This window comes from Scatophagus argus, chromosome 7, assembly GCF_020382885.2.
Source record: "Scatophagus argus isolate fScaArg1 chromosome 7, fScaArg1.pri, whole genome shotgun sequence".
Lineage (NCBI taxonomy): Eukaryota > Metazoa > Chordata > Actinopteri > Scatophagidae > Scatophagus > Scatophagus argus.
The window spans coordinates 2,992,947-3,136,392 of NC_058499.1; the positions used below are offsets into that span (position 1 = coordinate 2,992,947).

Genomic DNA, 143,446 nt, shown 5'->3' on the forward strand with positions numbered 1-143,446 from the left:
AATACTGTTTTAAAGAACCTTTAAAAAACACCTTTGTGATGGAGATTCATCACGCCTCCTACGTCACACCGCATGCATTATGTGATTCCTGTCATGTGAAAAAGCAGTCATGTGGCTCTGAAAGAGACTGATGAACATGATGCCTGCTTAATTATTGGATTAAATGTTCAGTTAATGGGTTGTTAACCGCTTGAATTTCTTGAATTTCTTGAATTCCTCTGGATCAATAAAGTATCTATCTATCGATCCATCTATCCATCTATGTATCTATGTATCTAACTACATAGGTTCCTAATAAGAGAAATTATACCATTTTTTTTTATCATAGTCTTCAACAAGTTCACATCCTGCAAGAAAATGTAGAAAAGGCCCACATATACAGTAGGCTGAATGAATTTGCGAATTTGCAAAGGATCTTGAAGGAAGTGCACTTTGACTTTGAACTGCACTTGAGGTCCTACATTTGGTCATATGGGCTGCATTACTATGTTGTTTATGCATGGGCCCCAAATACCATATTAATCAGGAGAGACAAATGACTCAAAAGAAAGAAAGAAAGTCTTTGCCGTTTAGACAGGCTTTGCATTCAAGAGGTGTCTGCCCTGAGCATCATCACGGGATGGGGAGGAGTGAGTGGGTACATAGCAGCAGCATAACCCAGGAGCCAACCATCACAAAGCTAAAATTATTTCCAGTAGGTGAAGATACATCTGGCACGAACAATCTCTTGCTGCGATGTGTGAAAGGGCAGCTTCAGACAGTGTCCGGACACTGTTCGTAGTGTCTTAAATGAAAACAGCTTCTGAAAGTCTTGTTTCCAGCTTGGGACGAAGTATGTCCCTCCTGTCTCCAACTAACAGCAGCTCACTCTTCTGTTCTGTTTATTTGTTTGCTGTTTGTTTGAAATATCTGATTCTACTCGATGTCAAAGTGCCCTGTAGCTTTCGTTGCTGAATTTTCCCTCAAATACTTCAAAACGCTCCTGGTCTGAGTGCCATGCCGCTCAAGTTCACCCTCCACTGTGTTGTGAGAAGTTCTGTCAGTTACACTTACTATTTCAATTGTAGCTATTGTCGTCTATTGACATGAACGTCCACAAAACCAAGGAGTTGATTGTGGACTTCAGGAGGGAGAAGCAGAGGAGCCATCATACCCCTCTCAGGATTTATGGGACACTGGTGGAGAGAGTCAGCAGCTACAGGTACCTCGGCGTCCACATCTCCGAGGACCTGACATGGACCACCCACATTTCCACCCTGGTGAAGAAGGCGAGGCAGCGGCTGTATTACCTCAGGCGACTGAGGAAATTCAGGGTCTCCACAGCGCTGCAGAGAACCTTCTTCACTGCAGCCATACAGTCTGTGCTCACTGAGAGCATCACTGCCTGGTATGGCAACTGTACGGCACAGGACAGGAAAGCTCTGCACAGAATGATCCGCTGTGCTGAACGGACTACCAGGACAGCATTGCCCTCCATGCAAGAGGTGTATGCCAGCAGGTGTACATCCAGTGCACGGAGGATTTTAAAAGACACAAACCACCCGCACAATAGACTCTTTCAGTGGCTGCCATCGGGGAAACGTCTCCGGTCCCGCATGGCCAAAACTGAAAGACTGAGGAAGAGTTTCTTCCCCCAGGCCATCAGGACACTGAACTCTCTTTCCCCCACTTAACTCACCCCCCCATACACACACATGCATACTTGTATACTATGTATACGATATGTATATTTATGTATATTTACATTCCCTCTGCCACTGAGGTTAGATCTCTATCTTTATATTTTTTATTTTTTTATTTTTTATTTTTTATTCTATTCTATTCTATTCTATTTTTTAACTTTTTATCTTTTATCTCATGTCAATTGTATTTTTATTATTTTTGCACAGTTGTTAAAAGGAGTGTTGTTTTTTCATTTCACTGTGGATGCACATCCACATGTGACAAATAAAGAATTCTGATTCTGATTCTGATTCTATTGACACCTGTACGTTACTGCAACGTTTGGCTGAGACATGAACACACATACAGCCACAGTGACACACAGTATATGATTCGGAATCCAGAATAACAATTGCTCAAAATACCATGATCATGATTTTGTTGAATTTATTCTGCATTTGTAGTCTTTACTCTTTCGTGTTGACCACACCCACAGCCATCACTGGAGGCCCGGCTTTTAACTGACTACCCATTTTTATTTGAGATAAGTACTCCAATGCTGTTTTTTCTAGAAATCACACTTCTTCTGCCACTCCTGTTTTCACACACCTTAGCAAACAATTTTCTGTGCAGTAAGCAAATACTTGTCTTCTCTAGAAAATGCAATTTTGCAGACCATCAGCCCATATGTTCTGCAGAGATTACTGAGACTGCAATGTGGATCCATCACTACACTCTGCTAAAGTTAAAAAACTGTACCATTTAGCAGTGTCCAGGACAGCCGGTGCAGTAAGAGGAATGACTGATGCATGTTCCAGCTTCCCTTTCAAATGACCCCTTTGTGTACTGTGAGAAAAGCTATATTTAGCCAAGTGGTCACTGGCCTAGTCTGATTTTTCCGGACTAAAACAATTGTGGGAATTTAGTAAATACAAGTTGAAGCCTGCACTCAGTTATATTTAATAGACTGGACATTCAGCCAGAAGTCACAATATTTCAATTATTGCTCAGTTTAAGTGCTTCAGTTATTTTATATAACAAATATGTAATTAAAGTATGAACAACAATTCTTTCCATATTATTGTTTATCATGCTGATCCTCCTCCTGAGTAGTTTTACGCCAGAGCTGGACAAAAATGATTCTACAAATAACTGATTAGTCCTTTTACTTTACATTACTCCACAACAAATTTGAGAAATGCTGTGACTAATGGTTTATGTCAGAGTGAGGGACCAAGCTGGCAGGCATGAGGAGTCACAAAATAATAATAAATATAAATAGACAAACAAAAAGAAAAGTCTTCATCCCATAAATGAGGTCGTGTACAACTCAGGCAATGATAATATAAACTGAACAGAAATGAACAGAACAAACTCACCTCAAAAAAGCAAAAAGATAATTACTTTAATTCATTTACAAACTAACTAAAAGCAAAGCTATCATCCTTTCTGGCTGTTATGTGTTGTTGTTATGAGTTCTAACTGCTCCGGCCCTCATCTCAAATAAAACCTTCTCCAGAGCAGATCAGATGTTTCTATCACTCTTCATGACCTCCTCCATCAGTGTTTTTTCTTTTTCTTTTTTATTCCACTGTTAGCTAGAGGGAAAGAGAAATCCCGCTTCTGTTTGGTTGCACAATCGCAGATGTACTTCCTTTGTATCATAAACTGAGCTTTTATTTTCCCAGGAAAATTCCTGTCCTGTGGCAGACAGAATGGAGCAGAGAAAGTGAGGCTTGTAGGGTTAGCCAAGATAAACGGTGACATTTTTCGGCAGCCATTACAATGCAATTAATATTTATTTGACAATGATAAATCTAACCAAATTTGATCAATTTTCACTAAAGAAACAATAATCTCTTAATTAGAAATCCCCTGTAAAGATGCTTTTCGAAGCAAATTCGCCTGAAAATGTTGAAAACTTGAGCAAAACACTGCATATCCTGCACCTTAATAGATCAGAATGACATGAATTTTCAGGACTTGAGACTCTGGTGGAGTGAAAAAGGTAGCAGTTCTGATAAAAAGGCTCAACATTCGCCGTCTTCTAAAACAATGGATTCACTAGAGGGTAACACGTTTTGCAGCTTCAGTTTCACTAAGGCCCCCTGCTGGTGAAGAAAACATGGCCTCCTGTGTCTGCAGAACCCCAATTCCAAACAGTTGGGAGGGCGTGTAGAACAAAAATACAGTGTGATATTTTTCTTTCTGACATACAGTGCATCTGGAAAGCATTCACGCCGCTTCGCTTTTTGCACATTTTGTTACGTTACAGTTTCATTCCAAAATGGATTAAATTCATTTTTTCCCTCAAAATTTAATTTTTTAAATTCAATTTACTTTATTAATCCCAAACTGGGAAATTACTTCTCTGCATTTAACCCATCACTGATTGAAACACACACACATGCAACACGCAATAAAACACGCAGGAGCAGCGGGCTGCATCAAGCGCCCGGGGAGCGTATGTTGGGGGTTAAGTGCCTTGCTCAGGGGCACATCAGCCGGCTAATGGGGGGTGGGGACATTATCACTCCACCACACTCAAATTTACAACCTGAGGGTGAGGGACACTAACAGACTCAATAGAATCATTAAGAAGGCCACCATGTTGTGGGAGAAGAACTGGACTCTCTGACGGTGGTGTCTGAGAGGAGGATGTTGTCCAAAATAAGGACCATACTGGACTTTCCCTCTCACCCTCTCCACAATGTGCTGATCAGCTACAGGAGCTCGTTCGGCAACAGACTCTGACTCCCACGATGCACCACAGAGCGAAACAGGAAATCATTCCTGCCTGTCGCCATCAAACTGTTAAACTCTGCACTGTGACGGACACACATACTTTTATATATACAATGTATATGCGGTTTTACACATGTAAATACCTGTATTTTTAGATTTATACTTATCTTGTTGTTTATCCTATTTCTATATCTTTCACTTTTCTTTCTTGGTCAGGAAAACTGCAAGTGCAATGTCTGTACGAAAAACAATTCTTATTCTGATTCTGATGGAATAATCAAACCACCTAAAGTCTGTATCTTATTCAGTCAACTGAAAATGGAGACTTAGTCTTCCAGCTTATCAGACTGGATGGACAGATGTACATGACAGATGTACATGATGCAACAGCATATATGTACATATATGCTATACATAATATATGTAAATATATGTGTGCATATATATATATAAACATATAGTTGAAAGACATATATGTGGGGGAAATACATGTGGCATAGATAAAAAAAAACGTATATGTTAATTTATTTTCTTTCCATGTGGGATATGAAAGCTCGCCTGGAGTTTGCCAAAAGGCACCTGAAAGACTCTCAGACCACAAGAAACAAAATTCTCTGGTCTGATGAAACAAAGATTGAACTCTTTGGCATGAATGACAAGCGTCATGTCTGAAGGAAACCAGGCACTGCTCTTCACTTGGCCAATACCATTCCTCCTGTGAAGCATGGTGGTGGTAGCATCGTGCTGTGGGGATGTTTTCCAGCAGCAGGAACTGGGAGACTCGTAAGGGTCGAGGAAAAGATGACTGCAGCAATGTACAGAGACATCCTTGCTGACAACCTGCTCCAGAGTGCACTGGACCTCAGACTGGGGTGAAGGTTCATCTACCAACCGGACAACGACCCTAAGCATACAGTCAACATCACAAATGGCTTCAGGACAACTCTGTGAATGTCCTTGTGGCCCAACCAGAGCCCAGATTTGAACCCTACTGAGCATCTCTGGAGACATCTGAAAATGGCTTTGCACTGACGCTCCCCATCCCACCTGATGGAGCTTGAGAGGTTCTGCATTGAAGAGGTGGAGAAACTGCCCAAAAACATGTGTACCAAGCTTATAGGATCACACTCAAAAAGACTTGAGGCTGTAACTGCTGCCAAAGGGAACAAGTATTGATCAAAGGGTGTGAATACTTATGTACATATTATGTTTTTGTTTATTTATTTTTAATAAATTTGCTTGTTTTGTTTTGTTTCACTTTGTCATTATGAGGTATTTTGTGTAGATTTTTGAGGGGGGAAAAAATGAATTTAATCCATTTTGGAATGAGACTGTAACATAACAAAATGTGCAAAAAGTGAAGCGTTGTGAATACTTTCCGGATGCACTGTATGCTCAACTGAAAGTGTATGTAATGTTTTTCTAAAAGTGAACTTCCATGTCTTCCTTTAGCTAACGACTTGGTCAAATGGACATCAAATTGGTTGCAGTGTGCTCTGAGTGTGCCTCTCTACTTTTCTCTTCCACTCCCTCTCTGGCGTCACATCATCCATCTCCGCACTCCATTGTTCACCCAACTCTTAACCCTCACACGTGCGTCCCATACCAACCTCCACTCAGCCTCTCGCTTTTCCTCTGGAACTGTTATTCCTCTCCTCATGAATCATGTGATTGCTTCACTTCAAACTGAGAAGGGCAGCACATTGACTTTGCATTAGAGCAGGAATGGGAATCAATCAAACCACTGGCTTCAGTAAAAAGGATTTCTTTATTTGCCCTCTTATCTTACAGAAAACAGCTCCTGACTGGGCTGCTGTGTGTTGAATTAGCTGTGACCTAGAAAATGTTTTACGCTCAAATGTCTCAGAACTATATTTAAACTGCTCAGTAAAACAGTCAGCCTAGTTGTCCATTCCCAAAGCCCATTGTTGTGACTAATTTTGCACTGACCCTGCCAGTGAAAATTGTCAACATTTGGGTCAGCCTATGTACATGTGATGCAGCGTGTGTGTGTGTGTATGCACAGGAACACACACACACACATATATTGTTTAAAAGTCTTGTTGATTACTAAGAAATTAAGAGATCAACGAATGTAGCACACTGGACATAAACATTCATGTTTATATGCAAAGTTCAGAAATCCTAAATTTGTCAGAAAGCTTTTGTAAAAGTTTAGCAATAAGGGCCAGAAGCGGCCTGTCGAATTATCTACTGTCTGTTGTGCTCACTAAATCCAATCGGCAGCTTCCTCATCAGAATAAACCAGTCTATGAATAGTAAGTGGCACTACAGGCTCATTATGACAAGACAGTGACGAGACTGTTAGCCTTCAGAGAAAAAACCACCATCACTGTGGAAAATCTGCTCACTCTGCTCTGTGAAGAGCTGAAGCCGGGCTGCTTTTAGGCTAGGCTGTGTCCCACTGACATTTTTTAGCATATAGCATGTCAGTGACTAAAAATTCTTATCACTGTAGTTGTAGTTTGATTTAATGAAATGCTACTGTCCAAACCACAGCACCAGCTGTTCATTTGGTTGAGGAATGGTCTGTTTGAATATACACAGAGCAGGGAACAGAAGCTATGAAGGGTGCTGCAACATGAAAGATTTTAGATTAGATTTATTTTGTCACATCTTAATTTAACATGTACCATATATACTGTATGTTGAAATGATTACCAGTCATTCCAAACATTTCACATGTCTGTAATGGCTATGGTGTGATCTGAATGCAACTGTACTGTGCCTTCATTCGAGTTGTCAGTTAGGTGGTTTGTATCCGGTGTCTCGTCCCAACAAATACTGTAGCGCTACATGCAGCTATCAGGATGCAACCCTCCAGCCACACAAAGTCATCTACTTGCCATGTGATTTGACTGCTGAAGCCTCATATTAGCTTCGGTCAAATTTTAGAAAGCATTTTCATACTGGTCAGGCCCCATGGATTAATGTGAAGGAAAGCCTAGCCTTTAATAGGAGAGAAAACAAAATGTTTGTCTGCAAATGCACTTTATGTACACTTTATTTAGCTGTTTTTAAGCTATTGTTGGAGTTTGAAGCAGTGGCTTAACTTTCCCAGCTGTGTTTAGCTCTTGCATTTCCTGTTTTGTTTGCACAAAACATTCATCATCATCATCCTGGTGCTATTTTTAAAGACCGCATGTCACTTCTGTTCATGTTTGACAAAAGTATATTTAAAAAACACGCACACAAACACACTCAGATGTGAGTGGCATTTTGGAAACAAATTAATTCTGTGTAATAACATAATGGATTCACTTGATTAACAAAGGCAGTATAGAATATTTCCCATATATTTAGAACAGCCAAAAAAACAAAAACTTATTATGCACGGTGCAGAGTGTGGAATTTCCAAATGGGAACACAGGGGCTGCTATCTGTGAATATGGTTTGATAAAAAGGGTAACCGTGTAAACGAATAAAAGGGGAATTTTGCAATGAAAGAATTCCATTTTTGCAGGGAACGAAATGAGAACACATGTTTGTCTGTCTGTGGCCTCATTTCCTGGCTGTAGTTCAGCAGTTTTTATAACTACACAAAAAGTGCTGCCCCACTGCAGCACAGTGCATCGATGTTCCTCAAAGAACAGGTATTACTTTTTCCCTCGTATTTACATGTTGTGAGCCACATGTTTGACTTGGCGTTCTGTAAGGCTTCACCGCAAAGTCTGTCAAGCGTTTTTGAAATGACCAACACACCATACCGTGCCCTCGCTCATCTGAACACACTTATCTCTGCAGGTCCAAACTTCAATAAATTTTAGGATCACACATGATAGCTCACAGATTGTAGAAATGCATATTAGATACAGTGAGAAACCCTTTGGGTAACTCCTCCTGTAACTCCTTGTGAGTCAGACATCACCACGTTTTATTTTTATGCGCAAGACTCAAACTATTTGACTGACTTAATTTTAGTCGCAGTCTCATGAGTATGTTCAAAGGTCAAGAATTGGATTCTATCAAATCTGAGACACAGCCAACGCTCTCTTCAGAGGACGCTGATTATTTGAACAACTGTGCTGCACTCGAAACAGATTTTTCATGACCATACTTCGGCCAAGCACATCTTGCTATGATGCTCTGTTCTGTGTTGTAGTAGCTTGAAATAACAAAATAGCAAAGCATAGTTTCAATTTTAATCAGTAACTGTTTGTGTCTGTCCAGTTCATTTATTTCATCGCCCTTCCTCGGTTAAATTCAGTCCAAATGCGGCGCTTCGACTTCAGCTTTGAAGAAGAGCAGCAGAGCTTGTTTGACTGGCAGGGGATTAGGCTACATTTCAGCGGTTTGCCCTGTGACGTGGCATATATTTTTGGCAGTAAGTAGTAAGTAAGTCTACCTTTTTTGTGACTGTTTTGAATTGTATTCACACTTGACAGAGATTTGCATGGTCTACTCTCTTTATTGAGGTTACTTTGACAAGTGGATAGATTGCCGTGAAATCTCGTAAAGACATTCATAGTCCCCAGAGGATGAATTCTGAAGACTTTGATGATCCCCATGTTTTCCTCGAACTCCACATTTGTTGTTTTTAGTGAGTCTAGTCTAGTGAGTCTTTAGTGAGTAGCACTTATTTAATTGTAACGAGTAGGTTAGAAACCTGTTGCTACTGGGATAGACAGCCCCCTCTTTTCCTCATGTGAAGTTCAAGTCAAGTCAAGTCAAGAGGTTTCTATTGTCATTTCAGCATTTACAGTAACAGTGAAACGAGACAGCGTTCCTCCAGGTGACCAGGTGCTACATTAGAAATGAAACATGACTATACATACCGCATAAAGACTGTAGATACAAACAACAAGGAGCGGCACCAACCAGGACATGATCCTGTTATGGAATGTTTGAGACATAATGGTCTATTACTGATCTGCAGCGATGTCTGGCTGTGATAGGCATGAACATTGGCTGTTCCGACATCCATGCAACCAGGATTGTGCCACCGGTCAGGCTTAGTACACAAAGTAGCACCATAGTTGACCCGGAGAGGCCACTGCGTGCTACCGACACGCCGCCATCTTGGCCGTCAATAAGTTTGCTGATCATTCAGTTAACTGGTGTGTGGCTGCAGAAATACTCCCAGGGAAACGTGGCTAACTTTCCCTCCTCTCAAGATGCACTCTATATTACCTCTGTGAACCTTCACCACTTTCATTATTCATTCTTTATTATTATACTAGGCAGTTCACTGCATGTGTCTTTACATGTTCTGTGGGCCTTCCATGTTTCCCTCGTTGTTGTCTTTTGAAGGTACTAGTTGGTGCAAGAACATCTGGAAAGTTCTAATTCAGATGATCTGATCTGTGACCACTTGTATTCTGAAGTCCAATGGGCAAATCTTCTAACCTCTGGGAAGGAAGCACAGACTAAACGGCTAATATAACACTAATGTACAAATCAAACAGTGACGTTTAGCTCACTGTAAAGTGCATAAACCACACCATATACCTTCTACATCTTAATAGGAACATACTGGCAGCAGCTTGAAAACAGCTTGAAATAATAGAACATTTTAATGTGCCTGTACTCATTTAAAAGTTTGCCGTGAGCATAAGGCTAACACCGAAGCTGTAAAAGCAGACTGTAAAGTTTATTTATCATCCTGTTTAAATAATGGATTTGAGCTTTTCTGGTGGGGAAGGTCACATTATGTGAGACATCATCTGTAACTAATTTGATGTGTAATTATTATTATTTAACATGCAGGAGAGACTGATTACATGAGGACCAGTGTGTTGCCTCTGATTCCTGTCCAGCAGCTGCGTGTGCTCCATTAAGGGTGATTCATTTTGGTAGAGAAGTATGTGAACTAAGGTCTTGTTAAATCTGTCATAATGTTCACAATATCAGCAGTGGTTTATATGGCTTTTACAGGTACGACCCATGCAGCTCATTCTTTTCAATTACACTCCACTAAGGTGGCTGACTTGCTTGTAAGGACACTACACAACAGTATGAACCTGCCCAATACATTTCAGAGCATTGGCCTTCAAACTGGAGGCCTAACATACTTAAGTGACACAATGATCACACAGCTTCAAGACACACTGAAAATATGCCACCACCACACCACCAATAAAAATAATTGACGTTGCACCTATGAATTAGAGATTCTGGGCACTTAAGGGAGCATTTGGTCAAGTATTTTAAAGTTTTGAGACAAAATTAAAGAAGTTTAAGTAGATTTTTTCTTTCTTTCTTTCTTTATTACCACATTTAACCTGCCAGGCAAGAAAGTTAAAATTACTCCATCTCTGGAAATCAGTTTTTTTCTTTTAAATTAGTGAGAGGAGACTAACGATTTATTGTATCTCTGAACTTCCGTAATTCATTTTTAAATGGGACCTGCATGTGACCTGTAAATCTATTCTGGTGCTGGTAGACTTATCCTTGTCTCATCTGAGTCTGAATTATGTGTCTTTTATGTGACTTTTATTTGGTTTTACCCTGCAACATTTAGACATCAGTAAATGTCTGACAGATCAGAGAAGAGACTTTAACTGTGTAGCCACCACCGCCAAGGGAGTAACCAGCCTGCTGCAAAGCTCTGGTGGTACTCACTGACTCACTCACTATTTATTAGTTTCTAAGAGATGGAGGAGATTTATTGGGCAGTTCTATTAATGTAGCTTATTGTGGCAGAGACATGAATGGCAGCAATCAGATACACGTCAGCGATAGCTTGTGTTTCAATGGAATCTGAGAGCCTGATGGGGTTTTAAATGGAGACCCAGATGTTTAGCATATTATGTTCAAATCTGACAGCAATATACAGTATTACTAAACTTTTACTTTGATGTTTCTCCATAATAATTCCTCTTTCTACAGTCATCCAGGACATGAGCCCTCTGAGAACAGAGTGCTGTCACATTAACAAAATGTGGCTCTGTTCTCATGTGCAATTTGATTCAATCAACATGTTCAGTCCAGGTCCAGTTTGAACATTTCTGATGATTAATAAACCAAATTCAGATATGTAGACCGACAAACACGTGTCTCAAGAGCGCTCTTGATGTCAGCAGAGCTGTTTTGGGAGGAAATGGGAACTTCATCAGGAATAATTTGTGGATGTCACTTTCATTATACACAAGACTCATCTTCTTTAAGCAGAAAACAGCACAGCACACAATTATCTCTGGTTAGATCTGGTTTCTTCTAGGAATGTTTTGGGTTTTAGAGGAAGTATTTTGTAAGCCTGTATTTGTTGCATAATACAAACAAAATGATTATTTTTGTAGGGGATTTATTCACTGCACCCATAATTATACTTGGTTGGTTGGGACCAAACTGCTGTCATGCTACACAAATAAAAAGCATGAGGACACTGGAACGGGGAATTGGGTGTAGCTGACTGTTTCACTCAGTCTAATCTCAAACAGACCTTGTTTTTGTTTTGCTGTTTTCTTTTTTTCTCCACATGACTGTCTGACATGAAAAGGAACCGAGGAAACATTAGTTGGACACGTGACAGTCTAAAGCACAAAGTGGGTGTTCCATATAATGCATTGCTCAAGCAGTCACACATTAGCATACACATCAGTCATGTTTTTAATCATGTAAACATGACAATAAAGATTTTTTTTCACTTTAATTTTTTGCAGCAGTGTGTCTTTTTCCTTCTATAAAAATGTTTGACATGATTTGTGAAAATGATATCTGGTAATACTTTGTGCTGATTACTGTGACCTGAGAGCTGTGTTCATGTTTAAAGGGTCAATTCACGCTAAAAATGGAAAAGCATATTTTCTGTCATTTCAAGTGACTAAAGGTATGTCCCACGCTATCAGAATAATCAGATCTCAGTGTGAAAAGTTTTCATTGGACCAATTTATTTCTGAATAAATGGTTCCAATAAAAACTCTTTGAGGAATTGTTTATTTTCACTGGAAACAAAATCATCTGAATTGTTTTCACATATCTTGAGGGCTAAAGTCAGATTTTATGACTTGATTTTCAGTATAGAGTCAACATGGATATTATTTTCAAACTGGTACTAACTGATGACTGTCAAGAATTTCTTCAAAGCTCAAGTGAGGCCCATCCTCACCTGGGCTTCTGTAACACCTGCTGGGTACATTCAGAAACTATTAATTTAAGCTAATCTAGCTAGCCAGCTAATCTTCATCATTTAACAGACAGATGTCTGAACTGTTGTTGCTACATGCCTGTTTCCTTCCTTACTTTATGTTCACTAATGCACAGGTGCTGTGCCTGCAAGAATGGAGTGCCCTGAGGGGTTGTGTAAAGAAGTGTAAAATACCGGTTTGAGAAATAGTTCACAATCGTGTTCTGCAATTGTGCTGAACAAAGCTGAGGTGTTGAAGAGAAACAAGGTTTTCATCCAACAGCAAAATATTTGAGGTGATTCTCATAAAGAATTTCCTCAAACTAACCACATATGTGGCACCTATTACACACCGCCGTAAACGCAGATCCTCTCAGCGCAAGTCTTCACATGCAGCTTATGAGTGAGAAAGGTTGTGTTAGTGTGTGCATCTCGATTCAACAAAATACAGAACACAATGGTGGTGCAGCTGACAGAATATGTTTTTCACTTCACGTTTCTGCACACCACAGATATGTTAGCTTTGTACTTTTCATATGTATCTCATCAAAATTTGTGGCCTACATGTTGTGTTCAGATTACATGCATATGGACGGGATGACTGCCAAGCAAGAGACCACTGCTGGAGTCCAACCAACCAACAAACATTTTATTGACAGACCCGGTGTTCTGGTTGCTGGGGAGGATCAGGCCATTCCATCCAGGGCACTAGGCCTCACAGGAGAAAACGGCATCAACACTATTTTTATGCACAGTTTTAACAGGACATACCAGCATAGTAGGCTCCAAACACATAAAACATCCATCCATCCATCCATTTTCTATGTCGCTTATTCGTCAGGGTGGCGGGGGAGCTGGAGCCTATCCCAGCTGACTACAGCCAAGAGGCGGGGTTCACCCTGGACTGGTCGCCAGTCAATCGCAGGGCTGACACACATAAAACAGTCTATCTAAATATATGAAAATACTTTGGATCAACTACGCACATGGGTGACATCTCAGAAACTGACCTGAGATCTACTCTCTAAGGTAGCCTACTATAGTCGTAGAGCTACCAGTGTGAATGCAGATGTAGAAAGGGAGGCACAAGTTAGTAGTATACACAAAATGTTCCCTCACTTTGTAGTACAGCCCTCAGGAATTTAATCAAGGACTCTGCCATGCATAAAATCAGGAGAAAGGCGTTTTTAAGGCAGAAACAGACTTTATTACTTTCAGTTATTGATTGATTTGTGCAATACTCTTCTGTTTGCACCACTAATAAATGGATGTCACTTGGCGTCACTCGCCAGTGTCATGAGTGTGGTTCGGGACATTTGGGCTCCCTTTTATTGTGGCCATTTAGACTTTTACAGCACTTGAGCTTTTCATGGAAAAGGCTTACTATCATGTGTCATCATGTGTGTATTAGCCCATGTATGCATGCATTTTAGTGGTGCAATTTCTTCACTGACAATATTATGGCTGCTTGGCAAAGAAAAAAGGGTCACAAAACGAGTAGGCTTTGTTTGCAAAGGAGCTTCACAATTTTGCTTTTTTCTGTTTGTAATTTTAGTTTTTACTGCTGTAACACGCATCTTAAAACCCCCTTCTTTCCTTTGACTTTAATCTGATTCTATATGTTTATATTTTTTGAGATTTTTATCTGTTTTGGACTCAGTCAAGTCAGTCAAGTAAGTGCCAATGGCAGGTGTTATTCAAATTAGCTTTCTTTTTTTAAATATAAAAAACATTTCATAATAAATTCCCTTATCACTGTGTTATCGTTGACTTTATTCAAATGAGTGAAACAGCGCCCCCTCTGAAGAAACTGCTGAGAAACGCCGGTGTAGCACCGAATTCTGTGACCGTCGAATTCTGTGACTCTAGTCGGCGCTGTTGCTACTAGCGTGAACTCGTTCGTTAGTTCATTCGTCGCTGACTCGCGAGCTCGTACACCGTCAACAAAGTGCGTCATGTTTTCACATCATAAATGCTTACCCTAACCGCGACTTTCGAAAACTGCGTGGCACAACGCTCCGCAGTAGCAATAGCGCCGGTTAGAGTCACAGAATTTGGTGTTACACCTGGTCTGTGTGAAGGAAGAAAGTCATGAAATCAGATTAGCTTAATTCTTTAATTAACAAAAGTATTCAGTAATGTCACGATAAGTCGGAGTACAGCTGCCTGACCTCAAGACAGCAGTCTAGTTAGCGTTAGCTAGTTTTTCGGCGTTGCTAATGCCAATTAGCTTGTGCTTTTGTGAGAAACCAAAGCAGCCAGAAACCAGCACGTCTCCATTATTAAGGTGAGAATAATGGCCCGTTCCAGTCTGTGTGGCTCATGAAGCTCTAAAAGTGGCTAAATATCCACATGGGTTTGTGTGTGTGCCTGCTGTGTCTGCATATTTTATTGCCTGCATTTTATTGTAGACTGCATGTCTTAGTTGGCTTATGCGTACTTTTTTCTCTATTTTCAAAGTGAATGCTTACTTTCACGTCTGACCTGGACCCCCTCAGAGGACTCGACCCCCGGGGGGTTTAATTGAGCTTTCATGTTAGTTATTTCAGGCCATGTGTTCGAGTACTGAGTACTGGGCTTTTTAGTCTCTGGTTTTACGCACACAGTCTGGTTGACCTGCTTTTTCTGCACTCTATTGTACTTTATGTAGCATATGTTAGTTTATTTAGTATGTTTAGTCGTATGTTTATTTTTTCTATTTTTTCCACTAACAGTTAGGCCTTGTTTGGTTGTTTGTTTGCTTACTTTTGACTAACCTACCCTGCTGTAATGGGCTACTGGTGCTTGAATTTCCCTCGGGATCAATAAAGTATCTATTTATCTATCTATCTATCTATCTATCTATCTTCTATCTATCTAAGTCAGGTCAGAAGGATGTTACTATGGTTGCATGTAGTTTGATTAACAGCTGCTTTCTGATTTTGCACCTTTGTGTGAAGAGGACTGTTTAAAGCACGGAATCAATTACAGACTCAATATTACTGAATTTATTGAATGACTGAGATGAAAAGCTGGTAAATCATAGATAGTATGTTTTTTGTTTTTTTTTGTTGTTATTTTTTTTTTACATATGTTTGCAATAATTATATGCCTGTGAGGACCCTCACTGCATTTCGCAATCTGTAACCCCAGCCTTAATACCAACTGTTTCCCTTACATTCACTTAATTCTAAGGTTATCCATACATTCTAAACCCTCAAACATCCCTTTGAAGAATAAATGTCCTCACTTTCCAAGTCATAAAGATGTTGAATTTACGTGTTTTGTATCTGTTAGGATTAGTAAGACTAAAAAAAAGTGCTGGAGTAATCATTATTTTTCAATTCAATTTTATTTAAAGTGCCAATTCATAACACAGATATCTCAAGACACTTTACAGGTGTGTAAACAACAACAACAACCAAAAAGAACAGAATCCGAGAAAAACAGGTCCCGGGGCAAAACCCCACACTGAGTAAGCATATGGCGACAGTGGCGACAGTGGAAAAACTTCCTTTAAACAGGCAGAAACCTCGAGCAGAACCAGACTCAGTGTAGACGGCCTTCTGCTGTGACCGCCTGGGAGGGAGAGGGGGGAGAGGGGGGAGAGGAGAGACAGGGAGATGGAGAGAGACAGGAGAGGGGGAGATAGGGAGAGAGGAAAGACAGGGAGGATAGAGAGAACAGTGCAGAGCAGGAGCAGCAGAATCCAGGCATATAATATTTTCAGTAAAAATAAGAAAAAATCACTGGCTCAAGTTTCTTTGCTGGTTTTCTTTGTCTTCTACTATGGCATACTGAATATCTTTGTTAATTGGACAAAACAAGCAGTTGGAATATATCAGCTTTGGCTGTGGGAACTTGTGATGGGAATTTTTAATCAATGATTGAATAATTAGTCAATGACGTAAAGCATTACTTGAAACATTTCCAGCATAGCTGTATATTTTTGTCATGTGCCCATATACAAATTAAATAAAATCCAATCATAATCTATTAATAAATATAAACATGCAGAGAAATAATGAATATAAATAACAGAATAAGAAATTCTGAATTTTGTTGTTTTTGTATTTTGTACTTTTGTTGCTGTGGATTCTCATAGCATAGCTGAGAGATCTTTGTTTTTGCGTTGCAGTGTGAAGTTTACCACCTGAGGTCAGATGGAGCTGAGCACCAAGGTGGCGAACGTAGCTTTAAAGAGGAGAGGTGAAGAGGCATGTTTGCACAAGTCCTTTTGGTAAGCTGGCTTCACTGACACTTGAATGATGACTTATCTGCTGTCCCAAAATAAGCTTTTCTGCCTTGTTTGCCTGCGTCTCATCAAGGAGCTACAAATGTACAGGGGTCAAAGGTACCAGGCTGAGTAAATAAACTGAGGTGGCAGCAGTGGCCTTTCATCATAAAAGCAGAACTACTGTTTGATGGTTGCTGGGAAACTGGATAGAAAACCTCCAGCTGAGACTCTGCCAACTACCTTTAGTTTGGTCCTGTTTACACCTGGCACTAACAGTCGAGTGACCGATGATCGAGTTGAGTTATCTGATCACAAGTGGCAGCTCTGAGTACAGGTGTGAATGCACCCAAGACACATTGAGGACTCACTGAGATAGAAATGGCTCACACCACAGTGGGAGCTTAGTCTGGACCACATATCGTCACATGGGTGGGGGGGTAAGAGATTGTAGAGGAACTCATCTAGCTTGAATTTCACACTGAATTGGATAAATAACTGAAATAATTACATGAAAATAACTGTTGAAACAGATCCCTAAAAGTAATGAATAAATCCAGCTTTTGTCACTCCATGTAGTTGTAGCACAAATGCAAATAGAACAAACAAATTGACAGTGGTATGGCACTGTAGCACAGCTATTTATTCATATTCATATTCATAATGTACAAACCAGCTGTGTAGATATTTAAAAAACTTGTGTACAAAAAAGGGGGATTTACAGATGGAAATACTTTTCAAGTAATGAAATAAAAAGGGGACGAAACAATGTTCAAAAACAAGTACTTCATGAGCGAATGAAATGATCCTGCTAAAGCCAAAGAATATCCTACAAGTGAGTTTTAGAAATGTTGCTGTTCCAAAGTGAGGGAGAAATGACAAATGACCGTGACCTTCAGCTTTCAGCCTGTTGGTAATAAGGCTAGAGGTGGATGAAGGAAGCCCCCGTGTTTATAAGTCCGTTTGGAGAAAGCAAGAACAAAACTAATGGGACACATAAAGTGGAAACAGATAGCTTTGCCTCCCTAGTGTTTCCAAGGGCTATTATTGTTGGCGCCACTGTCGCAAAGACAACTGGGTCACATTCTGTTTGCCTCAGAGTTGCCACCGACATTCCACCAGTATGTTCGTTTAGCTGGTCCATAATGGAGATGTGAAAGGATTGTTGGCCAGCCTTCATTTTCGCAGGAGATTTCGAGTCCAGTGCCAGACCGAGCATCATAGCGAAATCGGTGTTTATAGTTAATGAAGCTACATGCTGATGGTTACTTAATGGTGATATATAAAAGCAAAAAACTTGTTTACTGCCAGTTTCAAGTAGCACATTAGAGTTCTGAATGAGAAGAGCTCCGAATATGTGGGAAAATGATGAAGAAATCCAGGAGTGACAAAGACTGACAGTGTGACAGCGAGAAGAACATGCACAAATTTACCTTAAAAAACGTAACACTTTTTTTCATTTACTTTTGCGTTACTAATATTTTTAGCTATTTTTTTCTTTATTGGCCTCAGTTTTAGTTGTATGTCTATTTCTACCTGTCTTCCTCTAAATTAACAGTGTGTAAAATTCAGAGCAATTCTCACCGGATTCCTTGTATTTACATACATATTTGACCAATAAAGCTGAGTGTGATTTCCAGATAATTCTGTAGGCAAAAGTTAGTGGGCTGGTTGTAGTTGAGATTGCTGCTCTACGCGTTACGTTGACACTCATCAAACTCTGGACCTCTGTTAAACATTTCATCATCAATATCGCTGCATTCAGGTTAGAAAATCTTGTGGAAGAGTTGAAGCTGTTGTATGTTCAACAATCATGCATGGATATCATGTTCATGTTGTAACAATACTGTGCTTGTGCTTTTGGCCATGTAGTGTAGTAATAATAGAGCTTTCTTACAGGTACGGTCACTTTGAATATGTGTATATATGGCCCCAAAAGCTCACAATTAGACAGTATGTAACAGTCAGACCATAGAGTACCATCGAAGTCTATCCTAGAATCAACTGGAAGCAAATTGGAAAGGGCCTAAATATAAGCAATGTGATCTGTCTCACTAATCAATTCTGGGAAAGATAAAAGGAAAAAGACTTTATCCAGGCGACCTAATTTTTTGACAGTTCTAATTTGATAAAGACATTACTTAAATTACTTGGAATCACAGGAGGCAAAAATATACAGCACTGACAGTACGATATGTGGTGTAGTTCAGTCTGGTGTTCTGCGTCAGCTTCATTTATTATGCCTCTGTGCTGACGATGGCCATGGACAGTAGCTTTATTTTTTGGCCTGTACTTGTCTTATGAACTGATTACAGTTCAGTAAAGTTCAACTTCACTGTGACATCAAAAGCATTTTTTGTTTGCCTTATACAACAGCATAACTTGGGAAAAGAAGTGCCGATTGTGACCATATCTCACATGAGGTCAGATATTGAATTGGTGACGCAGATCTTGGGTGTCCGCCTTGAAACTGTGCTGATTGTACCTTCCGTGCTGCCGGGTTGAAGATGTGTGAAGCCTCCTCTTTTTAGAATCTGTAGCTCCTTTGTGTTCTGTCCAGTGCAGCTTTACTGGCGAAGCATGTGAACACGTACGGGAAATTTGACTGTTTTTTTTTTGTTTCTCTCAGTGAACTTGACTCTTGCATACATACAGCAGTTCACCACAAGCTCACTGGTTTTCCTAATGCTGAGCTTCAGATGGTTTGTCGTTGCTTTGCGTGATGAAGCTCTTTTTAAAAAAAAAAAAAAACCTCTAAATGAAGATTGCACGTTTCTTACTGGATATTCACTGAAATCATACATGTCAATATAGTGATAACTTAACATAAGATAACTACCTTTTGTTAAATTTGTCCAGTCTTCACTACTTTGAGCTTCAGATTTGAAAATTGGCTGGGGCACAGAGGTGTACAAACAAAGAGCGGTAACTCCAGTTGCACTGTCAGTTTTTTTGTTTTGAGGCAAAGCAGATAATTGTTGTTAACTGTTGGCATTTGTTGAGTAGTTCAAGGCACAGCGTCAGACAGGTTAAAAGATAAGTAGTCATTTCTGACGCCATGGGGTCTCTTAGTCACAGTCAAAGCAAAAGACATAGTTTGACATTGTTGTGAAGTACTGTGGTATTAAACATTATTAAACAAGCACAATTGTCAACAAAAATCTGACATGACTCGAGTGGAAAATAATTATAGATTCTTCTGGGTTTGAGCGTCATTGAAAACATTTAAAGCTCACAACTCAGATGATGAACTATGCCTATTTATTTTTCAAATTTTTTTAAAATTCTGAAAATGTCCAATGTCTCACATGTCCATATTAGAGAGCAGCAAGCCACAACCACTGATTTAATCTTGGTTGTGTTCTGTTCTTTCTCAAAGTCACACAAAAAGTTATTACTCAGGGGAGAGACTGAGAGGTTTCACCAGTCCAGTATTCTACTTTGAAGCTTCTTTTGGACCACCTAGCACAATCCCAAAAACACACACATTAGGTTAATTTGGCTACTCTACATTGCCTCTAGGTGTGTGTGTATGTTTGTCTGCCCTGGGACTGACTGGTGACCTGTCTAGGGTGAACCCCGCCTCTCGACCGTAGTCAGCTGGGAAAGGTATTTTCTTCTTCTTACTATCTTCTCAGGTGATACTAGAGAAAAGAGAAAGACTGCTGATTGTTGCGTCGCATTCTCAGGTCGTAATGAAACTTAATCAACCAACAACTGCAATCTGCAGCATAACTGGAATTTTATCATTTTAGGGACAAGACCATTTGACCTGTAGCAGGACAGTTTTTTGAGGGCACAAATGCAAACAAAAAGGTATACATATGCTTAAGAAAAATCGGCTATGCATGGATTCTCTTTCACGGCTGTAGTAAGTTCTAGGGTCCTGTGACAGTGTAAAAAGTAATTATCTCTTTATGTGTTTTGGAGTAATTCAAAAGGAAGTACAAGTGCATACAAACATTCGCTGGAGCAGAGCCTGCCTAGAATTTTTGGTGACTTAAACTGGATGCAACATTTCACACACTGTCTCCTGGCAAGAAAGCTTCACATGACCACACAGCAGGTATGTGTGACAGCAAAAGCCCTAAAGCAAAGTCTTCCAGCCAATCTCACTGGATCAAAGGCACATTGTGACTGACAGCTTGACAGTAACACAGTTACACTCTGCACCAGTCAAGCTGACAGATCAGACTTTGGCTCAGCTTACACTGTTGATGAGTTCTCCTTTTGAGTTCCTGTGATGCTTTACTCCCACACTGTTTGAAAGTAATTATTAGAGTTTTTTTTTTGTATTGAGATTTTGATAGACATTCAGCTTCAGAAGCTGGGTTCATATTTAAGCTTTCCTGTTTGTCCCAACACAGGAAATTGGCCTATCACTAACTACAAAATAATGTCAACCAATGTGGTTGTAACCTGCCAAGTTCACTCTTTTGTAAATTTACACACCTAAGTAACACGTTTGCTCCTTTCGTTTGCTCATTGTAAATAAGTTTGAACCTTTTCTTTTTTCATTATGTGTTTGGGAACTGTGAACACTAATTGTTTTGAAAGTGAAATTCCTATGCTTACTTGATAAACGACTTCAGTTTGTCAACAGTTCAAAGCCACTCTTGTATTTTGCTACATACCACAAATTTTCCGACAGGACTGCAGGCAGGTTAGTCTGGGTATTTGTGGCTTCACTTATCCAGGTTTTGAGATGCCTATAGCGGACAGTGTCCATCTTGTACTCTGGATAATCCACCCAACAAAACCTTTCATTGTGTGTTCTGAAGATTATCCAGAGGCAAATCAAATCTAATCAATCTGTTTATTGTTTTTTTTTTGTTATTTAATTGAACTAAAGTATTACTGTATCTGAGGTGTAAATAGAGCACAGTAACAAGCAAAACCCTTGAAGATTTTGTGCATTTCCTCACAGACACTGCATCAGTGTGACAATGAATAATCATGTCATGGGACAGATCGTTGCATTAGATGCAGTATATTTGTAAATGACATTACATTGGAAATTTAATTGGTCAGAGAGACTAACGACAGCATACTTTCGGAACATTGGATTTCAATTTGGAACTCAATTTGGGATTTCAAAATTGGATTGGCTCTGGGCTTGACATCCTGTGAGGAACGGCACGATGAAATGCACTACATAATGCATGTCCCTCCCTAATACTCTGCAGCAGACCAGCGGGAACGCTGCAGGCATTGGCTTTACTGCAAACATATTGCAAACAGACACCGCAGAAAAGAACAAAAGTATGAGTTTTCATCTCACTTTATTTTAATAACCTAGACCCCCCACCACCAAGGGTTATTGCATTAAAAAAAAATCGTACAAAAATCAGTCATTCAGCAAAATGAAGAGAAACAGAAAATACTGAAAAATGGATGCTTTTTCATTCGTTTCTCATTCAAAGCTGTACCTGTTTTTTGGGGCTGACAGTTGATTGAATATTTCATACATGTTCAAGACTGACGTGGGTGCTGTGAAAAACATCTATGACACGATTTACACGCTGATGACAGTACACAGACTGTGAATCAGTAGACAAAACAATGCACCACGAATTAAAATCATACTGTGAGTAGCAAACAAAAATGTCTACAGCATTTGTAGTGCATAAAAAAAAATAAATAACACTGGATACAAGTACACTGTAAATATATGTACACAGAATTTCATGAATAAACAAGGTCAATGCATAGCAAGGCTACTTCGTACCACCACAGTGCTCCCAACTTCCAGTAAGCAGTCTTCTCCCACAACCAAGAATTGCACTGAGCAGAGCCATTGTACTGAAACGGATTATTGCACCATGAAGCAAAAACAGGTACACCACAGGAGCCGTGAAGACATTAACATCAGCTCAAAAGAATATTTCCGAGAGTTGTGCTGAATTTGCTTTGTAATGAACATGAAGAATGCAGCACTGCTAACCTGCCTCACAGGTCTGCACACATTAAGTTTGGCTGACATTGAGGCTACGCTGGTGACCGTTTGTGTAGTAACAAGTGTTTTTGATGATCAGCTATCAGCATATTAGCTCTTCAAGAGTGGACAAATGTTTAAATCACTAGACTTCCTGGAAAGCAGCCAATCAGATGCTGGGTTGTGTAGTGTTGGTAGAGATAGATTGGAAAGAACCAAGGAAGGGGGAGCAGGAGAATTTTTTCTCATTTCTTTACAAGTTTTGTTTTGTGTACTCAACCATAGCATGTTTAAATGTTGGTAGGTACAGAGGGGTGCAGAATAGTTTTGATTCATTGATTGTAGCTTGTAAGTGATCAAAGTGAAAAGAAAGGGCCACTAGAACAACTTAAAAATGCAAAACATCCTAACAGTCATCACATCCTAATTTAGTACCAGTAAGCTAAAACAATATAATGAGTGTGGAGTATGATGAAGGGGAGCCGTTTTCTGCAAATGCGCTGTGAAGTGGAAGGAACTTTGGAAAATGAGGAACACATGATAAAGTCTGACAGTGACGAGTAGTGTGCGTCATTCTTGACATCACATAAAATGGGTGTTGCCTTGGCCACAACGTTGGGTATGGGGTAGTTTACCTAGAAGAGCAGGAAAAACGTTCATGTCTAATGGGGTTGTAGTGTCTGAAGGATGGGAGGCAGACGTGGAGGTGCGTGGGGGTAATGCGACAAAGGGAGTGAGATAATAGTCTTCAGATGGGATCACAATGTAATTTCGAGGTGAGGGCAACTGTGAGCACCATGGCCGAAGATGTAGTTGCAGGAAGTGCTGAGTGAGATCAATAAAGATTAGCAGATGGTGCTGCACTGGAGCAGAAGCCTTGTGTTTATGTGGAGTGCAGGGTTATTCTGCTCTCAGGGTGGTTGGTTTATTTTGAGGCGCAAACTGCAGATATCATCCTGCCTTGAGGAAATTGTGTTATTTCCCCTAATTGTACATGATACAATCATTCTGTTTTTAAAAACAATAACACACAGAAGTGAGTCACATCTTGTTGGAAAAAAAACAAAAAAAAAAACAAACAAGATATCCAGTGATAAACAATGACTACACATGGAGAAACAAAACAATATTTATAACGGCTGCAGATCTTTGATATGTGAAGTCACATTCATGATGAAGCACACACATCGGCATCTACATCTGCCATATATGCTTTAAATAGATTATCCCAAATTGGCTTTGTGCTTATTGTTACAAGAGCTCAAATCAACACTTCCCTTCTTTTCATGATTAGTGTTGGGACTTCAGGACCATGCAGAGCAGCCTGCATATGTGAATAGAGCAAGGGAATAAAATGACAATTGATCAATATTACACATTTCTAAGGGTGGAAATGCAGTCTTATTCTGGAGCCTTAAAGAGCTCTATAAAAGTAGTCCAGCTATAAATTACAACAATGTCAATCACCACTTAATATGCGCTCAATCTCCTCTAGTCTCTTCAAGGCAGCTGCCCTTTTTTCCTCTATATCTTTAATCTCTTTAGTGGACTTACCCTTAGTCCGCTTGTCAGACAGGCTGCTGTCCAAAGACTCTGATTGGTCCACGCCTACACCTCCAAGGCTCTCTGCAGAGGATTTCCTTACATTCTTCTCATCCCCAGCTTGCCTTCCAACAGCATCAGCACCCCTCCCTTCCTCCACACCCTCTGCAAATTCCTCTGCCCCCTCATTAACTCTCTTCAGCTTTTCCTCCTTAGCTGACATGGTGGCTCCCTCTGCTGAAGTGAGAGGTTGCCCTGCAGCGCTCATGGCTGCCATTTTCCCTCGTACAATACTCAAGTGACGACGCACATACTCCTCGTTTGGTGCCATGGCCAGCGTTTCCTCCAGGCAGCGCTCGGCCCGCGGCAGGTCATGCTCCTCAAAGTAGACCACACACAAGTTGTGTTTGCCTTGCACATTGGTAGGGTCCATTTGCAGAATGCGCTCAAAGCAGGCTTTAGCACCACGCGTGTCCTTCTTGTGGTTCATGAGGATGTCGCCCTTCAGGATTAGGCCCTTGATGTGCTCTGGGTGGTGGCGCAGCAACTCATCCAGCACAGGCAGCGCATCCGTCTCACGTTTGGACTGAGAGTAAAGCAAAGCCAGGTTAAACAAGGCACTGCGGAAGCCAGCTTGCAAACCAATGGCTTTACGCATCCACCGCTCAGCTGCTGCATTTTCATTGGCGTCCATGGCCAGCATGCCGAGGTTGAAGTAGCCATTGGCGTCTTCAGGCTCCTCCTCCACATAGGTCAGGAAACGACGGTTGGCCTCAGGCCAGAACTTTGGCTCACCTGCCACAGAGAGTAAATACTTTATACGTGGTGTGCCTGAGCTCTAAAGGTAATATCAAGTCAATCGAGTCAAGTCTAGTGGGTTTTTTATTGTCATTTCAGCTGTACAGTAGTACAGTGAACAGTGACAACATTCCTCCAGGGACCAGGTGCTCCACTACATTACATGAGAAGTTAACAAATAAACCCAAGACTATACATACTGCACAAAGACTATACACAGTGCAAGATAAAACAGTAAACACAAAAAGGAGCAGCACTGACCAGAACACAGTTCTGCATGGCATGTGTGAGCTAGCCATAAAGTGCAGGTAGGACAATTAATGAAAGCAGTAAACAGTATTAAGTGCACGTTGAACAGTTAAAGTGTCAATGTGCAATGTTGTGTAGTGAACGTCAGTCCAGCCTCTGTTGCCTTTATTCACCCCCGCTGTCATAAAAAAAGGCCTAAATTATTTCTAAGTAACGATGTCTGTCAGGAAATGGGGTCTAAGTCTCACTCTCGATTCCCCCCTTGACCAGACAAGGCATAAAAACGTCATATGTGGGATATGGAATTAACCATAACGGTACTGTCGCTCACAACTTGCTGTTTGCACAAAGTTCTGCACACATTTCCTCAAAGCAGGCCTGGTAGACCTCACTTACCAGACTCCTGCATGAGAAGCGCTGAGTTGAAGAGTGCCAGTTTGTGCCGTGGATTGAGCTCCAGCGCGTGGTTGAAGTTTTTCAGGGCTTCTGATGGGTCCTTCATCTCAATGTTCACAATGGCCAAGTTGTACCACAGATCAGCGTTAGTGCGGTCAAGCTCCAGGGCTCGGAGGTAGGCGTCCCGGGCTTCTGTGAGCTTGTTCATCTTCAGCAGCAGCTCCCCTCTGAGTCAAATAAAATTCAGCGAATTAAAACACACAAATAGTCAAAGCATGTCAATTTTATCTTTTACATGTACCTGTTATCTGCAAAATACTCAACTGAATTCAAATCTAAGAATTAATTTGTTATTTTCATCCATTTGGTAGATGTCTTTTGAAATTTATAGTGGTCTGCTGCAATATCATTATGATCTTTGGGTGACTGTATAACACAAAGAAATGTCCATGCTAGCTCTAACAATGAGTTAGATCAAATCAAACAGAAAACATATGGCAGTAATTGAGTCTGAATGACATGATCAGTTGGATAAAAATGGAGAGTCGGTTTGCCACTGTTCAAATAATTACTGACAGTACTGTAGATCCACGCAGCTGTAGATGTGTGACTCCTAGTTTCAGAATACATACGGGCAACAATTTCAGGACAAAGGGCTGTTAATGACGAAAGTTAGCTTACAATGATTTTAAAGGACATACAATGTGAAAATGAACAGTAAGAACAACATTTGAAGTTATTTTAGTCCTGTATATGTATGGAAAGATGGTTGATATATCTTAATAAATCTGATGGGTAAAAAGTTAAAAATCTTGCCTGCTAATGTAGGCTTGTTTGAAGTCTGGTCTCATGCTGATTGCTTGTCTGTAGAGTTGATCTGCCTCCTCCAGCCTTGACTCATTGGCACGGATTAGATTGGCCAGGTTTATGTAAACGTTGAGATGGTTTGGAGCCACGCGCGTTGCATATTTCTTACCAGGAATTACCTGATGATTGGTCAACAGAGAAGTTATTGGAGAATGTAGATTTGTGGGATCATGGGAGTCTGTCTGACATGACTCAGGCAAAAATGTTCACAGACAAGATAATATTTTGAGGTTTCCCTTCATCACTCTCTGACTCTCTCCAGATTGCAAAATATATATAACAAAAGTTGTTTTTAGACATTTCAATGTGAAAATGTTACATGTTGTGTCCTTAATTCTAAACATGTTCAGTTGGGTGACATAAACCAGGCAGAAGCTGCTCAGATTCAGCTTCAGATTGATACTAACTTGAGATGTGATGCGTTTGGTGGCTAAGACGGACGATCACAAGCATAATAAAAACATGTGACAAATATGTGACATGGCGAGATACCTGGGGCATAAGAGATTTGGCGACCAAGTAGGCATCTTCTGCCTCTTTGGATTTGTTCAGGTTCTTGTAGGTTCTTCCAACATTCATATGAGCTCCAATGTCATCTGCAGAAAAGAAACAAGAAAAAAAAATTTACTGCAGACTGAAACATGCATTATTGTCTCTGTCTCCATTTTCCCCTCCTGACCCATTTCATTTAAATTTAACGCGTTTTTCCTGCTTTTCATTGTTTTAACTTCCCACAGATAAGCTAAACTAATATTACTAACTAATACAAACTTTGGGCTAACTGAAGAAAAAAAAAAGCAACTTTGTTTTGAAGAGACTAGAAGCAAAATAAATCAGTCTGGGAACTTGTTATAAAAGTGAAGCGTTGAAAGGGGATCAAGTGGGACAAGCAGAACTGATGCCCGATGATTAGCATAGCAGGAAATCCTCACTGGGTTAATGTGTTTACATCATTAATCTTTGGGAACCACACTCTGGTGGTGAACCAGCAAAACTGTTGACCTCAGGCTTCCTGTAAAGTAAGCTATGAAATGCTTAACATAGCGAGATGCTTAACTTGCTTGAACTGTACATTATTATTTAATAAAATGCAATATTAGCATAGGTTGGTAGGGTGCATGCAGTGCATGTTTTTGAGTATAATTAATGGATTCATGAAATAATAGGCTGGCTGTTCACCATGTATGGAGAGAAGTTTCTGCAAAATCAAACAACAATGCAAAACAAATATATAAAAATGAAGTCCCCTCGTCTTTGGTTTTACATCTTCTTTACTCATTGTAATAGCTGTTTAAAAAAATGTTATGTCTTATTTTCTTTTTTAAAATGTATTTTATACTTTTCCTGTCCATTTTCTTTTATAACCACAGGAAAACTAGCAACTGCTTCAACAGAAGCTGTCAGCGGTCCCAGGCAAAATAAACCACAGCCTTTGTTAGCCTGGTGAAGAGTGAAGTCACTTTGTACAGTGTGAGTCACGAGGGATCAAAGCCTCTGTTACCACATTGCATTTGCATTCTTTTACGAGCTTCCTTATATTTTATGGAGAGCTTCAAAAGAAACATAAGTCATCTCAGCCAATCTACTGCAATTAGGACAATTTACAGTAGTAACGACATGCAGTCTAAAAACAAGCAGAGCCGCAAATAACTTAAAAGAGTAGTTGGTTAATTCATCAAAAAATACCATCAAGTTAAATCAGCACCTCGGACACTCTCAAAAACCAAATTAGTATTTGATAGCAGGGTAGCTGTATTTGGAGGCATTTCTGGTTGTTGTTATAAACCCTGCGTGACCACCTGGTCTTTATGCATCTTATAAGGAACTGGTGGTATAATTTCTCACAACTACACATCAAAAACATGATTGTGTAACAGGTGATAAATACTCTCTTTATTCCAGTATGACAGAAGTTTTTTCATCACATGCGATACCATCACTTTCTAAACAACTGTCAAAAACATCAGAGATTTATGAGTCACTGTTGCTTGCCCGATTTCACTACCTGATTTATGTTTTCTTACCTGGTTGGACGCGTGTTGCCTGGAGAAAATACCGCAGTGCCTTTGCATAATTGTTTTGGTTTTCCAGAGCGTGACCAACATTATTCCACAACTTGGCATTGTTCTTGTTGACCTGAAGTGGCAGACAATTAGAAAAACGAAAATAAGTTTATTTGTACATTGATCCATTACCACCAGGAAGAACAGACGAGTCATCTGTTAGACTGTTTCTAACACACATTTTAAGACAAGGTGATTACAGATTTGTTCTAACACTGGACAACAGCCAGGATACACTGACAAGATGGAGCCAAGAAACTCTGGCATCACTGCCGGTCTTTGAAGCTTACCTTTAGGGCGGAGGTAAATAAAGTGTATTCTGACTGCCAGTCCCAATTCCTGTTGAAGGTTTTCACTGCATGCGTAGTTAAAAGAATGCCAATTATCAACCAGGAAATCTTCTTCAAATGTCTACAAAAGGAAAATCGGAATTCAAATTCTATTAATTTGGTAATATAATAATAAACCAAAAGGGTGCACTGTGTTCTTCTAGTCAACAGCTAAGACTTGTATGTACTGTAGGTAATGTAAAGTCTGCACCTCATTTTGGAAAATAAAAAACAAAACTGTAGCCGCTGAAAACTGGAGTAACCCGTAACATACAGTACATGCAACATAAAATGCGTTTATGACAATAGCAATTCTGTGTTGTGTTATTCCTGCTTCCCTGAGGGCCAGAGGTGTGAGTCATTTGTTTGAATTGTTTGTGGGTAATGGACAGATCACAGTCTTACAACATTCAAGGCAGTGAAAATCATTTTGGACAAGCACTCACCCTTTATTTGAGACAATCTTGAATCCATGTGCAACAAGAACACAGAAGCCCATGCTGGGTACATAAAGCACTCTCTCTGCCACAACAAAACCCACAGGGAAGAAGAGGTTGGATGCAGGGATAAAAGGCAGGACGATCAGAGAAAGGGCCTGAAGGAAAAACATAAAACAGTAGTCCGTAACTACACTGTTAGAGTTCAGAAACTCATCGGTTATCTGGTTAGTTAATCGAATTAATTGGAAACCAGTTTCCAAGGGATTTTCCAAAACAAGCAACAATCACCTGATCAAGAAAATAATTAATGAAATGTTAATGAAAATAACAGAATGTCGTATTTGTAGTGCACAGCCAGCAGTCACCACAGGTAGGAAAAAGCTTGTTAGAGCCTTTTCACCGTACAGCTGTACTCTAAAACTATTTCACGTGTCTCATGCTACATGTGACACATCTGGCAGTATTGCAGTGAAGCCCGTTAGGTTGATATGGTATGATATTGTTATGCAACATATCCCAAAATGCTCTTAGCAAACCAGAGTAAACACTGCAGGGGACATAATTCAGTTTACTTTGTGTTGATTTGTCGTCTCCTTTTCTAAACTGAAAGTAAGAGCAGTTCTGTGGGGAAGTTCACTGACATCTAAGGGAGAGAGCCATGGGCCTGTTGCACAATAGATGCTAATTTGTTTCTGAGTGCCACAAAGAATAATCACCACTAATTAATTCCTTTAAAGTTTAAGTAAAAGCCTAAGTTGTATCTTTGCTGTATTTCTTGTGTTGATCGGTAATTGAGCCTATAATGAATGACAACAATGCAATGTAATGCAGCATATGTCAGGAAACAGAACGTGAAGAACAAAGGTGAGAACCTAAACCATGGTACACAACATATGTTAATAAAACCTCTAGCCTCCAGCAAATGATGGCCAAGCTATGATGCTCTGATCTCAAATCCAATTTAGTAGGATTAAGCAGTGTTTTCCACAAGGGCATACAAAGTAGTTGCCAGCTGGGAACTGAGGGGTGTGGGGGGTGTCACTAAAATGCAGTATGCATTTAAAATAGTTAAGCCTACATAAAAATGACCAGACCTAAAAAAGTGATGGCGACATGCCTTGAAACAATAGGAGCATAGTCAGCTGGAAATGCTTTAATGTAATATTTTAAACTCCATGTGTGGTTGTGGCTTGTAAACACAGGAAAACTCTTAAAACCAATCATACCATGTCAGCCATAAAAGGAAAAACATGAAAGTTCTGAAGGATAACAATAAACTGAAATTATGGAATTATATGCCTCAGTGCATCAGTCAGGCTGCAGTTCACATCCATGTCTGTTCTGACTCACATGTAGCAAACACTTTGAATGAATTTAATAAATGTATTTGCCGGTTGACATGAATGATTCCAGTGAATGATTTCCAATAAGAAACATGCTGTCCTCATTCACAGATGACAGATGACTTTGTCACATGGCGCAATAACAATCACCTGAAGCTCAATACAAGCTTGTCGGGGACTTGTGCTAGTGAATTCTCACACACCCAAAATTAGTGTCACCAATTCAGTATCCAGTCACATGTGAACTGTGGTCACAACCTGCTGTTCTGAGTTCTTTTCCTTGAATATTGGCCAGGAAAAGAAGTTGACCTTTGACCTTGCACCTTAAGCTGGGCATTAAGATGGTGGTTAGAGGTACCTCCAGCGCTGCACTATTTTATCTTCCCATAACATCAAGAAGTAGTGAATCAGTGTCACAACTACGGCATGCTAACCAATGCAGTAGTCTGACCTCTGATCTGGGTTGACCATGTATGTAAGTTGTGACCGTATATATTGTATCAAAGTGCAATTGAATAATCTAACCGAACTAGTCCTCACCATGATGACAGTCTTGGCAGAGCTGTGTCTATAGCGCAGGCTGTGGTAAGTTAACAGGCCCAGAAAAGTGTAGAACACCAGGGTGGCCAGGTTACGGAGGTCAAACAGTGACTCCACCAGGGGGATGGTGCCCATGGTCCAGTCACAGCAGAGCTCAGAGGGATTCAGCAGAAGCCATGCATTCACAGGAAGAAGGTAGTTGAAAGTCAGTTGTCTAGTGGGAGTGGGGCTGACGGCTGCTGGGTTATCAAATCTGCGAGAAAGCAAGTGGAGAAAAAAAACAAAAAAACAGTTCAGTCATTGGCCAGGTCAACACTGGCATGAAAACATGAAAAAAAAAAGATTTTTTTCTCTCAATTGTCTGTTTAAGACAAGTACATTTGCAGCATTGTAAAAACTTGGTTGGTAGAAATCTTGCTGTGATAGAACAGAAAATCATATCCAGTAATAGAAAGACGGTGAGGAAGCTGCTCAGTGCCATTTTCAAACTGTTAAACTCAGCACTGTGACCGACACACTCACTCACTTTATATATACAATGTATATATTGGTTTTTTACACATGTACATACCTGTATTTTAAATTTTCTTAAAAAATTTGAATACATTGTAAATACCTGTACTTTGAGACCTTAGTTTTTGTTTATCCTATCTTTATTTGTTTATCCTATTTTTATACTCCGCACTTTTCTCCTTTTTGGTCGGGAATACTGCATGTGCAATGTCTGTAAGAACAAGAATTTCCCTTCAGGGATAAATAAAGGAATTCTGATTCTGATTCTGATTAGTAGCTGGGGAGCAATGACACAGCTTGTCCTCTGTTTGTCTACATGGTAGACCATGGTTGAAAAACTGTTTCTGAAAGAGTTTCTTTGTAAACCTCATTAGAATATGTAAAGGGAAACAGTTCTGTATAACGTACCAAAAAACATCAGCGTAATGATGTAAATTGAACAGAACTAAATTAACATTAAAAGTAACGGTGCTTCCTTTGAATCTCATCAGGAAGACTTGGGCTTTTGACCTTTATAAGCCTTTAAAGATGATTAAAGATGAGCCATTCAGGATGCCTTTAACCAAGAATGTGGCATAGTTTACACAATCGTAGTGTGGTATGGAATAATATTGGCTTAGAGAGAAAAAAATACTTTGGCTAACCACAGCTAACCAATGAAAGAATATTGTGATTAAAGATGTTTCAGTGGCTTATGGTCAAGGTAAATCTGTATCTACACAGCCTGTTTCACTCTACAGCACCATGAGGATTGACAAGGATATACTATAACACATCATATTTTCTGTGTTTAATAGTATCTTTATCTTTTGCAAATCCTTGAACTTTTGGCCTTCACACACACACACACACACCTCAATAAAATAATAGTGCTGAACAGGGCATAAAAAAATAAAACATTAACTATCATCTACATCTGTATCTCTATGTCCATCTGCCCATATCAACATGGGCAACAGTGAGGAGTGATATACAGTGTGTATTATGGCTTTATGGATGTTTAAGTTCAGTACCACAGACTGATGGAATTTAATGTTTACATTTTTTTTTAATTTAACCTGTTACAGGATACTCTCACATGCTCTGTCATCATGGTGAGCCCCCTGGGGTCCCCATAACAACCATAATCCCAGCATCGCCGGCTGGAAGATGAAAAACACACACACACACACAACCTATGATCTGTTTCTCTGTGGTGTTCACAGTAAGCGCCTCCACTAATCTAAACTGCTCAGGTCCAGCAGGTAGTCCAAACTTATTCCAAAGAATTCCTCTCTGGAAAGCTAAACATGGCTGGTGATAATCGAAATATCCCATACTGTTATGGCTTGAGCACAGAAATGATCTCAGACAATCTGGAGCCATTTTAAGGATTACTGTTAGAGGATTAGCAAATCTTGGCTAGTTGTCGGGAATGTTATCTTGATTAGCAAATGCCATTAGGTTGAGTCTGTGTGGAATTCTGTACAGGCAATGTCATGACTAGAGTTAACACTTAACCTGAAAAAATGTTAATCCAAAACTGAATTTTCTAGATTATAAATTATTACCTATAGCAGCTCTTTATAGCTCAGCTCCACTTCAGATTATGTTAAGTTTGATATGATTCACGGTCCATGCTTTGATGAACATGCACATACATTTTTTTACACAGAATGAAAAGACCGACAACTCACTGACATAAAGTAGGTTTTTGGAATCGGAAAACAGAGGGATGGTTGTTTTATCTGACGTGAGATCAATATAAGAGGGCACTCCAAATACAAGAAAATGTAAAAAAAAAGAAAAAAAGAAAAAAAGAAAAAGACATTATTGTAGTGGCTCAATCATTAAAAAAAGTGAAATATGTGTGTGTATTTCCACAAAGCTGGCAAGTCTGCATTAACTAAAGTTAACTTCCACACTTGAGGAACCAGCCAGCCGGAGTGATGAGGGGGGAACAAGAGGGATAAAAATCAATGCTGCACTCTCTTGAAATGACATTACAAAGTTGTCAGTCCTGATCATCTGTGTTTGATATTTTCAGCAGGCCAGACACTGCTCCCTCTTGCTGTTAGACCTGAGTGCTGCACCGGAACAACTGAACTCACAGCGGTCAGTATCTTTTTGCATAATTTTGAGTGACAAATCGTACCAGTAAAGTGAAGGTATGATTATTCAAGTGCTTTGATTATTCATCATTATTAAATAATCATCTATTACCTCATGCATGCACTTTTCAAAGACCTTTAAACTTGGCCTTCAACAAGAATCTAGACTGACACACAGCACAAATGTTGTGATGCACGGGGTGTGTGCCGAGCTCCAGATGAGAGCTGCATGCTACCTACATCAGGTCCGGGTCACGAGCGAGAGGAGATCCAGTGTCCTGCACAAGCTCTGTGCACCTCTCAGGTTAATCGGAAAACTCCTCTGCGGTGACAACCATCAAGCTGACACCATAAATAACATATAACTGCATACATATCACACAAACACGTTTTCCTTTCGGGAGTAACAGTATACGTTCATGGGGCACAGCGTGAAAACACAGAAAAAACACTCTAGCCTTTCTCACTTTAAATTCACTGTCGTGTAAGAGGATTACAGTGAGTATTTTTAGTTGCTTTCGGATTTGAACTCATTTGAACTCCAAACTGCTTTTAACATCTGAGATCAAAGAATTAGAGCCATACTGAAGAGCAGCTACAATGCAGATTTATGCATGTATAACTCCTTTGCAGACAGAGCTGTGTGGGCCTGTTGGTCACATGCATCAGCTGCAGGAAGTCAGAAGCCATGGGTGGGATTTTCTATTTTAATCTAATAAATAATGACATTATGTAAACTATTACATAATCTGAAATAAATAAAGAAGCAGACTAGTATAATGTGTTTATATAATCCTGAAATCCATTTACATTCAAATGTATTCCACTGTCCTTTAGTATCTACAAATGTCTCCTCCTTTTGTGCAGATAAGACACAGTAGCTGTGGAGCTAGACTTAATAAGAACAGGGTTAATTTCAAGATTTAATTACAGTGGACCACAAAGTCATTGAATTTACCTAAAAATAATTGCATCACGCTGTTTGAAGCAATATTAATGACTCAGAAAAGTAAGCATTTAATATTTAGATTTAATAGTTAGACTTTGGAATGACTGTGTCTGCCCAGAAATTTTAGTATTTGATTTGTTGAATCAATCAATCAATTCCTAATATAAACTCATGTAGTCAAACAGAAGTTACTTTAAAGGCTGTAAAAACTAAAATGCAGTTAAGCAGTATTTTGGTACAGCTGAAGGGCTAATGCCACCTACCTGGTGAAGACAGGAAGCTGGGACTGGATGACTTGGACCCTAATGATGACGAGCAACAGAGTACTGATAACGAGTACAATGAGCTTCAGCAGAGTTTGTAAGACTGCATAGGGGAAACCGTCTTTTCCCTGCAGGATTTGTCGCAGTGTGTCCAACAGCATGGGTAAAGTAAACTGAGAGAGGCAACAGGAAGGGTCATTTCCACATTATGATGTAAAGGGTTACAGCACAGTTTCAGATTTCAACTCAAGCGCTAAATTCTGGGATTCAGATTTTTCTTTCCTTTTTTGCTGAATGTAGACTATAAAATCTGAATTGAGTTGAAATGCAAAATACATTGGCAGCATATTATATACTATGTAATTGCACTGTTAGAATGCAGCACTATATGTATCATGTAAGCTTGGGCCTCCCACTTGTAGCGGTGAACGTCACGCTTTAGGTTTATCTTGGCAATTAAAGAGAAGACATGTGGAAGACCTAAGCTGTGTGGGAACACTTTAAACTGACTGATGACAAGACAAAAAACTGACTAGCAAAGTTAGCTATATATATATATATATATATATATATATACATATATACATATATATGCCAGTCGTGTTTTGATTTGCAGACATGACCAATAGGTAAATAAATTTTAAAAAAGAGAAACATGTTTCTGAAACATGTTTCAGAGCCTTACCCCTTGAGCAACAAACACTTCATGGACACAGCAGATGCCGACGACTGTGATTCCCTGCTCTTTGCACAGTGTCGCTGCAGCCACTAGAACAACGGTCAGAGCAATGGGAGCCCAAACTAAGAAGAAAAGAGAAAAAATATACTCAAATAGAAAACAACCTGTTCGGTTGTTGTGGTGTTCAGTGGACCATTGAAAAAATCACTGCAGGGTGACAATAATGCAAGTAAGGTTTTAACGCCTGTATTTGGTGAATTTAGCTCAGCTCACTCTAAACACACCATATGTTGAAGTGAACTATCATAACTTGCCTATGGTTTATATTTTCTTTCATGTCTAATGAAGTAAAACATCTTGGTCATAAACTCTGAAATAACTGACTTTGTGAGTCAGTAGGAACTGCCTAAAGTGACTATTAGTTTGGGTCTCCACGAGGCAGGACCATCTCATTATGGAAGCAGACTCAGGTCTTCAGGTCTTTTAAGAGTCAGACTCTAAATTGTGACACAGCTTAAAAGAGCTGCCAGGTGCCTGATGAAACAGTGTTAACAGACACTTGGCAGGCGATCCCAACACAACAACCTGCACAAATACATGCCAGGCCAAACGAATGAATGAAGCTTTAGCTGTAGCTTTAGAGGTGTACAGGATGAAATTAGAGTATAACCAATACTATATAATCAGCCATAATGTTAAAGCCACTGACAGGTGGCTTTAACAATAACATTGATAATCTCTTTAAAGTGCAATGTTCTGCGGGGAAACCTGGCATTCATGTGGATGTTATGAGTAGTGCAACACATACCATCCACTGAAACGCCGCTGCAGACCAAGTACACCCTGATTCCAAAAATAGTTGGGACGCCATGTTGAACATCATTAAGAAGAGAATGCAGGCATTTCCAGTGTTTACCAACAACTGTTTTGCAAGGTGTTCCTGATTACTAATTAATGACAAGCCAAACCCTCTAATGACATGACATGACCTGAACTAATGAAGCCTGATGGTTTTACTCCATTAGTCACGTATTTTGTTCCCATCCCAACTCCTCCTTATTCACACAAATATTTGACCGTGGACTATGACTGGTTATCAGTGAATGAGGAAGATTGAAATGTTGCGCAACCCTTTCCAGGTCACTGAGTTTATCGTTACAAGAATGAAGTCTGGCTTAGTTTCCTGTCTCTGTCTTGAATATTCGCAATAATATCTTAATGGAAGGGCACATGTAAAGTGTCTGACATGATATGACCCAGTACATCTTGGAACATAAATATGTGAGAGACTAGTCAAGTACATCCGACTTACCAATGGAGTGGTCTGCACCTGTTGATTTTGTGTAGGCCAGGAAAGCAGCCAACAGAAAGATTGAAGAAAGAAGTTCAGCTCTGCCAACCACACCTGTGACCTGATGATAAAAGAAATGACAACAGGGAGTACTGCAGCCCATCCATACAGATTTATATCTATCACTTATTCATTTCAAGTAACACAGAGATGGACTTAAAACTGTAAATTAATTTAATGGTCAAAAGCTGCAATAGTTCATTATGGCCATACAGATTGAAAACATTACTTCCCTGATTTGACAAAGACTAAGTTGTCAAAGGTGTCAGAGCCTCCCATTGGGACATGACCCTCCCTCCCCAGGCTCAACAACCACCACAAATGTAGCAGCAGATCCTACTATCAGATATTCCTTATACACCTTAAGAATCACAGCTTTGTTCTGATCTTGAGAACACAGTTGGGTGTCTTCAAGTGAAACAACAGCCCCAAAATCCAGCTGTAAAAACAGGTCTATTCAGGTAAATCATATCACCAGATGACAAGCAGATATACATCTCAGCAAAGCAGCCATTCTGATGGCCATCTATGTCATTTGCATAAATGATGACTGCCCTCGTGTGGAAGAAACAACATTCTCACATCAATCACAGCCATAAACCCGACTTTAGAAAAAAAAATAGCCATACCCTCAAATTCACAGATAAAGGTCTCATGAAGGGTTCTCTAAAGGGCAACCACACTGTTACATTAGCTCACTAGGTAGGGGGACCAAATTTCTTATCTGGGGGCCAGATTTCTACATGGATTTTATCAAGATCCATTTGATTACAGGTAATACATGGATTAGATCACATACCGTTGAGGGGCAGATTTCCTTTTTTTTTTTAGTGGCAAGGAAAACTAAGGAAGAAATTGAAGGAACTGCTGCTAACAAACAGACTTAAAATTGTCTTGTCTTTGATCAAAGCTTACTTAAACAGAATGATAGAACCACTGACATCAGTTAGCTCAATTTGGCTGAACTACATACCACATAAATCATATTTTCAGTGAGTGCTTTTCCCAAGCTCCATTTTAGATCCTACATACTGTTGTCGAATACACTAAATAATTTGAAGATACTTGGAAATACTAAAAAGAAAAGTCTCCATTCAGAAAGCACAGATTACCAAAAAACACACTAAGAAAGACATGGCGGCACACAAGAACTCTTTGTATGCACTTCTGATGAAGGGACCTCCAGTGCTTGGAGCATAACTCAAAAACAAATGATTCGTTCAGAGAGAGATTCCAAACAGTGATAACATGAAGGGCATTCGCTGGACTAACGCTAAGAGCTCATTTGTGAGGCAAATTGTTTCCATTCAAGAAGTCTGAGAGGCCCTGCATAGATTCGAGAACACCACGAGGAAGACTGGTGCAGTGGTGCATGCTGTGTAACAGAGGCACCCCACCCCAAGAAGCAGAATGTTTTCTTTGTTTTCCTATTCTCGTCAGGGCCTGTCTGATAATCAGTTCAGCTATGTTGGATAGGATGAATTGCAAGTCCTAATTGGGGAAAACGCTTTTCAAAAAGGCCCCATTGAAGACAACAAGATCAAATTCAAATCATACACTATGAGCAAAAGGCTTCTGGTTTCCGATTAACTTCAGTAAGGTCTGTAGTCCCGATAATATTCATGAGAAGGGCAACTAACTTTCATTGTTAATTAAAAAAAAAAAAAAAAATCTTTGAAAAAAAACTAATTTTAAAAGATCTGATTTCAGCACAAAACATTGTTCTTAGTTAAAAGAAGAGGACTGATAATCACTGCTCTATAAACAGAACAGGCTTAAATAACCAGAGTTGCTTTAACCTTGTTTTAAGTTAATAACTTGCACATAAACTCAGTCCACTAAAAGGGGAGGGAATGTCTTGGATAAAGTAAAGCCAGCAGCAGATAAGTAATACCCTAATCCCCCTCCCATGTTCAGTGACCAGAGATGTACAGTGTGTACTTATACACCTGACTTGTACACTTTGGCCTCATTTACACCTTATAGTACATATACATTTTTTACTGGTTTGTGTGGATGACAACACTGCAGTATCAGCCGACTGTTGCGTGCAATGTCATTTTAACTTCACTGCTTCAGCATTTCTCCAACATTCCCACTGGGCCTTTCCAGTGTGGTGGGGTATCATTTCGAGAAGAAGATTCAGTTTAGAGAGGGGTGTCTCATTTGCTTGATGATAAATGCTGGGTATTTTTCTTTTGTCGAGAACTGAAGCAGTCATAAAAAGATACCATAAAATGGGCACCTCAACGTTTAAGAAAACAGCATCTCTTTAGTAGGGAACTCCTGCTGCATTAGTGGGTGCAAAAACCCATAAACATCAAAAATTAATTTCCATCCATAAATAATATCATTGAGTTAACTAAAAAATTATATCTCACTGAAGTAATTAAAGGGAAGTAATAATGCCAATTGACCTTTAAATGAGTAAAAACACATCTTCAAAAAGCTCCCCTGGGTATGTACTTAACACAAGTTATTTTCTGTCATGATATACACTGCAGGTTAGCACTGTCGCCTCATAGGAAGAGGGTTCCAGGTTCGAATCCCGGTCTGGGCCCTTCTATGTAGAGATTGCATGTTCTCCCTGTGCCTGCGTGGGTTTTCTCCGGGTACTCTGGCTTCCTCCCACAATACCAAAAACATGCACATTAGGTTAATTGGTTATTATAAATTGCCCCTAGGTGTGAGTGTGAGAGTGTGTGGTTGTTTGTCTTTGTGTGTTGGCCCTGCGATTGATTGGCGATCAGTCCAGGGTGTACCCTGCCTCTCGCCCGTAGTCAGCTGGGATAGGCTCCAGCCCCCCCCCGCGACCCTGACGGATAAGCGGTATAGAAAATGGATGGATGGATGGATGGATGGACGGATATACACTGCATAATTTGCCTTCACCCAGCAAATGTAAACTTACAGCTTCAGTGTGGATGGGATGCACAGCGAACAGCAATGCTGCCACCAAGCTGGAAGTCTTGTCCAGGAATAATCGGCACACTCGCAGGAAAAGCACGCATACTATGGCGTGTAAAACAACATTGAGAAGATGGTAGGAAGCTGCGCTCAGCTCACTGAAGAGGTAGTTCATTCGGAAGGTGAGCACAGTCAAGGGTCTGTATGATTTATGGCTCCGTTCCTGTAGTGCGTCATACACAGGACACATGCTGTCAGACAATAATCTTGAAGTCAGTTTAACATGAGAAGGTTTCTTAAAAGTTTCACTGGACTATTATACATTTTTATATATAATTGACCTAAATATAACTGCTAATAAACTACTACTGAAACTAAAAATGAATGTTTAAGAGACTGATACTGCACTGATGAAGCACAGGTTTGTCATGAACCATTACTTACCTCGGCCATGGGTGTTCCCCAGAAGTCATTGAGGAACAGGTTGTGGAGAGGTGTTGAGGGACGTAGGTCCTTGTTGTCAAGGATTGCTGAGACATCATCAAACACGAAGCCACACGACAGACTGTTCCAATAACATCCCACCACCAGTCCAGTTAAAAGTAAAATCTCCTTCCATGACACGACAGCCATGGTTGATCAAAGCCGTCATTGATCACTGTACAAGTACACAGAGGTTTAACATTAATCAAAATTAGAAAAAAAACCTAGATGGGTAAAACAGGTACTTTGTCATGTAGATAAATCACCTGAAAGAACTGACATTTTCTAAGCAACCATTCACCCACGTCGGCAATACACCTCTCTAAAGGACTTGGTATGGTACCTCATGCAGTATGTTAGTTATTTTATAGACCACATATATTTTACAGCTGTTTTTACTCTTTGTTATAGTGACTTAAAATCCATCCTCACTTAAACAGACCGTATGAACTGCCACCCTGTATTGATCAATAAAGTATCCATCTACCTACCTACCCTATTTGGGTTTTTTTTATTAACTAGGATGTAGAATATTCTCGTCTGAATTTTGGGAATATAAACCTGGGGCTAAACTACCCAACAAGCAGCTTGCAGTACGGGTCGTGATATGCTGAAAAATTCGATTAACTTAACCTGCAACCGTTACAGTGACAGCTGGCTGAGCAAAGGCAATGAAGGGTGGACCTTAACAGAAAACTAAAACCATTGCTAACTGTTAGTAAGTATTACCCTCTTTACATAGCTTACGAATGCCAGGCGTCGCTTAAATGAATAAAATCAACACTGCTATCACTCGATCGCGACAATCTAATTAAAAGTACAAAATGGCATGCTCTGACAATTTTTAACTGGCTGCTGCAACGCATCGTTAGCTAACGATTAGGCTAATTTAGCAGCTAATGCTATCCAGATTGGTACTTGTCTTTAAATCATATAAAGTAGACGCACATGTGTCCAAGGTATTTATTCAAATTCCTACCTACCTACCGTGTCTATAACAGGACAGACGATGACTGTAGATGTGTTATCAAAAACTGGGAATGTTACACACTCGTAATACACAATTCAGCAAGCGGCACTCCACTCGCGGAAGCTAGCTTCTACACATCATATTTAATACTTCCGGTGCAGAGGTGACCGCGCAAGTTAAACGTTTAACGTTAGCTAGCTAAGCTACGTGGGGCTTTTTTTTTGACAAATTCAAGAGTCACTATCAAATGCCATTTATTAGTACTTGGTGATAATGTAATAGCCGTTATATCTCTACACTTAAGTGAAGTTCTTTGTAAGGGGTCACTCGTTTATTGCTAGTTTTATTTTTGTGGACTAGCTTAATTTGTGCTGTTGTTATGAGTGGTAACCTAGCAGCCTAGGTATCATATCATAGGAACCTCAGGATGTCTGTTAAGTGTCGTTTTAATATAGCTGTGCATATATTCTCCATCTGGCATATTTAATGTATCTTCAGATAACGGTAGATTTTTCCAAAATGAGTGAGGGTTCTTGGTCTGCAAATTAATTTTCCAAGTTTGTGTAGTTACGTGTTAAACAATATTTAGTGTAGCGTTAACGCGAAAAAACAATGCTAGGTTAATTTTGGGAATTACAGCGATGTTTGTCCATAGCTTCATATCCACAATGAACTTGCTAAGTTAACAGCTAACACTAACATCGTCTGGATTGGTATCGCTGCATTGTCCACTCACTTTCTAGTTAAGTCTTTACAACCACGCCATGGCCAAGATACCTGCTGCCTTTGAGTGGGAAACAGTGATGAGAATTGATCCCGCAAGCCTCCATACTTGTGAAAAAGAGGAAGTGGATGAGATCCTCAGCATGTTCACTTTGGTAATTGTCCACACTTCACACCACTAGTAGATAGCCAGGCATGATTTGCCAGCAACAGTAACAGATTTTTGTGCTTTGACTGTCCCTGCTTTCTTGTGTTACTGTTATATGGGATATCTCAAGTCTGCATGAAGGCCTTATTTTACATTGTTGCTGTTACAGATTATTATGAGGTTGAATGACTGTTTTTTTTTAAACCATATTTTCCACACAGACGGAAGAATGGGAGGTGAAGGATGTTGCTCCGGAGAGCATTATACAAGTCCTCAGAGTTTTTCAAGCCCTGTTGAAGGTGCTCAGTCTTGTCTATGTTCTGATCTCTCCCACTTTATCAGCCAACCCGACCAGTAGTTATAATGTGTTTCGAGAAGCAAAAATGTTTAGTGTTATAATTGACATTATCAACCTTGATATTTTGAGGTCATATCCTGCTCGCAATTGAAATAATATGTTTGGTTTGTCATTTTATGCTTAATTGTATTCTTTCTGCCTATTAGATTAAGGATCTGGATCTTCACAATGCCATCAAAATTGTTGATGACATTGATGTAGAGCATGATAAAATTGGTTAGTGCAAAGATCAAGATTAGTAGACAAAATATTTTATTTGTGTCAGTTTTGCTAACATACAGCACCGTTTACATTGCTGTTTTTGTCTTCTGTGCTGTAGAAAAGGAGCTCCTCGCCAAGGTGTCCAGGCTGGAACAGGAGTGCAAGGTAGCACGATTAGGCATCTGTCTGTCGTTTTCTTTATACTGTATTCTGTATTCTGTACGTATGGTGACAAATTGTGTGTGACTCACTGAGCTATTGAGCTGTTCTTGTTTTTCACTGGAATGATTGCTGGTACCATTATAAATATGGAAAAACACATATTTATAATGTTACCAGCAGTGCTGCTTTACTTCCGGCAACAGTATCAAATCTTTCAGCCAATCATAGAATCTAACTCCAGCTACAATAGGATTGTTGTGACCACTGAATGACAGCACTTAAGAAGATTAGAGCTAATTCCTTGCATGCTCACAGCCATTACTTCTAGTTTCAACTTGATTGTTGTTTTCATTTGTTAAGGTTTGTATGTAATCAGAATTTGTTTACTTTGCAATGAAAAAGTTAATCTTTGTATACTTGTTGCTTTCATTGTATGGGTACTGTGTATTAGTGTTGTGAACAGATGGAGGTAAAGGGAGACTAAGAGGTTTCTCGGTGGGGGTTGTTTGGGTGTTTGTATGTCTTGTTTCCGGTCCATAAGGCTCAGCACTCCGGCACAGGGCCAGACACCCGCTTTCTGAGAGATGAGATTCGGCAGCTTGAGACCCAGCTTGGGCAGAGTGAGAAGGAGTTGGACCAATTAAAGAAAGAAATGGGCAAAGAAAAGAAAACCAACGAGGAGGTACGAGCCTGTTATCCATGATTCCCATGAATGGCATAGGACTGTGGATTCAATATTGAGCCATAGGATGACCGATTCATATGATTTACTTTAGTTGGCAAACACTATTGATATTTTACTGGTATATCCTTAGCACGTGCTGTTGGAGAATGTATTTTTTCTTTGTTTCACAGTTCATTACAAGTATGACACATTTAAATTTTTTGACACATAGTTTGGGTCCTTTGAATCCATTTTGACTTCTCCCAGATTCTGTCCAAATTCTGTGTTTTCTATTTTAATTTTCTGAATTCTGAATTTTACAATTAAAGCGCATTTTGTCTTCAGAAAAGCTGAATCATGTGGTAGATGATTAAAGTGTATTAAATATTGCTCTAAATTTAGCTGATTGTTTCCCATTCTTCAGTTGTTGTTCAGTTGTTTTGATGACTGTGTCAGAGGGCCTTTATAACATGACTGTGTGTGTGTGTGTGTGTGTGTGTTTGTGGAGGAGGAGCTGAGCCCCACCCTCTGTTAAACACCAGCACAGAGACACAGAGGACAGCATGTCCTTAAATGTTGCCAAGACACAGCAGTATACTTTAGTTATTTTCTCATTCCGGTCACTTTGTTTAGACAGGCTATTACTGTGGAACACAGCTACTGCCAAATGCAAATATAACATATGTTTGGTGTGCATCTGCTGTGATTAAAGTTGCACTTAACTGTATGTCTGCGTTTTGTACTCTGTTGTGTTTCTCTAGTTGGTTGCACGAGCAGAAGAGGCTGAGGATGAGGTCAGGAAGCTGAAAAGAGAGGTATGTGGCATCTGCCACTAAATCACACACACTCTTTCCAATCGTCTCTTCATCTTGAGTGGGTGCACCATCTGTTCTTCAGTTTCATTTTCTCTGCCATCTTTTGCTTTTTCTCATATTTAATCATCTCTTTGCATCTCTTTCTATTTCATTGCCTTAGATAAAAAAGCTTAGGAAGAAGGTAAGAAATATAGGTAGTAAAGCCAAATTTTAGTAAAGCCAAAGGTTTAGTCATTTGATAGCGTTTGTTGTTGTTGTTGTATGAAGGTACAAGTGAGCCAGTGTGTAGCATACACACATACACTAAGCATTTCACTCCAGATGGTCACTTATTGTACATGTATTGCATGAATTACCATATAATTGCTATTATGTTATTTTGCCACAGCTTTTTATAGAACTTCATAAAAGGTTAGACAAAGTGTAAGGTGGCCAGCGGCGAGTGTCAAAGGTCGAAAATATGAACAAGTATAAGATAACATACAGACAAGAGCCGTAGGCAGAGACATGATACAGATAAAAAATAAATCAGCATGATGCAGTATTCACAGTTCTCTATACTATACCTGTGTGCATGAATGAAGTACTGTGTGTATAAAGCAAAAGTACAGTTTCCTGGTAATTCCTGGTCCAGTTAAAGTGGCATAGTAGACTTTGCGGTAGTAGAGTATATTTGAAATTATGTATTTAATATTATTTCCCAGAAATCCAACAATAGTGTAATGAGTTATCCCACTGTTGTCATCCAAAGGTTACTGGCCTGTGGAGCAGATGAGCCTCGCTGATAAACCTGCCACATAAAAAACCCAGTTTACTATTATATATGACAAATAATAATAAGTACTCTCATTTGAGAAGCTGGAACCAGAGATTTAAAAAAAAAAAAAAGATTGAAAGAATTAGTAGATTATCAAAATTGTTGTGTGTAAATTCTCTATTGCAGTGTAATCTATTAATAATAGTTTAGATAGTTTCAAATCTGAAAGCAAAACTGTATGATAACAGATGTAGTGTGCCTTGATTACTGTATGCCCACAGAGACAATGGATCCGGTTCCTTTTTGGGACTAATTCTCTCCTTCCTGCACCATAACAGAATGAGCAGCTCAAGCAGGATGTGGACTTCTATCGCGGAGAGCTGGACCAGAAAGAACCGGTCCCATCCCGAGAAGAGAATGCTGAGACCCAGAGGAAACTCAAACAAAAGCTTTCCCAGTACTGGGATGACCTTCAGGTACTTGGAAATCTATTTGTCTATTATGCCATCTGGTGAATGAGGTAACAGACCTTTTTTGGCAAACCTGGTCTTGGTACTATGCTGTAGTCTTTGAGAAACACTGAAAGACCAAGGCCCATGGCAGAGGAAAAGTCTGTGTGCCTACAAAAGCATCAGTGTTGCTTTCAATTAATAATTTAACTTTTTATTGTTTGTTTTTATGGCTTTCATCTATTTTTATTCCCTAGTCTTTGTACTGCTTTTGTTTCCACTAGCGAGCTGAGGATGAAAACTCACACCTTAAAACACAGAATGAGCAGATGCAGAAAAGTCTGGAGGAGTCAGTGAAAGAGATGGAGAAGATGACAGATGAGTACAACAAGATGAAGATTGTTGTGCAGCAGACTGATTCCATTATGGACCAGCTCAGGAAAGAGAGGGATCATGCAAAGCTACAAGTAAAGACCCTCCTCAACAAACTACTTTTCTATTGTGTTGTATTGTTTCCTCAACTTAAATCTGTGGTTGGTTTGAAAAATATATTTTCAATCTGAGTTGTGTGACACCATTTTTTTTCTTCAAGTTTATCACTTACATGTACTGGTTTATGACCAGAAAAGACTGCACAGTTGAAGCTGTGAATTACGACTCTCTGTGTGTTTAATGTGCAGGTCAGAGAATTAACAGATAAGATTCGTGGCACGACTGAAGAGAATGACCCAATAATGGCAGCAGTCAGTGCCAAAGTGGAGGAGTGGAAGGTGAGTGTTAATCACATATCTATAGCTATCTATTATCAGCCCTCTGTTTTTGATTTGAGCCAGATGTATTTAAAACATATGTTTTACTTTACTGGAACTTGTTCAGGAGTCTGAATTTAGTTACTGGCTCACAAATTCTCCGTCCTCTGCGTGCAGTACTTTTTGAAGGCCCCAGACCTATTCTTATGTATTATTGACATAACTGTGTAGTTGATTTTCCAACTATTTGAACAAGAGAAAAGGAGTTTGACTCTTTGTTGAACTATTCTGCAGAACCTTTAAGGCTTGTCATTGGGCTAACATGATCTTCTCCTCACACATAGCAAGTGCTCTCTGGGAAGGATGATGAAATTTTGGTGTACCAGCAGATGATCCGTGATCTAAGGGAAAAGCTGCGTTCTGCCCAGTTGGACTTGGACAAGAGCAACATTATTGCCTTGCAGCAGGTCTGTCCTTCTTAGTGTACGCATATGTAACTCTGACCCTTCTTATTGTCTCCTGCCACTGTGGTACACAGAATGTCATTATGTTATCATGATGATGTCATTTTATGTAGACTTGTTTCTGTGAACACAATCCTCTGAGGCACTATACATGAAAAACCTTTGCCCCAACGGTTCTCCTTATAGGGTAGATAGTGCAGACAGATTTTGGAGCACCTCATATCACAAATTTCTTATTATTGGAAAAATGGTTTTGCTTGGACACTATTGCTTTAACATAGACATTAATTACACTCGTGTTTTTTGAAATTAAGCAATGGACTGAACATATTTTGGGCTAAATTCCCAACATAACAGTAAGTGGTCATGCTTTGATATATCACAGTAACAGCTGCAGGAGCACATAACAGTATCATATATGGTGTCTTGGCACATATGTCAGCTAAGTTTTAAATATAAACACATGCTCCAGATATTAATCTTTCAGTCCTTGCATGCTTAGATAAGCAAAATATTTCAAGTGTGGAGAGTCGTTGTGCGTACATGCCAATATTTGTGTCCTTGGGAGGTGGAGAGTCTTCATTGGACTGCTGTTACATGTTTTTCCATCTATCATTTTTCCTACTTTCTGATTTCTCTCTTTGCCTTGTCATGTCATTTTATCATCCTGTCCTCCCTTCCTTCTCTCTATCGCTGCCCTGGGCCAGGTCATATATGAGCTTTGCAGTGTAAGTTTTATGTGTCAAGTGCCTGTTCAGCCTCAGACTCCCTTATGTCATAAGTTCAAAAAGATATCGATGAAGGTGCCGATAATATGGTGTGTAGCACACCATATTATCGGCAGCTATGCTCTTACACATAAATTCTTCTCTTTGAATTTTTTTATGAATGCCCTATAGGCTGTCCAAGAGAGAGATAATCAGATCAAGCTGCTCAGTGAACAGGTAGAGCAATATACAAGGGAAATGGAGAAGCACACCCAGCTTATTGAGGAGCTAAAGACATCCACAAAGAAAGACAGAGGTGGGTGAATCACTGCTTAAGATTCCAAGCTGCGCACCTTCATACAAAAGAACATTTTAATGAACCAAAATGTTCTTAACACACACACTGACTGCTGCAACACACTCTCGTCAGCCTTCCTTCAATCACTGATGTGTGTCTGCATCTAGAAAGCTGTAGTTTTGGTGTACGCTCAGGAACAGACAGATAAGAAAAATCTGTCCTTGTGGGCTGAGGACTTTTTATGCTCCTGTTTTCTTTAACGTGACTATTTACAGCTGCAAAAATCAGTGTTTTCATTTATCAATGGATCAAATGGGATGTTTTCAGTTCCAGAACAGCTGATTACAATTAGCTCAGTCAAGTCTGAGTTAAGCGCTTGCAATGAGAATGAAAACAAAAGACATTAGTAGACCTTATTGGAGCTCCGATGCGGTGATTTAACAATGCCCACGACGGGAGGAGCAGACCTCCATTTTTATCCAGTGGAGGTAGAAATTTGAGTGAAGGCCAATAAACCTCAGCCCTCAGCACCGGCTCCCCCCAGGGCTGTGTGCTGAGTCCCCTCCTGTTCACCCTGCTCACACACGACTGCTCAGCGCAACATCCGAGCTGCCTGATCGTGAAGTTTGCGGATGATACAGCTGTGGTTGGACGCATCTTCAACAGCAACGAGTCCGACTACAGGCAGGAGGTGGAACACCTGGAGGGTTGGTGCAGAGAAAACAACCTCTGCATCAACGTGAATAAGACCAAGGAGATGATCATGGACTTCAGAAGGGGCAGACATCTCCCCCTTCCTCCTTGGAGGAACAGCATTGGAAGTGGTCTCCAGCTTCAGGTACCTGGGTGTCCACGTAACGGACGACCTCACCTGGAGCAACAACACTTCCTGCCTCATCAGGAAGGCACACCAGCGCCTCTTCTTCCTCAGGAGGCTGACGCCTGCCGGACTGGAGAGCTCAGTCCAGACATCCTTTTACAGATGTGCGGTGGAGAGCGTCCTGTGCTCCTGCATCACCGTGTGGCACGGCAGTACTCTACGGCAGAGAAGAAGGCTTTGCAGAAGGTGGTGAAAGCTGCACAGAAGACGCAGCCTACCCACAACCACGGACATTTACACCTCCAGATACAGGAAAAGGGCCTCCTGCATCATGAAGGACCCCACCCACCCCTCACACAAACTGTTTGCCCCTCTCCCCTCAGACAGGAGGCTGCAGAGCATTAGGAGCAGGACCTCCAGACTTAGGAACGGCTTTTTCCCAGAAGCTGTGAGACTGTTGAACTCTGGAGGACCTCTGCAGCCCCTGCTGCCCCTGCTGGTTATTTTTATAATTATATAGTGTTGTTTTATATATATATTTTTTATATTTATAGTATTACATATTTGTAGGTAATTGCTTATACCGGGACCAGGGAAACTAATTTCGTTCCACCTCATGTTTCTACATGTGTGAAATGACAATAAAGCTCCTTGAATGCTTGAAATAAAAAGCAGAAATGGAGAATGGAGTCAATAAGTTAACTATTAGAATTTTTTTTCCACTCACTCATCATTGACTGACATTCCTTACCTGAAGAATCCTACTTTAGCCCTGTGTTATATTCCCTTTTCAAAAATGCATTTATTCACCTGTATCTAAGTAGTATACAAGTCTGGTATTTTATTTATGCTTGTTATAAAGGCAAAGTAGGGGAACCTGCAAATTAGTTCTGACATCTTGCAATCGTCAGATCGTCAATTCTGTCCACTGCTTAAGTCATAATTTCCTTTTGTTGTCCAAGGCCAATCATTAAGTCTACCACAGAGAAAGATGGAAGAGCTGAAATCCAAGCTGGAAGCTGCAGAGACCAGAGTGCTGGAAGCAGAGAAGGCGGTAAAACTGGCGGAAGCTCATGCTGAGGAAAAAGACAAAGTACTCATTGAGGCTTCAAACCGCTTGAGCCAGTACGAGTCTGTAAGTCTACAAATACAGTCTCTTTCCCCTCTGCTTCCCCCTTTGGTTTAATTCAAATCAATTTAACTGAGACGTAAATCCCCGGAAACAGAGTTTGTGTTTTTTTCTGTCCATCCTCACTTTTAATAGCGACTTTGAAATGACTATGACTGTGGTGTGATCAACATGCTTTTTCCTCTACAAGCTAAGTGTTTGTCTTTCACTATGTCTAATCACATCCTGATTCACCAAAAAGCGTACATGTTGGAAAACAAGGAAATAAAGAAAGTGCAACAAGACATGCTTTTTGATGGGTGAGTAACCACTGCTCTGTCTCTGCATTACAGGGCACTTATGGCCTGGAAGCAGCCATCATGGAGATCAAAGAGTGTAAAAATCAAATTAGTGTGAGAGATCGTGAGACAGAGGCCATGACCAAAGAGATCAACCAGCTTGAGATGAGAATCAGTGACCTAATGGATGAAAATGAGGATTTCCGAGAAAAACTAGGTCAGGTATTTTTACTGTTCCCATTTTGGTCCATTTACACAACATCGACTGACCTGTTGTTATGACATGTATTTTACTTTTGGTGATTTGTGTCTTTTTCATGACTCTCAAGGCCTGGAACCAAAGCAGGAAGTGGATCTGACAGAGTTCAGACGAGCCAAACAGCTCAGACAACGCCAGTACAAAGCAGAAAACCAAGTCCTCACCAAAGAGGTGAAGTAGGACTGCAAATGTTATCAGCACTGTTTTTATTTTTGTAAGCACGTCTCGCCTCACTGCTGATTTCTTTGTAGATTGAACGCCTTGAAGAGGAAAGACTGGAGCTAAAGAAACAAATCAGACGCATGGTGAAGGAAAAAGGTGATACAAAAACAATGGAATTAAGCACCAACTGTCATATCAACATTCTTTTGCCATGGTTTTTCCCTGCAGATTGTTTCAGTGTTTTATCTGTCTGTTTATGTGTTGCATCTCTTTTCGTCTCTGGTGTTTTGAGTGACATCACGTGGCAACAATAGTTGAGGGGCAAATTTTGTAACTGAAAAAGTTATTTCTGAGTTCATCTGAGCCTTGAGGGATAATGCCTATTTTGTTTTTCTCCACTTTTTCTTCGTCTGCAGTGTTGTTCGGCATACATCTGCCATGCCAGTGTTTCACTCAAATTACACAAAAATAAACAAAACATTTTCTCTCTTCCCTCAGGTGGCATGTAATCATGTAGATATTTGTGACTTAGTTAGGACATCCCTTGCATATCAAAAGATATTTTGATGCCTTGGTACAATGAAACACAATTGAGATTTGTTTGAGATGCTGATAGCATTAAAATGTTATGAATTATGTATGTGTTGTATATGTAGTTATGATTATGATTCAGCAGAAAGACATCTGTCAGCAATCATTCATACCTCCACTGCGCTCAGGAGTGCTTAAGGCAGATATTTCAGAATATGAGCAAATAAAAGCAAAACCGTTTACACCACTATCTACAGAGGATGGCTAGTCGAAAGTTTCTTAGGAGGCCTTTTTAATTACTGACTTCGACCTTTTTGTTACTCTTTTAAAAGCATTGTATGGACATTTCTTTTGTGGTTCTACAGGGATCCCACAGTCCAGCTTGCTGCTGGAGGATGATGTTGAGCCCAGCAGAACTGGACACTTGCCATTTAAACAAAGCAGCTCTTTCACAGAGGAAGAGATCCGACGCAAAGTAAGCTCCCAGCTTCTCAACTTGAATTACAGCTTGGTGTTTCAGTGAAGGGTAGGGTCTTGACTAATATTTTAGAGCTGTTTGTTATCAACAGCACAGTGGTTTGTAGTTTTAAAGCTGACACAGTGATTTGTTCTCGTTTAGTGTTTCATTTTATCTGATTGTTTATCCAGGGTAGTCTCATTTATATCGAGAATGTCCTTCCCGTCAGACTTACACAATTCATGCTCCAGACTAAAAATAAAAAGTGTATGCCATAAAAATGCAAGATGACTGTAGAAAGTATATAATAATAGTAGAATATAATAGATGAATATTTCATAAATTCATCACCTTTTAATTTAACAAGAGCCAAAAGTATGTGTGTATGACACATGTTCTGGACTGAATCAGCTCATGTATCCAGATACTACCTGAATGGATTTGAATTCATACCCATGCTAGAATAACATGAAATGATCACATGGATTTTAGGATTTTAAAGAAAAAGACTGTCCCTCCTACACTGAATACAGTCAAGGGTTTTTTTAAAAAAAAAAAAAATTAAACAGGTAAACCTTCTTGAGCAAAACAAACTGACAGAACACAGCAAGCATTTTTCATATGAACCATGATTACTCACCTCAAAGGGTGATCTGATTTGATCTCATCAGCCAAAATTAAATTAAGATTGCTGAATACTAAAGAGCTGCATCTGGTTTGTTTGCAGTACAGCTGAAAGGTTATAATGTTTTCATTCTTTTCCTTTTTGTGACAAACCTGTCTTTGCAGAATGAGCACCTGGAAAAAGAACTGAGGAATAAGGAGAACGAGTTGGAGCTTCACAAGGCCCAGTTTCACATCAGATGTAAGTCGTTTCTGTTTTATAGTTGAGTCAGTTTCACAAGCTATTTATTAGTCTAACAGCACTCAAAAGCATAATAATAAACTTCATTGTGCATAAAATAAAGTAACAAAGTGCTTTACATTGTTGAAACGGGATGCTAACATTTCAGTAATTTTTAGAAATAAAATACACAACAACAAAAGATTCCAGCAACGATAATGCAACAAATAAGCCTGTTGGATATAAAACAGTTTGGGGGTAGCATGAATTAAAGGCTTTTTTAAAAAGATGATTCTGCAAGCAGCACTGTCGCCTCATAGCAAGAGGCTTGTGTGGGTTTTCTCCGGGTACTCCGGCTTCCTCCCACAATACCAAAAACATGCACATTAGGTTAATTGGCTACTCTAAATTGCCCCTGGGTGTGAGTGTGAGAGTGTGTGGTTGTCTGTCTTTCTGTGTTGGCCCTGCGATTGACTGGCGAACCAGTCCAGGGTGTACCCCGCCTCTCGCCCGTAGTCAGCTGGGATAGGCTCCAGCTCCCCCGCGACCCTGACGGATAAGCGGTATAGAAAATGGATGGATTCTGCAAGCCTGCAGAGCTGAGGGGCTCTGACTGTTAGAATCACATATGTAATAAACCATATACTCCATATACAGCATGAGACTTTTGAAGTGAATGGAAAGCATCACAGGCCACAGCTTGAGTGATATTGTTTCCTCCTCTGTGTGTGTGTGTGTGTGTGTGTGTGTGTGTGTGTGTGTGTGTGTGTGAACTCATAGTGGATGAGCTGTCAAAAGTGAAGAGAGACCTGGAGGCTGCACTGAAAGATGTCCTCCAAGTCATGAGGATTAATCAACAGACTACCCCATCTGACACTGCCATCAATATGCTCAGTGTGGAAACACTGGCTAATGTAAGTGTCTCTAGTAAATCAGGAGTCTTCTGGTTTTGGACTGTTGGTTGGACTAAAGAAGTCATTAGAAGGTTTCTCTTTGGGCTTAGGAAAATTGTTCTGAGCATTTTACTGTTTTTGACCATTTAATTGTGAAAATGATCCGCAGGTTAATTGATAATCAAAACATTACACGGCTTAACGTTTTTTCCGTTTTAGTCTTTTTCTTTTAGACTTGCTGAGGAAATCTGTCTCGCTGTTAGGTCAAATGATCTGAGGCCCTCTCAGAATTCAGCAGTTCAATGCAATATAACTGTCTAAATTTAATAACAATGCATACCATTGTTTGGTTGAACTGTCAAGGCAGTAAATGTGTTTTTACTGTAATGAATCATCTTCAAAGATCTCATGAGTGTTGGCAAATCTCTCCAGCGTTATTCCTGCTGCTTGAGCTGTGGCAGGTTTTGTGTCATCTTGCTTGTCTCTGTTCTCTTGGCACTGACAACCCTTGTGACATTTCCTTGGCTAAAAATTTGAAGTGCGGGTCTGTCATTTTTCATATATCATGCTGTAGCTTCCCAGTAGTGTTCCTTATCTATTACATCTGAACTTTTACACTTTGAACGTATGTTTATCTTACCCTGAAAATGCTATTTTCCCCAGCCTTATTTTAAAACCTGTTCCCATGCGACTTAATAAAATTCACTTTTATATAAAGGGTCTCTTACGGAGTTCAGGGCCACACAAGGAATATTGAGCCAATAAAACCTCAGTTTAGACACAGTGAATGTACATTTTGTCTATTCATTCTGGAACCACTTGATTTTTTTTTTCCTGCCTCTGGGCTGTAGCTATCACTGGGAATAGAAGGACACTAATCATGCGTGCCCCTCTTGAGACTGGGCTGATTGTATAGCTCTTTTGTGCTTTGCTCTGGGTTGAACTGTGTGAAGCCACCATGTTTTACAATCGTTAGCTCCTTAGCAGTAACATCCATAGATGAAGCTTTTTAGTCCACCACAAGCTTGGTGGTTTTTCCGATATTAAGCTTCAGGTGATTGTAACTGTGTATTGTTTCTTTAGAGAGAGTTGTAAATTGTCTCTGACAGTCTCAGGTGCACCATGTAGAGTGCTTTTAGCTTTACTGTGCTGAAAACAATGGGCATACACCCCTCCTTGCTATTTTATTGGATTTGTCAGTTAAGGGCTTGTCACATAGCAACTTGATTAACAACAAATGTGGTGAGCCACAAAAAAATTGAAAGTAGTCAAACTTTTGGTGGATCGTGCCGACCTGCTGTCCAGCCAGAGATGTCCAATAGCAAATCAACTTCAAGACAACCAAAGAAGATGTTTGTCTGGGTTTGATAGCACATTGCTGGGCTCAACGCCAGACAAGTCCAACACAAGAAGAAGTAGCAGGATGTACCAGGTTCAAGCCACATGCAAACTAGTGGTATTAATGTGATCTGTTACTGTCAGCAGTGTGATTTCTGGGAGAAAGTACATTTTTATGTACAGTTTAGGAATTGAAAGTGATATTAGTTGACTCATTACTCTGACTGAAAGGCAGCACTTCAAATGATCTCTTCTATTTCACAGACCACATCGTTTGTTTATCATCCGGTGTTTTTTTGGAGGGAGGGTTGTTTTTTTTTATTTTATTTTATTTTATTTTATTCTTCTATTATATGTTACTTGTTACGTTCTATGTATGCATCAATCACCAAGACAAATTCCTAGTAATGTGAAACCTCTTCTAGTCTTTCTGATTCTGATTCTGATTTAATGGCATTCCAACTCTGCTCATCTTCCATATCACAGGTTATTGATGTCAACAATATTGGGCAATCTGAGCCAGCCCAGCTTCTCAAGTCCCACATACATCAACTGGTGGGGAGAAATGAAGAACTAAGGCAGGAACTGAAATTGGCCCGGGAGGAAGCAACCACCTGCTTCAGTCAGCTTGCCAGAGCCAAAGAAAAGGTAGGTCCAGATTGTGTTACATCAAGATAAAGAAGTGATGCTGACTGATGACAGACTGTTATTTATTGTTTTTGGTTTTATTTATCATGATATATGAACTTTTCCATCCTGTCTTTTTTGGGCTATACCCCTTCTGTCGTTCCTTTGGCAATAAAACAAAGCAGTGCTGTTAACTTTGTCAGGTGTTTTTTGGCTTCACACTTAATCATGATTTGTCAAGTCACTCAGTGTCAAGCAGTTTTTAACTCAAAATGCTTACAGCTGTCACAACTCTCTCAAATAAACAGATAACATTTCTCACAAACAATCCTGAATCCAAAAAAGTTGGGACATTGTGTGAATAACATTCTCAGCTGTCACAATATCAGATTTTCACTGCACAATTGTCTCGGCCATAAGAATTCACAACTTCAGTTTGATTAGCTACCTTATGTAGCGAGTAGTGTGGTCAGTATCACTCCATCCAGATCCACCATTCAGTGTTCCCCTTCATTATTCATCATAAGGCTGTCTCTGTCCAGAGATCAGTCTTGCATTCCTCTTGGTTGTTTGAAATCTCTGCCATCTGATGTCTTTAATGATTCTTGTGTATGTTGTAGTTAACTCTGTGTTGTACTTGGTTTGCTGATTGTGTTCCTGTGAACGTTTTTAATTTTTTTTGTCCTCAGGCCTCTGAGATCAAACAAAGAGATCCTAATATCGTTGAGACTTGTCTGATTAAGTAAAGAGTTAAATTTAAAGATATTTATAGTATATTTTTGACTGGATTTATGTGGCCTCAACTAACAATTGGTTTCAATATTCAAACTGAGGCAAAATCACATGACAAATGATGTTTAGCACAAACTGTACAAAAGTTTTTTTTCTCCTGTCTTTTACTTTTTTTAAGTACTTTTTTTTTGTCCACGCATGGAGGATATCCCTCAGTTTGGACTGATGATGTCCTGCTGTCTTAATAAGTATTCTTAATAAGCCTTGTTTTTTGATAAGTTTTTAAGTTGATGGATGAATGACATTCTTAGTGACACCGAAATTTCTACAATCAAAACACAGGTTTGACTGCCAGGTGCTCCCTTTCATTTCTTAACTTTTTTCTGTCAGGTGAGCCAACTGGAAGGTGAATTAGAGTTGCTAAGGAAGTCAGGCAGCAGTGGGGTTGTCCTCCGCCCCCTCACCCTGCCCGAGGGCCTTGGGCCCAGCAGCACTGTGGTCATCAGTTCTCTAAATGAGTATGCTGTTCGACTTCTTCAGGTCAGTATGACTGTCTTCTTAAGTCCTGTGCAGAAAAGTTGCAAATCAACAGTAAACCTCAACTTTGGTAAATTTAACTTTTATGTTATTTACATTAATTAGGAGCTCAAAAACAAGGAAGAAAAATGTGAGAAACTGGTAGGAACATTGCAGGAATACAAGGAGAAGTTTTCCGTTATAAGCCACCAACAGGGACTCCTCTATAAAGAATACCTGAGGTTGGTTAACAAGAATGTTTCTCACAGGTTATAGCTGGTTTGTGACCTGAAGAACAAAATGTTAAACCTTTTTTTTTATTGTGTTTTTGTGCAGTGAAAAGTCAGAGTGGCAAAAGAAGAAAGAGACATTTACAGAGATGCAGAACAAGCTGGAGGAGCAAAAACAGGTGGACGCTATTAAAATTCAAGAGTTCAATGTAAGTCGGCAAATAAAAGTTTAAAACGTACTTAAATGCTGCAAGTGCACTGCGTTTATGTTTCACCCAAGTTGTTTTGCAAGTGCCTTTGAATCTTCCACACTCACTCTGTCATGCAGTTTAAGAGGAGGTAAGATAAGATAAGAGATAGACCCTTGTGAGTTCTGAACAGCACAGATTGCCTCACAGAAAGAAGAAGAAGGAGAAAAATTACTTTGTTAACTTATTTTTTGAAGGAGGGCCCGGGGCCTTTATCTACTGTAAATGCAGAGGATACCAGGCCTTTATTAGGAACAGGCTTATATTAGCCTATAGCCTATGTAGTCCATATTAGTCTTGGTCATATTTCTGTACAGCGCTCATATATGGGTACGAACTGACATTTTGAGTATATTTAAATATTTAGGGATTGCCCCTCTCTCACATATACTTTCATTACTGCCTTCATCTGCTCCCATTTTCCCTATGAAAATTTTTGTTAATTCCTGAGTCTGTTTCCAATTTAGAGTGCTTTAGTGTTTGAAATTAAATTCCTTAACTTCTTTACAAGGTTTTATTGTGAAATATTTTCATGAACATGTGAAAAAATGTTTGACTTGCAAATGTAGCTACTGCCATCTTGTGCCACTTTTTTGCCTGAACATTAACATACATACACCCACAATAACTGAAATAGGACAGTAACACAGTAAATAGGTGAGTAATCCAAAATAGCATGTAAAATAGCATGATGTATTCATGTGATGTGATGGAAATGTAATTGTGTTTAGTTGTTATGTATATTGTATGACAAGCACCCGAGTTTGTCCACCCTTGCTTTTCCCTCCTGGCCTGTATTTAGGGCTGACCTTTTATTTGTTTGTGTTGATTATGCCCTTGGCCATAATTTGAGACCCAGTTTTCATTCCAAGAAGGAAATTAAATTTTTCACTCACTATACAGTTTACCTACACATAGGATCAAAGGACTTACCCTTTGTTGTCCGCACATGTTGGGATAAGAGCCAGCACAAATTCTTTTTCCTCAAAAATATCACAAAATATCAGTTTAACTTGAGACATTATCTATTTCACCAATAAGGAGCTACTTGACACCCTTCAGAAGGACCCAGATGAAACCAAGAGGCATTTAAGTGAAGCTCTGCGCAATTTAACAATGCTGAAAGTGAATGAGAAGAAACTGACACGGCGCTACGTCATCCTGCTGGAGCAGGAACAACACCTCCGCAAGGAGAACAGCAAGCTGAAGGATGAGAGCAGCCACATGCAGGCCTCTGTCACCCAGAGGATAGGCTGTCTGCAGAGATACAAGGTACAAGTTCAGTTTCAGTAGGTTCAACAAAAGTAGAAAAACATTAAATGGTCTCCTAAGAAACCCTGTAGCTGCTGTAGTAAACACGGCCAAAAGGTGAGAATAGCACACCGATTCCCAAAAGCAGCAATTTCTTCTGATAAAACTAAAAGTTGCATTTGGAGTCAGCCATCATCACTACGCTACAATGGCCTCTTGACAGCTTTGTTTTTGTTTTGTCTTTAGGAAATGGCTGCATATAAGATAGCAGCACTGCAGAAGGCCTTGGATGAAAGTGTGCCCTCATCTGACCTGGAGAAAGCTAACAAACAGTACACAGAGTTAACAGTCAAGTATAGAGACATGCTGCAGCGGGACAGCCGCCTGATGCAGAGAACCACCGACCTGGAACATCTGGAGGTATAAAAGTACATTATACCACAGTGTGCACGAATACTTGATTCTGATTGGATTCCAGTGGAACTGTCTGTTCACTGTGATAAATTAATCCTCTAGCTTCATGGTATCGGCCTGTATCTAAAATGAGTAGCCATAGCAGCCTTGATGGGATGGTAATAATAGTTACAGGTAATAGTCAAACCTCAGGTGTTACAGAGGAAACTGGCTTGTAAAATAAATGGAGATTTTTCATTGCAAAATGGATGAAATTACATATTGGCAGTCTTCTTTTTTTCTTCGACAAATGACCATGGTATAAATGTGATAATACCCTTTGAGGTATCAGGAATTGATGGCTTCACTGGAGTCGATTCATTTCTGATAATGGACATTGGGCATTATCCCTTGCTTAACTGTAGAAGTATTTTCATTAGACCTGTGATACACACACCTTTATTATTTTTGGCTGTTAGCAACTGTACCACATTTTGATCTTCCTTTCCTTGTCTTTCAGAGTGAGAATGAATGTCTTCGCGAGCAAATCTCTGCCGTGAATAAAGAACTGGAGATTGCAAAGGAGAAACTGAATACTTTAGAGCAAGCATGGGACAACATGAGTGTGACTGGTATTCAGTTCGGTTATTTTCATCTTTGAGGAAAATATGGAATTGTGTATTTGTGTCTGCATATCAGGAAATGTTTGAGTGTGTATATAGATATCGTGTTTGCTGCACAGAATCCTTTTACGCTGACCACCAGTAGACTGACTTTTTTATATACCAGCAATACAAGGCTACAAATCAACTGAATAAAATGAATCACCTCTGATCAAATAGTACATCAACACAACCAACATAAACTCACAGCCATTTAAAAGAAAGTTTAGTGTTTTACAAGCTGATGTTCTGGCCATCAGTCCTATCAGCATAACATTAGCAGCGATGTGATGAAGCCTATAGAATAACTACAATAATAGATATGCAAAAATAATACAATTATTCTAATTATAATTAGAATTATAGAAACATGATTAGTAGCAGCGGACATCTAGCCGGACCACAGCAAGAGATCCAAACACGATCCATAGGAACCTGCAGGATGAAAAGCATAAAGACTCTGGGGAAAAGGCCAAGTTAATATTATGCAGTAATGGGACATGAATGTGTTCAGGAGGAGAGAGAAGTTTAGTGTATCATGGGAGGTCCTCCAGCAGTCCAGGCTTCTGGCAGCATAACTAGTGGCTGGACTAAGCAAGTTCTAACCATGAGCTTTAACAAAATGGAAAGTTTAAGGCCCAGTGTTGATCATTGAAAAGACGACTATGAAACTCAGCATGAATCCAGTCCCATAGCTTTGATACAATATGATGGATGGATGGATGATGGTTTCATTTTTGTTAGATTTTTTGTTTGCTTAATATCAAATTCTCATTCCGTTTTTTTCTGGATATCAGGAGGTGAAAATAGCATGGATAAGGCAGGCAAAGCATTGGCCAACAATGAGATGGTATCTGCTGCCAGGCGGATCACGACTCTCGAGATGAAGGAGCTGAACGAGAGGCAGAGAGCTGAGCATGCCCACAAAATGTATGAGCAAATGAGGAACTCTCTCAGGCAGGTGGAAGAACGGAATTTGGAACTGGAGTCCAAGTTTGCAGAGGTATGAGGCCAACGAAAACAGCGTGTGAATTATTTTCTGTCACGCACCGGAGACTTCCTGTTCCTCAGGACATCTATTTGACTGATTTTTAATAGATTGTGCCAAGTGTTAAAGGCCAATGGGAGCACCTGGCAGACATTTCAGTTTTGCAATAAAGAAGTAAATTGATTTGGATTGGACGGGCATGCATTTCGGTATAATGCTAAACAGATCCTTTTGGGAAATTCACTAAGCTACGTGCGTTTGAATCTTTTCCATCCTTCCCACGTTTTTCATTTGTTCATTTTTCCCAGTGTCTTTGTTCAAAGAATGTTATCAAACAGTGTTAACTCTGTTTTTCCTCAGCTGACCAAGATGAATGTGGAGGCCCAGAGGGTGGAGCGGGAGTTAAGAGATGAACTGGCAGACAGCATCAGCAAAGCTGTGAGTGATGCTGACAGATCCAGGATTACAGAGCTGGAGAAGGCCGAGGCTGTGCTTCGCATCGAAGTTTCTAAGTACGTTTGACAATGTACAGGCCTGAGATTGTCATCATTTAATCACTTATAAAAATAAATAAAAATGTCATTAACGATTGCATTCCTAGAATGACTTTGGGAATAATTTATGTAAGTTCTTTTAAGTTTACAGCAGCGTAATAAAGAACTAATCTGTAAAGCAAACTGTCAGATGATTGTGAAATATAAACTTCCTTAAAACCTTCTTTCTTAGAAAACCTCCTATTATGCACAAATACCTTTTTACTTTTATTTTCTAAGTTGGTTGTGAGCTGTGGGACCCACATTTGCATTTTTGATTATAATGTATGTAATAGAGGCATTCAGGCCCATTATGCTATTAAAGTGTGCAGGGAAAGGAAGTAATATGTGTTTCATTTGCTTGTTTGTTTGTTTTCTGTACAGGCTTCAAGAGGTGGCTGATGTGGCCATGATGCAGGCGTCCGCTTTACAGGCCAGACAGCAGTCCAAAGAGAAAGAGGTAGAAGTTTTGAGGAAACAACTACTGGATTACCAGGTAACAGTCAGTACAGTCAAAGATTTGCCCTTCATTCAGAAGCTTCAGAAGGCTGACAACCAGCCCTTATTCCTTTCATTAAAAGGATATTTGAAGTATATTGGAATTTATGATTTAAAACAAAAACACCCTAGTTTTGTAGTGGTCAGTTATGCATGTGAGTGGAGTGAAATATTTAGAAGCGTGCTTCTTCACAGTTTTGTCTCTCTCCTTCAGTCACAGTCAGATGAGAAGGCCCTCATTGCAAAGCTCCATCAGCACATTGTGGCTCTGCAGCTAAGTGAGTCAGCTGCTTTGGCCAAGCTGGAGGCCAGCACCTCTCACATCCGACAGCTGGAGGTCTATAAGCTGCGTGCCGAACAACGGCTGGACGCCAGTGAGTCCACTCTGTTCCTTGCCCGCCAGGAGAGCAGAAATCGCTCCAAGCGCCTACGGCAGACCATCCAGTCGCTACGTAGGCAGTTTGCTGGAGCTCTTCCCCTTGCCCAGCAGGAAAAGTTCTCTGTAACCATGGTGGGCCTCCAGGACGACAGAGCAAAAGCCCAGCAGGAGAGGAAGAAGGCAGAGGAGGAGAGGAGGACCGCAGAGGCCCGGGCGGAGGAGCTGGAACTGAGACTTCAAGGACTGGAGGAGCTCATCTCAACGCTAAAGGATGTGAAAGGGGCCCAGAAGGTCACTCTGGTTGATTCACAGTTGCAAATCACGACTGTTTAGAAATAGTCAAATAACGTATTCTTCAAACAAATGTAATTGCATTTGTTTGTGTGACATCTGCTGAACACCAAACTTTAATACTTTCAACAGGTAACCGAGTGGCACAATAAGATGGAGGAAGCTCGTCTGCAGGAGATGAGGAAAGGCAGGGAGCTGGTGGTCCAGAAGGAGGAGATCAGGTACCTAAAAAACCTGGTGGAGGAGCATGAGCGAACCATCTGCTCACTGGAAAAGGATATTGTGCAGCAAAACATGGTATCTATAGAGACACTCAAGCATATCTTCATATGCAGACATATATTCACAAATTTGTCATAATGGATAGACAAACACATCAGGGTTCAATATGAGTGAACTCAATTAGAAAGAGTGGAGAAAAGTGCAGCTTTAAAAACATCACATATTTAACTATTTTACTTATTAACAAGCTATTAAGTACAGAAATGTGTTAATAGTATTTCTTTTCTTTACCATGTCAAGCTGCAAGATGAACACCAGCTTGCATGGGATCAACGAGAGGTGGAGCTGGAGCGCCAACTGGAGCAGTACGAGAAGCACCAGAGCGAAGTTCTTAGCAGTGCTGACAAGGTAAACTATTGTTTGTAGCTGTGGAAGATGAAATAATTTGTAAGTAGATTATTATTCAGAAACAGACTGATTTTCAAGCACCTTTTCAGTTTTCAAATTCAGTCATCAAGTCTAGGACTAAGCTTAGTCTTTATATAATTTTGGTTCTTTCAGTATGAAGATGGTGCAGGGTCCCTGCCGGATCCAAGTCTACCGCTTGCTCACCAGTTAGAGTTTGCTTTGTGTAAAATCAGAGAGCATGTCCGCACCATCTTGGACATGCAGGCCACCTGCAAAAGTTTGGATGAGGTACAGTTTTAAGTCCCTGTCCATACATTCAGTATTTCTCATAAAGCAGATGGTGCATTGATTGAACTCTAATTTCTCCATATGCAGCGGCTGAAAGAGAAAGAAGCAACTCTGTGGAAGGCTGAACAGAATATCGTGTCCAGGGATAAAGTGATCAATGAGTTGCGTCTTCGACTCCCAGCTGCTGCCAGCAGAGAACGCCTGCTAGCTGACCTTGCCAAGCATGAAGAGGGCCAGTCAGACAGTCAACCTGCCCTCAAGCTGGCTCACCAGACAATCAAAGACCTCCAGGGTCGGCTTGACAAAAAAGAGGATGTGCTAAAGAAATACCAGAACCAGTTGGCTCAAGCCAGACAGGTAAAGTGACACAAGGAAAACTAGTGGAGGGACAGTGATTGTCAATGCAGAAAGTCTCCTATAGAATTGCTGAGGACTTTTTAAAAGAAATGAGTTTGTTTGTAAAAATGTTTTATCAGTGATTAGTTGCGGTATCTGTTTGAGTTAGGGTTTATGAATGTCTTGAGGGAGGAAAACCACAAATCTCAGCATTTGGATTGAGTATTTATTAGTAACCTCCACAGAAATACTCTGGACATTATGTACTGCTAAGTTGTACAATTGTTACTTTATTGCCTCCTATTTAGAAGCTTGGCACGTACGAACATGTAAAAGCAGGAATGCTTTTGTAAGATAAACTTTTTATATCCATGGTGTTTCTGTGTTTCGTTTAACTGCCCTATGCCGATTTCAGGATCAAGAGGATATGATCAAGAGACACCAGGAGGAGCTGAGAATGCTGCATCAGAAGCTGGACTTGTACACAGACACCTCCCTGGACCACTTTAAACAGACAGCTATGGTACACATGTATTTTTGTCTCTCTTTGTGAGCTGTTTTTTTTATCCTTAGACAATTTTGGCTTGTTGAGCTAAAGCTCCAAATAACTTAAGTAAGAATCTAGTGTATGACATCAGATTCACATTAAAATCTACAGATATCTCCTTTGAATACACTTAAGTCCCACATCATATTTTGAAACAGGCTGCATGTTATAGTAACATTTCATTTTGAAGCAGCATGTTTTGTGTAACACTCTCTCCTCCATTTGTCCAGGAACTGATGAAGAAGCCGACTATCAGGGTGCCAACCACCAAACATCTGGAGCGTCTGGCTGAGTTGGAGCAAACGGTGGCTGAACAGGACATCTCGCTCTCGTCCTTCACAGAGAAGCTGAATCTGACCGCAGCTGAGCTGGAACGACAGAGGACGTCCATGGAAACACAGGCTAAGAAACATGCTGATGAGATTTCAAAGTAATTATTCCTTTCGTAATCCAGGCCTTTTTTCCTGAATATTACAACTGAGCTCACCTGTGAAGACCGCATTAAAGCGGGGTCAGAATCTATATTTTCTTTAGCTGTTTAATTGAGAATATTAATAATGCTTTTTACTTTTTTTATGCAGTACGTAGCCTAAATCTAAGCCTGCTGTTTTGCAGCTTAAAGCCCCTTTATTAACTCAGGGTTCACATTAAGCCCAGCATTAGAACCCTGGGAACACTGACACTATGAAACAGGTTGAGAATTGGTTAGTCAGATCATTTCATTGCTTTCCTTTCTAACCTCGTTACACTGATGATCTCAGCAGGGTATTTCTGATACTTTGTTTACATCAGTGAACCTCAGCTTGGAGTGTGGATGAGACATGCAGCACTAATGCAACTCCAGTCACTAATTGCTAATTGGGGATTGCAGTAAGAATTACACCACATGTATGAAAAGCAGCATAGAAAGGATAACGGTCGATGCCATTGCCGGTCCCAGATCACAAGGTATCCTGAAAGCCCTAAGTCCCTAAATATGTTTTTTGATTTGAAGTTATTTAACAATTTAAAACATCTCAAATACCATCCTTTAAGGATTTTGAAACAATGGATTTTTGTTTTCTTTTCTAAATGAATGCACATACTGTAGAATAGGTTTCAAAGCACAAGTTGTCTGCATTCTTTGCTTTTTGTTGTGGAATATGTGAACTGTTGGGTTTGATAGTTTCACTATGCAAACACCAAAAGGCAGAAATATTATCCTACATGTGTCAAAACAAGCAGCTAACTTAACATAACAGAACTATCTTTGTGTCGAAAAGACCTGCAAACCATGCAGAACAAATCTACATGCAGGATATTTCTCCCTCCTTGACAGAAATATTGCCTTTCATGTGGTAAAAATGATTTTCCCGCCGGGTAAGATAGTTCAGCCTGGCGTTGACAGATATGGGTGTCAAAGTTTTTACCAAACAGGGAGATCTTCATACCTAGCAGAAGATGAGTTAAATTTAATGTAAAAATGGCTTGTTGAAATGACAGGATATGTGTATGAAAGCAGCGGTCTTAGGGAGAGGCATCATTTCCCCTGTCAGAAAGTGATTAACCTGTGTGTATGACAGACGTCTGTTGCAACTCAAAGTGTAAGTTTCTACGTCTGCCTACTATAGTAGGCAGGCCGTAGTTGTAGATAGCATGGATATGTAAACGACAGGTACAGGTTTATATCTGTTTAAATGATCACTTATATCAAACTTGGCCTTGGTTCTAATCATGACTACACCCCCTGCATGCCACATTAGCTACGGAACACAGAAGACACTTTAGTCACATTTTGGACTGTAGAATTGATGCTCCCACTGTGTAGAGTCAGTGGTAATAACCAGGAGTGAGTCATAAACATATTTTCCTTCTCCTCTGTCAGATAATAAAGGAAAATGTGTGTTTAACGTCAAATAACAGTAAGTCTGCATGGTAGCTTGTCAGATTAAGAGAAGGGATTTGTTGCAGGCTGGAGGAGTATCATGCTGCCCAGGTGAAAGCTCTGACAGCTGAGAACGAGGACCAGAGGAGCCAGATAGCCCAGATGGAGAAGGAACTGAACTACCTCCGAACTGAGCTGGCAGCACAGAAAGAGGCCAACGTCCGCTCCCCAAGCAGCACCATGAAAAACCTGGTTGAACGACTGAAAGCACAGCTCAACCAGAAAGAGAAACAGCTCAAGGTTGTTTTTTGTTTTTTTTTACCTTACAAGTTTACTTGCCTGCTTACGCCGTGTATGCCGAAACTTGAATGAATATTGTAATAAATACTGCTTTTTAGATGCATGAAAAGTGAGAGCCAACATCTGAATATATGTCAGGGTTAATTAAAAAGCTCAAAGTGTTTTTAGATACAGTCACAAAAAAAAAAAACACAGACAAGTTCTGTAATTATTCATTGCATACGTGAAAAAGAAGTGTGTCAAGTTGAGAGAAACCATGAGTGCTGGAGACAGGACATATGATGCAGAAATGGACGGTGGTGCATTAACTCCATCTGTACCATGTTTATCACAGCAGGCCTCTCTTTGATCCCTGCTTTCTCAGGCTCTCAGTAAGGCTCTGTTGGAGCTACGGGCGGAGATGATGTCTGCAGCAGAGCAGCAAGTCATAGCCAGCGCTGCACAAAAAGAGGAGAGTCTCAATGTACAAATGCTGGTTGATAGACACACCAAAGACCTAAAGGTGGGACCTCTTTTATCGTAATAATATGCTTGTTTTTTGTGGATGTCTTTGTCATTGTCACTGACATTTATGAATAGCTGTTGAACTCATCATTTGATACAAAGAAAGGCTGAGGGGTAACTTACTTATTATCATTGTTATTAAGATTACCACGATACAGAAATATTTTCCATAAAGTAAGAACATCCCTGAAGTAAAAGAAATCTCATCTACTCCCACTTTTATACTCTTTAAACTCTGGTCTACGTTGACTCACAGCCCGTCTTTCTTTAGTGTCTCTCATTACTGGCTTATCATAAGATGAAAGCCTCCCTTCAGAGATGATAGGTTGACACGACATGACATCTGGTTGACTCTTTTATTAAATACCATTCACACACAGTGTTACAGTTATCAGAATACATCTTTACCCAGTCGACAAAACGTACCGATTTAAACTGACGTGAATACATTGCAAGGTTACGGAAAGGAAGATCACTGTATTTGTTCATACTGGTATTCAGAAAATGCATTTAGCTAATTAAATTCCATGGGCCTAATTCCACATTAAAGGATAAGTCAGCTTCCCTGTGGCACAAGCAATTTGTTTCTACTGAAGACATGAATGTTTAAAAAGAGATTAGAAATGAAAAGTTCTGTGTTTTTATATCAGTCTTTGGGTCCAAACACAACAGTAGCATTTTGGACTTCTCATGGGAAACTAGAATAACAGCGGAGGGGGCACCCATGGCCTAGAGGTTGGAGAAGCGGATTGTGATTGGAGGGTCACCAGTTCGATTCCCCCACCGGACGGGCAGGAAAAATTTGGTGGAGTGATTAATGCGAAAAATGCTCCCTCCCTCCATTAACCAGCTGATGTGCCCTTGAGCAAGGCACTTAACCCCCCAATATGCTCCCCGGGCGCTTGATGCTGCCCACTGCTCCTGTGTGTGTTTCACTGCAGGTAATTTGCCGGGTGTTGCATGCGTGTGTTCAACTAAGGATGGGTCAAATGCAGAAGACGAATTCAGTGTGTGTATGTAAAAATATATATACTGTCAATAAAGCTGATTCTACATCATCTTCTTCTAAAATCTCGCTTCTTCAAAGGTGCGCATGCAAGAACTTAACGAAGAACTTCAAATGGCAAAGGAGTCTGCCAAAGCAGCCAGAGGGCGGGAGAACACCCTGAAAGAGGAAGTGGACAGCCTAAACCAGGACTTGCAAAAGAGTCAAAAAACCCAGAGGCGCCTGCAGGCTGAAAAGGAGGAGAGAGAGCAGGAAATCCAGGAGCTCAAGCAGCAAATCAAGAGGCTCAGCAGTGCCCTTCAGGTTTGTGTTTACTGATTTGGAAGGTCGCTTGCAGTTTGGTCAGACTGTGATCTGGAGCTTTTTGTTGCTGCTGTTCTTGTTAAGCTTTTGAGTGGTGCACTCAGCATCAGGTACTGAATTGATATGTGGTATCATTAACATCTTAACGATAAGCCACTAGCAATCTCCACTGCGCGCTTTCTTTTATGTATTTGCCAAATAGAATCAGTCAGATGGGAAGGGGCCAACCACTGAGAATCTGCAAAAGAAGATCAGGAGGCTGGAGTCCGACTTGGAGAAAAGAACAGAAACAACGGACGTTAAAGACGATCACAGAAAGGTTTGAACATCAACTGAGTCAACTTTAAACATTTTATATTGCATCTACTGTAATATGCTACCATTTCATCATGATTGATGTTATTGATGTAGATGATGTATTGATGATTGATGTAGCATTATTATCATTCATTGCATGTTGACAGGCCAAAGACGAAATGGTGCGCTGGGAGGAGGGCAAGAAATGGCATGCCAAGATGGAAAAGGTGAAGATTTCACTGAAGGAGAAGGAACGAGAGAATGAATCACTGTCAAAACATCTCAGCACTCTTAAAGACCTATATGGCAGGTCAGTGTGTACTTCATGCTCATGATGCTAGATGGTTTAAAAAGCGTTCTTTGATCCCACACATGACATGAGTTACTTCAACTTAAAGATGCAGCTGGAAACTTGGAATGTCAGCTCTAGTAATACCAAGAATTTATAGCTGTCAAGAGGAGAAGGTGAAGGGTTTAGCTGTTTTAGAAGTATCCCATCCTAACTTAAAACTGCACTTAAAAGTGCCTGTTAGCTCACTATATACAGTGTATACACATTTACATATATGTACTTCCCTGTGTTGTTCTGTCAGGAAATTATACATGTGGTGACAGAATTCAGAGAGGCTATGGAAAGCTAACATGAACATGTCAGCCAGTTTTTACACTTCTGTCCCTTCCATTTCCACTATGTGCTTTTGTGCATATGCAGACTGGAGCAAGAGAAGACTGCACTGCAGAAAAAGCTGAAGGCTCGAGGTGTGACAGCCCCTCAGGTGGTGGGAGTGCGATCCACTCAAATGGAGAAGGAGATGGAGGAGCTGAAGAAGAAGAACTCGGATCTGGAGACACAGATCCTCACCATAAAGTAACTTCTTTAAAATTCTGTGCTGTTGTTCAAAATGTGCCAATTTTATGTCTTATTTTTAGAGGCCCATGAACAGGAGGCGCATTTGAGTTTACATAATAATAATAATAATGATTGATTTATGAAGCATGTTTCATGAAGAGGCAATAGGCGGTGCTGCATACTTCGTATTCTACACAAAAAGATGCTGATGAGGCTCATGAATGGGTCATATGATCCTGACCAGGCTTTTATTTTCTTGTTGAACTTCAGAGAGCAACAGGCCTTACCTCGAGATGACGCCATGGAGAACCTGACCCTGAGGAACCGCTACCTGGAGGAGAGACTCCACTCCTTAGAGAGCCAGATATCCAAAGAGCCTTCATCAAGGCCCTCTGTGAGTGATCAGCAACACGCACAACATGGTGACTGTCTGCTAATTCACATAGCAACATAAATACGTCCTGGAGAAAAGTGGTTATTTTTCAGTTAATACAAAATTTGTTTTTCCAATACCGTCATTTCCAGACTATAAGCCGCTACTTTTTTCCACACGCTTTGAACCCTGCGGCTTAAACAATAGATGTTGCTAATTTATGGGGTTTTTTTGTATTTGCCAATACATTTAGCCTCGTCACATCAGACCAATGAAATTACCGAACAGGTCATAGTGGACCAATGAAACTGTTTGAATTAAATTAAACAGGCATTTTGCACTTCAAAGTGGCATTGAAAGTGTGTGACAAAGTAATTCTGAGGCTGTTCAATTCCGACACTGAAGAAGACGGCTTTAGTGGTTTCAGTGCGCAGGAGGAAGATGAAGATAGCGTTCAATGACTTTTCTGGTAGGCTGCTGTTACTGTGTTACAGGCACTGTTTGGAAAAAAGCATTTATTTAATTTAATTCCTGTCAGCTTCTCAGATAAGACAATTTGCTGTTTTTCTGTGTTTTATATAGTTTTAAAGTTAATGTTTTAGATCTTCAACTGTTGGTCAGACAAAACAAGCAATTTGAAGATGAAAAACGTTTATCTCTTCTTTTATCTCTCCATTTCCCATTCTTTACTCTTTTCCTCATGTGCCTCCTTCCTCTCTGGATTTAATCTGACTCATTACCTGTGAAGGGAGGACGCTCCTCACGTGCTTTGAGAGGGATTTCTCTCACTTTTGACATTGAGGATGAACCATGCAAAGGGAATATGGCACCTCATCCTACAGAATATCACATGCACCTCGTTAGCCCTGAAGCTGTTGGAGATCCTGCTGACCAAAAGATGGAACCAGAGCAAATCCAGATAGATAGAAAAACTCAAACCAGCTTTGATGCGAAAGAGGATGTTTGCGCTGAGGTAGAGCGATTGAGTCCGAGTGTTGAAAACGCAGCAGATGAAATAAATGTGAACAGAGAAGATGATGCGAGAAAAGGTGACACAGAAGCTGATGTTTTAGAATGTTCACAAGATGTCACAGATGGTTCTCAAGTTCATGTTGAAGAACAGGAGGTACCACAGTCCATAAAAGGAAGTGACTGTGAGCCCGATGACCCAGCAGAAAGACCATCACAGTCTGTGCCAGCCATGGCTGCAGACGCTGGGCAAACGTGTGAAACAATGACTGAAGAGAATGTTGGTGAACTAGGTGATGGGAATATGGAAGGTGATTATGTGGGAATTGGAAAAAAGCCAGAAGACACTGAGGAGCAAATTGTTCTGAAAGATGAAGTGGTTGGGACTACAAAGGAGGCAACAGCGGAGGATAATCCAGAAAAGTCCTCCTCAGCAGAACCAGATGTGGACTCCATATTGAGCAAACCCCCAGAGAGGTGTATCAGTAGAACAAGGGATTATCGTGCACAAAAAAGAGAAGGCAGATCTCTTAGATATCTGAAGGTACTGCAGGCTTCTATAGTCTCCCAGCTGAAGTGGTAGTGCTGTGATAGCGTTGCGGTAGATGTGGCAGAGCAAACAGGAGTAGTAAGTGGCTTGTTAGTGTGTTGGTGTTTCCCTCTGCATTGTCCGTTATGGACTAAAGGTTTCCACGGTTGTGCGTAAAGAGAGACGGTCGCATTTATAAATGATCCCCTTAGAGCTTTTGCTTGTGAAGATGCAATGTTTTCCTCCACTGCAGTGGTACAACCCGTGGCTAATGTGGTGCCTTTGACTTTGCATAGACTTCAGGACGCGGCACTAGCACCCCCTCTCAGAGAGATCAGGATCTCCAAAAAGAAAATCTGAAGCTGGCCTCTGAGAACCTGGAGCTGCGCTTTCAGCTGGAGCAGAGCAACAAAGACTTACCGAGACTCAAGGTACACATCGGCTAAATGGTGAAGTGGTCGTTACGCTGTGTTACGATGACTGTCAGACATGTTAAAGTTTTTTTTATTATCAGAATCAGAAAGACGTTATTGCCATTGTAAGTGAAGAGGTTTCACATTACTAGGAATTTGTCTTGGTGATTGGTGCATACATAGAACGTAACAAGTAACTTATAATAGAAGAATAAAATAAAAATAAAATAAAATAAGGTAACACAAAATAAAATAAGATAAGTAAAATAAATATGTTTCTGGAGGTAGTCTAAAAGTGAGGTAGTGCAGGGTGGAGTATCGTGCAAGTTGGTGAAAAACTGCAAATGAACAGCAGGTGGATAATGACATGAGCAAAAATTATGGGGAATATGTTTATGTACTTTCTTGCTAAGAGTTAGATGGGAACATGAATACCAGTCTCATGTCTGTACATGTGCAGTAAATATGACAGTGGAGTCAGGAGATGATTAGTTTATTAATAAAGTGTTTTTTTTTTCCCCAGGTGTTGGCAGGCTGTGATAAGCTACATGAAAGCTTCATATGTAGACATAAGAGTCTAGTCTTGGCCAGAAATGGAAAATATGAAAAGTCTGTCTATCAATGAGAGCTCGAGTCATTTCTTTTGACTGACAATATTTGTCTAAATTGATCATCTTTTTGCCTCAGCTCACTCAGCTTTGCCTAAGTCCTGGTTGATTTATGTAAGAGCAAATGTTCCTTTAGCTCATATTTCTTTTGGGTTTTTTTTCTCTTGTTACAGAACCAAGTTGCGGACCTTAAAGAAATGTGCAGCGTGTTGAAAAAGGAAAAGGCAGAAATGGAGAAAAAGCTGGCCCATGTACGTGGGGTATGTCACCTAAAGTCACCCGAGTTCTCTCTGTACAACCGAGTTTTTCCCCAAAGTGATTAAACAAAGAAACTGAATCGGATGGCAGAAACTGCAGCTGTAATGTGTTCCCCATCAGGCTGGTTACAGTGGTAAAACAGTACCTGAGCTTGAGAAGACCATCGGGCTGATGAAGAAGGTCGTGGAGAGGGTGCAGAGAGAAAATGAGATGCTGAAGAAATCCAGCACAGCAGCCAATCAAGACAAGCTCACTGCCTTGGAGCAAGAAAATGTCAAGATAAAGGTTTTTGACGTCGTCTCTTCTTACATGTCAAATTCATTCGTTTGAACATGTTTTTTTAACATCTCTGTTCTGTTACTGCAGCTGTCACCTGTTTTTTTTTTTTCTTCTTCTGAAGGCTGACTATGAAAAACTCAAGAGTCAAAGTGAAGCTGAGCTGAGTTCCAAACTTGAATCTAAAACTAAAGGACTGGAGAAAATCGTGATGGAAAATGAACGTCTGCGCAAGGAGATTAAACGGGTAGCTACATCCAGTGTATGTTTGTAGTGAGCAGTGATGGGCAGTAGTGAACTACATGTAATTAAATCAGTAGCTTAACTGCATTTTGCAGTAGTTTGCTGGTAGTTTATCTACATTCATATCTGCGTAGTAATTCAAGTTTATTGCCATTTTTGTGTAGTTAACTACTGAAAATACAAACAGTTTGGGGTTATTACTGGATAGGAATGTTTTTTATTTTTATTTTACTATTGCTTCTCTACAAGCCCGTTTTACCAACTCGTTCTCCTTTTCTTTCGTCAGGCAGCCTCTTTCTCTTTTTAAGATGAAGGAAGGCCACCCTGCTAGTAATGAGATTCAGCTTATCAATCTACTCAATGCTACGCTGCAGTGAAAGAGGCTGTGCCTCCAAATTCTGCCTGCATCAGAGTCACGTTTATGTCTTTTTCCTTCTAAGCTCAAGATGAAATAAACATCCATCTTGGTTATTATCCTTGTGCTCAAATTCTTGCAGTTGTCTCGTTTTCCACAAACTTTCCACAAGTTCCACAACTCAGCATGGATTTCTTAACAATAAAACCCCCGACTGCATATTTTCTTACTCGTATTTCTTAATGTGCAACAGGAGATGGAATCTGTCGAGAGGCTGAGAGTGACCAAGGCGAGTCTGGAGGTGACCAACGAGAAGCTCGAGGCGGAGCTGGAAGAAACCAAGCACAGGCTGAGGGCAGCTCTATCCAGACCCGTCACAGAGGGGGCGGACAGTAAGACCTGGAAGGCCTCTGTGCTAACGAGGTCAGCGATCTACTATTTTTTTTTTAATCCAATTCATTAAGGTCTTGTATGGGTGGGGTTCCAGAACAGATTTAAACTTTAAATTTTAACATCTGCAGAATGTTTGAGAACAAGATGCAGGAGCTGGAGAAGGAGCTCTCCCAGAAGACGTCCAGTCTGTCGGAGCTCAAACAACGGCTGAAGGAGGTGAACGAGCGTGAGGAGAGAGCTCAGATAAGCATCCGGCAACTTGAAGACCAGGTACTGGATTACAGCTTAATTTAATATCCGCAGTCAGGTGGAGGCTAACTCACTATTGGGCCTAATCAGAACCTTTGAGTACCGTCTTGACTCTTCTTGGTTTGCTGTCTGAGCTACTGAGGGACTGGACTGGGTTATTGCATTTGTGATTTGGCCTCAGGCTTACATCAAGTATAATCAATGATTGAAGCACCTTTTTACCAAAGTGCTCTAACAATAATGACATTAGTTTGATACTCAGGTGGGTGTTTTTGCAAGTAGATTATTCAAGTGCTCCACTAACTCAATACGGTACTTTCAGAAAGCTTAAAAAGTAATCATCAGATCCGACAGCAGACTTTTAGTCCCTTTAAGTCCAGCTCCAAAGCTCCCTGGATCCCTGGATCCCTGATCCCTGGATCCTACTCCTCCCATGAGTGGTCCCCACACTGTTGTTCAGCGCACATGTGAACCACGGATTCATTTCAAAATGTAACTTTTACTGCTGCTTACAGGTAAAACATGAAACCCACGTGGGCTGATATGGTAGTGAAGTGGGTAAAAAATAAACATCAAATCTTTGTATCCAAATTCTGAATTCAGCCCAAATGATTAGTGACTTGGCTTGAGTTTGTAGTCTGGCATTTCGGTTGTATTGCTGGTTTTGCCGTCCAGCTTGTGAAAACTTTTTTCATGCATTTAAATTGTTTACTATGAGTTCGTCTTTTCTTAGGTCGACATGTTAAAAAGATTTCCAACCGCTGCAAAGACAGGAGAAGGATTCGCCAAAGACTTCCAGGCAGTGAGGTTTGTCCAGCGTTACTAATTAATAGTTTTAACAGTGATAATGTACTAATCAAGCAAACACTAAGACTTGAACGATGCCAAGAGTCTGACACAAGACCAAATTAATGCAAGCAAACCTTAAAGGTTTAGCAGTGATTAGACGGTGGATGGCATTGATGTCCCTTGTTTGTCTTACATGCACTTTCTGGATTATGCAAGCAAAGTCTGCATGTTTTTTTATCTCGTGTTCAGACTGGCGAACGCTGAGCTGCAGAAGGAGAACACAGAACTGAAACAAAGGCTGAACGAGTACAGCGAGCGATACGGCGAAACGACATCTAAACCGGGTGAGGGTTTCAAACACACTCGTATCTGCATTTGAAGCTGTGACATTAATTTGGCCTTTCTGCTAACGCTGGCGTCATGGTGTCATATTTGGGTTAAATCATGTTTATCTTTGGAAAAGCTTCCGGTACACTGACAGTGAAGAGCCGCACATGTTGGACTCTTTTTAACCTGGTGTGCAGTGACACTGTAGCCAGACAGAACAAGTTAATGCGCTGTGTGTGATGTAAACTGTTGACACAAAACTCATCATTAGTCGTCTCTCTCGTCGCTTCCTCAGACTACGGGAAGCTCAGAAACCTTCTGCGGGAAGCCGAAACGGACAAAACCAGACTTCAAACTGAGGTTGAAAAGCTGAAGAAAGAGCTGGCGAGCTTTGACCCGACGTTTTTTGATGAGATTGAAGACTTGAAGTATAACTACAAGTTAGAGGTGAAGAAGAACATCCTGCTGGAGGAACAGCTGAAGAAGGTGTGCGATCAGTTCGGTGTGAAGGCCGAAACGCCCCGGGAGTCCATCAGTTAACTCGGGTCGGACTGTTCTGTCACCTTAGATCTGTGGTGTTCGGCATCAGCCCTCAGTCCGGACCAAAACGAGTCTGTATCGTCACGCGCTGAGAACCGTCAGGTACCAGACGGTGCCAGGTGACGTGTGATCGGTAGACAGACGACCATATGGAATCTCAGGGCTGATAACTCACAGTTGTCCGTTTGTTGTAGTTGAAACACACACCACAATCGACTAATACTAAGCTTACAAATGTAGAACTGTGAAGAGGACATTTCATATATATTTTTAGATGAAGTTTATTTTTCTAATAAGATCAATATGCAGAGAGTCTGCATCCACCCTAGAGTAAACAAAAACGTTTAGTCCACAAAAACATTGGAACAACTTCTCATACTGCTGTGTTAATTAAGGGTCACCCACAGCCCTCAGCTCCTGTGTGAAAGGCTTTGAGCCTTCACAGGGGACGTTTTCAGCTTGTTCCCAACAATTCACTACGAGCATAAGGAGCCTTTTACCGGCTGTGTAAAAATGCCTGAACAATAATCTGTCGGCCACTGAAACATCGCGCATCCCCTCTGATCAGATCTGTAATCTTGTTTGCTAGGTTTTCATTCTTGAATTGTTTCTGATTTAAAGCAGTTTAGTGTTTAGACAGAGCTTGACAGTTTAAATCCTACCACTCTTCAAAGCATCATTTTAAAAATAGGTTTAAAAATAGATCTTTGTACATTATCAAATGTAATCAGTATCATTTAGGTACTACAGCACAGGACAGTTTAAAACCTTACGATCACATTGCTGAAGCGAATTCCTTAGAAATCATAAGTTTACCTTTAAACAGTAAAGTGACGTAGTTTGTGTGGTTTCTTCGTGAGGCAGCTGCTTGTCGTTAATACTGAACTGTGTTTGGTGGTGTAACTTGTTGAAGTGTTATATTTATTTCCTTGTATTTGTACAGTTCAGACATATTGTGCTTGTATGTATTTGTCAATAAAGCAGCTCTCATAGTAATCTGCCCGTCATAAATCAAAATCAGTTCAATGTAAAAAGGTTTAAAACTCTGGTTGTTCAGCAGTAACCTGCCGTATTTACAGTTTGCTAATGGAACAACTGTAACAGCTTTAGTCAAAAATGTCTCGTTGGTCAGTCATTCTTTACACTTTTCTGCAAAGCAAATGTCACCGGCTGTAAGACTCGTACTCGTCTGGGATTACTGGAGGAAATATGTGGCAGCTGTCGCCGAACTGATGAATCCTTAAAGGGTCACAGCTCGAGCTTCAGGAACCGGAAGGCCCGATTTTCCTCCCGTGTTTCACGAGTCAAACTGGATGTCCCGCAGTCGGCTGAAACGCCGTCCGCTTAGTGTGGAGACACGCGTGAACAAGTCCCTGCTGTCGTCGTATTCACCAGTCGTCCCGTCAACGTGGACGACGACCGACCTGTCGGCCAGGCTCGTTCCCCCGTCTGGCCACCTCAGCCCCAGGTGATGACGATGAACCTACCGACACAACAGCCACTCAACACAAGTCCCTCCACCACATTACAGCCAATTAAAAGCATTTCATTAAGTGCGTTCTATTATAATATATTTCTTTATATTACAGAAACTACGTGGGAAGAGCTTAGAGGGACCGTTCACCCCAAATAAATATGGAACAATTTCCTCTTTCCCGTAGTGGTTTATCATCCAGATAATTTTGGTGTGAGCTGCAGAGTTTTGGAGAAAAATACATTTGAAAAACTCAACGGCAACGTCTCGACTCGAGGCGATGCTCAGGTCTTATCTGCAGCTTCACGTGCGAACTATTTTCTTAATGTGTCACCTCGCAGAAGGAAGCGCGAATCGGCTGGTGGATGAGAGGCGCGCTGACGTTACAGCTCAGCCGAAGAGGATGCGACTGCAAATGTTAACATCCAGCACCGCCGCTATGGAGTTACATTCATGCCACAGTTCTGAGCACGAAAAATTACGGTTGAACAAAACATATGGTTGAGCAAACATAAATCGTACACTGTATCTTATTCATGTATTTTCAATTCCTATGGTTTTCTGAAAATAAAATGAATCGCTTCCTCTGCTTATTTCTATTTACCCTGAACATGTCATTGATACGTCAGGAACAAGAAAACCTCACCTCACCTGCTACCTGCTCTTATGGCGACAAACACCGGGCCTGCACGTTACAAAGCAAGCTAACAAAACCATGCCTGATGCTGATAAGAAACATTGTAGTTCAGTGGGAACATACGAAACTATATTTAATATTAAAAAGTAGCCATAAGAAGTACTCTGTGAGACCATGTGCCATTTACTCAAGCAATAACGTCTGAACACTTTTGTATTAAAGTCTTTTAAGTTTATCACAAGCAGTCTTGTGCAGTAACTAACGACGAGACGGAGGACAAGCTCAGCTTCGGACAATCGCAGCATTTATATCCATCGTCCAGTCAACGTGCTCATGCGGATCGATTCCACCCATTTTACTATTTTTTTCAGAGGAAGTGAGCCTTTGGAACAGGGTCCAGCTCGTCCCGGTACGGTCCAGTTTTCCGTCCTCTCTCTCTCTCTCTCTCTCGCAGCACCGTATCTAACGCGACGTGATGTAAACAAAAAACTTCTGCCTGCGAAAATGGCGACCGCGGCACACAATGCATTGCGAGGTCACGTGCCCTTTGAGCCCCGTACAGTTTTACTCAGACCGCATTGTTAAGCTAACAGCGAAAAGGTCGCCGCTAAAAATCCAGTCGATTCTCTTTGCCGGGCCATTTAATGCAGAAGTAGTTCCTTCAGCGCGTAATAAGATTTTGGTTCGCGAGCGGTGGTACAGTTCGACACGTGATCGTGCTACACCAATAGAGTACTCGCGTTATGTCAACAGAACGCCAACATGGCTGCCCCCATGGTTTTATTCAACGTTACCGAATAAAGAGAAAAAACAGCCGGAAGTCCTCTGATGCAACGCATCAGCTGCAATGCTTTTTTGTAACTATGTTTGATTGCACTTGTCCCTGTTAAATAAATAAATAAATAAATTGGGCCACATGGATTCTAAACAGTGCTGCATACACAGAGAAGCTGCTGTTAGCTTAACCAGACTCGTTATCTTTAATCAGGATAAATGAAGGAATTCTGATTCTGACCGCGGAGGGGAAATCAATCTCTAAGACTTTCTGTGGTTCACCTTGCGGTCTCGTAAAACTCCATGGTAAAACGTCCCAGGTGGGTGCTGCGATGTGATTGGAGCAGAAGCAGCCAATCACAAGTTTTCGCCATACAACTCCGCAGCACCAAATCATTCAAATTTGTCATACCTGTCAAGATGTCGTTGGCTCAGAATGCACTGAAATGCCATGAGCCAATGACACACACCTACACACTATGGGCCAATGAAAAGCCTCGAAACATTTTGAAGCAACGAAGCGCGAAGCGATTCAGCGATGACGTACGAAGCTTCGAACGTCATCGGTCACGTGACACTGGTGTTTTGATACAAGCTCCGACACAACGCTTCGAATCACTCCGCTTCAGGAAGAGTGACACGAGCTCCGAAGCTTCGGTATCATTTACCCATCACTAGCGCGGAGGAACATCTTTTTTTGAGCACAGAATCGATTTTTGTCTGCTCAACCATAAGTTTTGTGCGCTCGATTTAAATTTGTCGCGCTCAAAATGTCCCTGTGCGCGCTCAGAATAGTGGCATGAACATAATTCCATATGCCACGAGCGTGAGCCTCTCGTCCACGAGGAGCTGCGTGTTCACCACACTGCTCGCAACAGTCAGTCAGTCAGACATCTTTAAGAACCGAAAACAAAGATCTTCGGTCACGATGATCGGCACTGCAGACGCCGCATGTCACGTGTTCTTACCTTCACGAGTGTGCCATCGTTGCAGTGCCAGACGATGCCCTCGACTCGGCCCTCCGGACTCTCCTGGAACCAGGAGCGCAGCTGCTGGAAGTCCACCGGCGGAGGGTCTCTGATTCGGACACTGCCGTGTGACACCAGGCAGTGGACGGGCTGCTTCTTACTCCCCAGGCCTGTGAGGACAAGAAAACTTTGCTATTGAACACACTTTGCGACCGCGGCACTTCAGCCATTCACAGTGTGTCACTCTTACACGTTTAAATAAAGATCTGCACAGTGAAGCAGAAAACTAAACACACTGAAGTCAAAGAGGCCATAGCTTTGGGTACTGCTGGACTCCGCCGGTCCACTGTAAGAGGATCCTTGCCAATTTTAAAAGGTCCTTTTTGAAGTACAGGCTACCCAAGGCTCCACAGTAAAACACAGCTGTACAGGAGTATCAAAGGAAAATGAGCGTCACATTACCATAGGGGTTTCCATTGATGTTGGTTCCAATGAGCTCCAGTGTTTGTTCCATGAGGTGTGCCAGAGGAACCGCTGCGATTTCAAGCACGTCTTCATCGTCAGCGCTGGGCCTGAGAACAAGAGCCGCCCCGGCTTCGTGATCCACCACGGCAGAGTGCCAGCAGTACTGTTTGTTGTCCTTCTCCACCGGGACCCAGCCTGAACGTTCACAGGGACAGGAATCACCGTTTCTGCCAACACTGCTGGACGTTACCATGACTAGTTTACATAAAGAGTGACCTGAGTCCAGTGCAGCAAAGAAAACAAGAAGACCGGTTTCTCTGTACTGAGTGGTGGGAGTGAACGAATGTCTAATGTACCACATTTCTGATGGATTTATGACCTGGGATGTGCCCGTGCTCGTCAGGTACTGGGTGGCCGTTCTGGTGTTTGACTCGGTGGGCCGGGGTCCACGTCTCTGGCACCGTCTTAAAATCTTCCTCGACGCTCCACGTGAAACCTGGGAAGGAACACAAAACTCATCCAACATGCCAGCAGACGTGAAGTCACTGTACCCATCGTTACCCACATTCACATTAACATGTACTTTGGTACCTTTACTGCTCCTGTGAGAGTGCTGATACTTTTTGAACCTCTTCTCGGCCTGTTTGGTGGGTTTCCTGTCGAGCCGAGCCCACAGGTAAGGCTGCCCTGCGGACAAAAAGACGAGCAACAAGTCACTTTTTAAACAGAAACAAGACACCGATATCAATCGTGTATTCACTTCACAACATATTCACACTACGAAGCGGAAAAGGCAACAAATCCTCACGAGGTATAATTACCTCGTTGTATTTGTACCTGACAGCGCGCTGCGTGTGTGTGTCTCTCACCTTTGTAAACCGTAACATAGCAGCATGTCCCGTCGAGTTTCTCTGTGGCGAGGGCGCAATGGACGTTCGCCTCCAGGGCTACTGGGTTCACGTTTTCAGTGGCAACAACCTGAAACTGCTGCAGAGGCGCACAGAAACATCGGTCACCACCGGAAGCAACTGAACACCGTCACGTCGACGTCAGTGTCACGCGGATAAAATCAGAACAACAAAAAAAAAAAAAAAACACACATTTATTATGTACAAATAAATCATCCACATATTCCACATACACTGAGTTTAACTTATAAACCAGTGCCTTATTAGTAACATATTTCAAAGGGATGCACGACATTTACTAGACACAGCCTGATGATGGGAAAACACAACAAATACGATCTGAGCTATGGAATAACGAAATCATCCGTCTTCGCTGAGTGTAATTTAAACTGACGGGTTTTATTTTTAACGGGATAAAACACGGACACACTCCGCGCTAGCAGCAGCAGCTGCTTCGTATTGTTTATGAATCAATGGCTGCTGTGTTTGCAGCTGCACTCTCACCTGACAGTCGCGCTTCCGGGACTGTTCTTCCTTCACTTCCGTCTGAAAAACACACGCGATCTTCTGCTGAACTGAGCCCAGACGGCGCATTTCGGTGTGTTTCGTTTTTAATGTGCACCTGGAGCTTTAGCACTGTTTCTGCAGGGATGTCATCCCTATTCAGATGTCTGCTAACGTGACACGATTCCGTTTCTTCTTCTGCGCTATGGTTGTTCGGCTGATGAATCAGGAAATGGCTCACTAGCGCCCCCGTGCCGTGCGGAGGCTTAATGTCAGACAACATCAGGGTTTTAAAACAGCACTTGAGTAAAAACTTTTAACAATTAAAATATCTGTTTATAGAAAAAAAATTTGACTGAGCCCTGAGCTTCTTTTCTAAAAAAACATCTTGTTAATCACAACTTATTCCATAAGAATAATTTTACTCACATTAGAAAAAATAGCTCTAAGGAACGATACAGGAAATGGTTCCTACCCACTGCCATCAGACTTTCGAACTCATCTACCTCTGTCAGAGCCACGATTACACACCTGGACTAAATCTGCCTCTCACCTTTTGCACTCTGAAAAAAATGTATATTCTGATACTGTTTTACTGTTATTTATTTTCACACAAGTGCAAAACCCGGACTGCTATGGCAACCTAATTTCCCCTCGGGGATGAATAAAGTCATCAATCTTTCTATCTATCTAGTAGAGAATAAAATTTTAGTGGCAATTTGCCATCAGAGCAGTCAAGCTTTCCTGTCTCGTTTGACTTGTCTTAGTTTGTGCCTCAGGTTGTCTTTGTTGCATCTTGCTCGATTTACAGCCTGATGTTGTTTAGGGGTAAAGGAGTAAAAAGTTCAGTTTAATATATTCAGCATTTAAAGACCCATGAATGAAAATGTTTTTAGTTTAACCTCACATTTCATAAGCTGCTTTACTGACATTACACTGCGTCACTCTTCATACGTACATACAAATCATTTGATGAAAAATGGATTTCAAAAACAAGATGCAAACAAGATTTTTGAATAATTGCTACTTTTTAATCCCAGTAAAAGTAAGTTCAGAATGTGCATATTTACAAATACTTTGAAAAGGACAATAAACCAATCAAAACATTTATAAAGTAAACCTTCCTGTAATCTGAAATTCATTATGAAACACTGTGGCTGTAATTTACTGAATCCACTTTAGAAAGAAAATCATAAAGCTACTCTGAAGAGTTTGTCTTGATGTGTGGATTCACACACAGCGTGATATCACTGGAGTACTTCCAGTCTGATTCGTCTTCTTCTTCTTCTTCTTCTTCTTCTCCTCCTTCATGTTGACTGTGCAGGTCTGTCTCACTGTTGGTGTGCTTCCACATCTCCGTCTCGATGTCGTCCTTCTGCTGTCCCTGAGGCCAAAATGTGAAAATGTTCCTTTTTCAAAGGAGAGAAAAAAATCTTATTAGAAACACAGCAGACATGGATTACAGACAGCAGAAATGAGGCTCTGAGATCATTTTCCTCTCTGGTGTCAGTTTGTGAAACCACTTCCTGCTACAGAGTACAAAATAAAAGCTACTTTCTCCAAGTGCAAAAGCATGAAGCTTCACATGTTAAGAATTAAAGAAAGCTGTGCTTGACTTTCCTCTAGTGATGACAATGAAACTCTTCATTCAGCCGTTAATGTTTTCAAAACTTTCTCTCCTCCAGGATGAAGTCAGCTGAAGACAGCTCTTATTCTTCTGCATTCCAACCTGGAGTATCCCTTTCTGTCCAGGTCTTTATTATACATGTTTTATTGAAGAGAAATGTGCTTCAGTGCAGAACGTCTGCTGACAGGACTCACAGTTTGCAGTACCACACGACGCCTGCTGCTGTCAGGAGCAGAAGGATGATGCCAAGAATGATGAGTGCTGTTGGCACATCTGGAAAATAAACAAATGTTTACCACAATCTTTATATTGTCTCTGTGCGTCAATTCAGATCCAAGTACATCCACAAAATTCAGTACACCTTATCCTACATTTATTGATAGAAGAGTGAAGCATTGGCCTTGTGGAGGCAAAAGTATTGAAAGTAAGTAAAGTAAGCAAGTTTTACAGTCTCCTTTGAGTATCTATGAGTTTGTTTCATGTTTCTCTGCCCCCTAGTGGCCACCATTTGATCAATGCAGCTATAAGGTTGCCTTCCATTCAGGTAAGGCACATATTTTAATTCAGATAAAATCAGGAAAGCACAATGAAAATAAAAACATATTACTGAGACACAAAAGAACATCACAACCACAAAAGATGTCACTCTGAAAATGAAAGAAGACCGGGATGTACCTCCTAGAGGTTTTGCAGGGCTCACCGGTGGCGGCAAAGCTGACTCAGAGAAAACAGAGAAACTGGAGGCATGAACAGAAGTAGAAAGGGCAAAGCTGACAGCAACTGGTTTTGAGGTGATAAGGCGAGAAAGAGAAGTAGGAATAGGGGTGGAGAAAGTCTTGAAAGCGGTGGAGGTGGTGGGAATCCTCGTTGAGTGTGCCGTCTTGAAGAGGAGAGTTAAAGCTGAGGTGAAAGAGGTTTGTTCAGGGGCTGTTGTTGTTCTGAGCTTTCCCGATGGAGGAGACTTGCTTGATTGTCTGAGCAGAGGTGTGGCAGGTGTGGCAGGTGTTGAGCTGCCAGTCGGTGCTGTCAGTGTGGTGGAGAACGTAGAGCTTTGTGGCCTCACTGTTGATGTATTTGGAGTTTCCTCTGAATCTGCAAGTGATAAAGGGAGAAAAGGTTTACATTTATATTTCTGTTTTTGAGCTGATGTTCAGAATACATTTACTTGTCTTTACTTCCAGTGAAGGGAAATCTTAAGGCCTCAGCATACCAAGACATTTTGGACAATGCTATGCTTCAAACACAGAGTCCCATCCAACACCTTTGGGATGAACTGGAACGGAGATTGTGAGCCAGGCCTTTTGGTCCAACATCAGTGTGTGACCTCACAAATGCTCTACTGCATGAATGGGCACAAATTCCCACAGAAACACTCCAGCATGTTGTGGAAAGCCTTCACAGAAGAGTGGAAGCTGTTAGAGCTGCAAAGCTGTCTGTGTGTTTAGGATGAGACGTCATTAAAGTCCCTGTTGGTGTGATGGGCAGGTGTCCTAATACTTTTGCCCTTATAGTGTATGTCGAGTGATATAATCGTTGAGTATATGCTGGAATATACAGCAAACAGTGCAGTAACTAAACACTACCTGACGCGTTGAAGCAGAACACAGCAAACTCTTTATCTGTGCTTGTGAGCCACGTCACCACTCCGGTTTTGCCTTTTCCACAGTTTTTGTCGGCTTTAATTCGTGGGATGACTGCGATCTGTTCAGCCGTCCATCCATATCTGTTAAAGCAGTAAATAAAAGCCCAGATAAAATGATAAAAATGTGAACAGTGTTGCATAAAGCCTGCTGTGGCTTTAGAGGGAGCTGCATGCACTCTGATAAACTCATCGGCATCAGTCGGCGCTGAAGACGTCTGTAGCCCTGTGGCCGGCTAAGCTAAGCTCACCACATGCTTTCGGCTTACTTGCACGTCTCCAGTCCGTGCTGTAGCGCTCGCTCCATCTGCTCTCTGGTCGCCATGGAGACGTTCAGAGACAGGCAGGCGGCTGTGGCAGCGGTGAAGTTGAAGGTGTAGCTTCCTCCTTCAATAAGCATGAAGACTCCAGCAGTTCTGTGGCTTTGGGGCATGACTGACACTGTGTAAAAATACACACATTATAAGGCTTATCTTTATATCTGTGTCAGCTGAAAGCAATACATCTCATATTCGCTGTTAACAGCACGATGATTTGTGTTAATTTTGCTGTTTCACAGAGTGTACTGTACAATACGCTAAAGTCTAGAGTGAACAGGCCGCTGACAAACCTCCAGCTCTGCGCGTACAACATCAACAAACTATAGCTAATCAACATTCTTCACGTTTAACTTGTGATGAGTTTACATTGCATTTTCTGACCGTGACCACAGAATTAACTTTTGATAGTTACATGAAAAGCAACCAAGAAGAGAGCAGAAGTTGGAGCCAAAATATCCTGAAAATATGAAATATCTAAAAAAAATAAAATAAAATGTAAATGTTATACATTCCTGCCTTTAGACTTATCAAAATAAAATGTCCCAGTGTTTGGTCTGAATGTGCAGCTTCACCCATGTGAGAAACACACAGCTTACCTTTAATCGGATTGGACCCGGAGGCCAGTGGAAATGCTGCAAAAGACAAAAGTAAAAACTGAGTAAAAAAACAAAATCTTGTCATGTTTTCTATTAAGAACATATTAAGCGCTGAAGTTGCACAAGGTGAGGAACGAAATAAAGTGAACGCGGAGGGAAAAAACCTCAGAACAAAAGTGATGTGGATGTGACGAGGAAACAGGAAGCGAAGGTTGGATCTGCTGGGTGCCCCTTCATGAGATAACACACATCCACAGCAGAAAGACCTCGACAAAAACTCATCCAAACGTTGTTGTTTTGGCTATCAAATCACAGATATACAGCATGCTCAAGTCTGAACTGTGGAAAAATAAAAACAAAAAAACAAGGAGCCTCAGGAAATATTAGAGCAGGATGACAAGAAACATTAGCTTTAACTGGTGTGCTGAGAGAAGTTAATAATCTGAGCTCCTCTTGGCATCCACAAAGAGCTGATCACTCACACTGACTGATTGCTTCATGCTCCTTTGTCAAACGGCTGCTCTCACAGCCAAATAATGAAACCATATACATTTCACTGAATAGCTTTGAGTGGTTTGTGGTTTTTCTGCTTTGCCAACATCTATCATCCAGAGGTATGTTAGCTCTGACAGGCTGGTCGGAAAGGCAACTTCCTCCACATTGTCCCTGTGGTTTCTGTGTTTCTGTTCTTATTCGCTTTTGCTTTTCTTGTCATGCTCTCCTGCTCTCTGTCAAACTGTGGTATTTTTCTGTAATGTCTGTGGTGCACCGCATTGGCCGCATGCCTCTCAAATATGGAGGAACAACAGCGCGTCCCATGAGACACGTTAAAGAAGCGAGCAGAGACGTCGTGCTCGATGGCATAGCGTCTTTGATCCGTGCATGTGCATGTTCAGACATGGTGGGTCAATGGAGGAGCAAACCCATAACCCTGACAGCACTGCGGTACGTTCACCCCAAACACCACTACAGTCCATGTTGACGTCTCCTTTACAGTAATAACAACCATGTCTCCCTCAAAATTCGCCTTCTTTTCATTTGACCTCACCAACACATTAATGCATATTGAAGTGGTATATGTCGTCTTTGCCACAAACCGAGCTTGTACATTTGATAAAAAGTGGCAGAATGCAGAAATTACAATAACTTTGGTATTGCACCACAAAATAAGGAAATTTTTCATGTTACTTATGTTTTATGAACAATACATGAAAAAATGTATATTCTGGCTGCTGTCCTTCTCAGGCAAAGAAACGTACAACATGCCAGGGATGGATTAAGGGTCATGTGGGCCCCTGGGCAAAGCGTTCGTGGAGCCCCCCCCAGTAACAGTCACTAAAAAAAAATTGTTAAAAACGCCAAAAATTATATTGCTGCTGTGCGAAATCCATCAAGAGATAATCAGCATAATCAGCATGGCTTCTGGTAGTCAAAAGTCAGAGGACCGCCACCTCCACCCGTATTCATTAGAGTTCCTATAGCAGGGCTGGGAGCCCTGGTAGCCAGAGGCCCTCTGAAAGCACCACGTCACACACAAAGGCCTTTGGTAGCCCAAATGTCAGAGGGTCCCCCTCCGAGCTAAAGTGACTGTGTGAGTCTGAGTGAAATCAGATGTGTTACGACTCATTCAGCTCATTAACGACACAGAACAAGCAAGTCCAGAGTATCAACTATGCAAAATGGGCAATTGCTCCAAAGCTCCAAGGGCCCCAGGCTTACCGTCTGGTCTGTTGGAATCTGATTCATTTGAATTTTATTAAATAACAAGTAACACGCACCACTAAAGCTCATTACAAACGGAAACATAATGTGTTTCTCTCAGTTTTATGTTTTATCGAAACTCAGTCTTACAGAGGATTCCAAAACTGTAATTTCAATGCAACATTTTGCAAAACATGTGTATGAGATGAGAACATCAACACCTATCTGTCAGTTCGTTATGAACCTACAGCTAGAAACCAGGTAGCTTAGCTTAGCATAAGGCTTGGAAACCTGAACGTGGGCGTGATGGAGGACGGTTAGCACGAGGAGGGATCCTCTCTGTTGGTCCAAAGTATTTACAGTCGCTTACCTGCAGCGCGGCTGTTTTAACAACCGGCGGTGCAGAAGTTCAATACTTCCTACTTTCACGAGTCTGTGAATAAAGGGATTCACCACTGTGACGCAGATAGGAGCTGGAGGGGAAGCTAATTGATTACACTTCCATGGTCAGGAAGTGTGTAAGCCTCACTTCATCTGCTGGGATGAGAAAAGCTTAATTCAGTGATAAGTGTGACAGTTCCCCTCACGCAGCATCATTTCAGAAAGTCATCCTCAGGGACAGGACGAGACCGTGATTGAAACAGTTTTTCTGAGGTCACTCATCCAAAACCCATTACACATTTCTTCACACAGAAAATCCTTGACGTCGATTTTTCTTTTCTTTCTCTCAGTGGGAATGAAGTTTTAACAAAATGTATATTTAGTTAACGTAGTTTCTTACTGTTAATTATAAAATTACATTCAAGGTACCACTTAACAGACATATTGTTCTCTGGGAATGTCTCACTCCATGCTGACCATCCATCCATCCATCCATCTTCTTCCACTTCATCCAGGACCAGGTCGCAGGGGCAGCAGCTTGGGCAGGGATGCCCAGACTTCCCTCTCCCCAGACACTTCTTCCAGCTCTTCAGGGTGGACCCCAAGGCGTTCCCAGGCCAGCCGAGTGACATAATCCCTCCAGCATGTCCTGGGTCTTCCTAGGGGCCTCCTCCCGGTGGGGCATGCCTGGAACATCTCCCCAGGAAGGCATCCTGGGGGCATCCGAAACAAATGCCTGAGCCACCTCAATTGGCTCCTCTCAATGCGGCTCTACTCCGAGCTCCTCCCGGGAGACAGAGCTCCTCACCCTATCCCTAAGCTCATTTCAGCCGCTTGTGTCCGAGATCTCGTCCTTTCGGTCATGACCCAAAGTGAGGTATCTCGAGGTCCATGCTGACCGTGATGACTAAAAGCTGCTCACTACATCATCTCCTCTGTGAGCCACTGAACAGCTCAAGTGCAGCAGCTGGGCCTTAAGTACTTTGCTCATGGGCACCTAAACAGTTGAGGGATGAGCAAGCTACCTGCGAGTCTGGGAAGACCCGAGGCCAGGCTGGAGAGGCCTTTCATTCATTTAAGTTTTTAATTTGCTTCCTTATGAACGTGGAAAAATATTTTAATGAGTGTGAGCAGTGTTTTCCAATGATCACGCAACAGTTAGGACAGCATAATACGTTATTTTTATCACCATAAACTTCTTAGATCAAGTTCATAAAATATTTGCAGGTATTTCAGCAAAATATGACACTTGTTGTTGCCCATATAAGCTTTTTCCCTGATCTGGTGTTTCTATCGCTATCGCTGGATATGACCGTTACAAAACTAATCAATATGATCCTTCTCTGATCTGCCACCTCTACCATTAAGATTTGGTTATGGTCAGGCACAAAACTACACAGCTAAGTTTGGGGAGGGATTGTGGTCGTGCACCAACACTGACAGGAGGCAGGGGGTCAAATGACTAAATAATTACACATTTGTCTTTCCATACTTACTGCATAGCAAAGAAATACTCTTGACTCATCAGAGTCAAGTGGCATGACTAAATACGAAATAGATTTCATGTCAAAATTTGGATTACATGTAAAACTACAGTTGCGCACTCATGCCAAAACACAGCCTGTCCACCTCTGCTCCATGCAGGTTTGTCCTATCGTGTTTCCTTATAAATAATGAATGGTGCTCAGCTGATTATCCACACCGTGAACTCAACGTGAAACTGAGAACTTCACTCACATCACACGCCCACACTCTGAGCCCAAACCGCCAGCCTCTTGCGGCGAGAAGACATTTTGACAAGGCTGCGTCGGATTGGATTTGAAATGTCGCTGAGAGCCAAATCCCACACAGACCTGCAGACGGCTGGGAGGTCCTCTCTAGATGGCAGCCTGTACAAGTCTTTCTCCATGAGCAGCAGTAATGTGAATAGACGCAGTCAGTTTGGGAACGGTACAGCGGAAGAAGTCAAGGGTCTCTCCAGGCCGCCCAGGAGGCCTGTACGGGTGGTCAGGCCGGTCAGCGCCATTGGCACCAATGGCTCCTTCCTCCAGATCAACCATCTGCAAGGAGAGCTGGTCAGAAAGAGGAAGGTAAGGAGGTCGAGAGGGTCAGTGGAGGTATGTTGTGATCAGGCATCTGGCTGTAGAAGCATCCTCAGAGATTCTGTTTTAACTACCTGCGGGACGAACATTGTGTTCCCATTTTAGAGGTCCACTGTTCAAAAGTCACAACAAACCTTTTATTTAGGAATGTTAAAGGAACATTAAAGCAATCTCACAGGGATATTCAATACTGCACACCCTGTAGAATCCATAGAAGAGAGGTGAGTACAACTAAAATGATGCTGGTAACAATTACAAAGAGAACTCTGCTCTGTCTGTTTTCCATCATTCGGTCATATTTTCAGATTTTAGTTAAAGTGGAAACAGACAACATTTCTGAGAGGTATTATTGTTGGCACCACAGCTGAAAAGACAATCGGATCGCTTTCCATTTTGTTTGAAGTAGCAACTACGAACAACCTGAGACCAAGACTAAGTACATCTACTCATTTAGTCTGTAATAGAGACATGAAAGCGGACAGAAATGGCGCCAGGCCACTGGATCGCTAGTCGGCCTTCGTTTTCGCCGGAGATTTCGTGCCCAGTGGCAGACAGAACCGCACAAGTGAAAGTGACAGGCAACCAGTCTAAACACAGACGGTTTCATTATTCCATCAGCGTCGTAAAAGCAACATTTACTTCATGGTGATACGTTAAAGCAAAAATATAAGTTTATTGTTAGTTTATAGGGAATCCTGAACTGGGACATCTAGTTCCTGTTAGCTTTGACATACAGGTGAATGTGTGTCATCTGCTTCATCCTCACCTGCGTTTGTGGATGAACTGTGATGTTTGAAGCCAGTTCAAACATCTTGAGTTTCGTAAGAAATCCGTCCCACAGCGTTGCTAATAGGTAGCACCTGCCGTTGTGCACACGGTCCTGTCACAGCGCCGGTTTGGTGAAACCACTGAAGTGTTTAATATTTGTAGATGAGGTGATAAAAGCCTGTCCTTGTCCAAATATGGAGGCTCTCCTGTTTTTAAAGGCAGCGTTGGCTAACTTCAATGCAGCGTGTCTTGCCAAGCAAAGTGTTTCTGTTTCTGCTGAAGTTCGTGCTTTGGAAGAAAAAATATCTCGTTACTGAGGTCATTTAGGTCAGAACATGACAACCATTTAGAAGCAGTTTTGGAGCTTCTGACCACATCGCCTGATCACCAGCTGATGTGGAAGTAGTGAGAAATGTGTAAAGGTGTCAGGATGAGCAAACAAGTGATGAATCAGATAACTAGTTACAAATCCAATGACAAGTGCTTTGAGAAAAAAAAATGGAAATTTGAACTCTACAGTTTTAAAAGAGCTGGCCAAACTCCATTTGCTGTTGAAGATTGTGTGATAAAACCAAAGTTCTGGCACTTCAATTGTTATTTCAAAGGTTATCATGAACTTTGTGTCCAGGTAGGCTACATTTAAATGTTCATGTGTATGACCTAAAATGGTAAAAGTGAGGGTTAGATGTATTATCGGCTGTGATAAACGTGAAAAAATGTTGCTGTTTTGTTTCTAAGCACTGCACACCGTGAAGTTGTTTTGGTTAATTTTGTATAATCCGTCATTTCACGAGCTTGTGTCCTTTGAAATGAATCTGTCAAATTTTATGTTGTCACTGATAATGAAAGCTTTTCTCAGGAGTGCGAGGATCTGAGAAAAGAAAACAAGTACTTATCAAATGAGATCCACATGGAGCGGATCGCGATGCGCACAGAGAACGAGCTGACCATGAGGAACCTCAGGAACCTGAACCAGGAGCTGCAGGCTCAAGTCAAAGAGGTACACTCAAACACTGGATTCAGTTTCCGACAGTGCAGCACTCAAGAGACAAGACAAAAGGGTATAAAGAACATGAGCATCTTCTTTTAAATGACTTTTGAAGACTTTTTTCTATCAAAATTAGACTTTCTTCTAATTTTACACTGGATTTTTAATCTTGACTTTTATATTTGATCCTTTTTAGGTTTAAGTTTTACTCCTCATGCCGTCCGGTTTTATTCATGCATTACTGTGTATTTCATTTCTGTGTTCATGTTACACGCTCTACAAATAAACTTGTCATAGCTCTGTATAGCAGCCTTCAAACGGGTTGATTTAATAGTTGGTGGTGACCTCACCTCGTATCCTTAACCTGCATCCATTCATGCCACCTGGTAGCTCACTGCTGACCCTCACCCTGACTCTGAGTGGTTGGACTCGTGTTGCATCTCGAAACAAAGGCAGGCCTCTTCTGTTTCCTGACCAAACCACTACAGCATGCGCCATCTCTCTGCCACCCATCAGCTAAAGCACAAGCTGTATCTGAGCCAGCAGAGGGCGACGTTGTGCTCACAAGCTGCAGACGAGGCCGAGGTGTCCAGAGGGGAAGCGGAGAAGAGCAGGGCCTCGGCTGAGGCCCGGGCCCTCGGGTGCCAGCGGGACAAAGAAGCAGCGGAGGCTGACAGGAGCCATCTGAGTGAAGAACTGCAGCAGCTTAAAAAAGAGGTACACACACACAGAGTTTGACACAGATATGGTCAGCTGATCACTGACACTCAAACAACCTGTTGGAGATAATTAGAGGCAGCAGTTAGTAACCACAGTACAGTGTGTAGTGTATACGCTCCTTTTGTGCTCCACCCTGACTCCATCGGGTTACACATCAGGTAGGAGTGGGTTGATTGCCAGCATAAGTACTGCGAGGAAAGCGTTTGTGTGTACTCATAATATGGCAAAGACTTATAGTAAAAGTATAAAGGTGATTAGTTGTTTAGCTTGTGAAGAAAAGAAAAGTAGCATTAGAATTACATCTGTTTAAATGGAATTACCTATTTATTATACCGCGTTGAAACAAACACATCCAACACCCTGTGAATACCGGACACTTGGTTTAAAGAAATGCCAGCTCTGGTTCAAAACATCAGCAAACCAACAGGGCCTTCCTATTGGAGGTCTAAAAAACAAACAGTAATACACTGAAACTGATTAGACGCCACACTTGGAGCCAGCTAAGTGATGACAGGATGGGGGTGACGTGGTGTGAAACCCTTAACTTTCTCCAGATCGTGGGCTGAGGGGAAACATCGATGGTGAATCCTGAAGCTGAGACATCACAATTTCCCTAATCGAGCAGAGTAATGAAGTGCAGATGACATCTCTTCAGCCAGAGTTTGATTCGGGGGTATTTTAAGCCAACAGAGATCCCTCTCCCTGTTACCAGAATCAGTATACCAGGATCAGGTTGCACATAAGCAAGAAGTAACACGACCTGAGGAGTGAATCGATTCGGTTATGGATTGCAACATTAATTTGACATCTTCCATTTCTTTCTGTAGCACACTGATCTGCAGCTTTTACTGGCACAGACAGAGAAGAATTATTTTGAAACCAAGCTGAAGCTGGACCGGGTGTCTGGAGAGAAACAGGTCCTGCTGCAAGAGAACAGGAGCCTGGAGGGGGACAGAGACGACCTCCGACACAAGCTGAGACACATCACAGAAGAAAATGTCCACATTAAAGAGAGGTGGGTGTATTTCACGGGAACCCGAGTGTGTGTGTCCAAAGTTAATTTTCGGACATTACAGCTGCACCTGCAAGAATGTTATAGAAAAACAGACCATTAAATCAGTGAGTTCAGACAGTAAGCATACAAGTACAAGAAAAACTAAATAGGACCAAGGATAGAGCCCTGGTGTACACCAAACCTAAATTTCAAACCACAGATGGCCTCAAACTTAATTTATGTAGTTCTTTCCTTAGTTTAAAAATGCCAATTCAGATGGGTCATGCTTTGTTGTTTTTTGGTGACTAAAAATGGCTTTTTGAAACTAATCAGGCACACAGTCAGAACAATGTGAACCGTCGACAACTGATAGGAGACAGCCAGCAGCGCTGAATGCTTCTTTAAGAGGGGAAGTTGAAACAATGTCAAGGGCGCTCAAGAAGGCTTGTTTTGGGTTCTCCCACCACTTCTTGGATAAAAGTAGGAAGAGCTACGCAGCGAGGTTGAATGTCAGACCTGATTGTAGCCTCGTATCAACAACGAATAGAGTGAGAATGTACGCCGCCTGATAGGAAACAATAAATCAACTAATCACCATAAGAATGAATCACACTAACAACAGAAATCTACTGTGTGTTTAAAGTCTCGCAGAAAATTTGGCTGAAACCTTTGGGTCACTCAGAAGTGCATCAATGAAGTATTAAGTAGTTGATCTCTACTTCACCTCTCATTTTTCAGTTAACAGAAGAGGCACATTTTCTCTTGCTGAGTGTGAGGCCAGGAGCATGAATTGTAACGTCAGAAGAACATCAGATCAGATGAACGACTGCACTTAAACCAAAAAGTGTCACAAAACCCAAAGGCGTCAAGACACACTCTGCAAAAACAAACAAACATAAAAACAACAAAAGGACAAGATGCAGAAGATCAGGAAAACTATCAGGAGTCGTCATCTTGGTGTTTGTTGGAGTTTGATTCCTGTCATGCGTGTTCACAGGGAACTTGCTCAAACTTTTCAGTGCTCGTTTCAGGAGGTCTGACGACCTGAGCGAACAAGGGAGGTGGAGAAGAAAGAGTTAAAAAGAGGCAGCAAAGGAGGTGAAAACAGCAGAAATGATAAAAGTCAGATTCTAAGGGTTGATACGGTGGATTTTAAAAGGCTGTATATCATCATTGAATCACACATGTTGGCCTCCATTTGGACACGAGCATGTGTGGTTTCTGCAGTCAGTCAATCAGTGAACTCGTGATTCTTCTTGTGATTCTTCAAAGGAAAATTCCAGAGTCCAGATGAGCTTAGTTAGTATAGATTTATCCAAACACACCATATGTTCCAGACAATATTAGGAAAAAAGAGAATAAAATTGAAAAAAAAACATAACAGTAAAAACAGGTTTTGCAAGAATGCAGTCCGTCTGTGAAAACAAGAAACGTTAGGAGGTCAGCTCAGCCTTGTGTGCCTACAGGGAGATAAATTCGAGGCGCAGAGCGATGGCGTCAGAGGAGGAGAGCAAAAAGGCCAACCAGGCTCAGCGGGAGGCCGAGTCCGAGAGGCGTCTGGCCGAGAAGGAGAGGCAGGAACGAATGGCGGAGTGTCTCAGCTGGAGGGAGAAACACCACGAGCTGGCCGACAGGTTCAGAGCTCAGGAGGACCTGAAGGCTCTGAGGCAGAGCAAAGCAGTGAGAGAGCATCCCTGACACCCACGGATGTTTACCTCCTCTGAAGCTTATTTCCCAGTCTGAGTCTTGTGTGTGTTTTAGTTTATGTTTGCTTTTCCCACAGTGTCAAGCCAACATCAAGAGTTATCTCCTCTGCATGACAGAAAGTGACCAGAGGGTTAAAATCCTTAAAAATCAAGACGGCACACCAAGAAATTTTACGGTGAGACGACTTGGCAGCTGCGGTTGTGAAGTCGGTGGCAACATTGATAAAACCACTCACTGCCCACTCAGGGAAAAGGAAAACTAGCCTGAACAATGAGTCACCTAACAGCCATTTTTTCTTTCTCAGGATGGTGAAGACACGACCAACACTGTCTTACCCTGACATTCTCTTCACCATCCTGGGGAAAAAAAAGGCATTCTGGTGTTGGTTTCCGGTGTGAGAAAATACGGATACCATTGACTATTGTGATGAGTTTAGCGATAAGAAGAACACACAGTAGGAGTTACAATTGTTAACATGCAAAGATTTGTGGCTGTGGTCCATTTCATTTTGTGTTTAAACCAGTAAGCAGTGTTTGTGTCATACGATTATGTTCAGGAGGGAGACCCCGTATACATCACCCCGGAGTCCAGTCCCGAAGAGCCCGAGAGGAGCTCATCCAGGTAACGTTATGCGTAAAACGTCTGCAGTACGTGCTTTTAGCATCGCTCTGATGTCTTACTGTCTTCATAGGACCATGTTCAGGGTCTCTGCCCCGCACACGGGCAGGGATCTCGGTCCGAGTCACTTCGATGAGCTGCCAGCCTTCGTAGGAGACCTGAGACCTGACTCGGCCCCTCAGCGCCGAAGCAGGAAGGTGGTGGAATACTTTTGGATCCCTACAGACCAGGAGTAGTCAACAGTTTGTTTTGTCACAGCGAAGAAAAGGTTGAAACCTGCCTGGCTGGATCACGATAGGAGACAGAGGAGATCTTTGAGCGACAGATCGGTTCTGAGTTACAAAAGTGTGAAATGATTGTTGTGGGGGAAATGCTGAGATGACATGACAAATACCCAGACCTCGAGACCCTGAAGATCATTAAACAGCCTGAGGTCATGCAGCAGGGCATCATCTTCTGTTTTCATACTGGGCAGGAATTAAAAAAACTAAAAATAATGTCCATGTGCTTCTGCCTCCTCTTTCATCAGTCTATAATTTCTGTTTTGATCCCACCTCTCATCATGAGAGGGAAAGTGTAAGAGTTTGAACTAAACGCTTAGGATGGACGGGTCCAGTCAAAATTACCTTCACAGTATTGCTTGTTGACAGTCAAAAACTCATTTCAACATTTGTGAAAATTTTATGACACAATTGTAAAATTTACAGTCTGGGATTATACAGTTTTCACTTATTAAACAGACAAAAAGGTTAATTCAATCGATGAAATGAAGTCTGGGAATATTAGATTAACAATCATTAAATTAACTCCACACACTCTTCAGCAAGGCATTAAAAGCCAACTTGTCACAGTCAGAAGAAGAAAAAGAAAATCTCTTAAGAGAAAGTGTGAATCATTCGAGTTGGAACGTGTGAAGAAAAGTCAAAGCAGTTCTGGTGCTCATGTACTGGACTTTATTGACATTAAAGCAATAGAGGTGCACAACAATTCTGAATACCTTTACATATGATCCGAATCCACTGCCTCATACATGAACATGGCTTGTAAGCACGACTCTTAGGTAAAACTTGATGTTTACTTGATGCTTATTTTAATTAGCTGTTAGACTGATTTTAGTGAGAGGGGAGCTCGATTACAACCTATCTAAAGGCTCTGCTTTTATTTCTGCCAATTTAAGAAAAACATTTAAAATTCACTTGCGTCATTTTCCACAGTGAGCAGTCAAAAGAAACGGGCCACAGGCATGCTGTCCCTCCGAGTTCTGGGCAAGACCAAACTCGACACCTCGCCTTTTAACGGGTACGTTTTTCAGCCGTCGAATTAATAAAAACGAGCTTTTTCTTCCATTCTTAAATACTAATACTTGTAAACCATGTGAAGCTTCATAGGAAAAAAAGTCTGCTTCAATAAATTTATTGTGCAATCGGGCCAGGACTAAATCAAATACTTCAGCATGTGCTTGGGCTGCAGGTTCTCAAGATTTCATCATCCCAGCACAAAAACAAAAAAAAAGCCCATCTAACTAAGAGGTAGAAACACAGGCAACTTTGAAACGTTACGGTGGCACACCGATGATTACAGCTTCTTAAAATATTGTAACATTTGGAGGAGGATAAGTATTGCAAGCACTCACGTAATATAAGACCAGAAAAGAGGGACAGATAACAAAAAAAACAAAAAAGGGGGGAAGCAATCGCGTAAAGAGGATTGGGCAAACACGCACAAGAAACGTCTTGCCAGCTTATGCTTCACTCTCACGGGCTCTGCGGGCTCCCTTTGCCACTCCTCATACCGTATGAAGCAAAAGGTCGAATGTCACGTTTTCTCTTTCACTCTAACTGTATGGGGAAGACTCTGCAGCCTGTCTAGTGACTTTGAATTCCATTTTGTTTTTTAAAAGGGTCGCACGGGTGTGACGGCAGGAAATCCAGGCTGGACCCTTGCAGAGGACCACAAAGCAGCTCACTGACGAGACCTTTTGTTAATGGTCTTGCGCCGCCACCTAGCATGAGCAAAGAGGAGCACTTGCTTGTCTTATTTAAGGGGGCGATCCTACACATTCTCAAATAAAGCAGACTCCTATTGGGAAATGATCAAATCAGTAAAGACCGAGTGAAAATGGTGAACATGCGATACAGTGAAAAAAAACCCAAAACTTACAAACTTAATACAATCAGAGCAAAAAGAGAGGGGGAAAAAGCAAAACATCACATGGCTGAGCCACTTCAGGATTCAGAATCCATTTAGCCGATCAGGACACAGATCCCAAAATCAAACAACCATTCAGGCAACAGGTCAAATCTCAGCCTATCGTAACGGTACGGGTGGTAACATGAGGCGCTACGGGTACGAGCTTTCGGGTTATAGATGTGAGACAGAAGCAGCCCAGTGCCACGTGGTAGTGGTTAAATTAAGCATGGAGTTTAATAAAGGAAAGGCGACTGTAATGATAAAGATGAGGTTGATCTTCTACACCGTCATGCTTCCGCTTGGTTTCTCAATCTGCTTCGTCCTCCGACTCCTCCTCCTCCGCCGTCTCCAGCCAGGTGAGCCACTGGTTGACCTGACGGAGGGGAGCCAAAACGTGTGAATTCATGCCAGTCTCGCACAAACTAAAACCAGCCGCGCTTTGCTTCAACTGTATGATGTCGTGTCTATAATGCAAACCCCCCGCGGTGCGTTTACTGTACCTGGAATAAAGCTTTTCCTTTTCCAGGATATTCTTGGGTAATGTCTTCTTTCCATGCAAGGAAGGCTTCTTCTTCAATGATCTCCATGTCGTAAAAGTTGACAAAGTAGCGCAGCAGCATGCCTTAGTGGAGGGAATTTGTTTAAAAAGAAGTCATTTAATGTGTCAGCTACAATGACAAAACATCTAAGTCCTGCTTTGTTGCTTTAGCAACAAAAACAAAACCAGAATTTGCATCTCAGTCACAGTTTTATCCTGAACTGCTGCACCTCAACAGATACTGGACTCAGAGTCAATATCAATTTAAAGAGTTTAAAATTTCACTTTCCCCAGCGCTCTCTTGTGGACAAACTAAATAATGGAGACACAGTTTCTAATGTTTTGTCACTTCTGATGTATTTGCAATAAGTTATTGACTATGGAGCCCACATGTGGCCACAGAGTGTAATGCATATATGGTTGGCTGCTTGTAATTTATACTTATCTCTCGTGCCCACAAAGTTTATGGAAATGTGAGCATGAACGAATCAAAACACGGTAATGACCCCTACCGGCGGGTAGGAGGTTTACTGTACCTTTCGGGAACGAGCTGGCGTTGCAGTGCACCTGCAGGGCGTACAGGGCGCTGACCTGCAGCTCGGTGTGGTCGTGCAGGAACTTCTGCATGACGGGCTTGAAGGCCAGCAGCAGCTGCTTCTCCTGCTCCAGCTGCTCCTTGGAGGGGGCCGCCAGCTGTTCGTCACTCTCCGCCATGCACAGCTCCTGGGAGATGTACTGGAGGAAGCTGGGGAGGAGATCAGCCCGTAGACACGAATTAAATTACATCATCTGCAGGGTCCGATTTAATTATCAAATTTAAAACTTAAATTTAAAACGTATCTGTGACTTCAGGGTCCTCCTGCATACCTAAACTGCACGTGCTTAGCAACAGCAGCATTATTCAGCTGTCAGAGAATTAGTAAGTATTTTTAATGAATTACAGAAGTTATTTCTCTCAGTGTTTGTAAATAAGACTTCTGAAAATACAGTCTTGTTTTTTTTCCACATATTAAAAAAATGATTAATCAATAAAATAACAGACAGATTAAACAATAATAAATGTAATTTATTCATTCATTGTAGCCCTGATGCAGTAAGAACGTAAGTGATGCATAAAAACAAAGCTGAAACAACAGACGAGTGTTTTTATTTACTCTCGCTGTGCTTACATTTAGATGGTTTTGAATGACGTGATAAAAACAATCTTAAAAACGAAAGAATAATCAAAACGTTGAGCTTAATTTCAGACGACATCCTGCTGTTTGAGCCTCAGTGCTGTACACGCACCTGGTCATGAGGATGTTGACAAAGCCTTTATCGGTGTGAAGCTTGGGAGAGATGTTGTCTTTAATCCACTTGTAGATGGACTGTGGAGAGGGGTCTGCCTTTATCTGCTTCAGCAGCTCCTTCTCCAGCTTCAGCAGCGGGAACAGGAAGCTCAGGCCCTTCCCCTCCAGGATCTCCAGCATGCGGTCTTTGTTCTGGTCGATTTCTGCCCAAGAAGAATAAGTCGCTTATTCGCGAACATAACAGCGAGGGGTGGGGGGTGGGGTGCAAACGTTTGCTGCGTGCAGGGTGAAGTACCTGGGAGCATCTTCTGCATGTTGACCTTGCTCTGCTGGAAAAGGTCGGTGAGCCACTCTCGGTCCTTCAGCTTGGCTGTCTGTTGCAGGCAGAGCAGGAAGAGGGGGAAATGGGTGCCGTTCTCCAGGGGGTGAGCCAGCTCCGCCACGCTCACCAGCTCCGCGATGATGGCCCGAGCCGCAAACTGGGCCAGGTAGGACTTTACCAGAGGCACATCCACCTCGATCTTAGGGCACTGGTCCAGGACGTTGAGGAAAGCCTGCACGGCACGAGTCAGAGGAAATGGCAGAAAGGTGAATAACGATCAAGGCCTCAATCGCCTGCTCAGAGGCGAATGTGTTGTGATTGATTACGGTGTACCTGCATGAAGTTCTCTCCGGTGATGAGGCCCTCAGTGCGGAGTGTGTGGATCAGAGTGCTCGCGTGCTCCTTGTCCTCATCAGGACGGTCCAGAGAACACACAATGATCTTACTCAGCATCTCTGGCAGGAAGTGCTTGGGAGCCTTCATCTCTCGCACGCCGCTCACAGCTTCAGTCAGGTTCTTACTGTTCAAGTACTCAGTCATGATCGCCTCCTGAAGATTGAAGAATGTAGAAATAAATGAGCTGTGGTCAGCTTGACCACCAAATGTGACACGTGCAAACTGATTTGTGCTCTCAACTGCTGTCGCTACTCAGACACGCTTGCTGTTGGTCTAACCAACTTTGTGGTATTCAAACAGGAGAAAAGGGGAATCCTAACTGCTAATCAATACTCACATTTTAATCATACAAAACAAACTTTCAGCACACAGTGCCATCTTCAGGGCAATGAATGTACCTGCCTAAACCCAGGCAGGTACATTCATTGCCCGGTGCTGTCAGCAGGAAAAGAAGGGTTATGGAAACCGGTCGTCTGCCCAGTTTACTTTGCAGGACAATTTGTCGTTCTTTATATAGTGAAGCAGACTCTAGGCTGAAAACAGTGGAAGATAAACAATTTTTGTTTAGCTTACAGTCATTTTAAGCAGCTCCTCCTTGGCAGGAGGTGGCTTCTTGTTTGTCTTCTGAGGTTTCTCTTGGATGGGTGGAGGGTTGGTCTTCAGGCCAAGCTGTGGAGGCTGAGAGAATGTTACATGCTGTTATCACACAGATATGGTTCCACCAAAAACCCATGACAGTCCACGCTGATTGGGTTCAGATTTTTTTCCCCTCCTTTCACACGCTAGTTGTCATGAAGTCATTTGTTTTTGGTCCCTCAAACTTGACATTTGTGTTGTCTGCAGTTGTGCTCTACTTGTTTATCTTTGTGTTTATTAAAGTAACCTAGTGGTAAACTGTGAGTCTCTTACTTGTCCCAGAGGGGGGGTCTGAGTGCGTGGGGGCTGGGCACTGGGAGGCATCATGGTGGGGATCTGGGGCTGGAGCTTGGGGACCTGGTTCTTGTTGAGGAGGAATGACTGAGCAGGCCTGAGGCTGATCTGTGGGATCGCAAAGCATCATGAACACAGAGCATTAGTAGTGTTCTTTCAAAATAAAGGTCTGCTTATCAGCTAAATTCATGCCCTCATATCTCATAATCGCAGTCAGCGGACAAGCTACCAGTTTGAAGAAAAGAAGAGGAGGAGGAGGAGTGGAGGAAGGACAGGAAAGATGGAGATCAAAGACAAAGTAAAAGATAGAAGAAAGGCTGGTAGCAGGTTGTGTTCCTCAGAATAACGCGTCTTTTCATAATCACTGGGCATGAAGGGAACTATACAGCCAATAATGCAGTCTAACAATACATCATGCACGATCTTAACTGCAAGACACCTGGATCGGTGCATCATGGAGCCTGACTCACTTCATTAAAATGTAATTTTTCATACACTACACATCAAAATAACTGAGGCTGTTGTTGTGACAACCTGTTCCACTTACCTCATCTGCATTGAGCTGTCCTTTCTTGCTGAATCGTGGAGGCATGTCCTTGGACTGGACTTGCTGCTGGGCCATATGGTTCTGGTTCTGGTTGAGGAAATGCTGGTTCTGAACCTGTTGAAAGTCACAGGGCATCAAGAATCACTTTTTTAAAAAAACTGTGGCCTCAGGATATTGTACAGAAATGTCAACGGTCGTTAGCCTGACTCATAGGAAATGCTATTGCCCGCAGGATTACCTGGTTGGACTTGACAAAAGACTTTGGCCCCATGTCGAACTGTGACTGTGGTGGAGGGGCGATGTGGCCACCGTGGCCGTTGAAGAGCGGGTTGGTGCGATGGCGTCCCATAGTGGGGGAGTACCTGTCCTGAATAACCCCCGGTCCTGTTCCAATCCCACTGCCTGTGAAAACACAAGATCGTATAAGGAGAAACACATGAGTGCTACATGAAATAAGTGCCAGATGAAGTGGCCACAGCAAGATGATCAAATAAACGCACAAAACCATTTTGTGTCACTTTTAACTTATCATTTTAGGCACCACATCAACTTAGAAATGGCTCATTCTCAAGACAAATGAAACATATTGAAGAGTTTTATGATCCCAGTAACAATTTAGGAATAAAATGAGTTCGGGTCACGACCCCGAGGAACAAACCCCGTACCTGGCATCTGTCCAAACATGTCGGCCAGTCCACCAAGAGTCTCCCTGTCCAGTTTCACTCTGTTGGGCATGAAGGGGCTTTCCAGGAAGAAGTCCATCCTCATCCCCTGAGACATGGGTGCTGGGATGAAAACACCCAAATCCTGCAGGAACAGACAAACAGAGATGTTATAAAACCATCCAGTGCAAGCCAGAACTCAATTCGAATTTCTAAAATTAACTTTACTTGCTCCATTCTGAACTACATGGTTATCATCATACTGGAAACTTAATTACACCCTGTGCATACTTTGTCAGGACAAGGTCCTGCTGACTCATGCTACTTACAAATGGTTGCTTGCTCATGTGCAGAAACTGGTTGTTTGTAAAGGAGAGAGGGTTATAATTAAAAAGTTTTGTGCCTCAAACTCTAAAGTGGGTGATTTAAACAGCGAGCACGGTAATTTCGCTTGACTCACTTTCACTGCATCCTGACGGATCTGGTTAATCGTCTTTGGTCCGTTGTCAATGAAAGCCTTGCGGGGGACCCAGTTGTTTTCTCGCAGTTCCACTGTGTCTTGCAGTAGGAAGCGGATCCTAGCGGGCAACTCCTTGTTGTTCATTAAGGATCGCATACGGCCAAAGTACTGATCCATTAAAGACTGAGAGAGAACGGGTGGAGAGAGGGGTGGAGGAAGAGAGGACCGGCAGAGCTTTTTATATACGGTAAAGTAGCAGGATTTAAACTAGTGCTTATGCATGTAACAGTGTAAGTGGCAGAGCTATGAATGGATTATGCATACATTCTCAACATGCAGTAATACACGCACACATGCAGCCTGTTCAGATGGCGGTTATGGTGCTACCACAGACTGAATCTGTTACCTTTGCTTTCTCATGGTCGAGTCTCGGCCCCACTGTCCTCATTATCTGACAGAGGCACTCCAGATCCTCCCCCATATCCTTGAGCTGGACTCTCTTCTTCTTTTCCAGAAGCTTCACAAAAGATTAAAGAGAAACAGAAGGCAGGGGTGTCAACAAAAGGCACTCTTTCATTGACAAATGCAGTATTTTTGTTTCTAACTCTTCATGTGCAGCAGTACAAAATTTAAAGAGTGAATTTCAAACACACAAACAAATCAACAGAGTGCGCACATACTGTTTTGATGCACTTATGAAGGATAGATTCATGGATGAGGTCAAGTTTGCCAAGTTCTCCGATGAATTTAATGTTGCCAAGCATCTTGATCTTGGCGATGGCACGCTGCTCCTCCTCCTCAGAAGTAAGAGGGTTGTCATGTTTGTCATAGACTGAAGTGTAAAGAGAAACAGAAGTTAGCAGTGAACAGGCTACGGTAAAACGGCCCACAAAAATACTGCATCTCTTACAAGATAGACAAAGACATGAACTTACTTTCAACATTTCTGGTGCGGTTCTCAAATTCATCTTGAAGTTTGGAAATCAGCAATCTTCTGAAGGTCTGCAAAAGATAAACAAAATTATCTAGTGGTTGTATGTAGCTCAATAAGAAACGCAAAGCATGTCTGCAGAAGCATAGATGAAAAAAAATGAGCTGAGAAAGAGTTCCACTTTACGATGTTGTATGTATGGAGGTGTTAAAAATGACTTAATAATCATTAAGAAAAAAACAATGGCTTAATTATGGCCTGCTCTGTAGAATAGAAATGGCAGTAGTGACATAAAGGAGGGAAAACAACAACACCCGTGGCTTGAAAATGTTTTTAATTGTAACGCAGAAATGTTAAAAGCCACACTTACTGTGCTCTGCTTTTGGGATGTTTGGATCTCAGATGAAGAGCCATCAAAGTTTGGTGCGTCCTCTGCCAAGCGCAGACATAGCTGAGCATAGAGCGAGCTATACTTCGGCTCTTCTAGGGCTTTGTCTACAATCTAAACAACAGCAAGGGGGGAGGAGGAGGAAGAAACCAGAGAGGGACCACTCAGGTCATTAAAATGGGCAGCGTCTGAGTCACTCAGAGCAGGAAGAAGAATGGATGACCACATTTCCATTTAGCACAGCACCAAAGAACAAAAAGCTGCGCTTACCAGCAAGATGATTCCTTTAAGGACGAGTTTTGAATCTACGCCCACGTTCAGGAGCTCAAGGCATAGCTTGTCAAACTTCTCAGGCGTGAGTTTGTTGAGTATGCTGACAAAACAAAAGCAAGAGAAGGGAGAGGCAGGAAGATAAGGAAGGGAGTATGATTACACAAGATCAAGATGATGACATTTTGTTATCCAGCCACCCCCCATATGAGTCTGGTGGGACGAAACAAATACAACAACATAAAACATCCCTTTACAGCCCCCTCCACGTGTACGGTAAGGTTGACACTGAAAGACCCTGAAGTTAAATACAAACTCACACCATTTCTATAAAATAAACCCCGCTGACACTTGTTTGGGCTGCATTTGGCCCACTAACGCAGGGCTTTCAAGTGTGAAAAAGTGGTCAGTTTGAGGGGGGTCCAGGCGGTAACCCTTGGATAGAAAGAAAGTGCTCCATTTGGGCTCATAAAATCCCAAATGGCACAGTGTAATGCATCTATTCCATCGTACATGCTGAGTTTTTCTACCAGACTGTAAGCATGTAGTGAATTATTTTCAAGTCCCAGTCCCTCTCAGGAAATCCAAACCCCTCATGTTTACTCTGTTTGCTCTAAGTGAAGCTGCAGGCAAAGTGGATCAACTGTTTCATTCCCTACTTTAATGCAATAATCGATTCTCTACACCCACAATCACCGTTCTGACATTTAAAGACAAGCGTAAAGGCAAAAATTCTGTTACTGATTATTTAGAAATTCAGTGTCAGACCCATGATAAATGCTCAGCCTCACAGGGTCTAAAGCTTTGAAGTTTGTTAATATTCTTAGGTCAAATCCAATCAATTATTGTTTAAGACTGCACTATGCATCAGTTGTAGTCTTTTAAAAATAATCCATTAACTTTTTCATTCACATTTCTGGACAAAGCTGCAGAATCACCGGATTTTCTGTGACATAGTGCAACAGAGCCAATTACTCACTCGTAAATCCTTAGGCTTTGTTTTAGTTTAGAGGATAGCAGTCTGTTAATGTGCAGGTCTGTGTTAGACACCTTGATTTGTGTATGTATGTAGTATGATGAGTAGGACTTAAACTTGTAAAACTGCACACATTTTATCTAAATCTGGCTTAATTATTGTACATAAAGTACACATGCAGTAGTTTACTTTATTTCACTGAACTCAGAAGAGAGCAGAGTCTAACATCTGCCTCCTGCGGTGGCCACCAGCTAGTCCACATTCCTGAAAGGAAACTCAGCTTTTCATCTTTTCTACTGGTAAACATCACCTGACAGAAGGGAAAAGCGCTGAAGTGCCTTTGGCAAAGCACATGCCATTACAATGACTGCAGAACTGTACAATTCAACACTCTGTTCCTTCTGAAATTCAAGCAAGACACAACTGATAAACTTCCTGAGCTCCAGATAAGATGAAATGATCTTTGACAGCTTCAGCAGAAGAAGCTGAAATTTTATTTTTTGAAAAATATTATCTAAATATTTTCTTTGAATTGACATGACAAAGTTCCGTAACTTTTGTCCAGCAACAATTTTCCAAATTTCAGGACAATAAGTTCCATCTCTTTCACAAGAGTTATGTTTGCAATCCTGACTGTTGATCAGACGGGTTCTGTAAATTTAGAAAGAACTGGATTCTGTGCACCACTTGTACTGTTTAAGTACCAGCAATTTTTGGACTGCACGAGATTAAACTTTTTGCACCATTTCTGCATTAAGTTGGGATAAATTTCACGGAGGAGTCCACAAAGTTAGGGTGTTTCTTGTACCTGGGGATGGAAAATTCCACTTCAAACACGCACACAGGTCTGAACCTTACCCCCTCACTTTCCTGAAGATTGCATCGTGTCGCTCTTTTTCGTTGCTGGAGTTGACATCTCGTCTAGTGCTTCGTGAAGGAACCCATCTCTGAACGCTTTGCCCTGGGGTTTTCCCCAGGAACTCGCTGTACAAGAAGTAGAGAGAGAGAAAATGAGCACGTCATGTTTCATATGAGTGAGTGCTTCATTAGTCCTTTAAAAACATCCTTTTCTTAAACCCTTTGTTTAAAAAGTTTGTTGCTCATTTGTTTAAAGTTGGCCACGCACGGCCGATTTGCAGGTGACTAATATGTCACAGGAAGTTTCACGACTGTAGGGCCGCTTATCAACCAAGTTGTCCTGTCCATTTTTTTTTTTGCAGTGGAGGGAGAATTACTCACCAACGTCACTGGTCGCACGGCGTGAAAAATTAAAATTACTATTCATCAGACGTGCTCTAGAAAATGCCAAATGACAAACCTGTTGCCGACAGTCTTGGGATAGTGCTGAGGTGCACCCCTACCACCTCCTCCCCCCGAAGAAGCACTGCAGAAGCAACACGAGAGGAACACATTAGCTACATGCAACAATGGGTGAGACTGAATGAGTGCGCCTCACTACCTCACAGGAAGCAAGATTAATCACGCCGCTTGTTCGTTAATTCAGCCTTTATTTACAGTGAATACCCTGAAGAACAATAGCCCTCCATTACCAGTGAGATGAATTTACATCTGAAAAACCCCAGAATGCACATAAGAAAACTCTTCCATACAAATTCCATCAGTAACAAATCAAAATGTCTTTATTAAAAGGTAAGAAATTTACATACTAACGAGGAGTAAACTTGCATTTCATCACAGCATTTAGGTTTATCACTTGAAGCTCAGCTATCAGAAAATAAGCCACTGACTTTACCAAATAACTTGACAGTAGACAGTAGGAGTAACGGCTTCGACTGCTTCACCAGGCATTCTTTTCAAGAGACTGAGACGCAGATTCAAGAACAACAATGCTCGTGTTTATAATGAGCAACGCCAAAAGGAACACATCCGAGATGACTGATGTGCGTTAATTTAACACTCAGTCATCTGGAACAAAGCCGAGAGGAGCCTTCCAAAGATATAACCACAGTGTCTCACAGTCCTGTGGTTTACATTGCTCACTATTTGATGAACATGAATATGGTTTTAAATAAATATAATAAATAAATAAGTGCTGCTTATACCATCTTTTATTAAAGGGGTACCTTAGTTAGTTGGAGGTTTATTTTATTTTATTGACAGCTGACAGCTTTAACAAAGAGAGAGTTCAACCTGCTTAACGTGTTTTGTTTTGTTTTTTGATATAGTTTGCACCTTTATAACCGACTTTAAAAGTTTGGGTTACAGATTTCACTTAACGTTATGATGCTTAACATTTTCTAAAAGATGAGCTGTTAATCTGAATTATCAGGACAATTAAACAAGTGATGAAAAACTCACTTAGATAAGAGAAAACAAAACAATCATTTAAATGGCCAAAACTTTACACGATACACAAAAGCTAAGTCAAAAGTTTCAGGTGTAGTGGTGAAGCAGAACAGACTATTCTTCACAGACATCGTGGTCTACTGATACTCAAATTTTCAGTGCCTGGAACTGCAAGTCAATGCAGGATACTGGCTGGTGACTGGGACTAACAATCTGTTTACTCAGACTATCAAGTGAAAATAATAAAGTGAAAGTTTTTTGACGTCTCTGAGAAAACAGCCACACTTTTACATCCATTTTCAGTATCCCCGCGCATTTGAAACCTAAATTTATACATTTTAAAAGTTAATTCAGGATGTGAGACATCCTGTTTACTATGAAATCGGTGTGTGCTGCCACCACCAATATACAACCAACAGTACAGAAATCCTCTTAAGGCTCATTATGTCTACCCAACCCCCTTTTCAAAGGGTTTCACAAAGAAGTGTGACAGCCATTTTGAGCCTTCCCACATCCTGCTTTGTTCTTAAGGCCGGAAGTCCCAGCCCAAAACGTTAGCACAGGGCTATCCATGGAAAAACAGGGCTAGCCATGGAAAAACGAAAAAGACTTCCATGTTGGTATTTGCAGTAGAAGCTTTGGTTTATTACCTGAAACGAGAAGCACCCCCTTCTGCAATCACACTCTCCACTTTGGCGGCTTGACAATGAAGAATACTCAAAAGAATAAGAATAATAGGAGGGGATAGGGAAAACGGTGCTGAGGAAGAGAAAAGAACTACAATTAGTAACTGCATGGGGGGTTGGGAAAATAACACACATCCACAGAACACCGTTATATCGTTAGCTATAGCATTCTTAACCAGATATTTAACAGAGCACGATCACCTATCGGCGTTATCTCAGGACAACATCTGTTAGCCATTTTAGCTAGATAAACAGTTCAGCAGCCCTGTCTTTGTTACAGGCCTTGCCACTAAAGAAAAAAAAAACAAATGATCAAAGTAACTCATTACCAGAAGTAACACCAAATCTGAGACAGATGGGTCACATACTAAAAGTGTCTAGCTTAGTTAAGTATTGGCAAGCCTGTTTTGCCCACTGACACCATATACAAAAACGTAGAAATCCGTGCTCGTATATAACAAAGCAAAGGTGCGTCAGCTAACCGGCTAACGCTAAATAATTAGCCAGCTAGGTTGCTAAATCCATATGTTAGCTACGTCACGACTTTAAGGACATGTTTACCACTTTAGCGTAGTGTTGTTGTGGATAATCCAAAAATGGGCTCTATCGGGTGTGTAACCTCATGTGAAAAGAAATGCTTCTTGTTACATACTGTTGCGGTCTTACCCCAGATGCTATGTGCTGCTTTGCTATTTAGATTGCAAGCAGGACTAGCCCGCAAATCTTACGTTAACATTATACCATGATGCATTGAAATGGGGCAGGGCAGCATGGTTAGCCGCTAATGTTTCCAGTCGGGTATGTTTGGCTCGCCATCCGATCGTGACTAAGATTTAACATAAGGACTCAAGGCCAATTTCTGAAATGATCCTGGCCCGAATGCGGTGGAAGTTAATGGAACAGACGTAATTCTGAATGACATTTAAACGATGCAATGATACGTCTATTTTCTTGTATCACACAAAAGTAGCTAGGCGACGACGCCATTTTCTACTTGAATGTAAATCAGCTGAGCCATCCGTTAGCTAGGATATCTGCCGGCTCCAAAGCTAATATGTCATAGTTAGCTTGCTAGCCAGCAGAAGCCATTTTGGATGAGCCGGTGCGGTTTTGCAAGGGAGAAAAATCTGTCTTACCTTTACTAAAGCAACTTCAGGTTTATGTAGTTGTGTGGCTACCAAAGAAGAAATGATACAACTGTAAAATAAAGCGGGTTGTGCGACGGATATCAGGAGAGCTAAAAATCAGAAAGATCACCGCACAAACACACACATCAATCCCCTACGTGCCGCCTGGCTTGTTTGCGTTAGCTAGCTGGTAGCGAGTTCACAAGCTTGATGGGGACAGAAAAGTCATCAAATTGCATTGGTCTCGTATTTTGTTGCTATGTCAATTCTAACCAATCACAAGAAAGACATATTATTAAGGCGTTTCCAGTGACAAATATTATCCAATGAAAGACATCTTAGCACAAAAGGCCCGCCTCTTTTAGTTGATTGACACGCAATTTAACATCTGCAGTGCAAGAGAAGGTAACGCGTATCTGCTCAAATTAATCCATATAAAGACATTAAATAAATACTACTATAGGTACACTGATTTTGTACCTATAATGTAGTAGTAGTTGGAGTATTTGTTTTTCAAATCAATTAAAGCAAAGCTTTATTTTGCTTTTGACACTTGTTTGTATCATGTCATCTCATTATTTTATGATTTTATGGAATACTGTATACCCTCCTCAACAAATTAGAGCTATAGTCCTTCATTGTTCTTCCAGGGTATGTAGTTTCATGTTCTCATATAGAATAGAGACATTTCACTTCCCATTTGTTTGGAGAACATATTCAGGACATTTCGACTCATATGTCAAATTCCAGTCATTTTTAGATAATTAGTTAATAACTGACTGATTGTCAAGTGACAATTTATTACTTTTCAGTGTTCATGTCTGGGATCATCTCCAGGCTGGAATTAGTTCAGAAAAGGTCAACTGAGTAGATCATAGCAACTTTTGTTGCAAGCTTACATTTTATTGGTTCTTGAGCATGAAATTCGGGTGTACACAGTAAGAATATATAAGTATCTTTAGACATTCACATCAATAAGATGACCATCACATATTTAGGCCTAGCTTTGAGGAACAAAGACCACACATCAAATACAGCCCATTTCTGCACAAACAATATTAAAGCTTGCTTGATCCATTTCCTTCCCTTTAGACTCCATTTTCACTCCCTCAGCCCTTAAACCCCCCCTCTGTTGTGAGGTCACTTAACAGAGCGAAGGGAACACTGGCCAACACCAAAGTTCTCAAAGAGTCAGCTACTCCACCCGGAATCTCAACCCACCTGGATTCCCTTCTGTCTTCCCCCCTTCAACCGACACTGATCCATCATGGAACTCCACTGATGACCCATGATTGCTGTGCCAGATCTGCAACAAATCACATCATCAAATTTGCTGACGACACAACAGTGGTGGGACTCATCAGTGACGACGATGACACAGCATACAGGGAGGAGGTACACCAACTCATCAACTGGTGTGAGAGGAACAACCTGTCACTCAACGTCGACAAAACAAAAGAAATAACTGTGGACTTCAGGAAAAAAACAACCACCACACATCCCACTCTTCATCAATGGCAGTGCTGTGGAGTCGGTGAAAAGCACAAAGTTCCTTGGAGTGCACATCACAGAAGACCTCACATGGACCACAAACACCACCTCCCTGGTCAAAAAAGCACAGGCACGACTCCATTTCCTGCGGAGGATGAGACGAGCTGACCTCCCCACATCTGCACTCACCATCTTCTACAGAGGTGCCATTGAGAGCATCCTGACCAGCAGCCTCTCTGTCTGGCACGGCAGCTGTCTAGCTGCAGACAAGAAGGCACTACAGAGGGTGGTGAGGACTGCAGAAAAGATCATCAGATCACCACTACCAGCCATTCAGGACCTCTACACCTCACACTGTTCCAGAAGAGCAATGACCATCATCAAAGACCCCACTCACCCAGCACATAAACTGTTCTCCCTACTACCATCAGGGAGGCGCTACCGCAACATGCGGTGCCGCACAAGCAGACTGAGAAACAGCTTCTTTCCACAAGCCATCAGACTCATCAACACACTGATGAACACCCCATGAACATTTCACGACATGTCACTTGCACTTTACTCTTTGCACCTTACATACTGCATCCTACTGCACATACCGGTATGTCCATTGACTGTACTTCTGCTGCTATGACTGTGTGTGTGTGTGTGTGTGTGTGTATTTTTATTGTACATAGTTTTATCAGGATGCTGTCCTTTTACTGCACACTGTGTGTGCCTGTTGTGGGTGTATGTGTATGTGTATGGGTGTGTGTGCGTGTGTGTGTGGGTGTGTGTGTGTGAAATTATTGTCACTGTCTTACCTACATGTTTAGTTTTGGTTTTAGTTTTTAGTTTTTACTGCACATTGGAGACTGGTCAAACGAAATTTCAATTTTCTGTGCTAACCCCTGTTACATAGATCTTTGACAATAAAGTACACTTTGACTTTGACTTTGACCAGTCACCCATCCTCAACCTTGATTTCTCCTTTCATTACTCACCTCTCATCCCTTCATCCCTCTTCCCTCCCTCTGATCTTTTAATCCCTCCTTCCTACATCATCTTAGCTCTCCTCTGTCCATAATATGTAACACACTATTCCGAATTAACATCTTTAATTGCATGGTCTTTGTAAGTGAAATCCAGTTTAAATCAGAGTACACACAATCGAAGGCCTTATGGTAGTGGGCTTACGACCTCTGATGGATGCGTCAGCCTCCAGCAGGCTGAAACTTGTGACCTTCTGTTTAGGAGGTCACCCACCCTGCTGCATGTGTGCCAATGTAGCAACTGAAGAAAATAACTGTCCACTTGCAATCGCTGTCCTGTCCTGAACAGTTATAACTGACTTCATTTTTACTTCATCCACAGCTGCCAGCTTTGGAGCTGAATCAGTACTGGCCAAGGGCAAACTGCAGCACATCATTCACTCTGCTGAGAAAGGCGTGAGTCATGACCTCCTGGTCTCCGTGCAGCCTGGAAAATAATTGGGGACCTCCATCACCCCAGACACCCCAGAACCCTCAGTGGTGCTTCCAGCTAATCAACCCTCCACCTCTTCACCTTTCCCTCTGCACTGGTGAAGAAAACATCTGCTCACACAAAAGGACAAGAAGCAAGAAATAAAATGATTTTGTGGAATCATCCGAACTAATACTTACCATTTATTCCATAAAATCCGATTAACTGTCATTTAGTTTAAATACTTGAAGTTACTTTTCAGCTCACTTGTCTCTAGAAAGGCAAAGTGATGGTGTAATGGGGTCTCTGGAAATTTTAAATAAATGCAACTTCCAATAATTGTAATTGCTACAAATGTAATCACCAAAATGCTGGAATCATTAATCCATAGCATAACATGTCCCAGAGTGTGTGCATTTTCTCTCCAAATCACCACTACAGCACATTTTAGTGATTAGTTCACCCTCACTTTTGTTCAAGGTGAACCAAGCTGGTCAAAATGAGCTGCTGTAATCTTTGGTTGAAAGAAATCCCGCAGTTATGTTCCCAGTTGGTGTCTCAAAGGGTGGAGAGAAAACACAACATCACCGAGATGCAGGAAATGAAATAACGTGACTAAGAAAGGTGAGTTGTGACAAGTGGGGCAACCAAACTGAGCAAAAGTGAGATACAAAAGATGACAGAGAAAAGCAGAAAAACATAAATAAATGAAATGAAATGAAACTGAGCGAACTCTCTCTCTCTCTCTCTCTCTCTCTCTCTCACACACACACACACACACACACACACACAAATAAATGAGGACAAAGACAGGAAGCCTTATTCTTGCAAGAAGGACTGTGTTTGGGTGGATAAGAATTAGATCACAGACTTTTAATAGCACGGACCAATCAGGTTAGATTTAGAAGGAAAGTCAGATGAAGCACTGACGTTATGTCTTGTATTTTAATGTATAAACAGCCATCTGTACAGGAGAAGGGTCATTAAACCTTCAATGAGATGCTGTGGCTTTTGTCTTTGCCTCAACAAACCAGTGAACACTATTCTAATCTGGGAGTTGGACAGAAAAACATGAATGCTTCAATGTTCAAAATAATTCACCCAGTAACAACACCAATACCGCTAGTACGACAACTATGAGGTTTTGTTGAAAGTTTTGTCAAAATTTAGAAACTACCTTTAGCAGGACCTTTTATCCCTTGACAGAAAGGAGAGGATTTGATTCAGCTCTTTGGGAACTGAAACTCACAGTTTTTGGTGTGCAGGTGTTGTCTTGTGCAGATGTTCCCATTATTTTGTCCACCCACACAGTGCTGGTACATATAAAGGCAAGAGCCTAACAGAAGCCGACACAAAAAAGTATAGAGGTCAAGGAAACCTGCATGGTAGGGAGTTCATGGCTCACTCTTTTCTTCCCTTTAGTAGAGGACAGGGATGTTGAGTGAGGCAGAAATGAGAATTGCATGATAATGTAATTCATGCAACTTTCCACTAGAGGGCAGGATGAGCCCTTCAGTTGAGATGAAAGACATCAAACAGGTTCAGCTGGACTTCAGCTTTTCCGTCTCTCCGTCCTCCATTAGGATGCACTCTCAGTCCAGATGTCTCCTAAGTCCTATTACCTTCTCCTATCATAGCCACTGACTTCAAACCCTGCAAACAAAATAAAACAGCCGTGTGCCCTTGACAACGCTATCTTGTTGTTTTCTCCAGTCTCTTTCTACCTCTCTCTCTCTTTACTGTTTCCACACCTCCTTCAGGAAAACATTCATCTTGCAGGTCTGCAGTAAGCCTTCTTATTGCTTTACGAGGATAAAGATCTCTGACCCAATTAGCTGTCTTTATTAAATAACAGTCCACTGGCTCTCATATAAACCACCAGCTCACACCAGCGTCAACCCTTCCTTTTGTGTTTTAAAGTACAAAGTCATTACAGATTTAATTAACTGAGGACCTTGCCTCCATATCCAGCGCTGATATTTGTTTGCAGATACAAGCCTCAGCTGTGTGATGACAACTTGTAGAGGATATGAAACAAAAAGGACTGGGCTCTGTTTATCTGAGATTACATCAGACTCCACCCATCAATAAGAAAACTGCTGAATCTCTCCGTCCCTTTTTGGTCAGCAAACTCATGGCCTTCTGTACTGAGTCTTAGCTCTGTCCCCTCCAGCTCTCCATCACCACATATGCTGTGTGTTGGTATAGCTGAACTTAAAGCGTACATCAGTGTGGTCTTAATTTTTGAGCCTCATGAAGTCCTCGTCAGATATCATGGACATTGGAAGTATAATGGCTGTGTGAGCACTGCATGATAGCTGAGCTCCTGTGTCTCACACGTGTTTTTCTTCATGGCATTTGCCATTGATAATTACCAATAATGATTATGATGGCGTGAGGTTTCCATCTCTCTCTCTCTCTCTCTCTCTCTCTCTCTCTCTCTCTCTATCTGAATGTGGGTAGAGCGGGACAGATAGAGAGAGAGAGAGACACACGAATGACAGATATTGGACACTGCGACTGTCCTATGACAATCAAGAGATCACTTTTCACTGTCTGTTTTGAAAAAAGTAGGCGAGACCCTGCATGCCGAGATGAGCCACAGTCTACATGGCCCGGCAGTGGATGAGGCGCCAAAGGGAAGGGAAAAAATAACACTAAGCTTGTGGTTTTGAGGCCACGGAGGTCCTCTACATGGGGATAAAGACAGTATACAATGAAAACATGATATACAGTTCTACCTGTCTACCTTGTACTGCTTGACTATCCACCTACGTGATAATCTTTTCATTGCAATGTTTAAGCATCATATGAAGGCAAGGCAGCAATCATTCTGTTTTACTTTGTTCTGCTTAGGAAACATTTCTCATCATCACAGAAAGATTCCTTCTGCTATAAAAAGGGCTTCCAAATAAGCTAGTGATGGACAAGAAAGAAAAGTATGCATGTACAGTAAAAGTAGATGAATGAGGTTATCTCTTCAGTCTGAACTCTTGAGTAAAGCTGTCACATACCGCAAGCATCAAACAATACTTATGTTTGTTTCTTTAACAGGATTTAAAAGGAGGCTTTGAAAGAACCAGGTACTGTCAAAGACCTGCGAGGGCTGCTACAAGTGCTTACAAAAAACGACCAGCTTGACCTTTTTCAAAGAGCAGTTATCGCTCAATGACAGCCATGTGAGCTTCTCTTGTGAGTTTTTGTTGGAAACCAGCCCGAGTGAACAGGTCTGTCTGCGCTGCAAGGTGAATGAGGGATAAGGAAGATCTGATGATTTAAAAGAGAGAGGAGTGAAATACAAAACGCCTCCACAGAAGTTTGCTATGTGCACACGAGAGCAAGTGATGAATTTTGTTGAAATTCCACTATCATTTTTTTTCTAGCTGTATACCAAAATGTCTTCTTAAACCAAACTATGTTCACAGAAAGCAGTTACAGAGTGGTAATAAACCGAGACAATTCTGACAGTACCTGGAGCTGCATGTTTAATTATCTTAAAGTATCACAAACGTCTTGGCGACAACAAGGTCATGCTGTGCGCCTTTCCACACTGGCTATTTATGCCAGGCTCACCTTTAACCTGCCCCTATGTGTATTCATCCATGACCTTCAGAGAGCATAGAAAATATGAATGAAGCACTCCTTTGCTCTCCCCTGAGATGTGTGTGACCTTTCCCACATATTTCAGAGCTTCTATTTATCCAGGAAAGGGTTCTCTCAGCTTGCTGCAAGCTGCTCTTTCGGCTTCACAAGCTCTGCTTTAATACAAAATTCACATCTGAGAGATGCCCAGCACTGCCAAGTCTTCTACTGCCAGCCAACGAGCAACAGGACTGGCACAACAAATCCACACTAAGGCATTTTAAACATACTGAAACAGATGCAGGCAATGTACACTGCACCAGGATCAGTTTTACCATTACCCAAGTAGATGTACACTTGCTTCTCCGAACATCACATACAGTTACAAGGGAAAGCTTTAGAAACAGAAATTAAATAAAAACTGTAATGTATAACTTGTACATTCAAGCAGAAACAGAAATAGATTCATGGATGCAAAATGCAACAATGAACCTGCAGTGTTTTGTGTAGTAGTACAATTTCTAGCCAATCACATGTAAAGATATAAAGGATTTCCAGCAGCTGAATGCAGGGTAGCACAAAATGCTATGTAAACATCGGGTTTCTAGCAACTTGCTGTTTCACAATGATATTCAATCATCGCACAAAGAGAAAGCCATCATAGCGGAGGAGGAAGAGGCACCATTTTTCACAAACAACCACCTCAATAGACTTTGCTTTAACACAAACGTATGACTCTCATGTGTTATTCACCGGAAAAAAATAGTGGCTCTGCTTTTTCCCACCGCCTACAACTTCACACCACATATCTGAGCTTTGCTGAAGGGTTTCATGGGAAAAGTGAGAAATTGCTAAGCAGAGCAGAAGACGGCTACGCTATGCAGGTGCAGGAATAAGTGGGCAAAAACACTGAAGCAGCGGTGCATCCAAAAATAACTCATGGAAAACACTGGAAAACCATTTGGTTTACGTATCAATGGCTTGTAATCTGAAAAAATTACCAACCAGCCATACAACTGCATAAAACATGACATACAGTGATATCAGAGTATAAACTGTTTGAATGTTTGTCATGAAAAAAACATCCATCCAACAATTTTCTATACCGCTTATCCATCAGAGCCACGGGGGAGCTGGAGCCTATCCCAGCTGACTACGGCGAGAGGCGGGGTACACCCTGGACTGGTCGCCAATCAATCACAGGGCCAACACACGAAGACATACAACCGCACACTCACAACTCACATACATACATACAACACACACCTATGTAGAGTAGCCGGTTAACCTAAAGTGCATGTTTTGGGGATGTTATCTTTGCCAAATCAGTTTAAGAGAGAGAAAACATTTTGACTAAAAGCTTACTAAAATATAATGATTTTTCATCAACTGGACTAAAACTGAACCTAAAATAACACTGCTGGGCACTTGAAATGATGAAATTATGTAAAGGCCTTCATGGTTCCCAGAGGATGAAGACCAGGGATTTCTGCGATCCACCATGCATTCTCATTAGGTCAAAATAGTGCCATCAACATTTGATTTAATTTGATAATCATTAGCAATTGTTAGCACGCTAACTCATGAAACTAAGATGGCGAGCATGCTCGACATTGCACCTTACACCTATTAGCACTGACATATAGTTTAGCTTTTGCTTGTGCTTTGCTCGTGCGCCTGCGACCGGTGGAGAGTTTTATTTTCCTTTGAGTGCCTTGCTGTGCGACATCATGATAGGCAGTTTCAGGATTCAAGCTGACAACTGCACACCCACAAGCCGTTTTATGTAAATCTGAGGCCACTGCCACCTGCATCCTCCCCTCTGTACTGTAATTTATGGTGAGAAGTGCTGTTAAATATATTATTTTTAATATAGGTTCAGTAGTAGTGGATATAAGGAAGGGGAAAAGGCTGCTTTGAAAACAACTATGTGCAACCCCCCCTCCATGTCCATGGAGGGATTTATAAAATGTCTCCCATCCCCAGGCTGTCTGTTGTGGCTCTGATAAACTGTGGCACGTGTGACCCTCTTCACATGTGAATCAATAACGCACTGCACTGATATCTTCTTTTTAATCTCTCCAGTCAATTAAATTGTACCTGACAGGCTAATCTGAAAGAACACATTACCGTTTGAGTGGCCAGTGGCAAGGGGTATCTCTGTCCGTGTAAAGAAAAGGGCCTTCTGGATGCTTGTATAAATTAGAGTGCAGAGAGCAAAAGCTCTTCATATCAAATTTCAGACTCTACGAGAGACGTGAGAAAAATGATTCACTCTTGATGTGAAAATCAATACGAGTTCATGTTTGCAAACTTCCAGTCAATTTCTGCGTCATCATGAGACCGTGATTTGTTTGTCAGACCTTTCCATAAACTTCTCCAAGCAGAACAATTGATCACTTGTCAGCCACATGTCAGAGTCAAGAAAGACCTATTAAGACTTGGATAAAGCGAGAGAGTGCATTTCCAGAATAAAGTGCAGGAGAATCACTGCACTGTAGTCAACATGGTGCACATGCACAGGTGGAGTTAGGTTTTCTCTGAGGAAATATACATGCATCGACTGCAGCTTGAAAAACTCTTCTGAAACTTTTCTTTTCTCCTCATGAAAGAAACAAAATCATGTTTGTTTGTGTTTTTCTCTTTGCAGAGTATCTCTCCGTCTTGGGAATGCAGGATTAAAATATTAGCACTTCCTATTCAAACTCTTCCCTCTAGTTCAAAACAAAAATCAATATGAGCTCCATTATGTAAAAATGTTCAAAGAAACCTGGTCCCAGGGGTGGGGACGCTCTCTGCGAGTCTTCTGGTGTATTTAGACTTGAGGATATATACCCCTCTGATAGAGCCTAAGACTGCCTTTGGATTGGAATTTTAAAGAAGTTTGCTTAAACCTTTGTTTTGGTTATGACTGTTCTCTGCAAGCAAAAGCGTGAACGATACCCTGTTTTTACACTTTCAAGTATTCATTAAGCACGTGTTTTCGTGTGGGTGTTAAAGACAGATGTGTGGCTCCTGGGTGTAATTGGTCCCTGCACACAAATGTTTGTGCACACAGTGAAAGTCACCGTGTAGATGCTGAGGGACTGAAGTGGTCCGGTCCCTTGACGCTGGCAACAACACACTGGAACTGGTCTCAGAAACCAAAAAAATCCTGACAGTAAATCAGATGAAGCTGGCCAGATAAGGTTTGGAGATTGAGTGCCGAGCGCCACCGTGTTTATGGGAGGCTTTTGCCTTAAGTGAATAAAATGAAGATTTGTGTTCTTTCTTGCGGTGCATTTATAACGGTTACTCCCTGCTGACTTTAAAAACTGAGCCTAAATATGAGCGCACTGAACATACAGTAAATCTTATTTTATCTTTCAACTTGTGTTAAAAAAAACAAAAAAAAACAAGGATCGCAGCAGCACTCAAACACACCATTACTCTGGACCACTCTAGTAATTCTGCACCATGCCAATTACCACGCCCCATCATTTGTGCCACCAAACAGCAATGGTCAGTCTGAGACAAGGGAGCAAACGCATCCTTAAATAATTTCTCTCTACGGAACTCGAGGGGACCGCTAAGAGGGAAAATGGCCGTGCTGCTAATTAAAAAGCCGCTGCTCGGGCTGATCCTCTCCCTCATTAGTGTGCAGTCCTCCCAGGCTCAGAGACATACTGTGCTCATAGACCTAGCGGCCATCAAGAGAAGAAGCAGTCAGAGGTTGGGACTAAGAAAATCCAAGGCAGCTTTGTAGAGGCTGACATCCAAACCCAAATTAAGTTAATTTGAGGTTCTGCAGCGGGCCTGTCAAGCCCTCACGATGTCACGACTCCCGCAGACATATGGCTAATAGGCAGGACAGCTCTGTGGAAGAAACACCGGGAGCTGCTGAGTTAGTGTCAGGCTCGATCTGAGCCTCAGCCCTCTTTTCCCCTTCACTGACTCCGAACCTGCCTGATGTTTCCGGTAAGGAAATTATATGTAACATGTGTGAGGTGTGTCTGAATTGCATTTTTGAGGGTTTCTGTAAATGCTCTGATTGACAAATTGTGGCAGTTGTGGGATGCCTTTGTGACCATATATTCTCATCAGGAAAATAAATTGATTTGTTGAATCCTTGGTTGGACAGTTGCCACAGCACAACAGATGATGAGGCAGACATCAGCATGCCATACTTTGATTTATATTCAAATGAGCCATCCAAAAGAAATTGCATTTCATGTTATTTCCTAAAGGATTTTTTACGTTAATATTCCACCAAGTAGTTTAGAGGTGAGTCCTCATTGTGCAGAGCCAGCTGAGAAAGGTACATCAGTTTTGTTTGATGTAACCTCACTTTTGAGATGTAATGCTGAAAACCTGTCGTCACTGTACTACAAGGACAAACCTGGTGACAGTATAGTAGCGTCAATATGGCCTTTAACACGGTATAAGTGTGAAAGTTAGCCATGAGGTTAGATGGGAATAAATAGCAACAGCAGAATCTCATTTAATAATATGAATAAGGTTTTTCCCCAGGAGCTCCTCCTGTGATTGTTTTGTCATATTATATAACCTCCCCATAAAGATTTATTCTAATAAGTGAAACTGAACTATTCCTGGAACTTCCTATAACAGCCTCAAGGAGCCGCGGGGGTCTTCACAGCTCACTCAGAGAACCAGTACTTTCTTCAGTTATCCTCCATGACTTCAGTTGGTTCATCATATGAGTAACTGGTGACAGGTGTTCAGGTGCAAGACTTGACTGGAGATCTTTTCAAGTAAAATGTTTCAGTATCCATACAAAAGCATCATGTTGATCTGAAGCTCAGGTCTGTAAATACTTTTCTCATAGATTATAAATATGGTAACTTCTGATTGAGCCATGTCAATTTCAGGCTTAAATTAACCTGCCTTGGGGCAACTAAGACTTGCTACTCACTTGCTTTATTGGGCAAGTGTTAAAAGTGACAGATGGAAGCACCTGAGGGTTGAGTCATCTCTCTGAGAGCTGTCGAACATTTGCTGTGGCCTACTGATCGAGCAGTCGTGATTAAGTGGTGGCTTTCCAAATTAACGTGCACCATTTCCTTGAATAATAATGGGGATTTCTCTGCTTTGAACATCGTTGGAAAGATTTGAGATAATCTCAGTAAGTGCAATTTGACTGAAAATACATAAGAAAGGTTGAGTTGTTTCAGCATTTTAATGCCGAAATGTTAAATTTTCTGTCTTTAATTTGTTAGCATACAAAAAACATCAGTGCCAGTTCTCATTGTAGTTGTCTTCCAGGTCTACGATAACCACGAAAATCTCTTCTACGGTCATTTCACCAACATGTCAGCTGTACTGCTGGCAGTCTGGAAACATTTGTACTGTCCTGCTGTTATTCATGAAACGTCAAGTGGCAGCTCACCGTGGACAGGGTCTTCTGGCAAATGGTGTCTGATATGGAAAAAACTGAAAAAAATTATATACTATTGATCATTTTTAAAAAAATACCACCATTATTTACACATATGGAGTGAACACAGGCTGGATTTTTACTTATTTGCATTATTGCAAACATGTGTGAATGAGATTTTCTCATTTGTTGTGTTCTGTTAAATGTCATATGTCATAAAAGTGAGCAAAGTGAGAGAGATTTAAGTTTAAAAGGAATTTTCCTGTGAAACATGTCCTCGAATAGAGCAAGCATCCTGAAGAGTAACAGTGAAGGAGCGTTCAAGGTTGATTTTTGTTTTGTTTCTTCTTCAGCAGCAAATAAGCCATCAGGCCACTTGATAATTGTGTCCCATTATGTTGCATGCTATTCAGCGCACATATAATGCAAATCAAGTGTTGGCAAGTGTTTCCGTGACTCTTACTTCAATCTTCTCTGCGTTGGGTCCTCGTGGAGAAAAGATACCCGAGTGGCTTGTTCATGGGTGTAATTAAGATGTGGGGATACGATAAGAAATCTCTCAGAAAGTTTACAAAGTGAGACAACATGAAACGGTAATGTTTAATTTATGTCCGAGCCTTTAACATTTAATGATGTCCTCAGATGTTCTTTAGGGAGAGAAACACATATTTCCATGCAAATGAGTAGACAAACACAAACAAATGTGTTAGTCTCGTGGATCACCACATATCACACAGAACCAGACGCGCAGATTATTCCAGCGTCTGAACAAATATGCCCTTCATCGCTTATTCTGTTTAGTTTGTTGCCTTGTTTGCTTATGCAAAGAGTATAATTCTGTTCCAACAGTTATCCCGCCCATATTGTCAGACGGCGGCCAGTTCACCGCTCAAACACAACTGTGTGCTGTGGAGACTGAGAAAGATGTGTGTTAATTCAAACTGAATGTGCAACTAATGTGCAATTAGAATTCTACAACAATGGGGGAAATTAAATGTCTCGATTCGGCATGAAAAGGTGAGACAGGAGGGAAGATGAGCTTAACTGGTCCAATGGAACAGTCTGCCGCAGGGGAATCGGTGTTGTTAAATCTTGTTGACGATTAGCCTGATTAGGTGATGTCTGATAAGCAAGCGCTGATTTGCCATCGCGTTTGTTGATTGGAAAGCTGCAGAATTTTAAGCTCTGATATAACAATCTAGGTCACATATATTTTGAATGTAGGCAGTTCTGTTTATGTATCTGTGTATTTGTTGGTCTAATCTAAACCTTGGAGGTCACTCGTAAACATTTCTCCATTAATACACCCTGTCAACGGTATTTCAGTCGATATCTTTTCTGCTGCTCAGCTGTCAACTTTTTCACCTGCAGACAGAACTGCAAATGAATGACTTTTTCTGTGTTTTCTATTGTCAGCCAGGGCAAGAAGCCTTTCAATTCTGTAAGCACAAGCCTGAAAAAAACAAAACAAAACAATGCAAGCCAACATAATGGATTCCAGAGGGATTTTGAGGAATGAAATGTTGACTGTTGTAGATCATCACTGGCGAGGCCACCAAGGGCTTGTTTGTGCTGTATAAATAAAGTTTGAGTTGTTATCGTTCAGTCATTATTTTCTGTCACTCAAAACAAATACAAGTAAGTCAGGACTACCTCTTTGCACCACAAAAAATATGCAGTTCCTAAGTTACAACCCTAAAATCTCTGTTTTCAGTCACCTTTTACATGCCAGCAGCAGAACTTTTGGCATCCTAATTGAGAAGTGAATTAAGTTTTTCTTGGTCCCACAATTATTCCTGCATGTTAGTGGAGTTTGGTAATTTGATTAATTTTAAATTTGTGGGGAAACTTGCACCTCTAAAGTAAGGCTGGTCTTATATTGTGTGGTCCTGGTCTTGTATAGGAGCCCATTGTCAAGACCTGAAAGCTGCACTAATCAATATTTTGCATTACAGGTTCCCCATTTTTATCCTCAAGTAGCACTAGGAAGTTATTTTTCTTGGACTCTGTCCCTGTTTTATTCACAGAGAATTATCAGCCAACTCTGCAGCTGCCATCAGCTATATGGAGCTTTAAAGTGTCCTTCAAATCAGTGTTTTGGTCGGCAAATGTGTTGGTTTGGGTTTACTCTCTGATCTCGTCGACCTCATTTCGAGCCTTATCATGCATCTGTTTTCAGCCATAAAGTTCTCATGAACCCATTGAATTCTACCCGAGTGTGCATTTTATTTTTTTCATCAGGTGGAGAGAAACACATCTCCAAATGACTGCAAATGAAACTCTGTGTGTGCTGGCTGTGTAAATAGTGAACTGTAAACTGTTTGCCATATCAGCTTTATGAAGTGAGAATGTGTCTTTGAATGCGTATTTGATGATGGGGAAGCCACCCTGATGGTAGCTGTTGGTTGGTTGAATGTGCAAGGCTGGTCTGCCTGACTGAATGACTGATCCTTTACCTGACTGAGGCTGGCACAAGTCAGAATCTCTGGCCTCGAGCGTGGATCTGAATATGAGTAACCTGACTATGCCGTGGATCGATAAAGCCATGGAGCCATTTGAGCCATCTGTGTAACTTTTTCTCTCAGTCGCCCTCCTGTCTTTTTGCGTTCTTTTCTGAACCATATGCTATAAATACAATTCAGTACTATGTTGTACCCTATACACCCTTGGAGCGTCATCTTCATGATCAAAGTGACGAGTAGCAACATGCAGTCATACGACAGAGAGAGGATCACAGAGACACTCTGCTGCCTGTAATACTCCTGTGATCATTCAGCAGCATCTGTGCGGCTGAAAATACAAACTGGGACCGAGTCACCTCTATAACAAAATATTTTATGGGAGACATGACTACAGATTTAGTTTTATACTAAAGATGTATGGTGTAACCTTAAAGTGCAGCAGATAATGTGACTGAGGAAATGAACCTGTGCTGACCGAACCACATTTAGCTGCTACAGCTGCATAATTCGAGGCAAAGTTTATGTCATCAACACTATGGTGTGTTGTGATAGAATAAACATTATTAAAATACTTAACATCCACATCCAGTATAACAGGCCTACACAAATATGTATTTATGATAAAATCAGTTCTGTTAAATTGAAACTATAGTTGCAGTTGCATTATCAAGATGAGTCACTGATTAACAAATCACGACTGTCCACAAGTGACCAGAAAAACGATGAACACTGTTATGACAACAATAAGTTACACTGTGCTGACATAATGCACATTCCCATATGCAACTGTGATTAGACAAATGACTGTTAATAATAATGATGAAGACGTCCAGCCCAGGAGCACTGGTTGGTCTTAGGGCATATAACGAAGCTTTCATGTGTTGTGCTGGGAATATGAGAGGGGGGCGGGGAATTTGTACTCACATTATGGATGCATTATGTACTCAGAATGCAGTGACATTAGAGGTCCTGTTAGTGTAATGGTCAGGTGTCCATAGAGTGTAAAAAACAGCCAACAAACCCACTGCACACATTGACATGACTCCCGTAACTATTAATTCAAACATGATGAAAAATAAATAAATAAATAAAACTGCAGCTTCACTGTTTTTCCACAACATCAGCAAAAAGACTTGCATTCTGTTATTGCCCTGCCAGCGTTATCATCCTTCTGCTTTGAAATATGGTGTTTCCATACCATCAACCCTACTGGGAACAGGACAGAAGATGGACGGCCGAGTCTCACTGTGCACAGACAGACATCAAACCTCGCACGGCGAGCGCACTCAATCCGCTGCCGCTGTCAAAAAATACATCATGACGGGCGATGAGCTTGAGTCATTACATCTAAATGTTCGCTGTCGCACACTGTGATGCATGGAGGCTTAGTGGGCAGCCAATCAGTGCTGGCTGTTGCTTGTATTAATAACTCATTATGATGGGGCACTCCTTGGTTAATGAGACGTATTTTCTTTTTGCTATTGTGATTAATATTGCCATTGATAGTTAGTTTGTTAAAGGCGAGGTAGTTATCTGTGGCTCTCTTGTTAAGAACACAAGGCCAGTGGACTCATCACACTGCCATGTATGTCATGCCTCTCCGGCTCAAAAGCCCCATCAAATCATGTGCTGGACTTTATGTATCCGAGTCGCTACAGGAATGTGAAGCAGCATCATGTAACTGTGGGCTGCAGCTTATGACTTGTGACATTTTAACCTCCATATTTCAGCATGGGAATGAGGTTGTTTGCTTCTAAACAACAGTGATTACCTGCGACATCTTTCATCAACACCTGATAGTCATGTCACTTTTCTCTCCTCTGTGGCGGCTGCTCTCCTGCCCTCCCCCATGGCACTGTGGTGTCAACAACATGGCAGCCCTGCAGCAATGTTTCAGAGAGAGACCTTCAGCCTCAAATAAGAGATCACAAGCCTGAGTTCCTGCCGAGCCTAAACATAAAAGAAGAAAGATCGGGCGTGTAGTGAGAAATGGCAGCAGGAGACGTGACAGAGCAGACGAAGGCTCTGTCACTGTCAACGCCGAGGCTTGTTTTTAAGTCGAGAAACGAGCAGGCCTCGGTATTACCTTTGTAGATATAAGCATAAGCTTTAAGGCTAATGTCAAGATCTACCTGATGTCTCACTTCAGCACAAGGTCAGGAGGTGACAGTGTGCACAGGAAAAGAGACAAAAATATGAGTCACAGGAGTCAAGCAGAAAACAGGATGTGTAAAGAACACGTTTTAAATCTGGATCTGCACTAAGAGGCATGTGGAGACAGATAACCATTTTGAGTTTTGACCCCTGAGGCATGGCTATTTAAATTCATGTGGCTGTAATACCATACAGGAGAACAAACCAGATGGTGGAAGTCTGCACACATTCATCTACTGCCCAGTGCATTATGTCAAATGTACCGTGCAGTCAGTGAAAGGACGTTGGAATGGCAGCTCAAAAAACAAGTTCATCTGGGGTCATTCAAATATTTTTTAATATCAGGCATATCAGTTAGAAAGGACTGGATGAAATGTACAGGTGAAGCCTTTAAACTGACTTCCATTGCAATATGTTTGCCAGTTTTCAGTCATCTTGCTAACTAACAGTCACATTAATCATATCCTCCTTGGTAAAAAAAAACAAAACAAAAAAAAACAAGTGTGTTTATTCATTGGCTGCACATGAACATAAATCTTGCTGCTCTTTGATTGCAGTCTTGGGTAATCACAGGAATCTCCTGTGCAGTTCCTTCACACCTTAACGGCACCTGTGAGCTGTCATGTGACACCGTGTCTTAGCTCATGTTAGAGCTTGTCAGAGTTGTACGAATGGGAGTGTGAATTGCACAGAAACTGCCCAGAGAGGGATGTCAAGACCTTGGCAGACTCATATCAATTCACACACATCACACATGAGTCAACAGAGATGAAGACGCCCGAGAGTCTTCGTCGAAGTGTAAAAAAGTTACCTTTGACATTAGCGCTGAGACTGAAGCTGACTTGGTCAATCCTGTGCATCTATATTCCAACACTACATCCTGTGTTTATGTGTTTTTTTATATTCATCCATCCTCTGTACAGCTGCACCTCTGCAAACACTTTTGAGACCATAAGAGAAGTCCTGCTTCATTTAATGCAGTGTTAGTCTGTCATCTCCAGATTGGTCAGTTTTTACTGAGAAACCATTCTTAAACGTTCCCCATGGAGTTTTGCTGTGGAGGTGTCTACCAAGAGATGGTCAAAGTTTTGAATGTTTAGGTGTGTGTGTTAGTAACCGAGTGTGAAAACAAAATGGTGCGCAAATTGAGCCCAGGGGGAGCAGACGAAGGCCTCTGGTGACTGCACTCTTACTCACTGTTGAAAGAAACTGCAGGCTGTTACATCCCACCAACCTACTGTGTGCATCCTGATCTGATTTAGAACACAGGTAAGGTAAGGAAGGTAAAACCCAACAGAGGTCGCATTTTGAGGGAGGAAAAACACACCTAAAAGAAGCTTCCAAAAGCGTTTCCACCATGCAGATGGTGCGTGACTTTCATAAAAGCCTTTACAAATGGAAAGAGTAAATGAAGTGGACAGCTTCCCCCAACCGGAACATCCGAGAGCTTCCACAATCTTGCAGAAAATAGGTTCACATCTAGTTTCACTGGTCCAAGGAAATAATGACACACGAAAAAGTATCCTGCAGCAACTAACTTTGCTGGTAATCCGACTCAGAGAGCCTGTAAACTCAATATTAGTCAGGCAAGCTTCCCTGTCCCTCTGGGTGAGTGAATACATTGGATCCATTGTTATGTGTTTAGCAGTTGTTTCACCACAGCATACAAAAAATGTGTGTAAAAATGAGGCCGATTCATATTTCAGTGAAGCCTCTCAGGCGTCGACAGATGAAAAAGGACACAAAGTGGTTTCAGAATGTGCTTTCTGCTGCTGCTGCTGCACACAGGTGTATGATGTGTACTGCCTGATATAAACTTAAAAAAAAAAAATCTAATCACATCGAATAAGCCAGTCTGTTAATTAACCAGGATTTCAATTAACAAAGCGAAAATGTTTGCATTATCTCTGCAGCTTCAGATAAAGCTGGGAAGCAAATTAAACGAGGATCAGCACTTGGATGTGCATCAGATTGAATGCTAATGGCCACCGACGATCACACGGCCACAAACCGTGACTTGTCAAACTGCTGTTTATGTGAAGAAGATGAGAAATGTTTTGTCAAGGAAAGCAGCAGAAAGTACAACAAACAAACGCAAAGATGTCTGCCGTCAATTTGGTTAATCATAGCTTGGGTCTGTTTTATCATGATAACATTATTCTCACCAGAGTAATCGCTGAGAACCCAGAACAGTTTGGCAAATGAATCCAAACTGAAAGTCCATAATGTCTGTAATCATCTTTCATTGCATGTGGTAACAGACTTTATTTGTATAGCAGCTCTGACACATCAATTGAATAGAAAAAATAATTATGAAATTATGAAAATAAGGCCAAAGTTGTATGATGCCTGCACGTTAGACCTGCCGCAAGATGATTCATAAGCAGTGATGAGTACGACGCTGCAGAAAGATAAAACGTGTGTGTCCTGCTTTAGAATCAAACACACTCTCTGCACTGCATGTGCTGCACTTTTTAGGTGTTTGTTGACTCAACCATAAAATACTGATTGGTGTGGTGAGCATGAGCCTCTAGAAATTTATATTAGCCTCTGTAATCAATAAGGAGTTTTAGCTTTATTGCACTGCAATCAGCAAGACCAGAACAAATGTTCATTAAATTCCATGCTAAATTTATGAAATCCAGAAGCAACAGCTTATTGATTCAGACGCAAATTTTACATCCCAGACATTTTTAATGTGCAACCTCTGTAAATTTTACAAACCAATAACAATTAACATGAGACATTATAGACAAAGTAATTATGTTATATTCACATCTTATATTATATTTTGAGAATCAGAGTAATTATCAGAGGTATCATCTACTCCTGCAAAACAGTGTGTGATAAACGACAGCCCACGTCTGCATTCATGGACATCCAATCAAGACACAAATGACTGACGACGACACTCAGAGACAAACCAATCAGGCTTAAAGTCTGAGCGGGAAGGCTTCTGTGCAGCACACATCTGGCTGACCACGTTGTTTTGCAGCTCCAGCTTGCCTGCACCAGCCAATCGATGCGGGCGGATACAGACTATGTGAGGGAGTCCGAGAGCGGAGAGAAGTTGAATCACATGGTCTCAAATCAATACTCAGCAGTGCATTTCACCTCTGTTCAGACACGAGCCCACGGCGGCCTGGAACACACACATCTGGTCAGCCTCAGAAGCTGTTTCATTGAGATTTGTCGTTTGACAAATTTGAGTGCTCTTCTTAATGTCCTTTGCCAATGAGGCGCTCAGAGGTATTTCTGGCGTGGTGTCCGACAGTGTCAGTGTTTCTCCACCTGTGTCCCTCCTACAGGAAGGATTAAGGAGTAAAATGGGAGCTCTGACTATCTAAATTTTAGAGATTCTAAAGTGAGGATGTTATCTTCACAGAAACTAATCAATACTTACTGCCTGGGCACTTATTGATGCTTTCACAGTTGTGGTTCATGGTGCACATTAAACCGCTGAGCTCCTCCTTCTGTACCCTGGGAATCTCACACAAACACACACACACACACAAATAACCAAACACTGTGGAAATACAATTTTAGCTGAAGGCTTTTGAGTCTCCAAGACACTGCATCACTCTGAAACAGTTTTTCACTCAATACGGACACATTTAGAAATACAAAAACTCCAGAATTAATTTTTGGTTCAACTCACAGAGTGCTGCTTCTTCACTTCCTTTGCCCTTATCTGAGTGCACAGTCCACGTTTATTGTGAGGGAAGTTTAAGGGCTATTGGGGGGGGGCAGTGAGGAATGACAAAGGAAGCATCCGATTTTACTCTTCAGGTTTTGATGTTCTTTAATGATGCACCTTAAATAAAATCACATCCTGTCACACGTCATTGCACAACCACAGTCCCACACACACGCACACTAAAACATACACGTTACATAAAAACAGACCACCTGCCCCGACAGAAGAGCTACATTATATTGCCAAAAGCATATGTATTGTGTACATGTGTGTCATTGTGTAATTCTGTCTAATCTCAGGCTGTTTTTGACCAATTGGGCTCCCATAACTGAGGAGGTTCTCGCAGCAGCAGATTCCCGTCCATGAAAATGAAATGAAATGTTCAACAATCACATTTCGATGTAAAGTAAAGGTGTCCGCATAGTTTTGGCCATGTACTGTATCTCCTCTGTCTTTGACAAAGTATGTAACGTAGCAGCGTGTACACTGATTTTCTCAAAAGCAAAAAAGCTAAATGAGGCTGTGGGCATTAAGGTTAAAGTGTGGATTCTTAAAGCATCAGCAATACATTAGCACAGCCGAGCTGATGCCAACACGCATATGTTTGAACTACCCCCACTCATATCTGCCCTTCACTCCGCTGTGAGTGGGCCTGTGCTGTGTTAATAAATACGTCCAACCATCCAACCATCCAGCGTTCTCTGTGGTTTTAGTCAGACCAGATTGGGTGACTGATGAGGGAGAATTCATGGAAATGTCTGCAAGTGTTTTGCTTTGCCAATTACATTTAGTTAACATCTTAACATGTTTTTTCAGTAATTCTGGTTGTCACAGGCAGGAATAATGAAACTACTGAAAATGAGCAGAACAAACCTAGAAAGTTTTCCGCACTGCTCTCTTGTAAGGACCTGTCTTACTTTTCACCCACAAGTCCTCATGCTGCAGCATTTTGAAAATTTTGCTCTGGTCTACCTCTGAATCTGTAGCTCTGATCTGGACTGTGGCTCACAGTTCACCGGCTATGGAAGACCTCAACAGTTTTGAGAGGCAGCTTGGACTGTAAGCAGTAGAAACTCTCTGTTCATCATATGCACACTATATTATTATAGTGTTACATATTGGTATACACATTATACATATTATTAAAGCCTACTGTATGCACAGTATGCATTCATTCAGGCCCGTTTGCCTGTGAGAAGACAAAAGACCTCCGATCGGTCCATCATTTGCCCTTCAGTGAACTTCATCGTTCATGATTTTTGGACATTGTGTTATATGGAAGCATTTTGTCCAGCTGCTGCAGATTAAGTGCCCAACAGCCTGTACAAATGACATCTGTGACTGGAGGTGTTTTTTTCTAGTAATCATGTTGTTAAAGCCTGCATGGTGAGACCTAATTATGTTAAAACCACAATAAATCAGCATTTTTTTTTTTTTTTTTTGCCAGAATTACCTTTTGTTTGGCTCCTTTGAACACTCCTGACCAGATAATAACATTTAATTCATTGCATTTTTTGATTACGTGTGAAATTTAAACAAATGACGAACAGTAATTAAACAGCTGCTCTTGGTCCATGGCGCTGAAATATGCCCCAAAATAGATACGATAAAAAGCTTTTTTACTTTACTGCTCTGAGTCACAAATTACATTAAAACATGAGACACTGCGAATGTGTGAGAGAGAATTACAGCCATGTATGTGAAAGCAGGTCCTTGGCTTTTGCTGAAGCAACGCCCCTGCCTGTCACAGTAGCTGGGCAGAACTCCTACATATGCAGGAGTCTGGAGGTGTCACCTGAAATGTCAGGGATTACTGAATAGAGACTGCAGGATCAGTCCAAAAGCCCACTCTGGGTTAGCATGGCTTACTGTGAGAAAGTTCTGCGGGGGAGCTCATGAGATAAGAATGATCTTTGTTTTGAGTCCTAGAAAACGTTTTGTAGTAACAAATGCATGCAGTGATATGTTCAAGCTGCGGGAGGCTTGGAGGGTTATAACCGTTTGTTGCTTTTGATGCAAAACGGGGTGAATGTTGCCGTTCAATCACACAAAAATACGAGAAGACATAGTTTTCTTCCAATAAGTGGCAATTAAATGCAGTTTATAGGCAGAGTAAAAGAAACAGGCTGGGCTGGTCCTGCTGTTGTTGTCCGATGACGGGTTTAGATACACTGATGTTACCAAAAGCTGCTGCTGGAGTTTCACTGTTGTTGTTGTTTTTTTTTTGTTTGTTTGTTTTTCACCTGCTGTTGCATCGTGCAGATTTGAAGTTTTTTGAAATAATTCAAAGGAGTGGATCCTGTGGTGCAGATGGCTTTTTGAGCGATTTCCTTTGTCCATTTGGTTAAGCTTTGCAAGCTAGCATCACTGAAAGGGAAATGCACATCAACGGTCAGTGAATTTGTACAGCCAGTCAGGCAGCAGTGACGTCAAAGAGGGGGCCACCTGACATCAGCCTGATCATTTTAATATATTTTGACTCAGGAATTTCTTTGGTTTGTCTTTGTGTGTTGGCCCTGCGATTGACTGGCGACCAGTCCAGGGTGAACCCCGCCTCTCGCCCGTAGTCAGCTGGGATAGGCTCCAGCTCCCCCGCGACCCTGACGGATAAGCGGTATAGAAAATGGATGGATGCATGGATGGATGGAATTTCTTTGCAAAATTAATGTTTTTAATGAGCACAAAAGCTAATACCATGGTGCCCTGCATGCGTCAAATAAGCATTATCAGTGGAGTATGACTCAGACAGGAAAACTTCAAAATCCTACAGTTACCCAAAAAGGGGGACAAATTTTCCTCCCGTGAAGCTGTGCCCCCCCCTGCCGTCCCTGTAAAGCAATTTGTAGAGCCAGATTGCCTCAGAGCAGTATGACAGGGAGAAGTGGCTGTTTATCAGACGAGCTGGTATTTAACTTTGTAGGACACATTTGTATTGATTGGGCTTTTGTAATTTTCTCCTGAGTAGATTGTGCTGCTGGTTGCTGGCTGGCATGCATTAAAATTATCACGATATGCTTCCAGCATGACTGAAGAAATGCCACGGTGTAGAGAGCCATGCATGATTCTCACACTCATTTATGTAATAAGGAAGATTGCCACAGGAGAGGTCTTTTACTGGCTGAGAAAAACAAGTTTTTTTGGCTACATTCTAAAAATATATACCCGGGACCCAGTACTGTGTTAAGCTCTGCACTTGGATTTAAAACATAAAATCAAATTTTACTGATGTCCACAGGGAAGGTTAAAGTCACTACGTTAATAAGGCACCACCGTGAAAAAAAAATGCTTGTGTGCTTCCAATTTAGAAAGAGGCGGTGACGTGGTTTGCTGCTGCTGCTTTCTGCATTTCTGCATTTAAACGTGCCGTTCTTTATGTGGGTTTTCTTCAGCAGCCTGTTTCCTCACACAGTACAAAAACATGCAGGTTTACACAGCATAATAAATACAATAATAAAATGTATTAGTCAGATCTAAAGGTTGTTGAAAGATTAATTAAATGTAATTACAAATAATACCCAATGTTTTTAGTGGGCATGTAAATGTTTTCAAGCGAGATCTGGGAGTTCGTTCCTGATTTGCTGGCTGCATTAAAAAAGAAAAGGTGGGGGTGTGCTGTGAAAAATAGGATCCAGGAAGGCTGATTTGTGTAGAAGATCCATAAGTCTGATGGCTTGTCAGACATCAAAATGCTGCACAGATTTTTCTAAGACTATGAGGAAGATTTTTTATAACCAATCCTATCACCAGACACAAACGTTGAAAAAGGATGATTCATTTACATTTGATAGCCACATTTTCTTATATGCAAGACATTTTTAATATTTTATGAAATATCTGAACATACAGATATTGTATTGCAGATAATGTATGATTATAGCCAGGCAGGGCAATTTTATTTGTATGGCACATTTAAGTGACTCAGATTAAACAGCGTGCTGACTTTTTTGTTTTGTTCATCTCTGCGGACAGTAGATAGACTTCTATTCCTTTCTTGGCCTGTGACCCTAATCCTAACCCTGACTCTGCTTCAGAGTCAGTCTTACTGGAAGTAAGGGGCAGAGCCCAATCGTTGAAAGGCAACTCCATCCCAATACTTTTGTCTGTATAGTGTTATTCCAAGGGATACATGCAGATTAGTAAGCCAAGGCCAGGCAGATCCATTTTAATGCATTTCAAAATTCAAAATTCTTGACAAAATCCCAGCAAACAACAACAACAACAAAGAAAAGCAGGTCAGATCTTGTGGAAAGTTCTTGTAGATCTATGCAGTACTGCAGTTAAAAGCAGCTTCACTATCAGCAGTGCAGCACCGGCTGACCGCAGAGGTCTGCTGGACTGACACTGTAGCAAAAAACTCAGAAATGTATTTTGGTCCTAAGCCAGTTAACGATTGTATTTTAAAATCAGCTCTCTGACAGAGATTTGGGAAGTATGGTGATGTCCTCAACTTCTTTGGGACTTTGCTTGGGCTCCAGCAGTGTAGTGAAGTGCCTGAAATGGAAGTAGTATGTGGAGTACCTTCCAGTCGTGTGCTCAGTTAGTGAAGCTAAAGTGCTAATTGGCTTGAAACACTCTGTTGAGACAACCTTACAGAGTGAGTGAGTGTTTGGTTCAGCTCCATTAAAAGAGCAGAGTGAGAAGAGAAAACTAACCTCCTGACTCTGCTGAGTTCATTACCCTCCAAAGCCTCAAACAACTGCTCATTTTTACCTCTTCTGTCTTCTTCCAGACTTGGTGGAGTACAAAATGATAGACCTCTGACATTCAGTTCTTTTCACAGGCCTTGGACTTTGATGTGGTGAAGAAGGCTCAAGTGGACCAAAGTTTGATTGTCTATACAAAATGTAGCTTGGGACGCGACTCAGAGGGAAATGTATAGAAAATACAGCAATAAAAGAGGCCTGTACATGCAGTAGATAACAGTGGAATAGTGACTTGTCTATTCTCTAGTATTAGAAATCTGTGATGTCTTTTCTAAAACAATACTCTGAATACTGAAAATCTGTGGTGCTTCAAATGCTGACTTTTCGAGCCCACTTTTTTAGATTTTGTTTTTCAGTCAAAATCTTTTGAGTCAAGTATTCATTTAACTTTCCTTAATACCTACAGCAAAGCGTAGAGTGAGCAGCAGTTGGTAGTTACTTTGGTCTTATGCTGCTCCTCCCACTTGTGGAGCTTAATTCACAATCTGGCCAAGTCTTACATATTGCGACCAATGCTCCATTGTGTGAGGTACTTACTTTTGTGCAGCTTATTGACATCTATTGTAGAATTTCCTGTTTGTGAATTGTATTTATTGTATTTTCTTCAGCGCAAGTCAAAGACAAAGTTTTTCAACAGGCCGATTCATCATCCATTATTCTCATTGCCATCACAGAGCTGGTTGAGGATGTGCAATAGTTATAGAAATAGAAATAGTTATAGAAAGATGTACAGTTGGTGCAGTTGAAGGATCTTTCATAACTTGTTTAATTGGACTGTTGTGCACTAGCAGGGGCAATTTGGTTATTGGCAAGAAGGGTCAATGATTACGGGGAATAATCACTGAAGCAAAATCATCAACATAAAATCGGGGCACCACCCTGTCACCATGGACCAATAGCCAAATTAACAAGTGGGAAATAACAGTCTCTTAATGACGAAGGTTAAATCCGAGCACTGACTGTCATGAGTCCAGCTGTTATTACAAGTACATATTACAAGTACCCACAGACAACGTTAAATTACAACAGAATTTACATGGCTAGAGATCCAAACACACTGATGTAACTGACCAAAACTGATGAAAGCACATGGTGATGGTCGATAGCTGTTTCCATTTGACTGGCGTTTGACCTTGAGTTTACTTGACTGTGGCATTCCTTTCTCCCATTGTTTGTGATGGAAGAACTGTGTTGACAATATGTACTACCAAGCATGTCGCAACTTCTGGACGCTACAAGAGCAGTGAACATCAAGAGGGCCTTCAATAGCTGCATAGCAACAGCAAGAGCCAAGTGTCTCCTCTGTGGGGGCCCTGCCCTGTGGGGGGAGGGGGGCTTTGCTTTCTGACAGAAATTCATGTTGTTAGTGACACTTAGTTTACTCCACTTTTGCTCACTCCAGAGTTCAGCTTGTCTTTTTATTGGCTTGTCACAGTTCACTGCTTCATTCCAGCTAATTTCCATCTGAGAGGAGTTGTGATTAGTCTCCGTGGCAAAGTTAGAGGAAGTCGTGCTGAACACCCGGGGCCCCCTGCTGAGAATCATTATCTTCATTCCCACTATTATGCCAAAGGTCAATCTTATTTCTACTCACACACACACACACACACACACACACAATTTAACAAGTGGGTTACAAAGTTAGATCACAACAACTTTACAACATCGAAGTTAGTGATTTCAGAAAAAGATTCATATCACACTGAATGTTTTGCTCACACCGAATTACAGGACACATTAAAATTAATTAATCAAACATTAAAAAACTCTTCTGCTAAGACTTATTCAAAGCAAACAGAAACATTACTCAGTCAATTTGACATTTTATTGATATTATACTTTAACATTATGATACCACCTGAACATTTCACACAAGGTTCTCTCAGCACAAGCAGTGAAGATGTAGTTTAATGGCATGGGATCATGGGAGATGTCGTGTTCATTATTAAAGTCAAAGAAATGTTCACTGATGAGGTAATGTTTTGAAGTTTTATTCATATTTCATTTAGCTACGTTAGCCAGCTTCCTGCCTCTCCCCCTGAAGTTATAGCAACGACATGACAGAAAAGGGAAAACAGGAAATGACACTGTTTTATGTACATGAAATTCATTTCTGTAATTTATTTACATGCACTAATTTATACATGTATAATCATATTCATCTACATAAATTAATTCTGTGTTACTGTGCCAGAAAAATGCAGTAAGACTCGCCTTGAAATTCCCTCCCTTTCAGATCTCCATTTCCTCACAGACCAAAACCCTGTGGGTTCACACTCTGAGGTTATTTTTGTTTGCTTGAATAAGTTATGAATTTTTCATTCCTGGCTGCTTTATAATGTAATCATGGTACATGGTAATCATGAATATTTTTTTTACTCCTGTGGAGAACCTTTCAACAGACCTACCAGCCATTTAGTGAAAATTTGCATTCATAATCAGCCTCCTTACACCATCACAGTAACTGCCTCAGTGGTTTCAGAAAAGGTGTTAAACTACTCAGTCCTTTAGAGACCTGAAAGACAAGGAAACTGACAAAACATAAACATGAGTTTGCTTTGGGTGGAGGAAATACAAATCCCTCCGTTTATTTCACTTTCCTCTATTAATGCACAAAAACATCGCTTGATTTAATCTCATTTAATAGGTTTAACATTAAATGAGATTTAAATGGGTATCGTTTAACCATTTTCCATTTAGAGTGGTGGAAAAAATCATTTTTCAAGGTGCTACAGCACTTAGATCAGATGTCCTCGTTAAACTGCAGGATGGGAAATTTTGTAATTGAAACATCACTTAAGCAGTGAACAGAAGAAACAGAAAGAGCAGGAGGTAAAGTGCGAGTGTGTGGTTGTGTTTATGTTATATGGGCCGTTTCATAGTGGTAAGGTAAATGAGCAGGAAGCCCTGGATGCTCCTCAATCTCACCATACCTGCACTCGATCATCCTCTGGCTCTCAGCGCCGAACGCGAGATGCGAGTTGTGCTTCCTCAAAGCAGGTTACAGGAGTCCCACAGGTCCCTGCAGTGCTGGGGTGGTCCCTGGTGTAAATGTGTGTGTGTGTGCAGACGTGTGTGTTTACACTCACCTATGCGTGTGAATGAGTGTGTTTATGTATGTGCATGCACTCACTCCATACGTGTGTGTGTGTGTGTGTGTGTGTGTGTGTGTGTGTGTGTGAGCCGTCCAGAATGGAAAAGAAGCTCCACTAATAGCCCTGTCGTCTCTGTGGGCTCTCTTCCAGGCTCAGCCGACCTTGAGAGGGGGGCTCTTAAAAGATGACATACCCAGGCTTTCTGCTCGCACTCGGCCCAGAAGTTGGAGAAATATCGTGTAAACCATTCCATTAATCATGCAACTCCTGGGTCATTAAGCACTTCAAATCGCCTTCTGCAACATCTACCTTTACAGTCCTCACAATAGCCAGGAGCTGTGACATTGCTCTTTAATAACAACCACACACACACACACACACACACACACACGTCCCTCCCTGCTCCCCCTCCACCCTCCCAGCTCAATGCAGTTCGGGAGTCAGTAACGCTTGCTGTTATGCACGAGTATGATGCTGCTAATGCAGAGAGACGTGTGTAAATCAGAAGATAATGAAAAGTATGGAAGCCCAGACCGCCTCAGTGTGTTAATACCTCTGCCCTTTTCACTGGAGGCAAGTGGCAAGACAGACCTGATTTCATGAGGCACAGAACAGGTTGCCTCCGTTCATTGGTAATGATAAGCCAGTAACTATGTGGCATGATGGGATATCTGGTGAAGCAAACAGACTCCCAGCGAGCACCAGTGACACTGGGCCAAAACCTTGAAATAGTTGTCCTTCCCTGTCTAATAATACATGAATATGAATGTATGAAGGAGCTTATCACATCCAAGCAGTTAATGACTTTGGCAAGTGAGCCACTTAGAAAGTTACTCCATTTATACCGTATCCCCAAGCTCGAAATTAGACACAACATATAGAGCTCATTATTTTTGTTTTTTTGGAGCTTCTCGGCAGCTCTTTTTACATTGCTGTATAATGAGCATCTTCTGAGTTTGAGAACACACTTAAAGTCTTTTCTTGAAGCAGAAAACAGCAATTATTATAAGGTTGCAGGTAGAAACCTTTTGTATTGACCGCTTTGTTTTTACAATCTGACCACTGAGATGAAATAGTTAAGAACAATAAGCTCAAAGCTGCACTTATCAATATATTACTTAGGACAGGAACAGGAAATATATTAGTGTTTTGACATATTTCAGCTGACCGGTTTGGTTTAAAGGCCACACATTTATTGTCTGGCTGACTCTGGCTGTTTTGAGAAACAAAAGCTCTGATGAACACGCTATGCACCATCCGTCAAAGCAGCACATGGACAAAGTTAGCGACTAGCAGGTGATCGTGGTGGCTGAGACTTGGCTGAATGGAGAATGGAGCCATAAACAGAGTGAACGTTGACCAGAAACAGGACTCTGAATGTCTGATGAATGCTAACGTTATTCTACATCTGCTAGAAGACGCAGCTTGGTGACATATTTTCCATATGAACCTTGTGAGGTAGCACCGTCTGAATTTTAACAAAGGCAACACAATAACTTAGTAAAATGACTGATCATTCGATTTGATCTTTCTCACTTTAGTAGCTTTGAATCATTTTTGCATGCAATGGTATGTTTCAATAAGAATTATTTCTTCATATTTGCATGGATGTTCTTCATACTTTGCATAGTTATTATACAGAATACAGCACAGACACAGTGTGTGAGTTGTGTATATTTTCACACAAATGAAAACATGTATAACTTACAAAACAGGTCTCTCCAACAAACAATACCAAGCAGAGTATTTGCTCAGTTGCTCGTCCCCAAAAGTCAGTCATGCGCTCACAAGCGATGGTTTTTGACAGCAGTGGTCTGTCTTTTGAATCTGAAATCACAAATCGTGTCACTAAGAGAACCAATGACGCTTCTGCCGTAACGCCAGACAGAGTCCAGTTTGACTGCATGACCACAGCCCCTCTTAGCCTTTTCAAGCAGGCCTCGCCATCCAATTACTTTTAATTACTGAGGAGAGAATGCACAAGGCACCTTAGCAACAGGCTGTGTGGACGGGACTGTGGGCTCAGCGGTGGGCGATTGGGAGATAGCGAGCAACAGGGCTGACGTGTGGTTTATGGATGACTTCTTCTGGGGCTCGGAGGGAACTTCTGTCTGTGCGTAGCTCCTCAAGGGCTGAATTAGCCCCCTGATCCACTAATCAATTTGGAGAGGAAGGGAAAATTAAGACAGGTTCTCCCACGTGGAGTCAAGGAGGAAATATATTCCTCCTGGTGCTTATAATTTGCTGCTTGTGTGAAAAACATGCTGATATAAAGAGCACGCCATTTGTTGTCAGAGTTTTTTGTTATTATTGCCGTGTGAAGCATAGGATATGATTGAGTTTTTTTTCCTCTCTTCGTGGGTAAAGTCTGAATCAGTTTCCTGGCACAGCCATCGATCACTTTTTGAGGTTAATGATCACAGCGTCAGGTCTTTGTGATCGGGTTAGGAAAATATTTGCGCACCATCCATGAACTGTATAAATCATATTCAATGGCATATTTTAAGTATTACTGTGTTATAATGAAATATTCAAATGCGGCCTAGCTGCTTCCAGCACAATGGAGCAGGTAAATCTGTAATGATGACATAATGACCCGGGAGGAATAAATGGGATTCATAGGAAATGAATCAGACTCTCCAGGACTCTCAGTGTGACGGATGAGCCCAGAAAATGGGTCAGAACCACAGGTTGGTTGGCTGCACAGCTGGGCCAAGACACAACGCCTTGGGCAATCAGGCATCAGTAGACAGGCTACCCCTGCACTCAGCCCCTCAGGTCAGTTATAGATTTGGCTTAGCAACATCAGGTCTTGTGAAGGTAAAAAGGAAGACTGAGGGATCATTTGCTTCAGTTTTGTCAGTGGAACAACACAGTTTTTCTCATGTATCCAACCTCGACTCACTTCTGACTAATTCCAAAGCTCCAACTGTTTTCTCTCAACCAGAACAAAGGACTGTCATTTGTTAATCAAGGGAAACTCGATTTAGCCACCTTTTGACTAAGCTCTGAATTTTCCACTAAGTCAGTCATATTTTAATCACACCAGTTCTGCAATTAATCATCGAACAGTTTAGAGTGATTGCAATGAATATTCAGTTACCTACTGAGGTCTTTCGTCCGACCCTTCCTTCCCCCTCATCTTAATTATATTCTGTTCGGCGGCTCCTGTGGTGGAGCGGCGCCTATTTGCCTTGCTCACCAAGCCTCCCCTTAACAGTCATTAAGAAAAATGACACAAGTGCAGGTAGTGAAAGTACCCCAGTATGCAGAAATTAGTTTAAGGCGGATGCCACAGAGCTTGCCGGAATGAAATCCCCACTACCCACACTCGCTCTTTGTGGAGAGTCATAAATCACCACGCGCCACTACCTGACGGGTGAGAATCAGAGCGTTCTCTCTTTGAAAGTGTGAGGTTGAGACGCTGCTCCAACCTGCCCTTCAAAATGTTCATGCACTTGGCTTGGCACTGAATATTGAGAGTTAATATGGCAGCAAAGACGAGGTGGCTGAGGTTTTGCTTTGAGTGGGACCATAGAGATGAGAGGGTGAATTCCATTCGAAATAATGGCCTCAGTGCATTGTTTAAAGGTTAATTTAATTGTTTGTTACAGGCCCGTTAATCACAATAATTCAAGTTCAATTTCACTTCATTCATTCATCCTGTTCCTGTCCCAAGTTCATATTAGCTAATGTCTTGTTGGAGGTAGCCAATAACAAGCAACTTAAATATCCCACAGGACGTCGTTTTCAGTTGACATGCTGTTCTAGTGCTCATTACAGCAACATCAGCCTCATGCACGCTGGTCGCCATTTTTCTGCCCATTTTTTATGGCTGTATCTTGGTTAGGTTTCCCTCTATGCAGGAAGATGGTGTTTCTACAAATTTGGAAAAGATATCATGGGTGGTCATTATTAAGACATTTGGAACCTGGTTACTTTAATGCTACGTGTCTCATTTTGGTGGTTTTGGCCCTTGCTTGTACTGGTTCAGATAATGATGCGCTTGCCAAGTTAATCTGTGAACACATCGAGCTCTCTATGAAGAAAGTCAGACGGGGCAGTTGGATGATGAGATGGCTTGGAATTCACCTCAAAGACAAAATGAAACTGGAGAGTATAATTATAATCCAGATTCACCATTGTTAACATCTCTTACAGGTTGGACACCAACTTAGTGGTTGAACTTGCACCACCCATACTTAGTTTTTCTGCACAAATTTTTTTAAACCAGTATTTTCAGTGTTCTTGCTCTTTATTTAACCTCCAAATAAAGTGATTTATCATCTGGCCAAACTGCCGGTTTGTTTACAACCTAATTGTCTCTTGTTTCTTGCCTCATCAGACTTTTTATAGCAGTTTTCCATGCTCCACGATCTCAGCAAGTGCGAAAGGGATGATGAAAATAAACCCAACATGTAATACAAACCAGAAAATATGATTTGAATCCAACCTTTGGTAGAGCGTGAGTTAAAGGCTTAAGATATTTAAGATTAGTACATGTGCAGATTGAGCTGTTTGTTTAAAAAGTGCTTTCTCCTTGAGGGAAAATGTTGTGTGTGTCTGTCACATTCATTCTGATATCTGCTCCTATGCACTGACTTTGCCTTTGCAGATGAAGCCACACATCACTTCTCATCACTTTAACGTTTCACATCTCAGATTGCTTCTCAGATTGTCTTTGTCACTAGCTGTTGGCTATTAAAATTCTTTCACTGGCTGTTTCCGCCCACCCCTACACATGCAAAAACACCAACGTGTGTCCTGTATGAGTTTTAAAGTGCTGTTTGTTTGTAAACTTGTCTTTCAAGATGGGTGATATCACTGATTGACTTTATGATCAGATACCAAGATATTGCTGATATCACAAATGTGCTTCAACGGGCTCCACAATCTGAACGGCATACGAGCCCCTTTATCCATATACTCTGGATTTGGATAAGGAAAGTCGGTTCTGTCAAACTGATAATGCAGACAGAAGACTGATATTTAAAAGCCTTTGTGTTGGTAGGCCCCAAATGAACTGCCAAAGATCAGTCTTGTCACCACATTCTTTTCTGTATTAAAATCTCATGTAATCTGCTGTGTGTCTTGTGTCAGATGAAGGTCAGAAATGTCAAAATTTTAATAACAATGATGACTTTTTAATGGGAACACTAAGGTCCTTCATCTCCCATTAAATCTGCCCTTCAACATTTCAATAACATGGCTGAGTGTTGATTGAATAATATTGATATTTAATGGGAAAAAGGACCAACGAAGAGCAAATTCACAAGAAGCTCAAGGTCAGCCACTGGACTGTTAAATACAACGTGGGAGCCAATGCACAATGAATTCACAGACGAGGAAGGAGAAGAAGACTAGCTGATGTCTGATGAGATCTATCTGACTCAAATGTTGCAAGCTACAGTGTGTGGATTGTTTTTCACAATAAAAGACAAGAGAGGGTGTAGTTTTCATTTCCAATGGTCGTGTTATTTTGAGCTGCGCTGATGGAATGAGTTAGAGAACAAACACGTTGACACTGTCAGGAATCCTGTCGGGGATGAAAGTACCTTCTGTGCAATTAAAATGCAGCTATAATCATGGTTATATATTTAGCTTCATAAACTATCCCTCCATTTGTGTGAAATTTTAAATCCGGGGTGGAAATGGAAAACCTGGAGCTGCAAAAATCTTCACCAGACTGAATGAATATAAATATTTATTGCTCTTTATTACTTGCCACTTGATTGTAAATTTTTTTAAAAGCCTGTCGGGATCCATTAGGAATCAAGCACTCGTTTGTCTGTGATCTGACTGGTAGGTGTCAAGCTGTTGGCAGGTTTTGAACTGATTTTCTGATCTTCTCTGGGGGGAGGTCAGCTGTATAATTTACCATAATGACATAAAGGAAACTAATAAAATCATAAAATACAGTGTGTGTGTGTGTGTGTGCGTGTGTGTGTGTTTTAAAGTAATGCAGTAACTTTGGCTGTATCTGTCCTTAGAGCAATACACTGAAAAAAATTTGGAGTGACATTTACTTAAAAAATGCTAGGCAAGTTTTTCCACACGGAAATCCCTTGTAATTTTTACTCAGGATAATTCTAAGTAGCATTTACTTCCTAAAAACACCTTTTCTTTACAAAAAATACTCAAGTAAATCTCACAAGCAGTACTGACCCATTGGAAGTAAATTTTACTCAATTACCATTGCATTTTAATTGCGAAATTCAGTTAAATATTTCTTGTGGTTCTTACTCTTATTTAACTAATCTTTTCTTTGTTTAATTCTATGAAATGATTAAGTAATATTTACTTGAATTAAATTTAATTTAT

At 41.3% G+C, this 143,446-nt stretch overlaps 6 protein-coding genes, 2 long non-coding RNA genes and 1 other non-coding gene across 13 annotated transcripts; 4 read left to right on the plus strand and 5 right to left on the minus strand.

Annotated features, from left to right (window-relative positions):
• Positions 1-14,357: 14,357 nt before the first annotated feature.
• On the plus strand, positions 14,358-33,820 carry LOC124062426. Its single transcript, XR_006843919.1, has 3 exons — positions 14,358-14,780; positions 16,611-16,712; positions 33,751-33,820. It is a non-coding gene; the product is annotated as an uncharacterized LOC124062426 (long non-coding RNA).
• Positions 21,972-41,569, minus strand: tmtc3 (transmembrane O-mannosyltransferase targeting cadherins 3). 2 transcript variants are annotated; one of them, XM_046395179.1, is made up of 14 exons: positions 41,431-41,569; positions 40,405-40,618; positions 39,965-40,183; positions 37,015-37,114; positions 35,709-35,824; positions 35,024-35,196; positions 31,209-31,461; positions 29,332-29,480; positions 28,847-28,967; positions 28,518-28,629; positions 26,986-27,089; positions 26,443-26,612; positions 25,627-25,853; positions 21,972-24,978 (listed from the first exon to the last, which is right to left on the minus strand). In XM_046395179.1, the coding sequence occupies exons 2-14, from the start codon at positions 40,591-40,593 to the stop codon at positions 24,101-24,103; spliced, it is 2,811 nt and encodes a 936-aa protein (XP_046251135.1). In that variant the 5' UTR covers positions 40,594-40,618; positions 41,431-41,569; the 3' UTR covers positions 21,972-24,100. The 2 variants fall into 2 exon arrangements, with proteins under 2 accessions (XP_046251135.1, XP_046251136.1); XM_046395180.1 differs by having other exon boundaries at positions 41,427-41,558.
• An 8-nt stretch (positions 41,570-41,577) lies between these two features.
• Positions 41,578-76,210, plus strand: cep290 (centrosomal protein 290). 2 transcript variants are annotated; one of them, XM_046395178.1, is made up of 51 exons: positions 41,578-42,291; positions 42,506-42,583; positions 42,789-42,858; positions 42,962-43,008; positions 43,547-43,687; positions 44,431-44,484; positions 45,580-45,717; positions 45,975-46,157; positions 46,371-46,460; positions 46,784-46,906; positions 47,803-47,926; positions 49,691-49,863; positions 50,190-50,352; positions 50,465-50,565; positions 50,646-50,712; positions 51,453-51,562; positions 52,334-52,409; positions 53,169-53,302; positions 55,106-55,267; positions 56,369-56,518; positions 56,621-56,736; positions 56,831-56,933; positions 58,014-58,244; positions 58,470-58,643; positions 59,137-59,248; positions 60,076-60,281; positions 60,627-60,778; positions 61,184-61,295; positions 61,512-61,967; positions 62,100-62,264; positions 62,490-62,597; positions 62,751-62,885; positions 62,973-63,242; positions 63,637-63,744; positions 63,999-64,198; positions 65,719-65,932; positions 66,297-66,434; positions 67,524-67,745; positions 67,948-68,064; positions 68,210-68,352; positions 68,755-68,910; positions 69,163-69,286; positions 71,060-71,194; positions 71,958-72,035; positions 72,163-72,327; positions 72,443-72,565; positions 73,170-73,339; positions 73,438-73,579; positions 74,292-74,365; positions 74,597-74,691; positions 74,970-76,210. In XM_046395178.1, exons 1-51 carry the CDS (start codon positions 42,178-42,180, stop codon positions 75,212-75,214), a joined length of 7,287 nt encoding a protein of 2,428 aa, XP_046251134.1. In that variant the 5' UTR covers positions 41,578-42,177; the 3' UTR covers positions 75,215-76,210. The 2 variants fall into 2 exon arrangements, with proteins under 2 accessions (XP_046251134.1, XP_046251133.1); XM_046395177.1 differs by having other exon boundaries at positions 41,579-42,291; positions 71,958-72,044.
• A 53-nt stretch (positions 76,211-76,263) lies between these two features.
• c7h12orf29 (chromosome 7 C12orf29 homolog) lies at positions 76,264-81,163 on the minus strand. Of its 2 annotated transcripts, none has more exons than XM_046395182.1 (7): positions 80,945-81,163; positions 80,402-80,516; positions 80,124-80,219; positions 79,912-80,028; positions 79,530-79,727; positions 79,068-79,237; positions 76,264-76,697 (listed from the first exon to the last, which is right to left on the minus strand). In XM_046395182.1, the coding sequence occupies exons 1-7, from the start codon at positions 81,032-81,034 to the stop codon at positions 76,512-76,514; spliced, it is 972 nt and encodes a 323-aa protein (XP_046251138.1). In that variant the 5' UTR covers positions 81,035-81,163; the 3' UTR covers positions 76,264-76,511. The 2 variants fall into 2 exon arrangements, with proteins under 2 accessions (XP_046251138.1, XP_046251137.1); XM_046395181.1 differs by having other exon boundaries at positions 80,402-80,519; positions 80,945-81,162.
• Positions 81,164-81,792: 629 nt separating this feature from the next.
• lyve1b (lymphatic vessel endothelial hyaluronic receptor 1b) lies at positions 81,793-90,236 on the minus strand. 2 transcript variants are annotated; one of them, XM_046394067.1, is made up of 7 exons: positions 89,062-90,236; positions 85,127-85,162; positions 84,480-84,651; positions 84,155-84,294; positions 83,247-83,663; positions 82,766-82,844; positions 81,793-82,353 (listed from the first exon to the last, which is right to left on the minus strand). In XM_046394067.1, the coding sequence occupies exons 3-7, from the start codon at positions 84,641-84,643 to the stop codon at positions 82,143-82,145; spliced, it is 1,011 nt and encodes a 336-aa protein (XP_046250023.1). In that variant the 5' UTR covers positions 84,644-84,651; positions 85,127-85,162; positions 89,062-90,236; the 3' UTR covers positions 81,793-82,142. The 2 variants fall into 2 exon arrangements, with proteins under 2 accessions (XP_046250023.1, XP_046250022.1); XM_046394066.1 differs by lacking the exon at positions 89,062-90,236 and having other exon boundaries at positions 85,127-85,460.
• Positions 90,237-90,832: 596 nt separating this feature from the next.
• On the plus strand, positions 90,833-95,582 carry LOC124061813 (trichohyalin). Its single transcript, XM_046394068.1, has 7 exons — positions 90,833-91,078; positions 91,583-91,783; positions 92,614-92,801; positions 94,247-94,460; positions 94,564-94,662; positions 95,044-95,108; positions 95,179-95,582. Exons 1-7 carry the CDS (start codon positions 90,989-90,991, stop codon positions 95,339-95,341), a joined length of 1,020 nt encoding a protein of 339 aa, XP_046250024.1. The 5' UTR covers positions 90,833-90,988; the 3' UTR covers positions 95,342-95,582.
• A 453-nt stretch (positions 95,583-96,035) lies between these two features.
• Positions 96,036-108,351, minus strand: eif4g2b (eukaryotic translation initiation factor 4, gamma 2b; the record flags this gene model as incomplete). Its single annotated transcript, XM_046393968.1, has 21 exons — positions 96,036-97,668; positions 97,796-97,917; positions 98,370-98,578; positions 99,121-99,325; positions 99,418-99,676; positions 99,778-99,993; positions 100,414-100,518; positions 100,750-100,878; positions 101,318-101,431; positions 101,556-101,719; positions 101,983-102,124; positions 102,440-102,622; positions 102,846-102,956; positions 103,120-103,271; positions 103,375-103,441; positions 103,741-103,872; positions 104,029-104,131; positions 105,863-105,988; positions 106,323-106,388; positions 107,962-108,070; positions 108,327-108,351. Coding segments are annotated over 21 exons (2,805 nt in total), but the record flags the coding sequence as incomplete, so codon positions are not given.
• LOC124062652 lies at positions 100,959-101,142 on the minus strand. The gene has a single exon (XR_006843990.1). It is a non-coding gene; the product is annotated as a small nucleolar RNA SNORD97 (small nucleolar RNA).
• Positions 108,352-108,492: 141 nt separating the features above from the next.
• Positions 108,493-112,243, plus strand: LOC124061814. Its single transcript, XR_006843814.1, has 2 exons — positions 108,493-108,607; positions 111,969-112,243. It is a non-coding gene; the product is annotated as an uncharacterized LOC124061814 (long non-coding RNA).
• The last annotated feature ends 31,203 nt before the right edge of the window (positions 112,244-143,446 follow it).

Bases quoted from the DNA above. Each gene is read 5' to 3' on its own strand.
- cep290 (XM_046395177.1), top strand. From the start codon at position 42,178: ATGGCCAAGATACCTGCTGCCTTTGAGTGGGAAACAGTGATGAGAATT. The intron at 50,566-50,645 runs GTGAAGTAGGAC...ATTTCTTTGTAG, and splicing joins ACCAAGTCCTCACCAAAGAG to ATTGAACGCCTTGAAGAGGA. The intron at 64,199-65,718 runs GTAATTATTCCT...GATTTGTTGCAG, and splicing joins CATGCTGATGAGATTTCAAA to GCTGGAGGAGTATCATGCTG.
- lyve1b (XM_046394066.1), bottom strand. From the start codon at position 85,229: ATGTTCTTAATAGAAAACATGACAAGATTTTGTTTTTTTACTCAGTTT. The intron at 84,295-84,479 runs GTAAGCCGAAAG...CTGCTTTAACAG, and splicing joins CACGGACTGGAGACGTGCAA to ATATGGATGGACGGCTGAAC. The intron at 82,845-83,246 runs GTACATCCCGGT...TTTATTTTCCAG, and splicing joins CCCTGCAAAACCTCTAGGAG to ATGTGCCAACAGCACTCATC.
- LOC124061813 (XM_046394068.1), top strand. From the start codon at position 90,989: ATGGAGCGGATCGCGATGCGCACAGAGAACGAGCTGACCATGAGGAAC. The intron at 91,784-92,613 runs GTACACACACAC...TTCTTTCTGTAG, and splicing joins TGCAGCAGCTTAAAAAAGAG to CACACTGATCTGCAGCTTTT. The intron at 94,663-95,043 runs GTGAGACGACTT...GATTATGTTCAG, and splicing joins GCACACCAAGAAATTTTACG to GAGGGAGACCCCGTATACAT.
- tmtc3 (XM_046395179.1), bottom strand. From the start codon at position 40,593: ATGGCTGTCGTGTCATGGAAGGAGATTTTACTTTTAACTGGACTGGTG. The intron at 29,481-31,208 runs GTGAGGACTAGT...TTTTTCCTTCAG, and splicing joins CTGCCAAGACTGTCATCATG to GCCCTTTCTCTGATCGTCCT. The intron at 28,630-28,846 runs GTAAGCTTCAAA...CTGCCACTTCAG, and splicing joins TATTTACCTCCGCCCTAAAG to GTCAACAAGAACAATGCCAA.
- c7h12orf29 (XM_046395181.1), bottom strand. From the start codon at position 81,034: ATGCGCCGTCTGGGCTCAGTTCAGCAGAAGATCGCGTGTGTTTTTCAG. The intron at 80,029-80,123 runs GTACCAAAGTAC...GTTCCTTCCCAG, and splicing joins CTCTCACAGGAGCAGTAAAG to GTTTCACGTGGAGCGTCGAG. The intron at 79,238-79,529 runs GTAATGTGACGC...TTGTCCTCACAG, and splicing joins CATCAATGGAAACCCCTATG to GCCTGGGGAGTAAGAAGCAG.